We start from the raw sequence: 144179 nt of genomic DNA on the forward strand, positions 1-144179 counted from the left end.
TATCACACATACTTGCCTTCCTTAAAAAATCAACACAACCCACACTCACACAAGTGCAGACACAACAAAGTTTTACACACCCTCTTCACACACACACCCAACCCCACACATTCGCACAACGCCATCGTTCACGCCTGCTCCTGTCAAAAACAAGAAACGACCCCAATCGCAGCAATTTTATATATTTTTCATTTATTTATTTATCAATTATTTTTTTTCTGGGGGGGGGGGGTCAAAACTACTGTGAGTTCTTGTGTAAAATGCAAATGAACAGAAATTAAGGAAATATTCTTTTTATCTGACCTATTTTCAATTCATTTGCTATGCATATATATTTCAACTTATTGGGAAGAAAGGGCTTTAGAATTTCTTTCTACCTTTCTTTGATCGAGCGAGTTCCGGAAGGTGAAATCCCAAACAACGATGTTATAATGATGCACCACTCTACTCACTGACTGCTTTATGAATGTATGGATATTTTTTCTGCTGGTAATTCCATAGAAAAAAAACGTCCCGGAACTGTTTAAGCGTAAAAAGTTCAAGAGATTAAAAACAATAAACCAAACTACCTGACAATAACTACCAAATATCGTAAGAACAAAAAAATATAGACAACAATTAATACTACAGGTTGATTTACATGTAAGGGTCTTTGAAGGGGTTTATTACTGTTTTTTGTACATAAGTATATAGGTTTTTGCCCCCTCCCCTCCCCTCCCAATCCTCTTATCTGGAACAATCTCGGATTTTGCATTTTAAAAATATCAGATCATCGCCACCACTTCAGCACGAGATCGGAGAGCGAAAAGTTTAGGAAGTCATCTGTAGCTTCCTGGATTACAGTTTATTTATTTATTAATTTATCTATTATTTGTTGAGGTGGAGGAGGTAAATTAATTCCTTATAGAGAAACAATATGAACATGACATTGAGGTTATAGGACTTATTTCACTGGGTGCAAGAACATGTAACAATTTGCGTTAATTGCAGAGATTACCTCTCATCCTCAGAGTAGCAGAAAAAAACCTATTTCAATAAAAGACAACCGATTCCATCTGAGCGATGATTTGATTCAAATTGAGCTTAATGTGCGGATAGATCGATCGCTTCCGAAAACCGTGCGTGTAAAACGTAATAAATGGATGCAGAAAGTAGATACAATGGAGCATTCGTAATGCATTTATCTTCGGGCTTCAAGGTTTGAATGGAAGTTGAGATGAATCACATGAACCTAATAGCCTGCAGCTTTAATGTGCCTTATCAGCAAGGATGAGTGAATAGAAGACAAACCTAAGTAGTTAACCGATTGAAACTTCTTTCCTCTTTTCTAACCGTCGACAGCATTTCTCATAATTATATTTTACGTTGTTTTGGGGTTTATTTCAAAAAGATGCTTCGTCGTAGCCATCCAATTATTATGGTCATCCAAATATTCAAAGTTGTCCATTCTGACTGCTGGCATGGCGTTACAGTATGATAGAGTATATCTTATGGTTAAGTAAACTGAGATAACACACAGATAATATCTTGCCATATGCTCATGTGCTTTAATAATTTAATACATACACCTTTTTTGTTTTCTTAAAAAAGGAAATATATTTTTGAAGATCGATAATGTATCATAGCTATTCTTTTCTTTATTCAAAAAATATATTAAAAAATATAAATGGGTAGCCTTAGATTAGAAATCTCTAATATTTCGTTTCTCGACAATTATTGCGGTATCAATGTTATTTAAGAGTAGCGGAAAACCATTTATCATTGTAGTTCTAAATGAACTATATAAAATGTCACATCCTGGGTAAAAAAAATCAAGAAATTAATGATCAATTCGAGGTCTTGGATGTTGGCTTTTAAGAGTGCTAAATGCACTGCATTCTTTGTAAATTTCAATGTTACCGTAAAAAAATATTAGAATTGTGTTTCATGGTTGCCTTTACTGCATTATATTGGCAATATCAACCATAGGGTATTCATTCTGCCCGAGAACTAAAACAAGCCTGTATTTGTACATGTAAGGCGGCAGCTCCCCTCAAAGACGGGTTTGCAGATGGGCAAAATTTGAAAATAATGATTTACTTCACAGCATGATTATGCATAGAATATTTTCTCGGCTTATATTATGTTCCTCCGAACTTCAGGCTCCCTTTTTCAGACCAACCTGCTAAGATGATTTTAAACAACAAAATAGTCTTTATACGTACTGAACTTAGCATTTGATTTTGTGCGGTGAATACGATACAAACTACAAGCATATCGATAATATTTAGATATAACATTGCAATGGATATCAGATATCCTCGCCACCAGCTGTTGTAGAATTGTCGACGGTGTTTCATATTGAAATAATCATTATCTTTCCTTTTAGTACGATTTACTATCTGGGCTGACTTGAATTTTTGTTACAAGTCCCAAAAGATTCACAATTTTTTATTATGGATATTGTAACAGAGCTTTGTATAAAATTAAAAAGCAAAGTAGTCCCATTAAATTATTATCAAGGGGCATCAATACGATAGGTGTCGCTTGTCACGGTATGTGGTAATATTGTAATCCCAGATCCAGTTGTAAAATAACAAAACACCGAAGACATTAATTAGGTCCGCTTTTGTTTCACCTTTATTTTATCTGAAACATAAAACAACTTTCTTAATCAGTTTCACCTTGAATGTCAGACTCGTCAGGTTTGTCATCTTTGTACAATGTCATCATAAATTTTATCATTATAAATGAACGCACTTGAACGTAGATGCATCGTCATTTTCAATCCTACTTTGTTGATAGGAAAACAAAGTACTGATTTCGCTAATTGTTATATTAGAATAAAAAAAAATATGTCCACTGTTGAATACCAGCTCTCAGTGTTACATTAAGCAATGATTTTCAGAACTATCGTGAAGATATCCATTGGAGTTACAGTGACCATTCCACTTATCCGTGACCCCAAGTCTTTGAATTTCTCATTGACTCTCGGACCCATAGAAAGATATTTAACACAATAAGAGTAAAAGATAAACCTATTATATTTCGGTAACTCCTTGCATATGAGCCACAAATATTGTTGAATAAAACCCACATTAAAATGCAAATTTTTGAAAGAATTGTTTTCTCTTTATTCCTATAAAAGGTAAATATAGATAAACGCAATGATACACCAAGAACTGAACCCAATCTGATGTTGGCCTGGAATAATTGAATTGTTCAGATTGTTCGACTTAATTCAAAATGGTCTTTATCTTATGACTTTCTGTAAGAATATTAGTACCAAGCATGTGGTTAAAACGTAAGTACAATTCATGATTAAATTGAATATTCGAACGAGAACACCCCTCGGCGCTGTGCACATTGACCACAATCGATGAATAATCCATGACTAATACTTTTGTTGAAGATGCGCATGGAGGTTTAGTATTCAGATTATCCTGTGACCATGACTTATTTTTCTCGAAAATAAGTTCTATATAATCGCGCAAGAATGACATGTTACGTCACTCTTTCTATATCTCAGAACCATGCCAAACTTGATGGAAGTTCATACACTGTAAAAAATGAAGTGCTAATTTAGCACTTGCAGTCACTATACAAGCACTGTAAGTGCTCAATCAGCACTTCATTTTTTTTACAGAGTAACTTCCACACATCGTCCTTAAGGATGAAGAAGGAAACAATATTATTCCGTCTCCATTTATTCCTCAACATGCGTGTAAGATACCAATGGCAAATCTCTTAGTTCCTTCTTCTGACCAAAACTTAATTAATTTAGAGCTAGTAAACATTCATCATATATAAAGTTTGTGAATGAAACTTCCGCGCTTCGCGCAGCATGCTCACGTAACGTAAAGTACTTCATAATACAAAAGCTGTTATGGAATACGATTCTATGAATCTATCAGATTCTACTCAAAGAAACTCTTCTCTTTCTTTCAACTTTCATGCACACGACCTGTGGAATGTCTAGAGAGCCTGCACTCTTGAGCTTAGTGAGTGATTCACACTTTATTATTTGGTGCACCCAAAGCGTTGATCTAAGGTATGACACTGCCCAAAGCTTAAATATTCACGAGGTAAGGTTTTTGGGGAAAGGGCTAGGGTTTCCTGATAATTGTACCCGATAGTTGTAATCGGCCATGATGTCTAAATCGCTGAATGAATAAATTTGATGGTTTCCAAATATGATACAAACCATCGAGTACAGCCAACCAAATTATCTTATACATGTTATAAAGGATCCGCATAATGTTATACATGTACTTTTTGTCTAACGGTTTTACCGAGCTTGTTTTGACTTGGGATTTGACTAAAGATTTAGAATGTTCATTTTGACGACAAAGTTGTCTAAGGTACTTCACTTGCTTTGACTTTCAACAAACTGTAAATCGTGACAACAAATAAAAACAGTGAGTTTCACGAACGTCATAGAACGTCGAGTGTACTTATAGGGCAACATCTAAAAAAAGAAAGTTTACCGGGAAATCTCCTATACGAAAGTAATGTGCAAACCGATATTTATTGCAAAACACTTCATGCTGGGATAATTGTAAGGCGTGCCAATGTCATTTTACCACATGCAACGTCACCTAGGCAAACAATTGTTTAAATTGTTGAATGTGGGTTGAATGTTTTCTTGTCCGGATAAGAATTTAACAACATATCTTGCATGATAATGTGTTTGTGAGCAAATGAGGGAACTGATGACATCACTCACTCACTATTTCTTTTGTATTTTATTATATGAAATATGAAATATTTCGTTTTTCTCGTCATTTTCATGTGAAATGAAGTTTCATTCCTCCCTGAGCATGTGGAATTCCATTATTTTAACATTTTGTGGTTCAGGCAAGGAGGTCCGTATCATCAAATTCGTCAAAATTGAAATATTGTTTAAAATTCAAACAATAAAATACAAAAGAAATAGTAAGTGAGTGATATCATCGACTCTCTCATTTGGATGTAACTGGGTCGTGCATATAACTATTTTGTTAACAAATTTGAAATGTCATAACTTTCTTATTTTACGTCCGATTTTGATGAAATTATCAGCATTGTGCTTGTCTGATTTTTCTCTATTGATTCAAACCAACATTTTTCTGAGATGGACTTTACCTTTAATGGATATTAAAGTCCCAATTTCACGAATATGTTTAAAAACTTCAACGTAACCATGGCAAATCAATACTCCGTAACTTTTTTTTTTTGGGGGGGGGTATGAATGCTCCCTTCCTCCATCTCTGATTATTTTAAATATATTACTATACTTCGTCTTACATGTTCATCAGATGTCAATCATAACTCACTAGTTAGTAAATATACATGAGTTGAATAATTAGATTCGTGGTGGCATGTGGATAAGAGTGAGCTAAATTGAATTTCTAACTAGCCAAATAAGATCATAACGTCTTGGGATGATATGTAACGTCACCTTTCGAAACGCGGAACTCGATTGCTCTCACCTCGAACCTGTGCATAGGTTTGTATTTTTAACTTGTAGATGGACTATAGCAGGGGTTCTCAAACTACGGCCCGCGGGCCGGATCCGGCCCGCAGAGCTTCTCAATCCGGCCCGCGAGACTCTGCTGGGATTTTTAAAATCACTTTTAAGTCACAATATGAAACATAGCTCAATATGATAACATTATGTATCCACGTAGACCTAACCGTAATAAAAGTAATGGCAGTCAAATTTGACTTTTAAACAAAGTTTAGTGGAGTCTTTACTGTCTGTTCGATCTACTTTCTTATTAGATGACCAGCGCTGTTGTCACCATGTTTGGATCTACATACAGGTGCAAAATTACATTTTCCATAATGAACATTTTCAAAGAACTAACTCATACCGAAGTACCTTAGGGGCCAAATGGTTTTCAAATGGGGGTCTGGTCATGCAAAAAATCACAATCATATGGTCAGTTTTACGTTTTTGTACATGGTTTTTGAAAAAAAGTGGGGAGCTGTCAGCTCCCCCCCCCCTACCTTCCACGGCCCCTGCTTGCCCCATCCTTGTTATAGTCTACAGCAGACATGGTCTATTATTCATTCTACTTTGACTACAAAAAATATTGATACTTCAAGACATTATCTGTCTCCCCAATACCAGGTATGTATAGGTACAATCTAGATTCGTTTTAATGTTTTAAAGTTCTACAATTTGTTATCATTAATATTGACTTTTGCTGTGTTTTGAAATCTTTTCTAATTTTGCCTGCGTTCCATATGAAACTGTTATAAATTTGTTAGATTAAATGTTCCCAAAATAAGGGCCAGATTGCAAAAGAGCGCATCTAGGACCCCGACCGCAAGGGTCATTGCGCTTCGCGCACAATATTTTTTCTAAGTATCCACTTCACCCTGGCCCTTTCAGGTTTACTTGGAGTCTCATTAGGCCCTTCAAAGAAAAAGTTTGAGAACCCCTGGACTATAGTTTACACTCTAATCGAGTAGGCCTACTTAGGGTGCCAAAAGGCTCATAACACCTTTTCCACGATTCAGTCGCATTTATTCTACTGCAATATTTAACACCTAATCATATCCACTGGTATCCCTTTTCTTTTTCTGCCATTATCATGTGAATGCCAAACTGCATCGACCTTATCACATTAGCATTTTTGCACACTTTTCTAAGAATCGACGATGTTACACTTTTTTCAGGACCTCAGCGAGATCTCACATAGAATGTTTGCGTGTATATGGTACAGTAGCAGAAGGTTGTAAATGATGGCAGAATCTCACAGGACACGTGAAAGTCGACTAGCTATCAAATCAAAGGATTCTCCTTTGGGTTTTCGAACCTTACACTAAGTTATGCATCGCGGTCAGCTACGGCAATGACGGGTGGATGACACCATGGACAGGAGAATAAAAGAGAGAAAAAGAAGAAGAAGATGAAATAGGGGAGGGGAAAAGAGGACATAGATATTGGGGGAGAAAGAAAGCAAGGGGAGGAGAAAAAGAGAAAAGTGAGACTTTGATTTGGAAAGAGGGCAGGATTTGTTACGGCAGCCAAACGTCAATAAAGGCGCACGGAAACCCAAAGGAAACCCTAGCGCGCGGCGAACCGAAGGGGAAATAGGCGTGATCGATTTAACCGACAATGCGATCAATATCGGCTCGTTGCCGGCATGCATGGAATTCCTATGTGAGTTAGAGAATTAGTGCAGATATTAGAAGTTGTTCTCTCACTTGGTCTTGAACGTGTGCGGCTTTAGTCACTTAAGATGTAGACAATACGCAAGAAGCTTCATCCAAATGAGTGCATGGTGTGGTATAGAGATTGACGGTAGCGGTAGCATATATCATAATTAGTATTCACGCACGGTACCTTTTAGAAAGCGGTAATGATTATCCGCGGAAAAGGGGAAAAATGAAGACGGAGGAGGAAGAAGAAGAGTAAGAAGAAGTAGAAGAAACAAGAAGAATGAGAAGAAGAAGAGTAAACAGGGGAAGAACAAAACGTGTTCGGCTACTAGAAACGAAACAACATCCATGAAGTATCCTTACAGTATGTGGCTTATCAGCATTAGATATGAAATCAGTGGCAGGAAATTATTACAAGTCTGAGTCGATGATCAGGGTATATAGGAAAAATGCCAATCGCAGATTACACTTTATGATGATACACCATGCTTATGCAATGACAACACAAATACAAATATTTAGATTTTGCTTTTGAAATAACGATTCACAATATTATTGAACAACACAATGTAGCGGACGTGCTATTGCGAATTAGGCAGACCCGCTAGTCTATCTGTGAAACACGTAAAAATAAAAATTATACAAATGGTAAAGAGGAATACAGAAAATCTAAATCCTTATTTTCTTTTTCTTTGTGGTTTTCCATTCTTCGACAAGAGAACTAAAAAATACCACCTTTTAATATAAAACGTCCCGTATTATTGTCCGCTCCTTTGATATCCGATATGAATCGTGTTACATTCTTGTGAGGAAACTAGTCTTTTCCCTCAGGTACAAAACTTGGACCAAGGTCTCATTCTGTTACGGAAGCAGCGAGGAGGTTTACCTCGTTGGAATGGTTCATTCTTCAAAATGGCGTCCACAACTTAAGTGGTGGAAAATGAGACTCCGGGCAAAGCATATTAAGAGAAGCGAGGGGAAGGGAAACGAGTGTTTATCGTAATATTCGCACAGAAATTTCTTATCAATACTTTGCATTGTAGCATTTGATGTGTATCAAATTCTGCGCTTTCAAAAAAAAAATAGAGTCATCATGGATATGGTGTTAAAGAGAGAGAGAACGGAGGGCGAAAATTAGAGATTTACGACTTATAATTACGATTCAAAAAATTAGTATTGTGATTAGGCAAAGGAACTGTCATGTGCCATGGATGGTGCGAAGGCTAAAAACTTTCAAGACGGTGAACATTTCAAGAATTCGTTAAAAGTAGGGAAAAGCAAAAAAAAAAAAACACAAGTAAAAAGAGTATAAAAATAGAGGTGTAAGTCGTGTATGTCGTAAATGTACTAATTAACTGAGAAAGTTCGCACATAAGCGGCGTCCCTGATTAGAGGGAATAACCCATCTTCATAGTCGATAGTCATCATGGTCATAAATCAAATTGAATAAGTAACACCAAAATATCACATGAAAATTGAACGCTGTAAAATGAGTTTAAAGTTGTCTAGCGTTGGTTTGTGTATAGGGGTGCGGGAATGTGCGAAAGGGCTAAGAATATTATTGATGTGTATGTAATACGAAAAGTGGCTGAAGAGAAAGGAGAGAACGAGGGAAGATAAAAAGAGAGAAAAAAAATAGGTAAATAGAGATGAAGAGAGGGAGGGACTATGAGAGAGTGTGTGGCTTCACTCATGGTATTTAACAGTTTTGATAATTTCCTTTAAAAAAGAAAAGAAAAGAAGAAAAAAAGAATAACTTCCTGTTACTAGTAATCTGATACAAGACCTGTATAAACACTACAAGGAAATTCTGATCTTCGCAAACATTTGATAGTGTCCGTAAAACCGTCTGCTATCAAGTGATACTTTTCTTCAAAGGCAGAAATGCGCGGGAAAAAAACATGGCCAACCAGCGGCGCCTTAAATTCAAAGCGACGTTGACCTTGGTAGCGATTGCACCTGCTTGATGGTCACGGAATGGTTAGCTCCTCGGGCAAGGTCCTACAAAATGTTTTCAATCATTCTCGTTTTCCGTCTCGACATGGTATTACTTTCGTTGACATTTTTTTCTTCGGACATATAACTGTTGTTTGTTTAGCAGACGATGATTGGTAATGCTCATGCACCCATCCAGTAATTGGCGAATAAAACCGAATTGTCTTGTACAATGTTCATTGCATATTAATATTAAACAAGAGAAACAAGAATGAACATTATCCTATATGATCCTAGGTTGTATATGTATGAGATAAAACAACACAAAACATTAAGAATATGAAGTGAGGGGAAAAATGTTTTGTCAATTATAAAGATCTTAGTTTATCAATAATGCACATTACTAAGGAAATTGATTCCTATTGACCACTGATAATATATTTGACATCATGGTAAAAATGATGGCCAAGTGATAGATTTCCGCCTGACTCAAGCATGTCACCATATCATGATAAATGATATGTGTATATTCATTGACAACAAATCCAGGGATCTAATTAGGCCAAATCTCTAATCTCTAGGCAAAACAGATGTAATGAAAGTCACATTTCAGTGACTTGGGGTTAATTCATAGATAATAACAATTGATTGACGATGACCATAAAGACCAGTAATACTCCGACTAAAAAGTTTAATATGAAGAAGAAAATTAAAAAAGGAAACACAATTTTATAAAAAATAGATACGTTATTGTTTGGTTTCTCTACCCCATTTTTTTTCTTTCTTTCTTTCTTTCTTTCTTTCTATCTATCTTTCTTTCTTTCTTTTTTTCTTTCTGTCTGTCTGTCTTTCTTTCTTTCTTTCATTCTGTCATTCTTTCTTTCTTTCTTCATTTATTTTTGTTCTTTCTTTCTCTCTTTCTTTCTTTCACGTCAATTATTTCATGAACCTATGTTGCCATTTGTTTCATTTTCCAATACAATCTTCATGGACTGTTTCTTTCCAAATTTCAATCTTCCTATCCCACTATTTATCTCCCAAAGCGTTGTATAGCCTCTCATGACCTTTGCCAGGGTAGTAAGAACATATACGACTTGCTGGTAGCGCATCCTCGGGGAACACCTGGGCTAATTCCATCTAATCATCCGCTGGGTTGTGATTTCTCCTAGCAGCGTAGGGTTGCAGCTGGCGTGCTTTCACCCACGTCATCTTGCACACGGAGACAATTATGTTGTGCGGAATTTATTCCAACATTCATCATGCAAGCTAATGACCGATTGATTTTTGTTCTTTGTTTTACCTCCTCTGAGAGGGAGAGTGAGAGAGAGAGAGCGAAAGAGAGGGTGAGAGGGGCGGTATATAGAGAGGATGAAAGGAGGAGAAGATTTGACTACAACTGTGGTTTAATGAATAAGTAAGTAAAAATTAAAAAAGACCTAAACCAGATTACTTTCACAGAAAATGTTATCATCTGAATCATTATCCTTGTCAAATTGGACTAAACCAATCAATCATCTGTGATGAGCACATTCGTAAACAAACATATACGATGGGTTCTTTCAAACGATGTACCCTTACAAGAAATAAAATAAAAAGAACAGTGAGTTCAAGATTTCGAAATCGGATGATGTTTACTCTGGTACCTAAGGAAAAAGCCCCTGTACTCAACACAGTCCGCGCGTTATGATACATTAAAAAAAACATCATTTACATATATATGGCTAAAAGGTCCGATCACTTTTTTTTCAAATGTTATTCCTGGAATAAAATAACTTTATTACCAATTACCTAAATGTACTCATGTTGGCCTCTTTACATTAATGGAGTGACAATAATGTAATTCGTGATAAGCAATATACCATTAAGGCTAAAATTTACATTGGCTAGGTAAGAGGAAACTAAAGCGTTTACTCTTTTGCCGCTTTATTTCATGATTTTTTTTTCTACAACATTCTTTGATAAAGTGATGATTGTCCTTGCTCAAGACAAAATTTCACTCTTAGTCTTTTTTTCTCCTTCCAACATTCATGTCGGTCATGAATGAATCGTTCGTTATACTTGAAACCACCCTTAGCATTGACAAGGGAATACACTTATAATTGTTAATTGTATCGTTACAAATTGGTTCAAAGAGAGTGCAACAACAGCATACCTTTTTTCCAATTAGGTCTTTAATCTCATAAGCAAGGTATGATTATTTACTACGAATCAACTTTTAAAGAAGTAGACAAAACTCACTAAATTCAATTGATTATGGGCTCTCATTTCCAATCTTGGAAAGAACCTATAACACTGACTATGAGTAACCCATTGTGTATTCACAGTGTAAAAGTATGAATTTAAAATAAATTTCATATGCACAGATTCGATAGAAAAGATGATGACATTAAAATTGTGGAACTGTTGAGTTGCCCACAGTGTGAAAATTGTGTGCACATAACTCATTTTGATCATTTGAACGATGTGTATCCCATCTTCACACTGTCCACACTACCACGTCACACTTCAATTTGAACATACAGTGGTCTTTCCAGTATGGTATTGAACACTACCATGTGAACACACTGTGGTCATTCCAGTACGGTATTGAACACTACCATGTGAACACACTGTGGTCATTCCAGTACGGTATTGAACACTACCATGTGAACACACTGTGGTCATTCCAGTACGGTATTGAACACTACCGTGTGCACACACTGTGGTCATTCCAGTACGGTATTGAACACTACCGTGTGCACACACTGTGGTCATTCCAGTACGGTATTGAACACTACCATGTGAACACACTGTGGTTATTCCAGTACGGGATTGAACACTACCATGTGAACACACTGTGGTCATTCCAGTATGGTATTGAACACTACCATGTGAACACACTGTGGTCATTCCAGTACGGTATTGAACACTACCATGTGAACACACTGTGGTCATTCCAGTACGGTATTGAACACTACCATGTGAACACACTGTGGTCATTCCAGTACGGTATTGAACACTACCATGTGAACACACTGTGGTCATTCCAGTACGGTATTGAACACTACCATGTGAACACACTGTGGTCATTCCAGTACGGTATTGAACACTACCGTGTGCACACACTGTGGTCATTTCAGTACGATATTGAACACTACCGTGTGAACACACTGTGGTCATTCCAGTACGGCAATGAACACTACCATGTGAACACACTGTGTTAATTCCAGTACGGCATTGAACACTACCATGTGAACACACTGTGGTCATTCCAGTACGGTATTGAACACTACCATGTGAACACACTGTGGTCATTCCAGTACGGTATTGAACACTACCATGTGAACACACTGTGGTCATTCCAGTACGGTATTGAACACTACCATGTGAACACACTGTGGTCATTCCAGTACGGTATTGAACACTACCATGTGAACACACTGTGGTAATTCCAGTACGGTATTGAACACTACCATGTGAACACACTGTGGTCATTCCAGTACGGTATTGAACACTACCATGTGAACACACTGTGGTCATTCCAGTACGGTATTGAACTTTACCATGTGAAAACACTGTGTAACACTGTGGTCATTCCAGTACGGTCATATCCCAACATATTATACCTGATCTTACGTACTGAAAATCTCATCATGGGTTTACCCCGTTGCCAGTTGGAAACGGATGATCCCTGTACAAAGTTAAAGGGAGATACAGAATTCAGTATTCAATGTATTAATAAGAATTTAGACTAGAGAATTCACATCTAAATAAGATTTCTCAGGCGCCACACGGTGAAATTTCTGAAACCTTTATAAACACTTTTCTGAGAGATTTCTTTGAATTACTCTGTATCACCTGTATGGTTTTCAGATTCCTGTCAACATTAATTGGAAGCCAATTCACTGAAAGCAAGAATAATTGTTTGAACAAGCCAATCTATAAGCAATAATGGTAATATTCTGCTGTTGTAAAGCTTAATGCATCGAAACGCTACGACGTACGTCTTTATGGTGCCTAGAAACACAACTGTAAGTGTAGATCGATTAAGTTTGATTATTGATCTCATTTTCTGTTTTCCAAAGGGTGCTTTAAAAGGAGAGCACATGAACAACTTAATAAGGATTGCAAAAATAGAAAAATGTTTAATATCTATTGATTTTAGCTGCAAAGTATTGTATTATCATTTAGGGATTGCGCGGCTTTCGAAGCATCGTCAGTTTATTTCGGGTATACATTTGCTTTGGTTTGATAGGTGAAATCTTGATACAATATCCAACATTACCTGTCGTAATTCTTTGCCAAAAATATTGTCTTCTGCAAACAACAAAGTTCGTCATACTAAATTCCCCTTATTTCTCGAATATTCGCTTTGTTCGGATTCACGTTTTCATTTTGTATTATCAGAATTTTATGACAGTGATATCTTCGCATCAAATGCATTCGAATTCGGAGAAAAATCATCTCGCTACTTACGAGTTTGCCACCCCCCCCCCCCCACACATTCTCAGCCTTTGACAATCGTTCTCTAGCCCCGTGAAAACCACACTTAACGAATCTTAAACCGTACAATCTCGTTATTCCACCGGCATAGACACAATTAGTTAAAGAGTAAATCAAGTGGAGAGGAAGGCGTTGATTGATTTTGGTCGGCAATGTGACCGTGTTCTCTCAGGCACCAATAAAGTTTTGGCAAGGTGGATAACGAAGACAACTATAGGGGGACAAATTGAAAGGGAAAGACTTGGCTTATTGTTGGGACTGAGGCGCAACCCTTTACAATATCCATCGGACAGCATCACTGGAAAATGTTAGCAGAACAACAGCGCTCTGCCTTTTAACATATTAAAGTGCAATTGATGTTAAAGTCTGTAAATTGTTCTTTATCATTTAGATGGTGGGCTTTAATGAAATGACAGACTCACCAATCGCCTGAATGATTGTGATGGCGATGGAATGGGAGAAAGCGAGAGAGAGAGAGATAGGGAGAGAGAGATACAGACAAGGAAAAAAGAGGGGAGGGGCAAGAGAGATTACCCTAACTGAAATGAAATGCGAAGATATAAATGTTCACCACCTTATTACCACCCAAAAGTATTATTTATATTGTATTAGTAATATGGCAACCCCTCGTCAACCTTAAGCTGTAATCATAATCATGGATAAAAAAATGGACATTGATGTTGATCTACCACTTCAACACTGGAAGGGAAAGGTATTATAGTTATACTTGATATCAATGATTGCTACAGGCAAGATCAATGCAGGGTTCATTGCGACCTGTACTTCTTCCACCTCCAAACTCACTCACCAAACTCGTTCTTGCCACATCCTTAAACCTGGCAGCGGTAAAGCCGTATAAAATGTTAGAGACTCTCTTTCAGCAGCCTACCCCATCCCCAACTGTAATAATTGACGAGTACTCGACACACCATGGCCTATGAGGGCACACTCCGCCTCATTCATATTGCGATTTCCCCCTCAGTTATTCAGATAAAAACTCCACGCAGCGAGAAAGTCGAGTTTCATTTAGTGTTTGCCGACTTCTGATGGAAACGGTCAGACGTTTCTGCTCCCGATATCTCATTTCGGGATATCGTTCTTTTTCGCGCTTCTTTCTTTCTCCCTCGCTCACGCGGGGACTCGGCGATAAATCTTTGACAACTAACAATCGTTCTACCCTTTTTCATTGACTAATTGGGGAAAATTTACGCTGGCCACTGTTTTCTAAGCGTCTTTTGTGAATAGAGGTGAAACGGATATTCCCTATTTACTCGACTTGATGCTATATTCTCATCAACAAATATCAACCGAAATCAATCTGAAGAAAGTAATTTCTACATGATACTTTTTGCTCCTTTTTGTCTTAAAATCAAGGATTTTTCAAGATATAGTGTTTTAAATACCCTTATTAAATTTTGTTTCAACTATCATCAGGATCAGAAAGGAGCACATTTTGTGGGATCGGCTGGCTTTGAGCGAACAACAAAAAAATGTCTACGCTATGTTTCCATCTTCTTTAGATTATTTCATTGAACTGTCCTACATTACTTGTGATTACTTCCCATTTTGATTTCAAGATTAGGCTAAGGTAACTTTTCCATTATTCAACTTTTACTTGGAAGAGTGCTTATGATTCTGAGCACTGTTCAAACATTATTTGGACAAGGGAAGAACCCAGGTGAGTATCATATACCACTTGTTTTCAGAGATGAGAGGAACATTTAGTGTGAAGATTTTTATATTAAGAAGAGCAAATAACGTTCAACTTAACTTTAGAATTGTAATGCTCGTCATCATAATTTCGAACCGGATGAATGCTCATTACTCCAATGTTATCGTAAATTAGTTGCTACACGCTAGGAGAAACCCTTTTTCTTTTCTGTTTTTTGGGAAATTTTTTTTTTTTTTAATCCCGTTTTAAAATCTTCATAATATTGTCAACAAAAGAATCATAGATGTAGCATGACCAACTATTGAATTTCACGTATGCGAAAACCCAAAAGATATTAATGATATTCGAAACATCGGCAAATGTACATTTATTTATATTTATTTTGAATAATCAACACTTTGTACTATTAGCTAATAAACCACAGGATGATGTGAATAATATAATGTCATATTTTTCTTTTATTTTCAAAACACTGTATATGTCTGTTGCAATTTGGCCATCATTTCTGCGAATATACAAAGTGCTTCTAATCTTTCTTACAATAAACCCCCTCTATCATTTAAAAGGATTCTAATCCTGCCAAATGTTGATATCGGTAAAGCTTTTCTATTTTTTTTTTGAAAATTATGCCTCATGCCCTTTAATTTTCACAGTGTTCTAAAGATTGAAAAGGAACACCTCTTTATATTTTGAAGAAATGCGCATTTAGGAGAAAACATGCTCTGCACCTAGAAAATTTCATGCAGTATGTTAATTTAAACGTCATCGTTTGTTCTCTATGCCGAAACTCCAACGCATAGTTGAAATTATACTCATTTTTTTAAGTTGCTTGGACATTGTAGTAAATGATCTATTAAAATAGATTTATTTTATAAAATCCATCTGGTTTCATCTTTCACGGATCGGCTATTTATTTGTTGGAGGTAGAAAGAATAGGTGATCTATCAAGGTTGATGTCATCTATTAAACATGTAAAAGGGATGTGCCGTGGAAACTGTCCGTCTTAAATGACTATTTCTAATACTCACAGTGATTTGATATTGTATTTCATCTACAATTGGGTTGTTGACCGATCACTAACTATGGCTATAGAATTATATTAACAACGTGTTTGGTCATTGTTTTCATGAAACGTGTTCTGAATTCCATTGCATCGTCAAGTTTGTAGTGGTTTAGACAAAACCTAACACCTTTACGTGGTTACTGTTTCAGAGATATCTCTACGGCACGTGTGGTTTTCTTGAAAAAGGATTTATACAAGACACCGACGAGCAACATCTGCTGGCTATCATAGCATAAACCCGGGGGGCTCTGCGGTAAAAGAATGAAAATGAGATAAACTTACCCTCTGTTTTAAAACAACAACCAACGATAACGAGAATCATAGAGGAAATGAGGAAATATGCTAAAATATTTCCTATATTGGTTATTGTAATAGTGATACCGTACAGGTAGTAATGGATAACACGGGAAAATGATAGCGAATCAGATATAACAAGAAAGTTGTGCAATTAAAGCCAAAATGGATTTGATTCCTTTGGCTTGTTTGTATCATGACTTTGTATGAAGCCATAATAGAAGTACCCGAGTATGTATCTCCTCATGATATTATAATCGTTTCCGGTAATGCTAGTTTTGAAGCAATCAAACGAGCGTAACTAGTTACCTAATACTTTGATCGACTTTCTACCCGAATAATTTGGGGACGAGTCCAATACTTGAATATAAAGTCAGACTGATCCCGCTCATGGCACACTGGTACGTCGGAGTGTCAATGCCGATCTAGATCGTCAAAGTCGCGAAATCCGCTTGTTCGGCAGGACTGTGAAATATTATAAGGAACTTCAAAACTATACCACGCTAGCTTTGACGCTACAGTCATACAGGCGAATCTGACTCCAGACCAACAGAAACTGTTAGATTATTACCGATGACAGAAAGTTGCGGTTGGTTTAGAGTTGGTGTGGCAGTGGTGTAGAAGAACGTTGATACATTCAAAAGGAATCTGCAGAACCTAGTAAATTTATGTCATAAAAATGTTAAACAGGATGTTTTTTTTCTATTCCGAGAGCCTGCTCAGAAGGAGCCTTCGCTTAGAGTCACATAATGATTGTTCCCGAAAGCTACCGTTTCTAGAGATGCGGATGTTAACTTAGACACACCCTAAAATCTTAGAACTTATGACAAACTATCAGAACTGTTCAGAATGAAACTTTGCTTGAAATCACATTAATCCCCACAGCTACCGTTTCTTGAGTTGCGGTAGTAATCGTACACATCAAAATATCTTAAAACTTAGCAGTTGACGCTGGTTTTCTCTCAAATCCTACAAGTTCAATGATAAAAACAACATTCAGTCAGTCTTGATCAAGGTACCAAGGTTCGTATTTAAAACGAATCTCGTCGATCATGTCTAATTCAGTCATTTTGGTCGGTCAGTCTAAACTATTGATTACTGGCCTTTTACTATTTTTTTCCCATTTGTTATAAATTGTAAGGAAGTCCAATTCCCAACAGAAGATTTTGCACCTTAGTCAAACCCCCCAAAAAAAATACATGGGGCAAGATAGACAATTGCCGAAGGACATTTTGCCATGGCTGGGAATCGAAACCGTGACCCTCAGTTCCAACTCAGAATATAATCCACTGGGCAACAATTCTCAACTTCACAATCAACTGTTTAAACGTAAAATCATACGAAATGTATAGATGATTATGTTGGATTTATAGCTTTGTTTGTATCACGTTCTTGACAAACTAACTGCCTAATATGATTCATAAATCAGAATATTGACTATACAAAAAAGTAAATCATTACTATGGCGACGTTGATTCTTTAATGATATTCTTAATAAACAATGTCAAAGGGATATTAAATGACGATATTGCAGTAATTAATTCTCATTAGCTTTGGATTAGAACTTTATAAATTCTCTTCTCTCGAGATTTAATAGGTGTTTTTACCATTGTGCTTTTATATGATGCAGATGCTTCATTGAAAAAGTCAAATTTTCACTCAACTATTTTCTTTGATAGGCCTTTCAGGTTATGTATCACTTTGTCTGAATATCTGCCTTGAAGAAACTGCTCATTACTGGCATCACTTTTTCCCTTTTCCGTTTTAGAGGAGCTTAAAAAATATCTATTTATTCTTCACCAATCCATTCTTCCTTGTCCCTCTTTCCTTTCTTCAGTAATCTTCTTGTTATTTTGTTCTTGTCCGTTTCTTCTCCGTTTTCTTATTTCATTTCTTCTTCTTCTCAAAAATATTTCAAGTCCTCGGAATGGTAAGATAGACAGACAGAGAGAAAGAGAGGGGGGGGGGGGGGAGATAGATAGCGAGAGAGAGAGAGAGAGAGGGGGGGGGGAAGGGAGTGTGTATGTGTAAAGAGGGTGTGTGTTCTTATCATTATCGAACCCTATTTGGTAAGACCTTTGTCTGATCACCACTCATATCAGTCTTGTGATCAAAGTGTTTCTATCTTATATAATACTCTCTCCTTTACCTCTACTTCTCATCACATTTTCTGCCGCACTATTTCAAAATACTTCCCATGCGACATTTTCGTTGATTTGTCGCTCAGCCCACATACTATGACAAATGATAAGATCCACTTTACTGTTATCCCTTTCGGCGCTCCACTCAAACTGAATGTCTTTCGAACATTAGAAATAAACGCCTTTCAGGGAGATGGGTTTCTCATCTTATTCCCTAGGAATCTGACCAAGTTGAAGAAACATTTTGTATACATCTAGCCATGCCCTAAATGTCTGAATTTCTACCCATTTTGATCATTATTTTTTTGTACTTTTGTTAATCATTTTAATCCCCCATGCTGCCTACTTTATAGATCAGTTTTCTTTTCTTCTAAATTGGCTTCCAGCATGTCCGCCCTTTAAATTTCAATGTTTCTCCGAATGTTTATGATTTGATATTTTCATAATCCATATGTCTCGCTGTAAGTTCTACTTATTGATTCCATCTACGCATCCAGCATGTTCAGCCACTTGCGTTATTGTGTCGCATTTTAAGGGGGAGAGGAGGGAGGAAAGTGGACTCTTACCTATCCAATTTCGCTCTTATGGTGGTATTTTTTTTGTTAGTCATCGTATTGCATTTTCAACATAATATTCATCGAGTGTCCATTAAAATCCGAACATATCGAAGTTTTGACCATCATATTTCAATGAATTGTTGATTGATTGTCGAATTTAGAAGGAAGGTGCTCACAGTCTTTAATAAAGTCATGGATTGTAAAAACGAGCACATTACAATTTTCTTCTTTCTTAATTGGAGCGTTGCGGTTTGATGATTCTAACCTTTGAAACCAGTGTCGTCACGGTCGTGGGTTCGAATACTTGTCATGGTTTGCTTTCCTTTAGCAAGAAATCGAATCGCCTTGTGCTGCACTCATGCCAGGTAAGGCCAATGGGAACTTTTAATGCAAAAATCCCCCTTTAACTGCTAGAGTGCCCTAGAACACATGAAATTCTAACGCAGTCACTGTGTCAAACTTGCAAATGATTAAATAAAAAAAATAATGGGTCATTCGTATAAAACCAGCCTACTTTCTTATCTTTTCAGGTATCTATGAGGATGTAGGTTTTTTTTTTTTTTTTCTTGGGCCACTCTCTTAGGACTCCGGTCAGCAATTTGGAAACATATATACGACCGAAATACAGTAGACTTGTTATAAGGCAGTCGTCTTAATACTTATGACAGCTATATCGAAGAGTAACAACCCGCTGGAGTTGGTACAAAACTGCGATTCATCCAAATGCAGGCAATAACCAGGATAAATTTATGTGTCGTTTTGCCTCCTATAAATCTGTAATTTAGGATATGATTTTGCTTTCTCTCTCTCTCTAACTCTCTCATCCCGATCTTTCAACAGCTCTAAATCTTCATGTCCTCGTTCTATCTCCATTTCCCCTCTCCGTCTCCGTTTGTGCTTTCTTTGAATCAGTTCTCTCCAAGACGCATTTTGTTTCCCTTTTAGTACTTGAGACTTGCCGATTTTACATGCCTCTTTTGAGATGATGGCTAATCACTCACCTCTGTTGAATAACATCCGTGTGTATCCATCTTTGAAAAAAATGGGGAGTCAGATCTGCCGCCAGATGGAGAGATGGTTTGGGAGAAGAGAAAGGAAAAATGGAGAACGGGAGACAGAAATAAGAAAGAAAGAGACAGAGAGGGTGGGGGCATTTGATATAAAGAGATAAGCAGACAAAGAAATGGGTAGATTAAATGAAAGTAGAGGGGAGGAAGATGGAAGAAAAGGTAGAAGGATAAGGGGGGGGGATTGCTCTTTACCAATATTTTAAATTTTATTTCAATCCATTCACCACCTCATAATCTCTCACAGCTTATGTTCACCTTTGATAACACCCCCTCTATCTATATTCAATCTGTTATCATAGTCTTTATGGATCTCTTTTTTCCTTTCTTCCTATTATCCCTTCGTCATTGCTTTAGGGATATGAAAACCTTCGTGGTTTTTCCTTTGTGCAAGTGTATCTATTTATACATTTAATTAATCTGACGATAGAAATATAGAATCATTTTCTATCAAAAAGATTGCGCCAGTCGTGAAGGCAACCATTCCTTGGTGTATATGTAAGATGATTATTTGGTTTCATAACATGGTATATGTATTGTTTGCTTTTTTAGATTGAAAATATAACATAATCATTTGTACGGCAATATACACTAAGGCGATATTTATATGTATATACAGTGCGTTCCAGAAAAAAACGAAAGTGAGATTAAGCGACGATTTATCATAAATTAATCACAAATACAATAACCTACCAATGTAAAGCTTAGAACCCCCTCTTCCATCTGATATTACTTATATCATTCCTCATTCACGCATGAGTGAGCAAAAACAATTTGAATAAAAAAGATACCATAAACTCATTCTGCGGGGGGTATCTGAATTTAAAAAAGAAAATCACATGCCTAAAAAGTTCAATATCTGCTCTTTTACTTGATACCTTTATCACAGGAAATGATCAAGAAGTAAAAAAAGTTATGCTCCCTCGAAACAATGCTCGTATTTCCATAATTTCATTAAATGAACGTGTTTCCACCGGTTTCCCACAGAAGCAATTGCACGGTTAACAACGCAGTGTCGAGTTAGTTTGAACGCTAGCCTGTAAAACCTCTTCATTCTATGAAATTATTGAAAATGTATATATATATATAGTAAAGAACGCCGGTGCCTTAACCACTAGACCACAGAGACGGGTTAGTGGCTAGGGTGAGCCCGATCCGATTGACCGTCAGATAGACAGATTTTCGACACTATACCAATTATATTTTCCTTTGTCGGGTAAAGGTGAGTTTTGAACAATGACAAGCCGCCATGCCTCAGCTGGATCAAAGCTATTGCTTTGATACAGTACACGTATGAGAGAAGAAATACAAATGTACATGTAAAGCTTTACACACACACATCGTAAGAGTGTAAGTTTCTTATCTTTTCGGGATGGTCGGTTTTCATTATTTTTGTGGATAGATGGTTGGATATCCGCTTAATATTCAAGTTATCTTTGTTAGTCTTAATGTTTGATTATCGTCCAAATCTACTACTAGTATTTTTAAGGTAGTTGACCGTTAGCTAAAATACCCTCTTGAAGATGGTTCTTTATCATTAGAATTTGCAATTTTGGTTAGACGGTCGGTTATCATCACAGGTTACCACCTCGGATAGAAGCTGGGAGTCGAGTTAACTTTATTTATTGTTATCATCAAAATACACTTCATGATGAAGAAAAAAACACCACAATGCACTATTCAGCATTCTGTAATCTCAATTCTGTGTAGATAAGATATTGTCATCAAAATTCATTATTTTGTGTAGGTAGTTTCTTATAATGATATCATGACTACGGATGGGTGAATAACGTGAGAATTTTATTATCTAAAGAAGATAGCAAATTATCGCAATCTAACTCATTGGGTAGAAGGATATTTATCATCGGATTTTATCAATGGAGGTAAATGGCTATCAGAATCTGCTATGATGTCATCACCAGGTATATGGTAATTTATCATCAATATCTACTAATTTTGGTAGATGGTAAATTATCTTCAGAATTTAGTATTTTGGTACATGTTTAATTATCATTAGAATGTACTATCTTTGGTAGATGGTAAATTATCATCAGTATCCACTGTCTGAGGTTGATAGTAAAATATCTTTAGAATTTACTATCTTTGGTAGATGGTAAACATCATCAGATTGTGCTATCTTTGGTAGATTGTAAATTATTATTAGAATTTCCTATCTTTCGTAGATGGTAAATGATCATCAGAATTTACTATCTATGGTAGATGTTACATTATCATCAGTATCCACTGTTTGTGGTTGATAGTAAAATAGCTTTAGAATTTACTATCTTTGGTAGATGGTAAATGATCATCAGAATTTACTATTTTTGGTAGAATGTAAATTATAACAAATATCCACTGTCTATGGTAAATAGTTAATTATCATAAGAATTTCCTATCTTTCGTATATGGTACATTATCATCAGTATCCACTGTTTGTGGTTGATAGTAAAATAGCTTTAGAATTTACTATCTTTGGTAGATGGTAAACATCATCAGATTGTGCTATCTTTGGTAGATTGTAAATTATTATTAGAATTTCCTATCTTTCGTAGATGGTAAATGATCATCAGAATTTACTATCTATGGTAGATGTTACATTATCATCAGTATCCACTGTTTGTGGTTGATAGTAAAATAGCTTTAGAATTTACTATCTTTGGTAGATGGTAAATGATCATCAGAATTTACTATTTTTGGTAGATTGTAAATTATAACAAATATCCACTGTCTTTGTTAAATAGTAAATTATCATCAGAATTTCCTATCTTTCGTATATGGTACATTATCAGTATCCACTGTTTGTGGTTGATAGTAAAAATAGCTTTAGAATTTCCTATCTTTCGTAGATGGTACATTATTTTCAAAATTTACTAGATGGTCAATAATGATCAAAAATTTAACATCTTTGGTAGATGGTAAATTACCATCAGTATCCACTGTCTTTTGTAGATGTTAAATTATCTAACGAAATTATCATCATGATTTACTAACTTTGGTCCATAATAAATTATCTTTAGAACTTACTCTCTTTGGTAGATGGTAAATTATCACGAGAATTTACTTGCTTTGGTAAATTGTAAATTATCTTTAAATTTCACTATCTATGGCAGATGGTAAATTGTCTTCAGAATTTACTTTCTTCGGTAAATGGTACATGAAAATTATCTTCGAATTTAGTATCTTTGGTGGATGTTAAATTGTTTTCAGAGTTAAATATCCTTGATAGATTGTGAGTTATAAAACATATTTCATTATGTGGAATAAGTTGAAATTTCATTACAAGCAAATTAAATAATTAGAAACAACGATTTCACGTGTTATGGTACAGCTATAGTATTTCTGTTTGTTTTCATATTTTCCTTTTTTACCTAGGTTTACAATTGCATTGTAATTCTAATATGGTGGATCGAATCAATATCTGAATGTAATTTCAATTTGTTGTGTTTTTTTCTCTCTGGATGGATTATTTTTTAGTTATTAAGTGATGACCAGTATTATATTGCAATTATTTCAGCAAACAGATACACAGTGAAAACATTTTAATGATCTCAAATAGGATATGATCGATCAAAATGCCATTGATATCATATTGTCATGCTATCTGATGATAGACCGCCCTTTAATAGAGAGTAATGCATTTCCAATTCCATGTTATAATGCGGGGAAAGTGTACATTTCAACAACTTGTGAACTTTTAAATGATTATGCCTATGGCGTAGGATTCTGGTCTATAACATGTGTATTTGGATATTGGTTGCCCCTTTGAGTTGGCGGGGAATAGGAAAGCAAGGGGGGGGGGACTGGACGCTTTGGGCCGTTCTGTTGTTCTGTTGGAGTTCAAGCAGACTGGATTGTAGCCGGTCCCGCGGTAGAGGGTAGTCATATTTCTTTTCTATTATCGATTGAAGAACCTGTAATCATTAGCCAGAATAATAAAGGACGGAGAGGACACATCAATAACAACATAAGCCAAAGAAAACTCCCTAGAGAGGAGGATAAAGCAGACCCCGATCGCCAATCTCCCCGAGACACTGATTTTCCTTGCATCTTTCTTCAGCGATATCGCCGTAAACATAATGGTCGTTCATTTCAGCACTTTGATTTCTTTTCAACGATTGAGATATATGTTTGCTCTCTTGGGTAGTTAAATGAGGAGCCAAAGCGAAACGCAGTGTCCGAGTCAAGAAAAGTAATTTGTCATCCGGGAAAAACCATGATAAATGCCAGCATGATATACCCCGGGCGGAATTTCTAAGGGAATGAATGAAACCAATGGTGCAGTTATCCGTTTTTTCTTCCATATTTTATTGTCAAGGTACGTTTGATCTGTGGGGATACCTTTCACCTGACACCGTTTTTATAATCGTCAATTTCACGGTTGATGAGGATACAAATCCATACAAAAGATATAAACAAATCTGGAAACGAGTTAGACTAATTTTACCCGACGTCATAACCGCCACGTAATACACCTGTTTTCGAGAGCTTCTTCGCATTACCAATGTTAAGAGTGCTAATATAACTTTGAAAGATTTATTTCATGTTGTGTCCAAACGAATAGATGTCTTTCTCGTGCTTCTTAAAGATGTTACTGTATATCGTTTTTAGTGCAATGCCCTTATTTCAAACAGATATGATTTCTTTTCAGAAAAATTAGTAAAGAACTAACATCTAACAAATAGTTGATATAAAAAAAATCATTTTCATCCATAACATCAGCGCTATAAATCAGTACACACTATAACTACTATCACCATCACAAAAATTTATCATCATCGCCGTTGTCTACATCATCATTATCATCATCAGCTTCATCATCAACGACGTCAACTGCAGGAATAAAACAACCATCAACAAAAACTATATAAATTAAAGAAAAAAAACAAAGAGAAAAACGAATATAAGCATTAAAATACTGTCTTCTGTCTTACTTTTGCGAATTCGTATTTATAACTAAATAAAATATATCCTGACTCAAACTTTGAGTAGATTTTATATGATATAGTAGAAACTGAAAGTTTGTTGGGTTAAATTTGTCGTATACATTCATAATTCCGAAGCTTCGTTATTCCAAAGGTTCGTAATCCCGACCGTTCGTTAGTCCGAAAACGAAATGAAGTTCGTAATTCCGAAGATTATTTAGTCCGAAAACGAAGTGAGGTTCGTAAATCCGAAGGTTCGTTAGTCCGAAAACGAAATGATTAACGAACCTTATTTTGTTTTCAGATTATCGAACCGTCGGAATAACGAACCTTCGGAATAACGCCACAAATGTTCGGATTAACGAACCCTTTTACGTTTTCGGATTAACGAACATCGAGGTAAAGGCAATTTACGTGTTTCAGTATTACGAACCTTCGGAATAAAGAACCTTCTGAATTACGAAGTGTAACCAAATTTGTTTGGATGAGCATTAATTTTGCTGAAGGTGATTAGACGGCGGAAGATCCAGAAAGTCGGTTACGAGAAACGATGCTGATTTAATAAGGAAAATATTGAATTTTTAATCAAACAGTATTGTTAACATCTAAATAAAACTCATTCGTCTATTGAATCAGTGTAACTCACAATTTAGAATAAAATTAATGAAGTAAATCTGATGTTTATCATCGTTGTCAGCACTTGGCCTTATTCGGTAGACCATAAACATGTCAAAGAGTGATAAATAACTCAATCGTTGCCCAGTTGTTAACGAAGTTCTCGTATAAATATAAATATCTTGTCGGCCGCATCAGATGATGTCACCACAATTTAACACCTTTGGTTACATTGCTGGCTGTTTTTTTTAGGGTAGTGATGCTTAGAATTAATACGTATCACACTTAGGTAACGATCATATAATAACTCTAAACAGGAATCGAGCAAACTGGCCATCGATAAGTGCTACACTAAAAGAAATTGGTAAAATTCACGAGGGTAATTAAGTGTCCAACCAATTTTGGGGCAGTATTTTACCCTATGCGGGAAGCATATTGTCCAGTAAGGTTAAAGAAATAAGCAGCAATTACTTTAGAATGGGCACAATTTTCATCACATTGGATAAATAAAAGTGCCCAATGTTGGCTGGACACATAATTACCCACATCGAGCATTTTTTACCTAATTTTTTTCTAGAGTGTATACACTGCTTAAATAATAATCTTGTACCAAATAATTCTGGTAGAACATGAGTAATCATGCCAGGGGATCAGTCCTTTAATATACGATTAGAAAAACCGTACATGGTTTGTAGATGCTATTTTTCGTTATATCACGAAATTTGGGTTGACAAATCTATATCTTGAACTTAAATAATTGATGATGTGATTATTTACTTTTTGCTTTGAAGCTATCCTCCTAAACTATTGGTTATTATGACTACTTCGATTTTTCTTTAAGATTAGTAAATAAATCATTCAAGAGTGGTTACTTTGTCACAGCAGTTTTTGATGGTCCACTGAAAAAAAGCAAGCCGCGTTTCACAAAGTTGTTCATAAGTTATGCACAACTTACGCACTACACGAATGAACAATGTCTATAAGAATTACAAAAGTCGAAGTTATAGATTACATATATTGTTCTTGCTATTAATTAGTATTTGAATTTTATTATGTTCCTAATTTGATGTGGGTTATCGGAGATTTAGCAGAGTTTTCACAGCGTTTATTTCAAGCAACAGCAAAATGAACTCTGTCTTTCTTAGAAGAACATCTCGATAGTCTGCACTATAATTTAATGCTGTAGTTTCATGTTCTCTTTGTCAATGGCAGATCAGGGCTGAAAGAAGACTTCACAAAAAGAACTCGTCACTTGCGTCTGGCTCGGTGAGTGCCATCATTTTTTTGTTGTTGAAAGAACCGCGTATTCTAATGAATATAGAAAACAGACCATAATGTGCACGGGTACTATCCATTTTATTGGAATCACTTTAAGTATCATCCTTAGAGTGGTAAAACATCGATCAATGTTCTCCAGCTTCGTTGAATTGTTTTATTCAACAGTTCAACTTCCTCTTACCCGTTCTTTTTATGGTAGGTAAGTAAGGTGGTAGGTAGGCAAAGAGAGAGTGATAGAGTAAGGGAAGAGAGAGGGAAAGAGACATGGGAGGGGTGACCGAGGGGGGGGGGGGAGACAGAGAGGTAGGGTGTACAAATGATGGGGTAAGAACCGACAACGGTATAGATTCACTCAGTATAATATGGATTATGTAGGAACAACAAAATAATGTTTCGTAATTTAAGGATTAAAAGAAGTGGGACAATGTTACCCATTCTCTAAATTGCTCATGGCTCGCATTCGTGTTCAAAAACTAATTTTCATTTCAAACATATTTTCAAGCGAAAGATAAGGAATGTAGTCATTATACAAAACTCTTCTCATTTCCTGTAGTTACATTTCACATGTTCACTTAAGGGAAAGTAATGCATAATGAAATCACTTCGATCATGTTTAGGGGATGTCCCGAATTTTCATAATTCGTCTTGCATATCGGACCCCCAGCAAAATGCCTCGAGCACATTTATATTTAGTTTCGTATTTGGTAATGTTGGATGGAATCTGTGTTTTGTTTTTAGTGTGAATTAGTTTAAACTAGAATTTGAATTTCATTTCATTTTTAAACCGAAATTTCCATATATCACTAAGCAGCCGGAGATACCATTTAATTAGTTATAGAATTTTCAGTTGAAATACTAGTAGTGCACTCTACAATAATTAGCCTAAGGACACTTTCACGATTCTAATAAAATCAACTGGTTCTTGTAGAAGTGATCAGTTTCATGTAAAGTTATAATGTCCCACTAGAATTCACCACTCTTTTATTTGCCACAGACACCCGCTCTAGTTTTAAAGTTATAAAACATTTTAACCGTATCAGTGGATCCCAAATATATCAATCTGATTCTAGTAAAAATAACACGGATCTTGTTAAAATGTCTTTGATTACGGGAATGGATAAAAAGGATTCAACTGTGAAAATTCTGGCCTAGTATCAGAATCTGCAGGCAAGATAATGACTAGGAACTGATCTACTGTATATAGTGGATCCTGTATAACACGAATCTTGTTGAAATGATTCTAATTACAGTAATGGATAAAAAAAATTATTCTAACTCTTTGGAACTCCCCCTTCTTCACTCAGTGAAATTAAAAAAAAAACCTTCAAATCGTCCCCTTATAAAACTCGCTTATTTCAGCAAATTTTGTAGTAATTACCTTTCTTGGATGAGCCTTCGCATAAAAATGTTTTTTTAAACACTGATTACAGAAATATGACGCAATATGAGTACTGTGGATCATCATCAACATTATGATATTGCATCCCCCATCTTATACTTTGAACCCCTAATTACAAGACAGAAGGTACCATTTCATCTCAGCCGGGGATCGAACCCATGACCAAGTTTTTTTTTACTGGCGCCGTGCGAGTCAATTGATATTTTTGTACCATAGTCACTGCGTATAGTTTACGATTATATTCAACACGTTTTTACAAATTTTATTGATTGATTCTCACAGAATCAACTTCAAAAATTGAGAGAAAAATGATAAAAAAGGTGTTCCTCTGCTTTTGATTTTGCCAGGTCGGTCGGTTCCCTTTGAACCAGGGTTCTTGGAAACTCGGTTATGGAAATTGACTCTGTCTTCTGGCCTGTCAGACGTAATAATTTGCATCCGTCGCCTTGGAAACGAATGTTATCGATAGTCCCGAGAGTATCGATAGAGAAATTGGTCAATCTGTTCGTGGTTCTGTATTTGAAAGTTTGACACATTTTCTATTGTTGGTTTATTTTTTTTGTATATCAATAGGCTGCGAACTTCATTGTTGCTGGTTATTCACGTACAAAATTTTATGTAATGGGTTAGAGATTCTTTGGATTATTGTAAAATATCTAATTAGGTGTGACATTTCTTAAATCGGCAGCAGGAATTTTGAACACTAATCTTGAAAAAAAAAAGAAAAGGAAGGAAATTCGGGAAGAAAAACTAATAACGGAGGGAGAGAAAAAGAGGGAGAGATAGGGAGGGTGGGAGAGTGAGAGAGTGTGTGTGTGTGAGAGGGAGAGGGGGAGGTAGAGGGGGGCAGGGGAGGGGGGAGAGAGAGGGGGGGGAGGGGGAGGGAGGACATATGAATAGATGTTTTCACAGTAATAAGTTTGGGCCATAAGACATTTGGAACCTCTTGAAACGTAAGTGTCTACATCTAAAGGGGCATTCATAATACAAAAGTGTCAAGCGTGTATCATATTTGTCGCAATTGCTTGGTTTAAAAAATGAAATAAAAACAAAATCTAAAAATTCCTATTAAAAGTGCTCTATTAGGATTGGCTTATCCTAAGCTTTACTGTAGCCACTTGCTAACAAACATTTTAGAAAAATGTGTTCCCGTTGCTTTGAAAATATATTTGCATGGAATTGAAATGATCTATAAATTAGAAAATTTATAAATTATACTGCAAATACCATACAATTTAGTAATAAACAATGATATTTTCGTCCAAACTTTCTGAATACATTGCTCTTAAAAAAAACTAAGAAAATAAAGTCGCCTTTTGGCGCCGCCTTTGATAATTTACTAGGTACAATGATATTTGCATTCCTCAACCACTATCTCTAGTAGGCCTATGTTATTTTATGATTTTTCCCCAACACCTAGTCTAACCCTATAACATGGATAATGTATAATACTGACAGTGGTCGGGAGTTGGGCTCCCTCAAAACAGAGACAAAACAGAAAAGATATTCTTTGAAAATAGTTGCATTGTATGTCTCAGAAAAAAATGATATATAGACGATTCCACTTTTACAACCCGAATGTCAGACCTATTGTTAGAATACCCCACTCTTTCAGTAGACCTCATGTAAGTACAATGACAGTGCTTAAATACGTTTCCGAGTTCATTACCACGAATCAGTTCGTAGCTGTTCTTTTTCCTCTTTCATTATAGAAAGTTAGAATTTAAATGGAATTTTTTAGAGGTATTCCTGATTCCGAGATAATTTTAAATGAAAAGGCCCCCCCTTCCCTTTATCAGCGAGTAATTATATCCTGAAGGCAAATCGTACTATTTTTTTATTGCGCTCCACGTGACCTCACTAACACTTGATATTATGAGGCGGTTGCCAGGGACGCCAAAACACCGACTCCAATAAATCTGCAGTGATATAGAGAATAACTTCAAGTCTTTATTCCGAGACAGCTTAATTAAAAGAGTAAAACACGATGTTAAACCAGCTTCAGTAAAACAAAAATGAAAATAAAGATCTTAGTTATAGCATGCGAACATTTTTTATATATTTTTTTTCTCTCCTGCAATGCATATTTACATCATTAATGTGAATAGAAATAATTACAAAATAAGGAAAACACAGAGATCAAAAATAATAAATTCACTCCACGATGGTGATGATGATGATCATGAGGATAATACTAATGAAAATTGTCGGTGAAAGTTGTCGGGGGCTTAAGTGATAATGATACTAGTATACTATTACTACTACTACTACTACTACACTATTAAAAAAATCCTGATTTTACAGAAGAAAAAAACAAAAGATTTTGCAGAAAGCAATAACAGAATCATTCTGTAAATTCATAAACAGGAATTTTTCTGCAATTTAACAGAACAGGTCTGTTTAAAAAGGGGAAAAGGCTGTTTTATTTAAGGAAATTTGTAAAGATCCATACACCAAATACCAATTTCCTGTAATATTTCGCAATCTGGTAAGATTACAGGTGTTCTCGAGACTTTGCTGAAAGGAACTTCTTTTATTTTAAGGATAAATTTTCTAACAGTACTACTACTACTACTACTACTACTACTACTACTACTACTACTACTACTACTACTACTACTACTACTACTACTACCACCACTAATGCTACTCCTAACATGAAGTAAAATGGAAATAATGATAATAACAAAGGTTATGTGATCTACAATAAGGATAATAATAGTGACAATAAATAAAGGTAATTACCTAGTTATGGAAATAGCAACAAAAAACAACAACTCAACAAGTACAATTCTTGAAATGAAATGTGAATCATGCGTAATATCTGTACCAGACTTTAACTTTACTTTCAAAGACTGTTGTTAATTGGGCCATGCACACTTGAAGTTAAAGTTCTACAGTTTCAGTCTTCAAGGTAGCGTCATTCACGGAAGGCATCTCTCCCTTTTCCCTAATTGATGTAAGTATCACTTCTTCAAAGTCAAATTCGATTTGAAGAAAAATAATGAATGTAGAAATTTGGGAACGATATATGACCCGTTTCCCTTGGCAATTATTATCGAGTAACACCTGCACCTGTCAAGAAAATATAAAAATATAGGCGCTATGATGATATCAGGTAACTCATTTCACCATTACAAATATGATACCTGTATTTCCTGATGAATGCCGCAATATTGACGACGATACTTTTAAAGATTTTACTTTATTTCTTTACTTCTTGCAAATAATTTGTACACCGCACATTCTCTGTCATTTCCATGATTTCTGTAGACCCAGTGAGCCACACACTCATTTTGTGTAAGTGTGTGTCCACTGAATTAGACACATTTGAAGATGAATTGCATTGTGTTGTGCATCTTTATCCTTGAACAAAAAAAGTTTATACGTCGCTCTCTAAATGACAAATTTAAATTGTGCTTTTGTGTCTTATATATTGATGCCCAGAATGAGATGAAACCACATAGATTGCTGGCAAGTGATCATAAGGTCTTAATGTAATTTGTTAAAGAAATGAGATTATGAGCTACACAAAATTCACTTACGCCATGCATTTTCATATAATTTTGAAAGGCGTGGAAATGATAAAAATTGAAATTGAACCGAAAATGGGTGGGGTGGCGTATTTGGCATCGATCCAATAAACTATCCGCGTCTCAACTTGTTAACGTTAGCTAGTGACGAACTGGCTCAATTGAATTGCAGATGACTACTGTGACAGAGGTTTAACAAAATTTATCAGAGGTGGACATGTAAATGAGTATGTCAGATGTTAGATGCAAAATGCACTCAAAAGTATCTACAAATGTAATACAGCGTCTTGCAATAACACGATTCCTTCCGAATCATTCCCTTTTTATCATTTTAAAACCCGTCCACCGTCCCGAGCATTCATCTAGGTTCATTGGCTTCTTAACTACTCAACAAACTATTGGTTTGCCTTCTGCTTTTACGCCATTACCATCGAGTATTGGGGGCATCAATTACTAGAGGACATCTCCCTTTCCACTCTTCAAACAGGACTGCCGTAAAAAAGGAAGCCTTCTGGTTGCATCTCGCTCGGAGTTTTTAAAAAGAACCAACTCCTCACCGCAACACTAATGGACTGAGTAACTCGAAAGACAAACATAATCCTTAAAGACACTGAAATAAAACAAAAACAAAAGAGTCAATAGTCTAGAATGCATTATTTTTACGACGTTTCCTAGTTTTAAGGGCAGAGTTTAGTGATCATGCTTCTTAAACTTTTCAGATTATATCATGTAGCATCAGCATATTGATCATAATCTCGTCCCACTTTCAGACGAGATAGTTCTCATACAGTAGTCGGACATACGGGTATTAAAGTCGGACATACGGGTCATTTGATCGCATCCGAATGATATTATCTTTTTATTGATATCTCATTTTAGTATATTGCAATGATGGCTTGACATCCCTTTTTTCAGTCGAATATCCCTGTGTGCCTCTAAAACATACTCTCACATACATGGAATATTGGGTGGGGCTTATTCGTGACGTGCGTTTTTCGTTCATTACTAGTATCTGATTGACAGTTCCGATAAGTACAACATGATGCACAACGTCCGCGCGAATTTCATATTCCCGACCTTTCGTTTGAGGACGCGTACGCCTATTTAGAACGGTAGTTCATGACTTTTGGGCCCGTCGTCATGGTCGTAAAACTCCGTCCTGTAATGCAAACTGTGTGACATGAGATTTTTTTTTTCGTTTCGCATCTGGAACGGAAACATTCAATTTGCGTTTCGTGTGCAAAATTCTACTATGGTAACAGCGATATATCTGATTTCGGACGACTTTCCAAATCCAAATTTGGTTCCTCCCAGAGCTCGAGAGGCCGCTCGGGGGACCTACTTCCATTGAATGGTGGATACCAGGCGCGACCACACGTAAAAAGGGAAAGAGTGGGTATACGTATAGGCCTATGTAGCGTTATGAGGGTGTGAGAAACAATGATTAAAATACTGAAAAGGGATATATTTCTACTGCTTGTAGGGTGTCACAACCCATATACTTGTTGAGAGATGCATTTTCATAATCTGGAAAAGACCTTCCCTTGTTTAGGGTGCTTTTCGAAACCCCATGGTCGCGCCTGGTATCCACTCATCAATGGAAGTGTACCCCCGGCAAACCCCCCATTTCTGCGGAAAAGTTAAACATACTGCCCATTACATTGTGTGCTAGAGGCATATCGTTTATGTAGAAGGTGCTGGCAAAGAAAAAAACTCCGCAAATTTAGACGGTTTATGGCCTGTTGCATGCTGTGTACATGTCAACGCATGGGAAATGATTCGGCTTGAGAGGTGATCTGACCCATGGAATCAATTGCCAGTGATCCACAAATAATGCACATTAAATGCAATATCGATTCGATGGACTGTAATGATCTATATCTAAGCCTTAATTCGATAAGTTTTTCCTTACTCAATATGTACTCGATTTGTTTCAAAATACCACTTTCTTATCCATGTCATAATCTACATTTCGCATGTCTCCAGCCAGCTGGAGTCATAGCCATGATACAGGTACAGTCCCGCCGCGAGCTTAGGCAGGCAAATGGCATGGCATGGCATGCTGGTATCGTATGAAAGAGCTTTGCACACGAAAAGCAAGATCTATAGGGCCTGTAACACAAAGCTTGGCAATGATTGTAAAACAGTTTTGTACGTTTGATTGTATTGACTGTAATGTATAATCAATCTAGAAATTCGAGTCTATGATTAATCGTTAACTTTTGAGTTACCCGACTCTAATCTCGCGTTGTAGAGATTTGCGAAAGGTGCCTATTGCTCAACGAATGAGCTTCGCATGATTATACAAATCTTTTATCTATTTGAATGGCCGAATATTGGCGCGTCTGATTTGTGATCTTCCATGGAAACCTTATTTGTGATTGGTTACTGCCCCATGTTACGGTTGTTACCATGTTGTCATCATGTTAAAGCTTTCATAGTTTTACGACTCTATGAATCATATCGGGCATTTGGTTCTTTCCTTAAGTACTGAGCATGCGCAGATTTCCAATCGTCAATCCATTATATTAGCCATCTTATGACCCAGTTAAAAAGAAAGAAAAAGAACCTTGCTCCCAGGTTTAATCAGTTAGAATATCGCACACTTAACTACCATACCATACAAATTCAAAATAAAATAATTAGTTTAAGATATTTTGTTATCGCCGTTGCTATAACACTGTAAATTAAGGATCGATACAATAAACATACCGCGATGTACTATGCATACACTGAGAGAAAAAGAACATAATTACTTTGTTTTGATTCTATTTGGTGATTTTTCTTGCCAGTATTCCTAGTCTTGTCCTTGAACGTCACAAACTCTGATCGACGAACCGACGTGATAGATTTTTTGTCAACATTCATTATTTTGGACGGAAGCAGAAACGGGAGGGTCACCATAACCAACTCACCTCTCCTTTACTTGGGTGACTTGATGAATGTCCCTAATTAGAAAGTATTGCTTACAATTCATCGACAATGACTTCATTATAGGGGTAACAACATCACTTACTGATTTGAATGGATGAGGAATGGCGGGAAAAAACGCGCGAAAATATTTACACGCTAATAAATTAAGTCTGCCTCGCATTCGTGCACAGTAATGCATTGAGAAGTTTACCGGCTATGCTTGCTAGTTGCACTGTCGGGAATCTTGAAGTCAGTTTATTGAATCGCCGACCATTCATTCTGATGTGTTTGCTTTGCCGTCTACTGTGATCGATTGTTTGTATAATTGCCGGACACTTATTTAACTCCATGCTTTCATGGAAAGGCAACGACGTGTAAGGAATGAAAGGGGGAAAGAAGGGAGGGGCAGAGTCCAATTAGAACCCTCAAAATACTAATTTGATGTTATGGTTAATCCATGGAGTGATTTTCATTGTTTTTAGAGATGTGGGGTAGTGGCGTCATAAGCGAAGAGGACGCAGCCACAGGAAGAATAGGAGGAAAGACACGCAGGGTGTAAAAAAAGTGCAGGTAAATATCACCGAACATTTCGTACCGACTCTATGCTGAAACGAGGAGAAGGTGGAATTGCATATTCCTATATATTATACTGTATATCCCTTGTAACGATTAAAAACATCACACTTTGCTAATTTTCTGCATGAAATTATTTGATTTTTTTTTGGGGGGGGGGTAACCAACCACCTATATTTTCCAACAGATATACGGTAATAAAAGCATGCATGACTTTTGCTTGGGCACAGGAAGTGAATGGATATCAACCAGTAAAACAGCACCGATTATACGTTGTTGTCCCAGGCAACTGTCTCAAATAGTAGATATTCCAAGAAAAATGGAAAATCATGTTCAAATATTTTAAACAAACATACCTTACATGTCGTGGTAACCTCTCATAGAAGGATGAATCTATGGAAGAAAAAAAACCAAGACAATAAAGAAGGTACAGAACGAACATCATAAAAAAAATGTCATGCCATCATGTCTTCGATTTTAGACAATCCTCTCTTATTTTTCATTAGAGGAAAAGTTGATCGATTCTTTGAGGGATTTTGTTTAAAAACGAACTATCATCGTTTATCCAGCTCACTTCTTTCTAAGGTTCCATAACACAATGAAAAAATAAAACAATTGCAATGATGGCAGTGACCGGTGTTCATTGTTACATGCTCATTCTGTTGGAAGAATCGACCAGAGACTCATTCGAATTGTTTCAAATTTGCAATTCATAGCAGCCTTGGGAAAATGAGATAAATGAACTTAAACTTCAAGATAAGGACGTAATTAAACGGGAGTCTTTTAGGTGGCGGAGTATCTCATATTACATACAATTACTAAGCCCTCATTCACGGGAAACGAAGACTTGGGTTTTATTCACCCAAAGTTACATCGCAAATTCGCATTTTTTTTCTCATCACCGACAGCATTGCTTATTCAGTCTACCTGATTTCTTTTACTACCTGAACATTTAAGACTCCTTCATCATGAGAAACAAAGTGACATGTTACCTCCAGCAGGACAATACATATTGCATTATCTGTCATGCCCTCTGCAATAGGGAGGCACGGAGCATCGGAGGAAAAGTCAACAAAAATGCTCATACGGTTTCAACTCATTTCATGCTTCATGTTCTAGACATTATGTTTTTCTCTCTAAATGATAATTACAAACGGTTTATTTAGTTAAAAGCAAGTAGACTCCGCGGACGCTCGAATGGGGTGGGGGAAATTTGATTTAATTGGAGCTGAGTGAATTCGTATCGTCTGTCGCGCCTTAATTATCAATATGTACATATTATTCATTGAATAAACTTTTAATTTAACGTCTTATTGGAAATGGGAATGGGGGTGGATTGTATTGAGAACGAATCTTGTGTTTAATCTTCTCTTTGAGCGTGACATAGATTCAGACAGATTGCCTCAAACAGAGAAGCAAATGGCAGTGTAATTATTCCCACACTGTCCATGGTGATTGGGATTCATCCATTATCAACAACGATGAGACGTAATGTCCCACATTTATTGATACATTCCTGATCAAGGATTTTACAAATTCCAGTTGTCATGGAACGAGGTCATATACTGATTTCCAGATCAGTTTCACTTTTTGCTGTAATTTTACAATATAAGATTTGTTATTTGAAGGTTTTTAAGAGGGAAAGTCTTTGACAAAGAATTCAGCAACTGGAATTTAAAAGTACTGAGAAACGCCGATAGGTCCATGGTTTTACATACCCCGTAATAGGCAGAAGAACGCAATTGGATATTAGTTATTATCAATGATAATTTTTTCAATATCACAATATGAGAGGGATGGACAAGGAATGAATTAGTTATTGTTACACATTAGTTCGTACGTGACTTGCGTGATTATATTTTTTTGTAATTGCCTAACATGTGATGATTATGATGATGGTGATGGTGATGATGATATTAACGGTGGTAGTAATAAAACAGATCTTCGTACGATCTCTGATACCTTGCTACATTGTGCCGAGAGCCAATCATAAGCAGCCACTACTGTATAGTCGGGGCAATTGGTATTCAAGAGAAGTAAACAGTTTGACATACGGGAAGCTTTCAGAGGTAGACACCCAACAGGTTGACCGGTAAAACCGTGAAATAGCTGTCAGTCGTAATGTGTTTATGTTTCCCTAATTTTTACTCTTGGAATGTATTGTTTTCATTGGCTAGAAGATGCAGTTGAATCACTCCATGGAGAAGCCCTTAAAGTCCACCAAGCTCTAACATGTCAAACACATCTGCTTAAACCAATACAAACTGATGTGAATTGTTCTTGAACCGGATGTCTGTTTAAGCAGAAGTCAGTACTTCACCTGTCACTGTAGTGACGGTCAGTGTTTATGTGAGACTTAAGAACCATTTACATGATTTTAAAAGACAAGGAAGCATATATATATTCTCTTATACACATACACACACACACCCACACAATTCACACACATCCTCTCTCACCCACTCTCACGTCAATCATACGTTACTATACAACAGTATTCATACACGTAAATTAATATCATGACGTTATTCAAAGGATTTATTCAATTTTGACTACACGGTACTAAAATGCAGTGTAACAATCGTCGTATGAAGAAACGTCGCGCATAAAGCCCGTGTAACGACCCAATCGGCATATAACAGTCGCATAAAGAAACTTCATATGACAAAAAGTCATATTATGAAAAACAATCGATAGCAAAGGTTGCAAGTCTACATATTTTCCTAAAACAAATGGCATGAACTGTATTTCAGTTTGTATGCAAATATTTACCATTGATGAAAGTGATGAGCAAATGATCACATTTGAGGCAAGCTGGATGTCACTATCTTTCCGAAGCGAAGCTGAGGAAAGTTAGCCGGTCCATCCAGCTTGAAGGAACCCCCCCAAACATCCAGTTTGAAATATAAAACACACACCTTTAGTTGGAATATAGGGGCATCAAATCCCGTGCTACGATATTGTTTTTAACTTAATCTGGTTGACATTAACCTTCCCCCGCTACACAGTCTTACCCCAAACTCACCCATACATCCTCTCTCTCTCTCTCTTTTCGGTCGCATCTCCTTTTATTAGCACTGTTTCTGTTTCTATCTTGACTTCTGATCGAACCTCTTGCTGCCTGACCGAGTACTTCATTCAAAATCGATTTTCGAACTAAGGATTGTCCGATTTTCAAGCACGCCCCGACATTTCGTCAATAACGCCTAGTACCTTACACTGGCCAGTCGGCGCTAAATGTAACAGGTTTACGTTGTAGTTTCTTTGTCGTTTGTTTTGAAAATGTAGCCAGATTTACATAAATGGCCATAAAAAAGCTGTTTGCATTTCGATACGGGTGCGGAGATATGGCCATGCGAATACGGCTAATGAAGGCAATCGGAATCAGCGATACTATTTTAGCGTTTCATTCTAATTTTACATGCACGTATTTTATAGATGGGTTCTAGGAAACGGTGATAAAAATGCACGTCCGAAGTACGAGGCTTACCAGCGAGACCTTATTTACATTAATAGCAAGATCTTCTTTCTCATTTATATTAGGTTTCCACTGTCGAACTATTTTTGAGCGAATTGGATCAAGATAATTCGGCTTAGTTGGTCTGGCTCACCAAGGCGATCGGGTCCATCTACCTTGATCGGGAGATCGTCTTCGCTTTGTTGGAAATGTTGAGTTATCAAGAAGGTAGCCAGAGCACTGGCGATCAAAGCAGACAGACGCCGATCCCCGATTACTTTGACGGACCTGGCCGAAAATTAAATGCTTTTGACCAGTTCATCAGCTCGACATTCACGGCATTGGGACCCAGTTCTTTAGTGAGAGCAGACTGATATTAGCCTCTATTTTAGTCAACAGCAATCAAACAACAATATCAAGTAGAATGCAAATCAAATGACAAGACCTCGTTTGAGCTTCTTTGAGAGCCTGGATAATTCGACTTTATCGTGTATTCCTTTACAAAGAAGGGGAAAATTAGTCCTTTCGAATATACAAATATTTATTAAGTTTATTCATTTAAAGCAGAAAAAATTGCTATGAAAAAAATTAAATGTGCAATAAAGTTTGAATGCATAATGAAATACATGAAATGCAATTCTAAGAAATAAGGAATTGAGCAATGCAATATTTAGGATCAAGCGTTCTATCATATTTCCGTGGGTATTATACACAATTTCATTTAATTTAGTCAATTTTCAATAGTTACAATGTAATTTTTTGTGTGCATATTTATTATAAGCAATAGACATGTACAAAACCTCTACTTACAATACACTGCAGGCATCAAGATTATTATAAAAACAGGGTAGGAAAGGAGGACACTGCTAAAAAAATGAAACAAAAAAAGATGAGAAAGGGAAAGATGGAAAGGATTCAAGGAAGTGAAGGCAAATATATAAAATTGCTATAAAAACAAAATAATTATAAAGTTTATGACTTGTTATGTACATACACGACAGGGGAGTACACCATGCACAGACATGCCAGGTCGCCTCATTCGAAGCTTTAATGAGCGTCATTTCATTTACAATCATTCAAATAAAAAACCTAAAAAAGTATTGAATTTGTTTGTAAACATTTGCTTTACGTCAAAACACGTAACAATAGCCTCCCTCAAATAACATATATTCTATCAAAAAAAAAGTTCGGCCCATGCAAGCAACAGCTCTAATCGCTTCCCGTTGTATATAATCTCACGCTGTGGTAAATACGCAGATCCGTATAATCACTTCTGGTAAAGTCCAGGATTTTGCCTGATGTAATCACCTGAATTCAACAACAAAGCAAAACAAGGGCGAGTATCCTAGAAGGATTTGATTTCCTTGAATTCGAAGAGGGATAATTACTTGTTAGGAATAGTCCCTAGTTTGTGTAGCACTTGGTCCCAGTTGGATATTATGGGGGCCCCAGGAATATATAACCACTTTGACCTACCTGGCGGATGTTCCCAACCATTACCTGAACAAAACATAGACAAAAGAAAAACATCCTCATCTACGCATGATCTAAAGTATATTAAAAAAAAACGTTTGAATGGCTCTAATTTCAATGATTTTAGTTTTCTTCTTCAAAATATTTTTTTCAAAATTAAGCCTATGGGCATGATGGGAAGCAATTATTGATCTGTGTCCGTGAGCGCTGAAATCAGAGCCCTTGCAAACTACCGACTTAATGGCTGACTTCGCTTTTGTTTTCAGTCGGAACGTTGATTTGTATTCTTCATACATTTTTAATTTTCCTGGCACACCCCTTAATACGTGATATTCTAGGTACATGCTCCTCCACTCTCCCCCTAGATTCGCCCATTTGAAACGGATACAAGATTGAAAAGATGTCTCTAGCGATTTAGGAAACTGCACCTGCAAAGATCCCTGGCGTTATAATAACCGCAGATGATGCCAGACAATTTGGACAGATTACAAGCGTTTATCGACGTGAGGGCGTTGAGAATTTGATAAGCAAACAGTAGATATCACACTTTGAGTCCATACCAAATTTGGCTAAGAGCACCTCAGGCTTTTCATCTGCAAGGAATTGAATAAATTTTTCAGGAACCGCATTGATTGTGAATATTAAAGAAACTTATGAAACATATCGACGTTGTGTCAGTCTCTTTTCCTTCATTCTAACATCATCTTCTTCAATATATCATCTTTCGCTCATATTTCACTATCTTCTCCCGTTATATTGTATTCTCTTTTTATCTTTCAAAATATTCTCATCCACCTGATATCTGATAAGACTAATGCATGGTTAATTAATTTTGATAGAAAATTAATGAAAATAACTTCACTTAAGATATGTTTCAGATTTGAATCAAGAAACTTCTGGAATTGAAATATCTATGAAGTAAAGCATTATTTTTGGCAGATTATGTAAAGACCATCAAACTTTGAAGAATGTTGTCGTCCAAGACCCGGAAGGAAGGCTGCCTAGTGATTATTCGGCCCTAGGCAACGATATTTCTCGATTAACCCCACATATTCAACATCCCCTTTGCATCAATGACAGGAATTTGTGATCCCACAGGGCTCCGATTTATCACCATTGCTCATCAGATCATATAAATCAGGTGTTTTTATCTATTCCATGCCTGATTAATAAACGAAAAGCCTTGAAAGAATAAAAAGCTATTATCTTCCTTAAGTTAATAAAAATGATTGGAAGGTAATTATTTAAACCAAAGGCTCTCCATGAGAATGCCTGCATACGTTTCCCATTAAAGAACGATTTCTTAAACGACTCTTCAATATTTATGGCGTTTGAGCGAAGTGAACATTCCATGCCCGTGTGCGGAGCTGTCAATAATTAGTGAGGCCTTTTCAAATAGTCAGCAACAAAAGCAAAATAATATACAATACTTTTTAAAATGATAATAACAACGTTAAAATGTCTCAGGCCTTTCTTAAAAATTAATTCAGACCGCATCGCAGCGTGATAAAAATAGCAATGATATAAAATGAAAACGAAAGACCATTTGTGGCAAACGGGCTTTCACGGAAAATAGATTATTACTGAATCTCCTTGTGCTGAGTAATCTGAAAAGATTTCAATCAAACTAAATATTCATCTAATGCGTATCTATAGCATTGTTCGATAAAAAATTAACTGATATATATGGTTCCCCTCCAAACCCTTCGGAAGTAACACTACTCCGTCATTAGCTCCCATTCGTCCAAAATCGGAAGACGAATCGTACTAAAGCAGGAGTGTAAATCCGTAACTTATAATAACTTGAAATTATCACCTGTTAACCCTCTCTTTGAACACCAGAATAAAAGGTTATCACTCCGCGGTTTCATCTTATCCGTTGTGGGCCGGCGTTTTAGAGCAGAAGATCGATAGCCGTGTGTCAGACAGATTATAATACCTCACGCTCTTAGAAATACAATGTTCATTCTGTTTTCAATAACAAATGAAAAACTGTTCAACTAAATTCCTGTAGATAAAATAAAAACACAAGGGGATTTACTTATATATATATATATATATAGAGAGAGAGAGAGAGAGAGAGAGAGAGTTATTAAAGAAAATTGACACAAGTCATTCGGATCTTTAAAAAAATAGATAAAAGCCAGACGAGAAAAATCAGTAGCCAACCAATTTCTCTTCATTTATTTCTTCTCATTCGAAGTACTTTGTATTTTAACTTAATATTTTTGTTGAAAATTATTCCTTTTCTATTCAGCGACCAGGGATTTCGTTCATAAGTCATCTGCCATGAATAATATAGATTATTCCGGCACTAATCACTCTCTCTTGACTCTAAAAGGATTCGCATGAGATTCATATGTCATATAGATTCTACCATATTCTGTTATCGTAAGACAACACACCACACACCCCACACCCACACACACCCGCCATGATAGTTACAAGGAAACATTGTGATTCCTTTTCCACTTTCCCCTCTCTGTCTATCTCTGCAAATTCATATATTCTATTTTCCATTCTATTCATTTATTTTTCTTTCAATCCTTCCGTCAGTCGATCCACAAACCCATCTATTTATAGGCCCTATACACCAATAGGTAAAAAGATATCTATCGATAAAGCTAGCTATATACCTATACCAAATTTGTCCTTATCATATGACTGTTAATTCAAGCAATCTATCTACCCATCAATCGTTCACCCTTCTTGACCTGTTGACCAATGTATCTACATCTACCTGTATATTTGTCTCCGTGAATATATAGGAGTAACGGTTCCGACCCTGGCCTTTAATCAGAGGGTCGCCGGTGTGTTCGAATCCCACAGAATCTTAGCGTCTTTGGAAAATTGTCAACCCACACTTTGCCACTCTCCGCCCATACGTTGAATGAGTACCCGGAGACTTTAGCATTCTATTCATATGTTATGGTATCAAGACAGCACACATTATCATGATAGTTACAGGCAGTGGTGTACAGATGGGCGGGAGGGGCTCGGGGAGCCCTTGCCCCACCCCCATTTTTCACGAAAAAGAACAACAAGAAAGGAATAAAGAAAAGGAAAGAGAGAAGGGTGAAATATAACATTATTTTCTGAATGTCAAAATCTATCAAAAAAAATTGTAATAAAAAGGTCTAAACTTTTGCTCGATCGCAACTTAAAAAAAATAAATTTCATGCGATATACCATATCTAGCCCTCTCAAAACTTTTGGCTCATCACGCTACTGAATACAGGGAGATTTATTATGACACATCATAAGTCGTGTGTCAAGTTCGTTGTACTGATCCGTTCCGAAAGCAACATCTTGCAAAATAGGTCGCAGTTTGACCCAGAATGATGAACATGCAAAATGAAGAAAATCGTTGCGATGGCTGCCACAACTCATCGATTAGGTTGCATACTCAATGACTACGTCACCGGCTGGTATTAAAGGCAGCGCCGAACTTCTATGTCAATATTTTCGGTGTCTAACTTCATGGGTGTCCGAACTGATTCCCAAGTTCAATCAAAGGATCAATCCCCCTGAGATGCAGAAAGTCATTAAAACTTGCGTAATATCGAGAGGCAAATGACTTTCCGATTGACCTAATGCATACATTGAACCTAACCAGACGCCATTTTAGCTCTAATTTTCCATAAACAAGAGGGGGTAAACCTGCAATATTCACAATAAGAGAGAGAGAGAGAGAGTAAAGAAAATACAAAGAAGAGAAGAGAGGGAGAAAGAGGGGGAGGGGTGCTATGCATAATATACATGTACATCAATCGAAAAAGCATATTTCGTTTAATTTGTCAAGTTTTTAATTGAACGTCAGCAAGGGTTAAGAGAGTGTATTTTTGTTCTCGAAAAAATAAACATTGTAACGTCATCGTCATATAGTCACGTCGTTTTATCGCATTTTCTTTTTACAATTTAAACATCTGTATCTATTGTTTTTTTTTTTGAAATCATAATAACTATTATTCGTTTTCTTTAGATAGCGCAGTTTGCATTTTAATGATATCTCAACAAAACCTAACGTGCTTGTTCTTCTTTACCGTGTTTACACTTTATTGGCTTTCGGTTTAGAACCAAAAGCCAATTCAAAAGCCGATTAAGTGTAAACACGGTATTTGTCACGCCACTAAAGTGGCGTACAGATAGGGGCGCTTGTACCCCTCCCCAATTTGTCACAACCACACAAAAAATGAAGAAAAAGGTAAGAAAAAGAAAGAGAGAAAGATTTGAATGCGACATTGTTTTCTGAAGAAAATGTCAAAATCTATCACAAAATTGGATTTTAGTATAAAAATATTGAAAGTTTAGCTCACTCGTTCGCAACTTTTTTTTGTAAATTTTGCCCGTTACTCCCATTATGTCGCCCCCTCAAAATGTTTGGCTAATTACGCCACTGACCCACTGCGTTATGAACGTGGGTCCGCTGTAGTAAGAGTTCTTTTGAAAGTAAATTTTAATAACATGAAGGGGATTTTTCGTCACGTTGCATGTCGTCACATCGTGTCTGCTCGTAATGTAGATTTTCTTGTTTATATTCGTGGGATTAGTATATCAGAAGCGAATCATTACGCTGGTAAGCTGTATTGCCATTGGTCAGTTCATGATGAGCAAGTAATCCGTAAGAATCCAGTACGATAACCATTAAGCTCACTTCTCGTAAAAGGATTTTAGTTAAGGAGATTTCTCTGTGCCCAACCCTGACACATTATATATGAACATCGGTATTTCTTCTCTCTGCAATCCCTCATCATCTGTCTCTCTGTCTGTCTGCCTGTCTCCTTCCCATTCTTCCCCTTCTTTTTTTCAGGTGCAGATGAGTTTTAATATTTTCATACTATTATCATGACAACGTACCACTGGTGTATGTATCAAGGGGGGGGGGGCGGGACTTGGGGCCATAAGTAGCCCTTAGGGGTGTCGTGTCTAGTGGTTAAGATTCTCGTCTTTGAATTTGAGGGACGTAGGTTCGATTCCCAGACATAGCGTGTTTTCCTTCGGCAAGAAATTAACCCACATTGTGCTGCACTCAACCCAGGTGAGACGAATGGGTACCTGGTAAGAAGAAATTCATGGAATGCTTCAGCGCTTATTTGGCAACCCAGCTGAAGCCGGGGTAATCATTGTAATAGCAACGTTTGTATCCTCAGTCAGAAGCGCTTAGTAAATCCAGCTATATTATTATCATTATTTTTAAACAGGAAAAGGAAAGAAATCGAAAGGAAAGTGATGAAATATGAAATGATTTTCTGAATATTGTCAAAAATTAGCACTAAATTAGATTTCTGGTTCAAGAAAGGCCATTTTTTGCTCATTCGTTTCGCTCACTCGCTCATAAGAATCAGTTTCCGTACTCCATGTTTGCCCCCCACAAAATGTTTGCTCATAACGCCACTGATGGCATTATTTAGAAAGTATTAAATTCTTCTACCAATTATGAACTGGGATAGAGAGTATACAATCTAGAGGTTTTACGAAAAATAAAGATAGACTTTAAACCCCAAATGCTCTAAAAATTATAGCTTATACGCACTTAAAAAAATATATGCCGCCCAAACCTTCATTTCGTCTACAAGCACCAGTATCTACGATATGGAGGTCGTTTATTTTATAATGACATCATATCTCGTGGACGAAATTCATCTGTCACTTGCCTGACTTGGTTACGGTCGCATCAATGTCAATTCATAGGTTACTGACATGCTCTGCGAACAATTTTAGGAAAGGTGTATGATTACGGCGGGGATAGACGACGTTATGTCATGACATCATTCAGTAATTCAATTTTCCACCTTGTCATGAAACCTGTTCATCTCACTCTCCGTCCTAAGGAATAATTCCCGTTTCATCACCATTTTTAAAATCCCCATTTCTCTACTTGAACCCACCCCACTTACAGTCTTATCGCTGCTTCCCATTATTTCTTTCAAATAAACTGCGCTTCAAGCTTGTCCCCAATCCCCGTCTCCTTTCTTTTCTCCTCTCTGCTTCCCGCTCTTTTCTTTCTCTGACCCTCTCTCTTTCTTGGCGCCCCTTTCTTCCTTCATTGTCCAAATCTATTTATTTCCTTTAGCCAGCAATACTTACCCTTATCTGATGATATATTGTAAGATCGCTATATAATGAACATCTTATTACTATTATTATTATCTGTCATCCATCATTCTCTTACATTTCTTAGTTTGTACGTTATACCGTGTCTTTTTGTATTTTCATGCTTTATAACTATTGTCTGTGTATCAAACTTTTCTCTTATCTCTTTGTTATATTGCAGCTCATCTTTATATATTTTTTTCTACACTACCCTCTGTCAGTCGACCCTTCCATTTTCTCTGTCTCCCTCTCTTCAACCATGTCTCCTCACTCATCCCTAACGCCCCATCTCTCATCCAGTAGTCCCGTCTTCACCTCTCGCCAACCCGGCTCGCCCTCTTATTAGAGTCAGTAATGTGGCTGTACCGAATCAAAGCTCGCGGCTCGCATTTCATAACAAGATTCCCAACATTGGTTACATTTTCATGACCCTACCTTGAGGGCCATGGTGTCAACGCCATGAATTTGCCAGGCATGTACCCACTGCTACAAAAACTAGGAATATCGGCGTCGTGCAGCTGTCTCATAAGCAAAAGGCACTGCGTCAAGTTTAGCATGACTTGATAAATGATTGGATTATGAAGGGCCAAAATGTGAGCATTTTTTTTGCATTATTTTGATTGCATATTGTCTAATTTAATGGAAAAGAATACACATAAATATTAATGTTTTAATGTCAATCAAATTTTTAATGGGGAATGAAACCTTTGGAACAAGTAGGCTTGAGTCGAAACAGAAAAATCAAAGAATAAGAACAAAGAAAGAAGTGCGCACTCCCAATTCCTCCTCGGGTAGTTCCTCTAATAGGGACGTTGAGGAGTATCATCAAGAAGAAAAGTTTGAGAAAAATCGGACAAATAATGAGAAAGTTATGAGCAATTGAATATAGCAATCACTAATGCAATGTAGATCCGCCTATTGGCAATGCGACAAGGATGTGTGATATCACATGTGAACAACTTTCCCTTTGTAGAACATAAAATACCCTCAAAATGTCTCTTTTTGCTTTTTCTTATAGTGATACAAAACTCTTTATTCATGATGTATTATTTCAAAATCTGTATTACATTCCCCTTCTATAGAAAGAATACATGATCTACTGATAGATGTGAGAAAAGAGGCAATTTAAGTGAAATATAAACTAAAGCACATCTATGTCGCATTGCCAATTTGAGGATCTCCATAGCATTAGTGATCGCAATATTCAAAGGCTCATAACTTTCTCATTATTAGTCCGACTTTTCTCAAACTTTCGTTGATCTGTTTCTCTGATTTTTCTGTTTTCACACAAGCTATCTCGTTCCAAAGATTTCATTCTCCTGTAAGTGTTTCCACTTCAGCTTGATAATAAAAAAAATCCCGGATAAACATGTCCGGCTAACCATACCCCAGTGGTTCGTATTGTTGCTTGTGACTTTACCAAATATTGTTTTAAACGTCGGAGTTGTCGAAGGAAGGGTTGCGTCTCCACACAACTGGTCAAAATAAATGACATAAACGCACGTTTCTGATTATTTGAAATTAAGTTCCGTCGGTTTTGGAATTGAAGTTGATTACAACCTGTTCTGCAATGGGCCCCGTTTCTCAAATGATACATCAAATGCGTCCACCTGCCAACACAATTTTCTTCTGAGTCGTTTATTTCAACGGAAAAGTATTAAATAGGAACCAAATATTTGTGGCTTAATCCCTTCATCGTCTCATTGTCAAAACCTTTTCTCAGAGGTATTTACAAGAATTCTCTTCCAGAGAGCTTTTCGGAACCGGTGTGTTGGCTCAGTTGGTAGAGCGTTCGTCTCACAACCGGGAGGTCGGGGGTTCAATACCCCGTCCGCGTCAGACCAAAAGACGTATAAAGATAGGAGTTGCTGCTACCCGAACAATAAATTATGGATGGATGGAACATTTTTTTGAAGAACGTGTTGAACATGAGTGCCCATATAATTGCCAAAATAAGGACATTGGTCACTCTATTGCTTCTTTTCTCATATAAATTCAAAATTAAACGGAAAAGATATCATCTTAAACAATGTTATGTAAGGAAAATGTTAACCCATTTGCTACCTATAACTTTTGCAACTCTAAAAGTGGCTCCCGGGGGAGGGTCCCCTTGACCCCCATTGCATATTTCAATGGAAGAATATTTCTTAAATTATATGCTGTACTAAAGAGCATTTTGGTCAACCTTTTTGGGGAAAGCTCACCCTGTATACAGTGGCGCGCTTTGCTAAAAAAGTCAGTGTAGATCCAAGCATGATAAGAGAATGAAGTATTTAAAGAAATAAATCCTCTATAATTGACTGTGTGTGTTTGTACAAACCAATAAAACCACGAAGATTTGAGATGGTTTTCAATTCAACAGGCCTTTCTCGACGACAGATTTTTCACCGCTTTGTTAGAAAGTGAAAAGCATCAATACCGCGATTTGTAGCCCCAAGAGAGTTAGAATAACATGCAAATCCCCTCAGAAAAACAACAAGTGTTATCGGGATGGATAATTAGTCAATATCAATAGACGTTACATCGTAATGTAATAACGAAAGAAGGAATCAATTTCTTTTCTTGTAGCCCACATGTACATGTTGTGCTCCTCCCTTGCTATTCCACCAGCCAATCAGTGATCATATTTCAAAAAATGGCAATGGAAACAGTCCTTTCAGAAGCAAGTCGTGCATGTGATCGGCCTTGTCAGAGTCGTGTTGAAACACGGATATTTAGATCTTAATAGAACGTTGGAAGAATATACTTTCATTCATCATCGGTATTCAATGGAACATTCCACAGCCAAAGTTTCTCGGCTCGCTTGTAACTTTTTTTCATTTTTTTTCTAACTTTGAAAAAAAAAGACTGCACAGATATGGAGGAATACTGTTAACATAAAATCTGACGATTAATTACGCTTTTTTAAAATGTCATGTGTGGTTATAAAAATGTAGAACTAAAGGAAAGATTACCAATATTAACAAGATGTATGGGTGCTATGATGCGTTGAATGGGAATTCATGAAAAACATCCTTACAATGATGAATCTTGATTTCAAGTTTGGAAAAAACATGTTAGGGGGAGGGGGTTGCAACATATAGAGTAAGAATCAACCAAATTACAATAAACTGCAAACTAGTAATTAACATCCCTTCATTTAACTTGCAGAGCGTTCAGTCAACGGAAATACTTTCGTTTCCGATTTAGCAATATTTTTTTTCTCTTCATAAAAGTGACAACAGTTATTGAAAATTCATTTTTACATAATGGTGACCATTTTAACCGTTAAAAAGCATTTTATTTCTTATTTAATCATTTTAGTAGTTTGTAGAGAAATCCTCAGCACTATACTTTCAGGGTAAGATGTGAAAGCAGCGATCGCGATCATGTTCGCTTAAAAGAGAACGGGATCTAAATACTTTGTTTTGACAAATTGAACATGATAGCCGTCTTTTAGGCGTACCTTTGATATTTCCCATCATGTCAGAGCAAATAAAAACGGATAAATATGGATGTGGAGATTGTTTTCTGTCATGAATGCAACATCTTAAATTACCGCTTTCCGCTGCATTACTAACATGAACAAACTTGACATGACAACCCGATCGATTCAAACGTTAAACAAGTATCGGTAGGCGAAGGTGGATAAGTATTGGAGATTTAATCAGATAACATGAACAATATTTTGTAAGGTTTGAACTCATTGAATTCAATAAATAATATCACAAAACAATTTATTGAAATGTATAAACAAATGTGTTGATTAAGCAAAATCTAAATATTGTACCCTCCGATCGAAAGCGAATGCGTTTTTACGATGCATTTGACTCATTAAAATCCTTAATAACGTCATGAAAATAAAATTCATTCAAGTATAATCATTTTTTTTTGCTGTTTCAGATCCACTTCTGATATCTTTCTGCGGAAAACATCCCTAAAGATTAGTCGGTGACTTACCATCAACAAGTTGTCGTGACTGTATTATCTTCAAGAATTCTTTCAATATAGCGTCAACGTCGTAAACGAAATCTACGGTAAGTTATACTTTTGAATTATCAACGTGAAACGTTCGGGGTGAGATAACCTTAAATAGACGTCACCCTTTCTCAATTAAATAATATAGATATTTTATTTCGTAATTCTCCTGGAGAAATTACAGGAGATCCCGCCCGCGCATGCGCAGTCATTACGTTCGCAGCATTGATTTGGCAGTCATTTTCCGCCATTTGGGGTAAGATAAAAATTGCTTTTTCTTCCCCTTCTTCGAGTTGGTTGCTGGAAATTATGCGCTAGAGCTCTTTTCTATTACAACCTCCTTCTGATATCGACATTGGGTTCGAGTTGGAATACTTCATGACGAAAATACGATTATGAATCGTGATTCTTGAATGTGGGTACCAGCCCGCCGGCGACTCAGTCGCAGCGGAGTTCGGTTTCTCCACCGGGCCAGACGCCGGCGAAGCCGGGCGCAGGGACCCGTTCCACGAGCCAGCAACCAGCGTCGCATCAACAGTCTTCGTATTATTCGACTACAGTTATAGATAACTTCATGATAAAGGAGATATGATTGAATCTCCGTCGGGCTTTTCGGGCATAGGTACCGATATGGCACTATTGAAAGCCAAGCCCAATAAAGTTGTCAAAAACATAAAGGAGATATTAAATCTCCGTCGGGCTCTTCGGGCATAGGAACCGATATGACACCAACAAAGCCAAGCCCAAAAAGAATAAACCTTCCCCCTCAACTTCAAACTCTGAGTTTGAGGAGAGACTAAATTAGAATCGCTTTTGACTGAAGCACTGGAGAACCAGGCTTTTCAGAACCAGTCAGGGAGCCAGTTACTCCCCAGGCATACATGTAGGTCAGCCATTATCAAGATAGTATTCTGAGGCTGTCTTTTTACGATGATAATAATGGTTATGATGATCAGAATTCTTAAATACAGTTCCACGCAGGTCAGGTCCATGTGACCAATGTCAATGATGACAATTCACAAGCTCCAGATTTCGAGAGTGGGGAAGGTGAATGTGATGTGGGCCAATTAAGGCCCAGGCATACCGGCATTAGCCGCTAAGTTTGCCCAGCCCCGAGAGATGGGGCACGGCAATTGATAACCTTGGTCGATATGCCAAGAGTTAATGCTCCCATTTGGGACAAACTAAAACAAGTAGGCCTAACTAGACAAAGAAACCTGCAACTACAAAAAATTCAACGTTCACTAACCAGAGGTTTGACAGCATTCATGCAATCTTTAGACCCAGAGAATATTTCTGAAGCTCAACGTGATTGCCTCGCTTTGCTCAGCAATATCAATTTTGAGCTAAATTGCACAAGGAAATGTCTTATCAGACCTGATATGAATATGAAATTTACAACATTGTGCAAATCTTCCCAAGTGGGCAAGTTCTTATTTGGAGATGATCTTGCTAAGCAAGTGAAAGACCTGAGTGTGCAGCTGCAGGGATGATGAGAGGCCAATTGAAGGACAAGCAATTCAAGTCTCACACATATCACCCATATGCTAGGAATAAAACCAGTACTCGTGAATCTGGATGGGCTCAATCAGCCCAACATGATTTGTGGTCAGGCAACCAGAGGGTCCTTTTTTAGGGCATCCCCAGTGGAAACGACACAAGAACAAGGCCGTCATGACCAGTGGCAGAACCCAGGCTCGCAGAGCAGAATGCCTCTCAACAGCCCCTTTCCCCCAAAGCAGGGTGCATCTTGGAAGAAAACAAAGTAACTACTTCTACTGAAGAGACGAGTTAACTCAATGATTATTCAAAGTTTCCTATTGGTGGCCGAATGAGGCATTTTGTAAACAATTGGAAAATATTACTTCTGATCATGTCATCTTATCAGCTGTTGAAGGGTATAAATTAGAGTTTGAAAAATTATCTATTAAACCATACCGTTCACCACCCCCACACTGTTTTCATATCAGAACAGTTGAAGTAATTCAAATCAAGAAATTATACACTTACTTGAGGAAAAGGTGATTGAACAATGCTCCCATGAGAATGGAGAGTTCGTGTCCAACATTTTTATTCGGCCCAAGAAAAATACTGGGTTAATTAAGAGTTATTCTGGATCTTTCTGACCTGAAAAAGTATGGCTGTCAGCATTTTAAGATGGATAGCATACATACAGCAACACAATGTCAGAAAATCTGTTTTCTTGCCTCAGTGGACCTCCGGGATGCTTACTTTTCGGTCCCAGTTCACCCTTCAGATAGAAAGTACTTAAGATTTATTTGGCAAGACACGCTTGTTCAATTTACATGTTTACCAAATGGTTTGAGTACTGCACCACGGCTCTTTACCAAAATTTTGAAACCAGTGTTTGCCACACTGACACTGCACCAAGCAAACCACATCTTAGTGGGTTATCATGACAACACCATCATTATTGGTAACAATAAGGCCCAAGTACAGAAGGCAATTGATGCCACGGTTGGCCTTTTATCAGAGCTTTAGGTTTATTCACCCTGATAAGTCGGTACTCAAACCATTACAGGAAATTACTTTCCTTGGATTGGCCCTTAATTCAGTGAATATGTCCATTACACTCCCTTCTGACAAGGTAAATGAAGTTAAAAAGTGTTGCTTATAGGCCTCCTCCAAACTAACTTGCCTAGTATTAGAGCAGTCTCCAGAACAATTGGGAAAATTGTAGCATCATTCCCTGCTGTCCAATATGGCCCTCTTTTCTATCGGGCTTTGGAATTTGACAAAATTGTAGCACTGAAAATTAACAAAGGTCATTTTGATAGACTCATTCAACTCTCGCAGGCAGCTCGGTACGATCTTGAATGGTGGATAGCAAACCTGCACATTGTATACTCGTCTTTGAGAGTAAAGAACCGGACCTGGAGTTGTACTCCGATGCAAGCGGTTCGGGATGGGAAACTACATGTATAGAGCTAAATTCTAGTAAAGGTGGGCGATGGAATGCCGAGGAGCTTGTCAAAGCTCAGGATAGTGAGATTGATTATCTTGAATTACTGGCAGCCTTTTTCGGACTAAAGTCCTTTTGTACATCTATGAAAAATACCATATCCTATACTACGCATAGATCATGTAGTTGTAATGAAATTGCAAATGCAATCTGTAAATGGTGTTTAGAGAGAAATATTTGGCTGTCTATTTCTTATATTCCAGGCAAGCTAAATGTAGTAGCTGACAAGCTGTCTCGTAAATTCAATGATAGGACAGAGTGGACACTGGATAAACAAGCTTTTAACCAATATACTCCTTACTTTGGCTCACCAGATATTGACTTATCTGCATCTCGACTAAATAATCAATTGCCTAGGTATGTCTCTTGGCAACCCGATCCTAGTGCATTCTTGGTTGATACATTTTTTTTCTAAACTGGGCCAAGTTGAATTTTTATGTCTTCCCACGTATTTTGTCTCATGCCAAGTTGCTTGCAGAAATTTCTGAATGACAAGGATATACGGGCTTACTAGTTGTCCCATATTGGCCCTCACAATTTCGGTTTTCCTTGCTCCAAATTATAGGGAAACCTGTAGAATTCAAGAGGAAAGGGTTACTAACTTTACCCTTCTCAAATTTCACCCCTTTTGAGATCACATTGATCTATTATGTTTCAGGATCTCCAGAAACGTTTCAAGAGATTGAATAAAAGACCACGGAGATCATAAGGTCTTCACGGAGAGACTCTACTAAAATCAATAATAATAATAATAATGCTCTATTCTTGTAAAGCGCATATAGCATAGCATGTCCCTATGCGCTGCTACATAAGCAAATTGAAAAACTTTATTTAGACAAAGGTTGCAGTTATGTTCAATCAAGACATTGGAGTTCCTTACAAGTTTATGTGAACACGGAGCTGGTTATAGTACCTTGAACACTACAGAAGTACCTTGTCTAAATTTTTAGTTTTAGATGGTCCTTTTACAGTGGGAACTCATTCATTAGTGCACCACTTTATGAAAGGAACCTTTCAACTTCGACCACCCACACCCAGGTACATTAACATATCTGGGACGTTAAATTAGTGTTGAACCATTTAAGGAAGCTAGCACCTGAGAGAACCCTTAGTCTCAGGCTCTTGAGCCTGAAAATTGTCACCCTCTTAGCACTAACCTCAGCGCAGCGGGTGCAGTCGCTTCATCAGTTAAACATTGAGCATATGACTCTTAAAGATACTAGTAGTGGAGCTACGTTTTGCTTTGGTCAACTACTAAACAAGACAGACCAGGGCATATGAAGATATTGACATTGGAAGCTTATCCTCTAGATAAGCGACTGTGTGTTCTTGATTATCTAAAACATTATATTCGAAGAACAGAACGTCTGAGTGGATCATAAAAAGTTCCTTTTTATCAGCTATCAGAAGCCTCATGTGAGGATAAGTTAATTTATATCAAACCATTTCCTTTGGATACGAGTAAATCTAGCTGCAGCTGGGGTAGACACTGATTTCTATAAGGCGCAATCCACGAGGGCTGCGTCGGTGTCAGAAGCTGAGAGGTCAGAAGTTCCCATCGCTGCTATTATCTCAGACAGGCTGGATGGACTAATGAGAAAACTTTTAACAACTCTATCATACGCTTTGGATCAGAAAAGTGACTTCTCAGCCTCCTTGTTAGGCAATGCCTCATACTCGGTTGTAGAGGTTATGTTGTGTTCACACCAGGGTTGTGACTTGGTGTAATTTTGGTATCAAATATGCCTCCTGAGCTTTGAAATCTCCTGTAATTTCTCCAGGAGAATTACGAAATAAAATAGAAAGATTAAATGAGAACAAAGTTTGAAATTTAATATTTATTTTATGAGTAATTTGGAGGGAGAGATTACAGGCCCCCCACTCCCTCCCATTACTCAAGGGCAAAATTAACTCTAACTTGTTCTCATCTTAGTTTAATCTTTCTTGCTGTTTTATCAGGAGTCATATTTGATGCTTTGAATGATGACTGCGCATGCGCGGGCGGGATCTCCTGTAATCTCTCCCTCCAAATTACTCATAAAATAAATATTAAATTTCAAACTTTGTTCTCATTTAATCTTTCTATTATATATTTTTTCCATCTCTTGCTATTTTTGTCATTACTAGGAAAAATTATCGAGTGTGGCCGCTCCCTGCCCCCCTCCCGTGACTACCCTGTATATATTTTTTTCAATTGTGATACTTTGTCCATATACGTCGCAATACATTTAAACTCAACGAGTAATTCAGATTCAATTAGGCCTTTAATTACATTAATTAAAAAACACAATCGCTGTTTATTTAACACACATTTGGGCGAATTCTACACGACAAGATGCCATTTTGAAAATGTATTCGCACATTATTTGCCTTAGGTCTCATTTACTTTTGAAATTTCATCATTGGTAATGTGTTATCCATTAAGGTGGCAAATATGCTTTCATTGATTTGAAATGAATTCATTGAGAATTGGCTCCTTCTAACTTTCTTTTTAAATGAAACTGAAATAAGACACACAGAAAAATCGGCGTTTTTCAATTAGATATTCCCCTCCCAAATCACAAACATATTTCGCCGATCCTGACACATATTTCATATATATTATCAATATTGGTAGAGTGTCATTTGCACTGAATTTGAATAGGAGAAAGGGTGTCATTTTCGCTCACGATTTATTCGTAAGACCCCGAAGTATGTGTACATACTATAAACGCATATTTTGAAATGCGCCGTGATATTTGCCCGACCGTGCAATTCTATGGCAAACTCCGTTTTCAGCCCTATATCTTTTGAATTCAATTACACCATTAAACAGGAATTAAGCGATATCGAATTTCAGTAATGGACTTTCAAGTGAAGAAAAAAATAATGAAATATTCAGTTTTCCTCGTTTCGCAAAACGGCTATGATTTTGTGCTAATTGAAGGAAAGGAGGATTGAATAGAGAGAAGCTTATGACAATACTGGCAGTGGTTTTTATTTCAAACTTGCAATTACGAAGTTCTCGGCGATAAAGACATTATTATACTAGGCTTTACTTTTGAATATTTCTACATCCTTTATATTCATATCGGAGGAGTAATGAGCAAACAATTTGAGGGGGCAAGGTGTGGTATATCGGGAAAAATCTTCATAACGCTGCCGACAAAGCGAGCGAGCTGAAATTTCGACATTGCTTTTAATTACAAAATTCTAAGTTTATGCTTGATTTTGACATAATATTCAGAAAATAGTATCATAATTTTATCATATTTCACCTTTCTTTCTTTCTTTTTTTTCTTTTTTGTAGTGATTTTTTTTTTGGGAGGCGCCCTACCCTCATCTGTACGCCACTGATATACAAACAAATAAAGACAATATATGTATATATAATATATTAATGCCGGAGTAAAGATAAATGGTCGAGTTCTCCGTGGCCCGGTGGTTTGTAAACTGGAAAATAATCGATATCACATGGTTCTGATTTAATCATGGTCTGACCGGGGACAGTTTCTTTTACTAGTATTCGAAAATGCGAAAAGGGTTGAACTACAACCAAATCCAAACAACGTACAAACACACCGACGAAACTTTTATCATACTTATACAAGTAATGTATAACACGTATTTAAAAACGAGACATAAAGGACAAATTATGCAAGTTCAATACCCTTTCCACCTTCTTGCTATACTAAAAGCATACCTTCTTGTCACTTTTTCAAAATTATCGAGGATGACTATTGAAATGGATAAACTAGAGATGTCTGGAAGGGGTGTATGGGGATAAAAGCTGTTGAGAACAAAATCAGGAATGCCAGAATTTCGATTTCCTACCGTTTCTTTTTTTCCCGGGCGTCTGTATTCATTTGTTGATGCTCATGCTGTTGCTCATCTATTGGGATTTGTGGGTGACGGCTTCCCCTCGCTGTATAGTCTTGGAAGATGTTTCCCATCTACGCTTGGGGCTACGAAAATGAGAATGGACGATCAATGATTTTGGCTGATACTAAAGAATGTCGGTGGCAAATCATAATTCAGTAAGGGAGTAAGAGGGGTTGAATGAACGCCCGATACTAAGATTTAGAGACGGTTACCCTCGATTTTTTCCAGTAGTCTCTCCCCTTCCCGTTCTCCACGTTCTATTTCATTACATCTCTCTCTCTCTTTCCCTCTCTCACTCTTCTTTTTGTCTTAGTTTCTTAGACTTTTTTATTATTTTTTTTCATTCATTCCCTCTTTTTCTTCTTCTTTCGTTCTGTAATTTTCTTTCTATTGACTTTTTCTTCCTTCCCTTGTTTCACCTTTTTTCCCCTGTTTTATATTTTATTCCTTCAGGATTTTTTTTTATAGGGGATTGCCCCCCACCTGAAACGTCTCCATTTCCCTCTCCCCCTCTAGGGGGTGGCGCCAGGAAATATGAATGAGGAAAAGCGAACTGCAGGTGACGTCATCTCCAGTCTCAATTGTATTGTAGGCAGATTATAGAGTTACATTGTCCAAATCTCCCACTCTTCTGCGTTTTTCTCCATTTTGATTTTTTTAAATCAATTTTTTTTTGTGTTTCTATCTCTTGTCTGCCTAGTTCTATCTCTTAATTCCACGCAGTCCCCTCCCTCTCTCTCTCTCTCTTCCTCTTCCCCCAATCTCTTTTACTTATGCTTTCTCTAATGCCTGAATGACATGATGACTAGTATAATGTATATATATGACTGAGGACGAGCTAAGAAGGAGGGACCATTAAAACTAATGGTAAACGTTGGTATATTCGAGCATCAATATTAGACAATACTCGATAGTTGCTTAAACAGTGCAATCCAGTCGTCAACTGCGTCACTTCGGGCATTGAATATACCTAGCGCGTAAATTCCCACGTATACCTTCGTTACGTATTTTTTTGGTGCATTATTGCATAATCTCAATAAAACAACGTGATAAACTCTCCGAATTTGAATGAAAGTAGTTACCTTAAACTCATTACCAGGGGTAAAACATTATTGAACCGATGGGAATTTAGAAAGCCGGTTGGACGTCACTCACTCTCAAAGCTTAATACGGTGGCTTCGGTCAGATGGAAGTTGAAACATGATATCCCCCTTTACCTAGTCCTACTCAGACGCGAAATCTATGCTTAGGGCGCTCTTAAGCTCAATATCACAGATCCTTGGAATGGCAAATGTAAAAATCTTATAGAAAACAAGTATTCATCTTTGCAGGGATTTTTTTTTGCGAAAAGGGAAAACCCTTTTTTCTTCATGCTATCGGCCATTGCTAAGTTCCCTATAGATAACTATTGACAGTGACTGGTGTGTCTAGGAATAGCAAGTAAAGTCCGATTAAAATAAATCGCCTAGCCGGTATGGTTATGTGATATTTGCGAGACAAATAGCTTTATCATGCGTTGCCGATAATATAAAGCGGATTTTTTTTCAGCCTACTTGGATGAAGATGTAGGCTGTAGTTGAAGTTCGAGGGGCAGACAAAGTTTTTATAACAACTGCAGTACCCCCCCCCCATTTTCTTCTATGTATTTTTTTTCAATGTAATAGTTGATGGGCTCTTATCGCAGAGAAGTGTCGTTGCTATTCAGTGGCGTAATAATTTTTTTTATACCAAAATCTATTTGTTAAATAGATTTTGGCATAATTTTCAGAAACTAATATTAAATGCAATTTTTCCTTTTCCCTTTCGTTCTTTATCTTGTTTTCTCGTTCTTTGAACTTTTACTTTATTTCATTCATTTTAATTTATTTATTCTGAGGGGGGGGGGGAGCATGACCCCAATGGTCCCTCTCCTCTGTATGCCAGTTTCGGTATCTAAGTTGTCGAAAGCCAATATGGTATTTAATTCTTTCAAGTTTTCGATATATTCAATTTGTTAAATTCAAATCAATATGATTTCAGAAAAACTCATTCAATCGACCTCGCTGTATTATAATCATGTTCATAAATCAACAGATGTCATACCAAATAAAGAACATGTAGCAAGTCTATTCATGTATTTATCGAAGACTTTAGATACGCTAGACCACCAAATTCTACTTCACAAACTTTACTCATATGGAATTTGTAGTGTTCCTCTTTCCTAGTTAAAAAGTTATTTAACATTAAACGGATAACAATACGTGGTCTATAATGATGTCTCTTCACCTTTTCTACAAATCTGATGCAATGACTCACAAGAATCGATATTAAGTCCGATACCTGTCAATGACTCGTTTGTATTATTTGCAGATGACACTAACATCTTTTACTCAAATGTAATTAGGCCCGTGTAACCGTGAGTCTCTAATCAGATGTATTGCTCATATTCATGTTTTATATTTATGTCATTGTGCCACCATAATCCGAAAAGCGTTCATCTCTGTTAATAAGGCCACGTCATAATCGCACATTATTTTTTTATTTCATTTTGTTCGCCGAGAATGATAAAGTATATTTTTAATAATCGTCATCATCATGTTTGTCTCACCGGCGAAGCAGAATGAGACTATAGGCGCCGCTATTCCGACGGCGGTGTTAACACCAAATCTTAAGTTTTGGAATGACAGCAAAACTTAGAAAGTAAATAGATCTAGGTCATGAAACTTGGCAATAAGGTAATCAAATATTACTAAACAACATCCTGCCTAAGTTTCAAGTCACATGACCAAGGTCAAAGGTCATTTAGGGTCAATGAGCTTTGGCCAAGTTGGGGGTATTTGTTGAATTACCGTCATAACTTTGAAAGTTTATGGATCTGATTCATGAAACTTAGACATAAGAGTTAATCAAGTATCATTGAACATCCTGTGCGAGTTTCAGTTCACATGACGGAAGTCAAAGGTCATTCAAGGTCATTGAACTTTGGCCATTTTAGACTGCTGTCATAACGTTCGAAGTTTATAGATCTGATTCATAAAACTTGGACATCAGAGTAATTAAGTATCATTAAACATCCTGTGCGAGTTTCAGGTCACATGACCAAAGTCAAAGGTCATTTAAGGTCATTGAACTTTTGCCATTTTGGAGGTAATTATTAGATTACTGTCATAACTTGAAAAGTTTATAGATATAGCTTATATAAAATGTGGATACAGGGGTAATCAATTATCACTGACAAGTCTAAGGTCGCATGATCAAGGTCAAATGTCATTTATTGTCAATGAACGTAGTATTGTATCATTATATGAATGGTGTTTTGGTGAATAACTGTTTTTATAGTAGTTTTCATAATCAGCACTTCTGCTATATTGAATAGTGCAATGCAGGTGAGACCGCCAGAGGCGATCCACTTGTTACCATTCTCGTCGATTTTTCATGGTGTTTATATCAATTGTTTGCTTGTTTTTTTTTTCTCTAAGTTGATGTTTTAACAACTTGTAGTCAACCATTCTGCTCATTCAACATGATTATATAATTGATATATGTTTCGGTTTATCACATTTTAAAGCATTTTTGCTTACAAGTACAATACATTTCCTGCAAGCAATTTTATGTTCAATGATATATATTTCAGATTTTTATTCTCAAAATGTCCGTTACATTTATGTTTTAATATAGTATTTTTATGCAGAAGAAACATTAATAAAATCAGATCAAATTCATGCTGGTATTGTAAGGGGAATATTAAAATAATTAAACATAACTATGTTATTGATGATGTTTTATTCCTAATCTAAAACCCCATCCTTAATATAATAAGCTTATCAATTAGTGATACTTCACCCCCCCCCCCCCCGCCAAACAAAATCAATATCCTGCAAGTGATTTTATGTTCAATAATATATATTTCTGATTTATTTTCAAAATGTCCGTTATATTTTGTTTTGATATTATATTTTTATGCAGAATAAAGTAAATATATTAGATAAAATTCAAGCCGGTAGTGTAAGGGGATATTACAATAATAGAGCATAATTATGTTAGTGATGATTATCTTATTCCTAATCTAATATCCCATGTTTTTATATACGTAAGCCTATCAATTGGTGATATTTCACGCACCCCGCCAAACAAAATATAAGAGTCGAATACCCCAAAACATTTATAGACCTTTGTATTGTGATACGATACTCCATCAATTACTTTGGGTTCATACGATTTCAAGTACGTATTGGTCTAACAGATGGATTTGAATAATTGATTTAAAGCATTATGAATAAATAATGTGATCACTAACACAAAAAATGCATACAAATTAATTACAAACCCAAACATTCGATAACTGAGTATCAATAGAAAGGCAAATGCATATATCACTCGGTTGACATCATGTGGCTTAATGCAGATAAGACAGAGCCCCTCCCCCTCCAAACATTCATGAGCGATATAATGCGAGAGGAAAATTTGTTGAGTATGAAAATTTAGTCATATCGCCGGTTAGAAATCGCATTCAACTATTTATCTCTTATTCATGATCATTTTGGAGATGCGTTTTGTCTTCCGTTATTGCAAGCGATGTCTACAAATCGCCTGGAACCTCATTGGCACGAATTTAATTGATAACACTATATAATTTCGCTAGTTACAGGTGTATCCTCACAAATGCTCTAATTGGATTCCGCTTGTGCGTTAGTGATGAACAGGAACGAAAGTATATTGCTCCATAAAAATTGATGCAACTCGTTAGAAACAAAAAGTCACACCTGTCATTTTTTTTTTGTTAATGTAAGTTACTCTTTGAGCAGTTGAGAATCCTTTTCACCTTTTTTATCCTGTGCACGTCAACTTAAAAAAAAAAACGAAGGCCATGTTCAACAGGCCTACATATTAAAAATGAGGTGGGCGGTCATTATGGAACACTGTCGATATAGATTTGTTTTAATTTGCCGCTTTGTATTAACATTAAAATCTTCATCGTCTTATAAGTCTATTATTTGGCTTTTCATAACAAGGTATTCACCAAACCTAATTTACCTGTTATACAATACAATTTGCGATTTTTTTTAAACAGAAGACAATACCGAGCCTACATGTATGATTGAATCCCCTTGAAATTTTAGCCTCACTACACCCGGTCCACTGGGATGATATTTCAAAAATTTGCATTCCTACAATGCCGACGACTAAAGTAAAATCGAGTTTCAATAATACTGCATGTTAGTTATAATGGATCTGTAGCACATTCGTTCATGTTTTCGGGTTGTCGATACGTTATTCTAAGTCTCTTCGTGACAAATGTATCAAACCTTGTCTGGTGAATTCCCTGGATCACTTCACAAGATTTTCCTGTCGAATGGCAATATTCTTAGCATCTTATGAAACAGAAAAAAGTATGAAGTCTATCATTTTAAAGTTTTTGCATACTGTCTTCCTCTGTAATGCATGCGTTGGCGATTTTAGCGTACTTATATACTGTTCTTGGCTAAGTTTCACCATTTCATTACGTTTCACTTATAGGAATTGTATCAGAAAACACCAGTCTTTATCAATGATGCCATGGCAGCAATCTAATTTAAGTTTAAAGTCTTTCTCTCGAAATTCTTTTTCCAATTGCAACTGCTATTCAAAGTGCAACGCTTTGATGAAGCGTTCAAAACCGGATTACTTACCCGGAAACAAAGACCAATAATATTGTTGCTTGTCAGAGTTAATTTAACGTCGGAAGGAAGGAATGGAAAGTGAAATTTATTATCTTTGATTTCCGAGGCTATCTAATATCTGTCCACTTTCATTTAGCTCATCATGGACGAGATATTGATATATCTCCCTTGTTGAAAAAGAACATGACCAAGATTGCGTGGGTGTAGTACAGAAACATGCTAGCTTTGAATGGATTGGAGCATTCCCAAGACGAAACAACAAGTATAATACCTTAAAGATCTTGTATAACAATCAACATTGATCATGATGATGATTATAGTCGGCTATTAATTGCAGGTGATAAAAGTGATGAAGCAAACTGACTTTTCCGATTCTGTCTATCCTGAGCGAAGCTGATGAAAGATATAGCCTTTACATTCGTATCGCCGATACACATCACATTCCACCCTTTCCTCCTTTTTTTTACTTCACTATTTTTTTGTTTTTAGTGGTAAAGTTTGGAAAGTCCAAGGTCCCCCAAGTTTCCACATCCGTACTCCAAGGCCTGTTACTTTTAAAAAGATTAATGGTCTGGGGTCCGTTGCTGAAAGAGTTGCGTTTAAACGCAAGTCAAAAAATCAATCGCAAGTCCCAAATGCGCGCTGTTGATTGGTTGAAAATCAAGTTGCGCGTGATTTTCAGAGTTGCGATTGATTGCAACTCTTTCTGCAACGGGCCCCAGATTTGACTATTTAATAATGGTAATACTTTATAGGCACCCGAACAGAATGAACTTACCAAAATTGATACTTTGTAACAATAAATTGTGTTTGTGAATGCTTATTGCGTAGTATCCGCAAAAGCAGATCTCAATAAAAAGCCCTCGGATCCGATGATTTTAAATACGATTTCCCCATAAATTTAAAGCAAGTCGTAATATTCGCAAAATATGACTAGTTTAATGTTAGTTGTGTATTCTTCGCCCAAATACCTTCTTCATTTTAATGATTTCAACCCCGAATCTCAGGATTTAGAGTTATGTGAACATCCAATACCATGGAGATTATGATTTCTGAGTTGAATATGAAACTCCATAATACTGTTTAATTACTACTTCCATAAATAATATATTTCATATTTACGAATAAAATATCTCTTCAGTTTCAGCTTTGTTATACAAATTTGCATAATTTTGATTATGGGTTTATCTTCTATAAACCCAACGATTTGATACCGGGTTTATACCGGGTTTCTTGGCCCCGTGGATGCAATTAATCTGCTCATTTTTAGCAATTATTTTAGCGAAATTTGTTTTTGAGGAATGGTTTACACCAGCTCGGACGTTTTAAATTGGCCATTGAAATATAAGCAAAGAGGACGCATGAATCGATGATTTCATTCCTGTGCGCTCGCCTTCTCTGTTGAAAGCTCTCACTCCCAGTGCGAATTAGAAATCGAAAACGGTGCGTGTTTACCCTTTCAAGTACCCCATGTCGGCCCGGTGATTGACAACCGATGATCCCATGTTTGTACACCTGCGTGGATATTTAACCATAAAAAAAATGACATTGGAGGAAACATATTTCTCTTGAAATCCTCCAAATATTCAGATCCTAAGATTTGATTCGTTTTCTCTTTTTTGACGCGCTACCATCCCCCAAGGATTTAGCGATGTTTTCTACCCTAAATATCTGCTATCACATACAGAAAAGCTCCACCGTTATGTGGTAAGCCGGTGGATTCTGTTTACATCAGTGAAAGTGGAATGTAGAAAACTAGAAAATAAAGATAAAGAGCCTTGTTAAGCGAAATTAGCCGAGTTCTAGATAGCGATTTAAACATCACCATTTTAAATCTCTTAACTAAGATTGAATGCAGAATTACGAATTTTGAATGGAATGTGGGACGGGGGTGGGGTTCAATAGAATCCGTTCGAATTCAACAACTCTACGAACATAAATATTACTCCCTCTTTTATAAATGAAAGTGTTAGATTGATGATTTTTGTATCATCTTAATGAATAAATACATCTGATGAAGGTAAGCGCCAGCTGTGGTAAAAATTTCATTAACAGTTCGTACATAATCCACTAAAATGACCACTCATGAATCTTTATATACAAATAAAAAACATGTTTGAAGGGATTTTGAAGTATTAAATGGAAAAACATAATTGATATGATTTAAAATTAGAAAATATATAAATGAAAGCCCTAAAAATGGCTTGCACACATTTAATTAGTGAAATGACTATAATCTCACATTATGATTGATTGAATTAAATTCTACAACTTGAAATCAAGAGCAATTAACAATTAAAAGAAAGAGAGAGAGATAAGGAACAAAAGGGTTGGGTAAGAGATAGACCAAATTAATTAATTGGAATAAGCGAAAAGAATTATCATCTGTATAACAGATTTATTTGGTGGATGAAAATGCTTTGCCATCGATTTGGGGAGTTCATATCTACCGTAGACGAATGACTACCTGACAGATTCATGTAGTGTATTCATAAGGGGCGGCGTGGGGGGGGCAGATAAGGGGAAGGGGTCCATAACATTTTGCTCAGGCGACAATTGCCCGAGTGGGGGAGAGGTAGAAAACCTGAAAGAATTTCATAATTAATTAACCGGATAATATCGTGTTAGACGTTCAACAACTATTTATTATGCCTTTTATCCTCTCTACACTTTCCTTCCCCCTTTTTTTCAATTTCTCCTCTTTTTCACGTCTTAAATATTCATAGGAGCGGGGGGGGTTCAAATGCCTTCCCCTGTGTTTCATTCCCCTGGTCTTCATGTTGACTTCATCATATCTGTCATTATTCAAGATCACATGCATTCACATGCATATATTGTGAATCATGATACTCGGGAGCGAAATCTCTTTCTCATAAATCAAGAATTTTATCTTTTCAACGAGCCCCTTTTGTTATGTCTTTGACGTCAATATGAGGATTTTTGTTTTAATGACTAATCCTGTTCGGTTTGTATTTTTCTTTTATAGTTTACAAACTTTATTCCACGCATTTTCTATTCAATCCATTCAAAGAAGGTCTCCTCAATCTGTATCGTGGAGCGTTGTGGCCCAGTGGATTAGTCTCCGGACTTTGAAACAGAGGGTCGTGGGTTCGAATCCCAGCCATGGCGTAATTTCCTTCAAGAAATTTATCCACATTGTGCTGCACTCGACCCAGGTGAGGTGAATAGGTACCCGGTAGGATTTATTCCTGGAACGCTTTAGCGCCTATTAATATGGCTGCTTAGCTATAGCCGGGGTATGATATGTATCAAAGCGCAGTTGAGTATATGCACATAGTAACTGCGCTTTATAAATGGACATATTATTATTATTATTATCAATAGTTATTTCTTTAGAGTATGATTGTACTTATTGACTAATCTTGTTTTTATTTTAAGCATATTTAGAAATCACGCTCTCATTCCCCGTCCTCCTCCTCTCACACGCACATGCGCACACCCTACACACGCTCTCCCCTTCCTATCTCCATTTCCTCACTTTTCTCCTTCACGCTTATAACTGTCTTTATGTCCTACATAAATTAAATCCTGTACGCTGATTTGTTTAAATAGCATCATGTGACCAAACATATTCTCAATATTATGCGATGATGTCGAAAATGAAACGCCCACCGAAGAAAAATGGCTATTCCATGACGTCAATGTTGGAATAGTCGACTATTCCATCATTGACGTCACAGGTCATGATGGCGCAAGCACTGATACGCGTTCCGCGCGCGCGCTGAGCGCTTGGCTTCAGGAAAAGTAGGTCAATCAGCTCAGCTGGTTTGCTTCTGGGGAGCGTTTCATCAACATTTTCGTCCGACAAACTGTCAGATCTGACAACTTTCCTTGATAATGATTGGCTGAGAGTCACTGTTACCATAGTAACTGTCGGATAAAACAGGACTTGTCGGATAAAACGTCCGACAAGTCCTTTCATGAAACACTCCCCAGATTAACAAAGGGATGAACTACGAGTGCAAGAACTAGGTTATAAAAATATATTGATCTAACTTATTATAAAGTAGGACACAAAACAAATATACCAGGGGGCCGTTTCATAAAGCTGCTCGTAAGTTAATAGCAACTTTAAGAACGACTTTATTTCGAAGGTATAGAGGGAATTATTCTTCCTCTTTTGTACTTACAAAATCACTTATTTTTCCCTCGGGGCTTTGCCCCTTGGAAAAAAATAGAAATGCCAATCCAACCTCGGATAAATAATTCCCGCTATACTTACTCAAGCCTGGTATATCTGTGTATTATCCTCTTTCGATATTAAACACTATTTCACTCCTCCTTTCTTCTCTCTTTTTACCTGTCCACCTCTTCTCCCTCTCATTTCAGTGACCATACATTCCCATCCTCAAATTATAAAACTAGTTATCACGAAGCCCCCGTCACGTTCTCCTTGTGTACTTTTTGTGGGTGATCCCTCGCAATTGTCCACATCACCGTGGCCAGTACACCACGCCTGAAGCAATGGAAAGTCACGCTTTCCCGGTCCCATATGATGACACTCCTGACCTGTCTGTTATACACAGACACGAGCGTTATATCGGCCGGCAGAGCAATAATTGTGGTGATGACATGGGGGCACCGCGTGGTCCACTGAAGCTGTAACCAGATACAGTTTATGATTCTATGTTGTCTGCTGCTAAGCCCATGATCTCATGCGCACATACTCTACTCATTTTGCCGGATCCATCTGAATTTATTCATCATCTTGTGTTTCATCTATTTGAAATGACTGAACACATTCATATTCAAACCTTACAGCTTGATGATGATTGTATCTCTTGACGAAAAAAAAATGACTTCAATCCTCAACTCAAGTTGCACCATGAGATTGGTATAGAATCTGGTATGCCAGTAACCCATCGAATCACAAGGACGGTCTTGGAAGTCTTCGCCGAAGTGTGGCGAATCGAATCAGCGGTTTTGAAATATTTGAGATATTCAGCACTTGATTTGATATATATTGCTTCAGATCTAATAGATCAGGAAACTTTTGCAATCCAGTTGTTTTATGGGGTTTATTTTTCGGGCGATGATTCTCGGGTTAATTGACTGAATGGCTAGACATGGTTGGTCTACTGGTTGCTACTAATTGCACATTTTTGAAGCAACCAGGCATGCATAAAGCAACCACCCATTCATTAATTAGGCAAATCGTGTCTTGATTTTTAACCTAGAAATCAGTTATTGGATATGGATACCTTGTTAATCTTTATATTCTTCTTTCTTCTTTCAAGTTGATGATTGTAATTATGGGCCACTGCCCGCACATCATCCTGCTTACTGGACCTTCTTTCCTACTGGGCATACACTCGTGTATAAAAAATGAATTTTAAGTTGGAGTGGGGAAAGAACAGGAGGGGTTGCGTTATTAACAAAATGCATGTGAACATGAGATATATCCCTTTGACATGGAATCATATTAATTCATAGATGTGTTATCGGGAGAACACGTCACAGTCTTGGTTGGTAAATCTTGTCCTTACCAACAAATTTGAGATACGATGTTTCGTCATCCCATTCATGTTACTGACGTCCCATTTTATGCAAATTTGAATCCCGTTTTCGTCCTTTTTGTTCAATTCTGATGCCTCAATTGAGATTGATTTTTACAATGAGATTTTAAAAAAAAATCCTTGAAAGTATCATGATAATCAAACAATAAATATAGCAGAGAATGCAGAATACAGCTGACTGTATATTACATACCCTCAGCACTCTTGATGTAATTGCCTGGTTTTCATTATGCGAAGAGTCGAAAAATGATACAAGGTAACGATTTTCAACTGCGATTAGTAGGCCCCTTGACCCTGGGTACAGATTTGTATCATCTCCTAAGAATTGTCTACCAAACGCTCATCTAAATTAGCCTCAGCAGTTCCGATTAATTCTCTTTTCCATTCTTTAAAGGGATAAAAAGAAAATCTAGTACCCAAGAAGTAGGTATTTTTTATTGTTATACCCGTTTTTTTTTTTTTTTTTTTGGGGGGGGTTGCGTTCCTATATCATTTGTATAATATGCAATGCTTACATGTAATGCTTACAGGCTACTTAAGCATGAAATATGTAAAACTGCCTTTGCGGCTTTATGTAGATCTTTTACTGTCTCCGTATCCGAAGGTCATTAGGGAATGTTCGCAATTACTACAATCTTAAGAACGTTGGGCAACATACTGTCCAGGCAACAATTGATTAAAACTTTATCGAATTCTGGGTAGTTGTAAACCAATAAAGTGTGTTGTTGGTGAAAACTACACAGTTTTGGTTGAAAATTACCCAGAGCTTGATATTTTTTTCAACCAATTGTTGTGTGGACAGTATGCTGCCCAACATTTAAAGAATGTACCAGACGCTTTCTTATAAGCAGAGAATCTTATGTCAAATGCCCTTCAATGATAAAAAAAAACCTTCGTCGAAAAGCGGTGAATCAAAACAGCAGTGTCGTCTTGTACTCTTTCGTCCTGTCCGAATCTTCGGACGATCTGCTGTCCCGGTCCACCAACTTTCAATGAAAGAAAACATTCTTAGCTGTCCATTGTCATTTGACTTGCATTTTCAAAGGAATTGGTGCGTCGTAGATAGCGTCTGCTTTGTGATTTCGAAAATACGCTATATTCAAATCAAAAGCTTCCCCTTGGCCTTGGACCCAGGAGCCCCTAAATGAAAATGAAATGAACAAGCGAGAAAATATTTCGATGGCAGTGGTGGTATAGTAAAGAGAAACACATGAGAAAAGTTGAAATTAAGAAGAAAAAGTGTGCATGTAAGAAGTAGATCGATGGACAGAGATAAATAAAGAGTTAGTGAAAGATAGAGAGAGAGAAAGAGAGAGAAGGGGGAATGGGAGGGGGGGGTGAGATGACGTTTCTAAGTGACATGAGTAAACGTCCCCAGAATGCCAAGATGATTGCAAAGTGACTGAGTAATGTTTTCTCATTCCACTCTGTCACGAAATCTGTCGTTCTTGTGGTGTTGGCAGTAGAGAAGATAACGTTATTCTAAGGCAAACATGGACTGGTTTTAACTTGACAGACAATGGCCTGAAGAAATGGCCAGGATATTAGAGTTTGATGGATACCAGATATTCCTACGGCGGCGAAAAGCTTTACACTCCTTACGTTTTTTTGTAGACAAAGGGGTAGAAATGATGCGTATTATGCGAAAGAAAGAACACAATCATGTTGCCCTTTTCACGTATGTGGAAACGTAATACAGTATTTGTTTGGAATCGGTATTATTCAAATTCGATGTAAGATTTTTTCAGATTTATTATTCGTCTCAGAGTGATAATTCCTTTCTCAAAGATTTATTTCTTGATTGAAATAATAAGAACATTTGTGATTTTGCTGTGAATCCATCTGTGCGGTAACGATTAACCCTGTTTTGGTGCAAATGTTCTGCCACTTTCTTTAATCGATCTTTAGGAATTGGTAATGCTTGTTCCCGGCTCTTTAATGTTAAGAGTATATATTTAAGCAAGGAATAGATTCTATGATTTTAATAATTTTCTTTTATATTTTTTTGCTGTTTCAGGCTTACTTATCAACTGTGTCAATATCGGAATTACCAGCATCAACAAGAAAATGGTAGAGACCGCTGATTGAAAAACCTCGATAAGAAGAATAGATATTGTGGAAATCGCAATATTTTCTTAAACTCTCCTGCCAAAGAAGTGAGATTCATTTTTTCGTGATGGCGTGCAATGGTGGTGATTGCCCCGTCAAGGCTTCAGAATATACCTCTAGCGCAATCGAAGAGGGCGCCACAACAGAACCTTGGCTTTTCACTCCTGGTGACAACTCCAGTAATAGGACGGAGGAGGATGATTCTAGAGACGAAAATCTTGCAAAATGGGAGATTTTCGTAAGCAGTGTAATTCTTGTCGTCGCTCTCTTTGGCAACTCCATCGTAGTTCATTCCCTCTGGAGGCGTCGTAAGAAACTGTCACGGATGCACTTCTTCATTCTTCACCTCTGCGTTGCCGATTTGTTGACCTGTCTCCTAAGCATTTTCCCTCAGCTCGTCTGGGACATTACCTACCTTTTCTATGCTCCAGATGTGATATGCCGAATCGTCAAGTACGGCCAAGTCTTTCCGATGTATCTCTCAACGTACATCCTTGTCATGACGGCCATCGATCGCTATATCGCAATCTGCCACCCGTTACTCGGCCTCCGTGGGGATTATACGCAACGCATGCGCATCATGATTGCGGTAGCATATGGATTGTCGTTTCTTTACGCCATACCACAAATAGTGATCTTCAGGAATGTTGCTGTGGCAGGTGGATACCAATGCTGGGCAGTAATGAAATATAGCACGTGGTCTCCACGAGCCTACATCACTTTCTTCGTGTTGGCGGTCTATGTCATACCAAGCACAATCCTTGGTATCACTTACGGACTTGTCTGCTACACTGTATGGCGGAACATGGGGAAGACTCCAGACAGTGACAGACAAAAGATCAAGAATGGTGGACATCATTCCAGTAATGTAGCTACTACCAACCTCGACGAAGACGAAGGTGATACTGATGGCGCAGAAGTAAAGGTAAATTCATAATTATAAAATAACAATATGAATATCCGCTAGTTTTGCACCACAACGTCAATATTCGAATCTGCACTGTTCGTGTCATGACATGCTTAGATGCAAGTGAAGGAAAAAAAAAGATTTCACTACAGTTATTTTGCAAAGCGCAAATGCCATTAGAAAACGTACTAACTAGGAATATTTTGGTTCTACATAGGTAGTCGCTTTTAAATGTCTGTAAATAATTTTTATATTTTAATCAATCAAGAAATCCAAATCTTTGAGACATGATAAGAGTATCCAATGAGGGAATCGGTATATGGGGTGCAGGGGATTTTCATTTATTCTTATTACCTGGAAATTTATCTTTCTTCACATAAATGCTCAGAACAATTATCGCTTTGTTCTCGAATAGATTCTTTGAATATATTTGTAGTCATACATCCTTTTGTCGTACTCTGATTAATAATCATCGTCAAAAAATCTAACCTAATTACCATTACTTTCTTTTTTAACAAGGTCTCAAAATCTACATCCGAGAGGGAAGATCCGCTCTGCAGAAAACACGGGTCAGCTGCAAGGGTCAGCAGGGCAAAGGTCAAAACCATCAAGATGACCCTCACCATTGTCACGGTTTATGTAGCTTGTTGGACGCCATTCAGTTTGGCACAGCTTTGGAACGTGTGGCATCCCCCGAGTGCCCCCTTTCATGGTAAGCTGCAGATATCACATTCATGAAGGCATTCGCAAATACCATCCCGTTCCTTCAGTATTGCAACATCACTCAGTTGTTTCCTAAGCAAAAACAGATTCTTTATTCCTAGCAGCATGATGTGTAAATAACCGAATCATATCCATTTTTGTTGTATAAGCGATTGTATTCATTGTGTTCATTTCATTTTCATTTTTCTGAGCTACCCATGTAAGCAACCATAATCAAAACAGAAGATGTAACTGAAGAGCGGGGGTGACAAATCGCATCCATGAGGTGGTGTCGTTTTTTTCTCTATGGAGTAGGCGTTGATTAGATATAGAACGTTAGGGATGACATAAGAAAATCCTTACCCGAGACCAATCGATTACCAGCCAAGGCTTTGTTTTTCTCTTTTACCTGTACCTTGGAGGACTACACCATCAACATCAACACCATCCTGATATCCAATGTTGCCCCCTTTTGGCTAGAAACACATCAACCCCTGTTATGTACCCTGTTTTTTAACCTCTCGACAATTAAGTATTACCAATTTGTCGACTAATTGGCATCAGAAATATAGTGGCGGGCTGTGTATCCTTTTTCCATACCTTTCTCTATGTATGAGCGTTATCATAGTTCAAGACATGTTTTTAACTATGGGCCAGGGAATTCAATCTTTCTGGTGCTGCATGGGGATTCAATCCCCCTTCTCTATGAACTCTAAAATAGGTGAACAAGGGACCAAACAGGGTAAACGTAGAGACGGACACGTGCAGCCAAGACCGAATATGTTAAAAGCGTTTGTGTTCCAGACTTACCCGTTGAAACCGTTCGTCCATCACCAATCAATGTTTATTTGGTATTTATCCTTATAGGAGACGCATTCACCATTATCATGCTGCTGGCTAACCTAAACAGTTGCACCAACCCGTTGATATACCTGGCCTTCAGTGGCAACGTCAAGCGTGAAACCCTCGAGACGTTTGGTTGCTTCAAGTTCCTTCGGGCTACCTCAGGCCATTTCAGCAAGTCAAAGTACGCCAACGACCGGACGCACATGGAGGACAACTCCAGTCGCTACGCTTCGAGCACATCTCATGTTGGGTCAAAGACACTGTATTCAAGCTTGGACACAACCGGAAGGGAGGGTCCGATCGCGGGATATGCCTGTAATTTCGGGTCATCGGCGGCACAAACCCGTGACATCTGAGAGATTGGATGCCCCGGTACAGTTGCATTCAGTAACTTTTGATCGGATAAGGATATTCGTATCCTGTACAGACATATCAAGGACATCAAGGTATTAATCAATGCTATATTTGAAACTAAGCTGTCATTTATATTTTTACCAAGCTCTTGTAAATTATATATGCTGGTTCAATAACGTTGTGATCATTCGTAATGATTGATTAGACTGTCTAAATGAATATACAGGATTCTATTCCTGTCGATATCTATCTGTACAAATATGTGTATTTACTTTGGCTCTTAAAGGTGATTATACATTAAATATATCAAGGAAACCAGGGAATTAACTAATGTAAAAAAAATTCTTCAACACACCATTTGCTTTTTATCTCCTACCCATTATAACTGATATACTATTAACATAATTGATGTTAAGAAAATACAGAGGCTGAAACCCTTTTTAAAAAGATTGAATTGCTGTATAGTATAAAATAGATCTTTACAAAGGAGAGTTACTCAAATCTATTTGATCGTTCGAAAATACTCATAACATAAATGGAATACTAATATGCATTCAAATGCGACCAAGAAAACTAACACAGAATAGGCTATTAGGGGACGTTCTTGGGAGAAAGCCTGCCTTACTGGCACCAAACATTGATTTTGAAATCCTCATTCCCCCAATTAAAGAGAAACATATTAGATGAAAGCTGACTTTCAAGGTTTTTCAATTTAAACGCATGACAAGGGACTTCAGGGATGCCTATGGACAAGTTAGGGTATATTTTGTTTTACGTTAGATGGCGCTATACATTTTTGGTCAAGTTATGAGCTGAGTTTATTTCTTTTTGATTAGGAATAAGGTGATTTCTATTTGGTACAGCAATTGACAGTGATGAGGACTTAAATGTATTCATACAAATTAATGTTGTTGTTTTTTCTTTGATAATTACATTCGTTGTCAGATTTGCTTTTATTATGCTATCATGCAATCTTAGCAACTGTAAAATGATCGATTGAGATTTAAGAGCACTTTACATTCTTTGTGAATTTAATGTTTGTGCGTCCTGGCAATTAGTTTCATTAAATATTTAAATCATGAATTCTTTAGGAGACGTATTTCACATACACAGATTGTATAACCTTTACGTCTAAATACTCTCCGTCATGAGCAGTTTTCCCTCTTGCATCATGCGGAATAGACTAAAATTTCGGACTGTGATTTACCCATGAAGTCGGAAAGTGATCGATGTGATGAATATTGTATCCATATATACACAACAGAGATATAAGGGGCACGTACATAAATTTCAATCCTGAATAGTGCTTTCATGTCATATTCAATGTAAATATGTTTGTGGATAATAATAATACTTTAGCTTTAAATGTGTGATTTTTTGTTAAATCTAAGCTGATTGACATGTAAATTTGTGTAAATGATTGTTTTGTAAAGGGACATAATTCACGTAATCAGATATGTTATGTCCTTGCCTTTTATCTTATGATCTTACATACCGCATACATTCCAAAAACGATTTAAATATATGCACTACGAACGATAGTTGGCACATACAATCACGAAATAGACATCGTCTCTCTCATAATCCACATTTGCACACACTTGTCAATTTCACCATAGACTACCTAAGGTGTTGATATTACACCCTAGAGTTTGAGCATAACACCAAAGAGAGTGGACTCAACAAAGAATGTGTTGTAATAACTCTATCCAGCAACATCAGAGTTTTTGTTGTGTGGAAATGCATGTATAATGTCCTACATTTCTCGAAATGAATGCCCTTTCCTGTAATGGGATTCGCCTCCTTATTTGCCAATTGTGGCATATTTGAGAAAATGAAGATTGTCGCTTTTATGTAATAAAACGGTAAGGGGTTACTTCATGTATTCTCTTTCATTTGCTAAGTTTATCTCTAATTAAGATAAGATAAACAAAGAGCATGATTAGTCCATTTCGGTGCATCTGAACTTTACTCGCCTATTGAAGTCATCTCGTCATACATCTGCATACGGTGCAAATATTCACCTATGGTTTTTAACAATTATTAGTCAAAAGCCCTCCCTTGCCAATAAAAACAGTTGAGTTTGCAAGTGGGGTTAAATCCACTTTAAACAATCCTGAGAAAATCAATTTTTTTATTCTCGCATATTGCATCATTTCCATCTATCTGTCTTCATATTATTTCAAAATATTATTTTCAATGAATTACCATTGTGGATCTAGCTAAAATCTAAACATTGAGAAAAAAATATCAAGTTTAATGAAAAATAGATCTAGCGTTTTTTTTTTTTTTGCAAATGAGCTCTTCAGAAGAATTTGTTTGCAAAAGGGGTTAGATCCAATGGAGACCATTCTGATTTCTTTTTCTCCCATATTTCAATATTCTCATGTGAAACTAAATAATCCCAATGATTTTATTGTGTAAATAGTCATAACTGTTCTATTAAATGTTCAAGTTGTTATTTTTTAGTCCTCCTTTAACCAATAAATCTTCGTGGCCATTCGTTCATACTTCTTCTGATTTGGAAGCGAAAAAACACTTTAGGTCAGAATATGCAGACGCTCTTTGTGTGCGCAAATAGGGAAATACTGATTTCCACCTGCGGAAAGTCAGACGAGGTTAATAAAAAGTTCAGAGTTTTTTTTTATGTTGAAGAATATAGCTAAAATCAGTCTACTACTTGTTGATTGATTATTTCATGCGTTTGTAATCAAATTATCATGATGTATTTATTAATTCTGTAAATTGTAATAACGTGTGAATATAGTGAAGTGTAAATATACTTACAATATGAAAATTAACGATATATATATATTTCCAAATAATTCAGTTCTAGGTTAAGACTTTGTTTTCTTTTTATTGGTTGATTTCATTCACCTGCACAAGACTTATTATTTGTTATGATTAAAGACGTTGCACAGAGTGATCTGACGTGTGTCTTATTTTCTTTCTTCGAGTACCGTCTAAACTATTTATATTGTGGAAAAGTAAACAATATCATAATGTTCTATAAGAAAATTATGGCAGTATTATACTGACATGATGAAGAACGGTTCTCTATTTTGCATACTTTTATGGTACGAAAACAAAACAGAAATCATGAAATTTGCGACTGGATGAAATTTTCCTGAAATTGATGACCAAATGAGATTGATTGTTAAGGTTTTGACGACACTCTCAGAACTTGTGTGTAATATAAGTGCCAAAGATAAACAAAATAGAAATGGGCAGTCTCATGAATTTGTAGAATTATGTGATTCGAATATTTCCTAATTTCTTAAAAATAAATTAGTACCCCTATCGGTGATGGTATCCAATATTAACCTTCTTTCAATGCGATTAACTATATCTCATACGATCATGAAAATGTAAGTTTTTTTGCAAACACTCAAGATGTTGGCCTTTAACACAGTGAACTTTAAAATATTATTTTCTGATTACATAATCAATGGAAATATTTTGTCATGAAACCATTCGATTATCTGAAAGGAATCTGGGCATACTGCACTCTTATGAGAAAAGGTTAGCAAGAGAGAATTTGTTAGTCATGAATCAATTATGAAAATCGTATCCTGCTTGCTTGTAATAGACCGTCAATCCGATATTGGTTACTTTCCTATCCACCGCGTGGGAACTTAATGATTCCAAATCACAACTCATTTCATTTCATTTATAAATAGTCTCCTCTGTTTATTTCTCCTATACACAGCGATCATCACAACAAAGACGAAATCAATAGTACCTTGTCTATTATAAGAGTAACATTCAACATGGGATTTAAAAGACATTTGGACGGCATCAACTATAGTCGAGCATTGATTCCCGAGTCAAACCAACAGTCCTATTTAGAGTCAACCGAAAGAAAGAAAGTTTATCCCAACATAACCCCATGAGTTCCAAAAGATAGCATCCTTTTCGATACTGGCCATTCTGTGTTCCAAGACTGGACAATTTTATGAATGACTAATGAGAAACAAACGCGTTGCCCTGAACAATGAAAGAAAAGTACCTTCCTGGCAGCAGTCGGGGGGAATTAAAAACGCCCAGCATGAATCACTTTTATAATCTTTCCGTGTACGCAATTTTAAACGCTACCGCACTTGACCTGGGCCCCGTCTTACAAAGAGTTACGATTGATCCGATCAATTCTAACTATGGACGGCCAGCAACGTTAACATCTATTATTCATGTTTGTTCAAAATATTTTCTCGCTATGATGTATATTCATGCATTTATTGTTTTCTTGAAAATTCACTACGCTTCTCTTTGCATAGAGGACATTGTGCAAGGTTTTCGTAAAAAAAGATATGACACTGATGGATTTCCATAGAGTTACTATTGGTCGGATCGATGGTAACTCTTTGTAAGACGGGGCCCTGTTCTCGGTTTTCATTAAGCAGACGCATTAGCGTAAGTTCTTTGACCTCCCAGAAACATTTAAGGTACATGGAATATTTCCCTAGAATATGGATGCAATGCATTGCATGTTCCAGTAGTAGCTTCCATTGCCCCTTTTTTTTCTAAAGCTGCTCTGCATTTTGAATTGGGTATCTAAATCAAAATGGCAGATAGAAATAATGTTTACAATGACCAGCAACAGTTCGGTTTACGTAGAACTGCATAGGAACTTAGGGTTGGTTTGACCACGGGACGTGAGGATTGTTTGGAAAAATCAATCAAGAAATACATGCAAGTGATATAAAACAGAAGTGCGTGTATCAAATAATTCAGAAGGCAGTGATTAATCAACAATTAAAAAATGAACTACGGTTTTAATCAACAATTTCACCAATAAAATACTGGGAGATCGAAAAATTGATTCAATAGAATAATGGTTGGTTAAGGGTCGGCGTTTATAAATGATTAGTGGTTTATAAAATGAAATAAACAATCACATAAAGGAAGTCATATTGGTGAATGATTTTCGTATAGAAGGGATAGAGTGAAAGAAGAATAGATGAGAAAACGAGAGAGACAGAGAGGTAGAAACGACGGAGCGGGAGGAAAGAATGAGAGAGACTGAAAGAATGTGAGAGAAAGGAGAAAGAAAGAATAAAAAGGGAGGGAGAAGGGGAAAGAGAAGAACATTTAAATAGAGAAGAAAAGGAATTTAAGAAAGAGAGAGAGAGTAAGAGTCATAGAGGAATAATTCTGAAAAAAAATCAGAAAAATTACGCACCAAATGGAGGAAAGGGTAATTGTGAAAATGTTGAAAATGCCAATTTAAATGAAAGAATCTTTGAATTAAAATAGAGAAATTTACGCATACATTCGTAATTCTGAAGCTTCGTTATTCCGAAGGTTCGCATTTCCCAAGGTTCGTAATTCCAAAGGTTCGTTAGTCCGAAAAAGAAATGAGTTCGTAATTGCGAAGGTTCGTTAATCCGAAAAAGAAATGAGGTTTGTGATTCTGAAGGTTCGTTAGTCCGAAAACTAAATGATTAACTAACCTTATTTCGTTTTCGGATTAACGAACCTTCGGAACATCGAACCTTATTTCGTTTTCGGATTATCGAACCTTCGGAATAACGAATCTTCGGAATAACGCCACAAATGTTCGGATTAACGAACCCTTTTACGTTTACGGATTAACGAACATCGAGTTATAGGCAATTTACGTGTTTCGGAATTACGAAGTGTAACCGAAATTTACTCATCAACAACATAGGCTTTGATTTACATGAAACTGTTTACACGCATGAAAAATAATAGTTAGCTCTAAAACTTAATCAAAGAAACAAACCAAATTATTTGAGTTTGTTTGAAAGAATATGAAAAAAAGAAAGACATAATGAATCATATTTCAATTAAAATGCAACAAACGAAATAAATTCTATCATAATAGTGACAAAGATTTTATATACAACACCTAAATAATGTTGACCGACAATGGAATAATATTTTCACCTATGAGCAGATGAAATAAATCATTACTTCAACGAGACAATTAAATATAAAATGAGAACAGATTTTAAAGTAAACATTTTCACAAATTACTAACCTTTTTCCTGATATACATGTGCATAACCCCACTGCAATCAATAAATAAATTACACATTGTCCACTTTGTATGATTTTTTTTTAAAGTAATCATTTCAATACCATAACAAACCTGATATATGATATATGTATGTGTTATTTATATATTTACATATTTATACATTTACATGTTCATAAATCTATATAACATTCATAAACTACAATCTGCAAAATCAAATTTTAAATCAAAGGCTCTGATTTCCATCAGAAGGTAGTCATCTTCTAAAAAGAACTGCAAGAAAATATATTGCACCTGGTATTTATCTGTTATACCCCGTGTTCATACAAAAGCGTTATCATATCGACAAAAAAGGTTTGATATACACTCTCCAAACAAACTTGTTAGAATGAGTTATTAATAAGGCGAACCGGGTGCAACAATCGTTTTAGTCATATTTCAATATTTTTTGGTAAGATTTGACTAGAACACAGTTCTGACTAGAATATATATATTTTATGACTAGGCAGATCAGTTGAGCCTAGTTGACTATTGATCTAGTTATTTTAACCAGACTGTTTTAGAGTGTAAGACCTGTCAGTACAGGACGCTTTCCGCGTCTGACTTATCGCATATTCAGTCGCTCTACACGTCATGTATCAACACCTACACTATACCTATACGTCGTATGAATAAGATAAGTTCATCATCAGAAAGAGGGTCAACATGGAATTAAAGGAACTGGTGTGTGTTTCATAAAGCTGTTCGTACGTTAAAGAGCGACTTAAAGAACGACTGATGAGCCTTTCTTATGCGCCAAACCATCGCCAATGAAATTTTTGTGTATACCATTTACCACAAGAAAAGAAAGTCGTTCTTAAGTCGCACTTAACTTAACTTAAGCCGCAGGTCGAAAATTTGTAAAGAAACAATACTAATCTAAGAAGAAAAAAACTTTTGGAAACGTTTCATCGAAACTTGTCGTCTGACATATTGTCAGATTGTCTTACTGTTACCAGGGCAACACGTCGCATAGTGGAAATTTGTCAGTACTGGAACTTTTGTCTGTAATAGTCTCCATGAAAAGGGTCGGACAAAGAAGAAGAAAAAGATAAAAACATGCAGTGATGACAAAGGAACTAGTAGGAGAAATATAAAACAAATAAAGCGAATGATCCACAATGTGCTGCACTCAACCCAGGTGAGGTAAATGGGTACCGGTAGCAAGTAATTCCTTAGAAAGCTGTGTGCGCTATGAAACGCCTATAGCTTAGCCGGGTAATATAGGAGCGCCTTGAGCATATATAATGTATAAGAAGGAGAAGAAAAGGGAAGATTAACATGCTGAATGACAGTCTAATATTCGTCATTGTGTTCGTTGTGTGCGGGATTGAGTCACAGTGAAAATATTAAGTCATTTTGGGGTTTGTCAGACCAAGCCCACTTTGGCAAGTTCCCCAATGTCGTGTCGGTAAAAAAAATTGAATACTTTTGGAGTATAGCGTTCTCTTTTTGCACCCAACTCATTTCTTAAAGTTATCAGATCACGTCAAATCTAGTAATCGTCAGTAGCCACGTAATGGAGCATCCTGTGCTCCGCTATATTAAAATACCAATGACCAGTTAAGATTGATTTTGAGTGCCGAATATTGTTCATAAAACTGACCTGGAACCAATCAGAGAGTTTCTTTCATAATTTATTTGCAATTTTATTTATCGCAAACCTTGATGTCACGGGGCCCGGGCATCGTATTAGTCCATATTATATCAGGTTAACTCCTAAGAAGTTGGGAAAGGGCACCAAACTTAATTGGTAAAAACACGCACATGCATAATTTCCCGGATAAAGTAACGACAAGCGCGAAACACGCGTAGGATATAAAAAAAACGCCCTAAATGGGATTTCACACCGGTAGTTTCGTATAGTTGCGTAGGGTAACGTAGAGACTACGCAACACTCCGCCGCCATTCGTTTTGCCTACGCAAGTCGACACTGAGGAACACAAAATGGGTACGCCGCGGCGGAGGGAAGCAAAACAATCAACATGTTGAAATTGTTCTGCGTACTGTTGGCGTAGAGCCAGGTCTACGCAAGTCTACGCAACACTACTCAACAATAAGCCAAAATGTCCCAGTTTCTCAAAACATCTTTTGAGACTTGTGCATGAAATGGTAAAGTGCTACGTATAGATCGAAGTAGACTTGCGTACAGTTGCTTTTTCAAAGGGGTACTCCAGGCTAAAAGATAATTATAGCTAGATGTAAATAAATAGAGAAAAATTCACTGAGCAAATTGCAGAAAACTTCACTAAAAATGGCAATATTTTGTGAACGTTATCATTAATAATGATAGGTGGACTGAAGATGTAAAAGTCCCCAATTTCTTTTTTTTCTTATGTCATTACATGAAATTATGTTTATTTTATATTTTCATACATGTGTGTACTATATGTATCTTTAATAATAAAGTAAGTTGCAATAATGAACATCCGATCATTCGACTGCAATTCATTTTTTGTAATTCTTGGAGGACGAAATTTGAAAAGACATAATCTAATATGATACAATACAAAAGTAAAAGTGGGGATATGACGCCATCAATTTGCTCATGAATATTCATAAAGACGTGCATAGAAGTGTTTCACCATAATAAATCAAATCTTTAATTTTGATCAATTTCAGTGTTTTGATTGTCTGATTTTTCTTAATCTGTTTCACGTCAGCCTGAAATACCCCTTTATATTTGATGTACCCATGTTGGATCTTACTGTTTCATCAGTTTTTGTCTCGCCTGCATATCAGTGAACCGCTTTTCCGACAGTGGCGGCGATGGTTGCGTCGTCAACATTGAAATCTTAACCATAAAACAGTTTTAAATGTCCTCATACTTTATAAGGCATGTGGACCCAGTTCAGATAATTAAGTCAGAAGTGTAATCAAGTATTACTAAATATATCGCCCGAGTTTTAAGTCACAAGATCAAGGTTAAAGGTCATTTAAGGTCAATGAAATTTGGCCATGGTGGGGAATCAAAATCGAAATCTTAACCAAGGTTAAGTTTTTGAAATGTCATCATAACTTTGACAGCATAATCTAGTTCATGAAACTTTGATATAAGAGACAGAGTAATCAAGTATCAGTGAACATCCTGCGCGAGCTTCAGGTCCCATGACTAAGGTCAAATGTCATTATTTAAGGTCGATGAACTTTGACCATGGTGGAGGTATTGTTGGAATTGCCATTAGAACATTGAAACTGATAGTTTATGGATATAATTCATAAACTGTGGGCAAAAGGGAATCAAGTAGCACCGACCGTCTTGCATGTCGAGTCTTAGGTCACACGATGAAGTTCAAAGGTCATTTAGGGTCAGTGAACATAATACTTTATCATCATATAAATTGTGTAAATTTTTGTATAAATTTTTGTAAATAGTTGGTTTCAAAGTGAACACTGCTGCTAAATTGAATCACTTTATGCAGGCGAGGCTGCCAGAGGCGTTCCAATTATTTTGTTTTTAATGCAGTCACCATAAAATCTCTCTAAGAGCTAAATTGGCACTTCGCTTTTTAGACTGATATTTGTATGTTTGATTGATTCTTCCTTCAACTTGGATATAGTTTGGAAGATACCAAACATGAGGAGCAAGGGTCGGAGCATGACAATTTTCATGGCTATTCTGTATTAAGTGACCAAGGTGGAGATTCACTTGTACCACACTTTGAACATAATAATGCAGGTGGCAGCGAAACTATACAGAAAAAAACAACAGGTCAAACTCCCCTTTTGCAGTTTTTTTCTGAACAGGTCCCCGTCCTACAAAGAGTCACGATTGATCTAATCAATCTCAAGTATATGGAAATCCATCAATGTCCTCATTTTTCTTTTGAAAGTTTGCTCAATATCCTTTGAAAACAAAGATAAGCATATTGAATTGTCAAGAAAACATTGAATGTATTAATATACATCATTTTCAGAATATATTTTGAGCAAGCATGTATTTTGGATGTTGATGTTGCTGGCTTTCCATACTTGTGATTGATCGGATCAATCGTGACTCTTTGTAAGAAGGTACCCCAGGATAGGCCAGAAATTATGGGTAAGAATTTATGCGCAAGTAATCAATATGCAACCGTAGGGGAAGGCGGGGTAAGTTGTGACACTTTTTGCATTTTGCATGTTTGTATTGATATGACTAATAATATTGTAGAAATAAGAACCTAGCCTTTAGATTTAATTCTTGGGAAGTATTTTTCACCAATATATAACTTTCTACCCCCACACTGAAAGTCATTGTGACCTTTGAAAAAAAACGATATCAAATGGCTCAACTTGCCCCATCTGTGAGGTAAATTGTGCCACCTTCTGGGGTAAGTTGAGCCACAAAAACTATGTACAAAATGTATGCGGGAAGAACCAGCATGTCATTTTTTTTTATTTAAAGTCTTTTTACTTGCTAATTCTCTATGAATACTAACATCTTCTATAAGTAAAAGTACTGTCACGTGAATTGTCTCCTTTCTGCCAAACTTAATGCGATATTTTCACATCCACACATTTCTTATGCATCCGTCATGTAAAAGACAATGACAAGAATGAGAATCCATACCTGGACTAACAATATTGTTCTTATTTCTTAATTGTATTGAAAGACGTGTGCGGGTAAAAAACACTTATCTATTTCACACCCTTTTTTATACTTTTTTTTGCCAAAATTTTTATTTTTCCCTCTAAAAAAAATACTTTTGTTTCAAAGTTGAAAACAATGTGGTGGGTTAAGGGTATATAATGGGTCATAAATACATGACACAATCACAATGTCTGACTCATTTATTATTGGCCTGGGGGTGGTGGCTCAACTTGCCCCTATGCTCAACTTAACCCGCCTTCCCCTACGCATATAAAATCACGGACCTACGTTAGTGTATGTAGACAAGCAGTGCAACCATACGCAACCCTACAACGCCGATTCATGATCGCAGCGAATTTTTACGCATTCCCCACGCAACTTTACGCATATTTAGGTGTGAAATCACCTTAAAAAAGTGAAAACCTCGAAAAAAGTAGGGAATCGCCAAAGAAAGAAAAAAATACATTTTCCAGTGCTTGTTTATTCCCATTTGGGGTATCATTTCTCTGGATGTTTGTGTGATCTAAAATTTCTTGAGTGATGTCATGTTTTTTATACATGCATTAGGCACCTGTATAACAGAAAGCGAGTGTAAATACAGTCATGATCAGGATGCTGTTTTGGACATTGGATTAATATAGATGGTTTTGAAAATAAATGGGTATAAAGCGATGAAGTATAGTGGCCCATCTTGAAATATGTCTAAAGTTGGTCTTGTGCCAATAGGTTCTTAGATCAATAAGCCAGTTCGTAGTTTCTTTATGCGCATGATCAAATGAAGTTCATTTTTACTAAAATGGCACGGTGGTATAAAATCTAGCGAGATAAGCACCAGCTTTGATGTCTTGATTATTCATAAATTTAAATTGTGTTTTTAATTTACATCTAAAAACAACAACAATGCGTCCACGAACGATGGTATTTCACAATTTGCCAAGTAAATTGTGCAGCATGCTATGGTATGCGTTCATAATAGGAATGCAAAAAATATCTTCATACAGTGTTCATTGGTGTGCTATTCTTGTCACCAGGTCTATTCAATTTCTTCATCCTGCTATGTAAGGCATGCTTACGTAATATCTTGCTTTGAAATCATAATGAAAGAAATGAAAGGTAATTTGACCAAAATTGTCCATGAAGTAACTACGAACTGGTCTATTGTCATTCCATAGTTCAGGTAATAGTTGGGGAAGGCTTTGGTCCTCTAAATCCTTGGCATTTTTCATGTTGTCAGCAGACTGTCGTCCTCAGAGATGAACAATATGTAGGTTGGTCATCTGAAGAGCCGTTATTGATAGGTCAGCCATCTTTCTTTTGTCTTTAAGTCCCGTAGGTTAACGCGTGAAAAGGGAAACTAGTCCAGTTGTGTCAAAATGGAAATGTGGTGGGGAAGGGAGAGGGGGGGGGGGTAAAGAAAGGGATAGGGATAGAAGTAATTATGATGTATTGTAAATTATCACTTAGCATTCTGACATGGCTGAAGTCGTATATATTTTCAAAATGCTCTAAAATCTGCGTAATAATATCGGTCTTTTTACGATGACCGAGTATTACATGTATACCATACCCGTCAACTGATAACCTATGTGACTACGTTTTCCGGACGAGTCATTGAAGCTTAGTAAAACAACATACATATTCTAACACAATGAAACTACGAATACAATATTAAGGGGGATCAAAACACGTAAAATGATGACGATTTGATTTCAAACCAACCAGTGTATCAGTGTTAGTTGAGACCCTTTCCATCACGTCAAATATTTGTCAAATATTACCTTTAGATCATGAAAATGTCACAGATCCATTGACTTCTCAGTTTGATGGGCTCAGTCGATGTTAAACATCAAACACCTGTGGAAACGTAATGTTTCATGACCATCCATTTTTAGAGGCCAAACTCTTGTCATTTTTCAAAGTGTAACAAATGAAAAGACTACCCTGTTAAATAAAATCAATCAATTGAAAAGTGGTCCAAACATTGTCCTCGTTTCATATAAACCATCGATAACGATACCGTGGATGAAGTCGAGCTACATCGGACTGGTGGTCGAATTTCGACTATCATCTCTGGAGGGGCCATCGACGACCTTCCCACTCATGCTAACGATATTACGCCCTCTGGAGCCCGTATGACCGTCGGAGAAGTTGTTGAATTCCGTGGTGTGTGTATTTGTCTGGTAGGTGGTGCGTCCGAACCGGAGCGGTTTCCAAGCCGTGCAGCACGGCACTTTATCGGCTATCCAATTGATTGCGGGTATCCGTCTGCAGGTAGGGAAGGGTGTGATGAGAAGATGCGGACAGTGGAAAGTGCATGATGGGAAGGGCAAAGTAGACAAGGGGTAAACGAATGGAAAGCAGATTGATTCAGGCAAGTAAACCGTGAACAATGAGGGAGAAAGAAAATTGAAAAAGAGAAAGAAAGTGGTGAATACAGACCAATGGAAAATTCTACAAGAACATTCTAACGTGGGGCATGAAAAAAAATAAAAAAAAGTTGGTAACACAAGAAGAAACGATATTCATGGATTCTCAAGTAAACGGTTGTCTCCAGCTTAAGATCAAGCCGAAAAGACACCAAATCGGTAGATATGATTTTTCTCAAACCATTTATTATGAAAGTTTAACTGGGGAGACGTAATGATATGAAAACATAAAAAACCTAACTGACAGTAAAATGATAGTTAACTTCCACAATTAATTTGACCTTCATTGTTTGAAGCATAAGTAGAGGTTCTCATACGGGACAAGATTTTCGGCACTAGTCATTTTGGACAATAGCACTCGCGATGTAATCTTTTGTTTTTTAAAACTAATTCCATACTTGAGGAGGGATTATTATGAACAAAAACAAAAGGAAGAAAAAAAAAGACGCAGCTATTTCATTTTCATGTGGTACCCGATCAAAATATTTTTAAATGTAAAATCGGTACGTTTGTCCAATAAAAAATACATATTTTTAAATTGACTATCCTTCACATCATAATCGAATTAGAGAACACAGATTCAAGTTAGCTCGTGATGAATGTAAATACTGACATGCACTTTGGGGGAATTTCCTTAAAAATCTTACGATAGGCATTGATATTAACAAGGACAGCATGCTCTTGATGATTATTAAACACCATTTAAGGCTATGGTGATGCGATATGTAAAAGATGGAGAAGGAAATCTATCCAGCTACTAATACAGGCCGATGTAAATAAAATGTTTTAGATTTACCTCAACTCCTTGCATACATTAGTGCTGAAAATGCCATATATGAATGGATTGGTGGCGCTGTTCAAGGACGGTAGATTTTGAAGAACCGGTGTAGCCATGAGGACAGCCGTGCTCTGTGGATTAATGCAACCAAACGCTTCCAATGTGTAGAATAGAGAAAACGGTAAGAAGCAACAGATGTATGCTGAGGAGGAAAAAAAATATAAATTATTAGCAGGTTTATCAAAATTGTAAGTATAACGTACACACTTAAAATGTTGGGCAACATACTGTCCACTGTGTTGGATAATGTGTGTTAGTAAAAAAATATATATATATTCTGGGCAATTATTATACAATTGAAAAAAATATTACCCAATTATAAGTTTTTATTACCCACTTTGGACAGATATTACCAATAGTTGTGTGGACAGTATGTTGCCCAGTGATGGTTAAAAATTACGCCTTTTAGCCCAAACTTTCTAAGAGTGTATATGATGGATGTATGTGTGTGTGTGCGTTTTTTTTCCTCATCGATAAAACATTTAGTTCCTTCCTCATTACAACTTGTTTACTATTTCTTTATTTTATTTGAGGTAAGCTAATTCTGCCAAAAATGTTCGGGTAATCATTATTGTCACAAATAGACAAGGAAAACTGAAGTTCAGTACCATACGACATTTCACCCGTGGCAGGACCTAGTACGAGATAACGAGATTTTCAGGAAAGGTTTAGGTTTTGATTTTTATTATTCAAACAATACTTACCCAACACAATACATATGGTCATCTTGATAGTTTTGACCTTAGCTTTTGGGATGAGACCCCGTGAGCTCGCTCGATGTTTAGGCATGGTGCAGTTACTATCCTTTGACAAACCTTCGTATGCCACTGACAGAAAAGCGAGAGAGAAACAAATGTGGAATTTTAATATGGTTTACTGGTGAAAGCATAATTATGGTTTACTTTGTTATTTTCAATAGCTCTCTTTGTGAATATCTCCTCACATAATTACATCGCATGATGTAGCAGCGAAAGATAATTACCCTTTTTGCCATGTCCTTTTCCCTCATTTTAAAAAAAATAATAAATCTGAAATTGTCATAGGCATTTTAAGCAGATCCTTTTTATTGTAGAAAAGTCATCGATAAAACCAATTTTATGCTTTTGAGCATGACATAAACGTTATCAAACGTATAGGATTTGAAATCTCACCATCTCTGTTTGAATTTTTGGACTTCTTGATCACCTGTGGACCACCCATCTTCTTTGCTCTCTTCCAGATGGTTACGATGATTGTGACGTAACAAAAAGTGATGAGTATTAACGGAATATAGAAGAACGAAGAAATGACGTACATTGAGTACACCTGGAGGTTAACAGAAATTAAACATTTAATATCAACTATGGTCGTAATCGTGGAGAACAAACGTTTGAATAAATAATTCAAAGAGTTCTGTAAGGATGAACTCTCACTTTATCGGAAGAATTAATTCTTTTGAATGCTTGCTATCCATGCCCATTAAAGAATAGCACTACTACTACTACTACTACTACTACTACTACTACTAATACTACTACTACTACTACTACTACTTCTACTAATACTACTACTACTATACTACTTTACCACTACTTCTAATAACAATAATTAGTTTGTTAGGCAAAGGCAACGTTTTGGTGTATTCATAAATAGATATCGGACTTAGGCAGGTGTAAAAAATAACAGCGTTGATTTCCACGACTATACACGTATTGTAAATATTCGTATATCATTTGACAAATGATATGGAGCGGAGCATAACCCTGATTAACGGGGGGGGGGGGGGGGGCTGATTTAGTCCCCACCTCGCAAATTTGTTTTTTGACCGCGTCGCTCACTGACTTTTTACTTTCAAGTCTCGCACGAGCTTTGAGACCAAATTTGCGATCACTTGGTGTACAATTTTATAAATTATATCCTGGGCAACGAGAGTGCCGATTTCCCTCGCGATCGCGCGATCGACGGCCGAGATCATATGGAGGGGGGGGGGGCTGAATCAACCACCTTCAGTCTTTTTAGGCATTGAGATAGGGTTAACAATATGAGAGTAAAGTAAGCAAGTTAATTACATCTTGAATTCGCATTGCATATGAAATGGTTATGAATATTCCTCAATCGACAGTTAAAAAGAAAACATTTACATGCTCATACGTCTATTAACCCCAGTTATAGCTTCTTAAAAAGAATTATGAGAGTCTGCTAAAGGGAAAAAAATCTAAATAAAAACAATACAATGTGATATTTTTCTCCTTTTTTAATTCCTTAGATGACAGAGATGAGCGACTCACTTTGAGTTTCCAGGCTTGGTCTCCATATAACGGTGCCGGCCAGCATGACATCACTTTAGATTTCCTGTCCGGGGAGTCTAACAGATCAACTTGAAAAACCACTGCTGACGTAATACACAGGACACTGGGAAGTAACCAACCACCCGCAGCCAGAAGTGTTGACCTTTTACCTGCATGGTTACCAAAGACAACTAGGCAGTCTTAGAGCATGGTCTATCGAACATATTTTATGACAAGCAGAATTGCATGTATGCTTCGTGGAGAGCCTGGTTCACCATTTTTTTTAATGAAATGTTTAACACATGGTGCGCCCTCGTCGATCGGGATAAAATTTGAGATCTCTGTGAAACTGTAATCTGCTGGAATCATTCGCAGAGCACTTTCGATCTAGAAATTGTTTTGGTCGGTTGTGTTGTTCTGATTTTCTTTGAGTTTAGAGTATTTTTTGTACATTGAATAATACCATAAAACGATAGTAAAAAAAAACGCGCATTGTATTTTTCCTCGTTTTGCCCTCGTCCGAACATTAATTATTAATGCAGTCACTCTCTTGCCGCTCAAATACATATGCGCATTAACTTGATAACAAAATATAAAACACGAAAGTTACAATGAGAAACAATTGATTTTTTATTACCGCTGCCTGTGAAATCCATGGGGAAAACTATAGCGAAGAATCGATCAAAGCTCAATGCTACAAGCTGGTACGATGACGCTAGCACCACGTAGGCCTGTAAATTGAAGCAGATATTATATGTATAAAACATCGGCTATTTATATCAACATCCGAATTCACGTAGCTTAAAAAAGCATGATCATAATTCGATTATGAGAGAGTTAAGAATAACTAATGAAGATTCGAGGTATTTGGTCTTACAACTGGAATAACGTGCAACATCAGCCATCAAAACAGACTGGTAACAATCATGATAATCATTGGCATTATTGCCAAGTGATAGGTAACTTTAAATTATTATCGAAATGCATGTATTTTGAGAAAGATAACAACAAACATATCTTGTTTCCATTCCTCTTGATTAAACACGTCATCATCTGTCTGAGAAAATGTTAGAGGTTATAGTAACCTTAAATTTTGTTGATATATTTTTATGCTCAAAATCGACACCTGAAAAAATATTAGGCTCCTACTAGTTATTTCTATCTGAACTCAATTACATGTATAACGTCAAAGGATGAAAAGGTCTGCTATTAATCCTAAATTGGACTTGTTGGTACCAGGATATAATACGGGCACTATGCGGACACATAGGACCGTATTCTGAAGTCAGGTTTAAAGTTGTGGTTTAAGTATGGGAGGCCTAAAGTATCAAAATTTGTTATTAAGTTGTACTTTTCTTATGTTTACTGTGCTCTTTTCTGATTCATCGATGGTGAAGACAATAATCTATTTATACTTCCTAGACAATAATTATGAATGATTTGAGAGCCAAATGAGCTGAAATATGATATCTCTACCGTTAGTGATTAATGTAACAATTGGCTAGCCATAGTAAACTAGTACTTAAACCACAACTTTAAACCTGAGTTTAAGTTAAACCTGCTACAAGAATACGGGTCATAGTCACTTTATATTTAAAGTACCTTGATCTTGGCAGGGGGACGGGGGAGGGTGTGCTATTTCGCCTTAATTCTTTGGAGAGGAACGGAGTTTTGGGTTATCATTAACATCAGTGACAAAATTTGGGTTCAGCGATCTAGCCCTCCCATTATAATATAATTTTAATCGATTTTAATTCATAGCCCCCACATGATGCACCTACCCTCCCTGTATATATCAGCTCCTCAGAGATTTCAATATGATAAAATTGTGAAATTTCGACTATTTGACTTACTTGGACGTATCGATACAATTTACATGCTATGTCACCTCCTGTAAACTCTGGCGTCTGTCGATCGATTATATCAAGACCAACGCTGAAAAGACCAACGCAGATATCTGAGACAGGGGAGAGAGAAGGAGAATAATCATTTGCGATTCATTAAACAACTGAATTACAAGCATAGATAAAATCTGTAATACATAATAATGAAATAAATATTTACAATTTTGCCCCCCTCAACAAAATACTTTGATATCTAACATGAACTCTGTTCAATATACAATGAGAAGTGCAGTCAGATTTAGAAACAAACACTTTATTTACCATACGTGTTCTTTATAGCGATCTAATCTCGTCAGGACGGTATCCTTAATGTTCAAGAACCATATAAAACAATATACCGCCCCCTATAGAGAAGACAAGCCATCAAGTGGCACGGTTTGGTTCACAACTCCATATATTATGCAGATATTATTTGCTGATTAGGCCAATATACATTATACATACATATACGGCAACCCGATTGGGTATAAGTAGCCTGCTATTTACAAAATTTGCTTATTTGCCCGAAGACAAGAACATAGTACTTGTCAAAACGTCAAGTTTAGGTGGTCTATGCCATGACCCAACGTAATGCCCACAAATGAATACATGATATATCGTGAAGCCTGTCCATACATATTTATTCAAAGTATTTATATTATCGATATAGTAAACTCAATAAATCTACGATATTTTTCTCAGCCAGCACAATACAAATCAATGCCTAATCTCAATCATTTGGCATACCGCCATCTACAGGTATTTCAGAACCAACGTTGTGAAACCCGACTTCCGACAAACATAGTACTTCCATATCTACCGTTGATATCAAAACACAAATCGGAAAAAGTTAATTAAATTTTACCCAACCATATTCAAAATCTAAGCATATCAAATGTAGGTGTATGGTTTCTTAACCGAATACTTAGGCGGCTATATTAACCGGCGAGATCACGTGGTCAAACGAATTTAGTTTCATTCGGCATTAAGAAGTACACCGCTCTTTTTGAAAAGTATTCGGTATCACTGGAATCTTACCCGCAACGGCGAGATTAGTGATGAAGAAGTTGAGCCTGGATTTCTTGTGTCGTACCAGCCATAATGCAATGAGGACAATCCCGTTACCGACTATGATAAGCGTAAAGAGGATCCATAGTATGGCAAGCTGGATGTGCTGTTTTAAGGATGACATGATAAGCAACACAACTGATATTTTTTTAAATTGTTGATAAAAAACAATAGAATTCATTTCATAAAAAAGCCACACCTTTTGAATTCTAAAGCAAAAAAGTAGTTTTTTAAAAATACCCTTTGGCATTCATTTCTTTTTCTGAGAAGGGTTTAATAAAAAATGAATAATAAAAAGCGAATATTAATTTGAGAAGTGTGAAAAGGATAATTAGCATGCACTTTGTCTTTAATAAGAGGTTACAAGAGGTGTGAGTGGTCACAAATAAAAAGATCTGAAAAAGCTGAAGAGTGTTGAAAAAGTCTGAAATGAAAAGAGCTCCCATTTTTTTGTACAGAGGAAACCCCAAAATAAGCTGAAATTAAGCTGAAAATCAAAACAAAATAAATCTGAAATCAGATAAAAATCTGAACTCTCACACCCCTGGCCTTGGGTAGTCATATTTTGGAGTAAATATTGCAGTTCCCAATGCTTACAATTAACTAAAACAAAACATTAAACAACATGAAACTGCAAACAAGTAAACACATATAAGAAATTATTACTGGTTAAAGCCAATTTTATTACTTGGAAACACGCATGTTTGTTTACAGCATGAACATATGCTATTTTTTTTATTACTGAAGTGAAATAATAAAGCAATCCCATGGTCACTCAGTAACGTTCACAACTTGCGGAGGTTTTGCGAAAAAGTGGCTTCAAGAAGTGTCAATGCTTTTAAGATATGTTTATATACTAAGTTTATAGTGGAAGTAGTTTCAAATATCTGCCTGGCAAAGACATGAGGCAATTCGTAAGTCATTTGTTAGTCCAAGATTTGAAAAAGTAAATAAATCGAACTACTAAACTTACTTTGTCAAGTGACCACCTGTCAACAATGCCATTACCGGTGTCATTATCTGGCCAAGAATCGGTAAAGTTTAGGGCCTCTGTTGTCATGACCTCGGGGTCAAAGTTCAACTGTGTCGTCATCGCGGAAGAAGACAATTCACTTTATGTCCTAAGTTCAGGAGAAGAATGGTACCCTTTACGCTTTAAGCAATTAAGAAAATAACACATAAACCAAGTTATATCAAAATCAACGAGTGCTTTGTGAAATACAAATAGATTGATATATCTTTCATTTATGTTAGACATCAAAATTGTAATTGTATAGATTTTCAGGCATGGAATGGAAATAAACATATTAATGGGAAGAGAAAGAGAGCGGGGAGGAATAGAGGGGAGGGGGTAGTCATATTCATGTTGTTTATTTGCTTCAGGCAGCCATCAAATTCAGAATTATATCAATAAGAAAAATATCCTTCCCTGTCTTGATACAAGTGTATCCCAGATACCTCATTTCGATGTTAAGCTAAAAAATAATGTCTTGAATGCTTTAAAGTAATGAATTTCCCGCAATTCCTCTTTTCCAATAGTATGAATAGTGTGAATAAAGAGTGCATTGTATTTTGATTGAAAAATTTAATTATTTAGTGTGATATATGGATCAGGTAAATCATCACACCATGTTCACTTCAGATTCACTATGAAATGGAAAATAAACTGAAGATATCACAATTCTTCATACCTCATTCTACACGTATTTTATTAAAACAATCTATTTCGGAGTATCAAGATCTCACATAGATGGGGCTGGTGATGAAGAAAATTTCAAACTATTGATTAGAATCTTCATGAACAGTCAAAAATTGAATATGGATAGATTCGTAATAAGGTGAAAAAATGTATAAACCCTTACCTAGTCGATGATCAAATGGCAGTTCAGTCTTATTTCTGATTTTGTTGCGTACAAGAAGTTCACAAAGATTGTGATATGGCCTTTATGTCCAGTCAAACGGTTGCTTGTCAGATGCAATCTAATATCTATCCAATATATTTCTGTTTTATTACTCCGTCGAAAGTAAAGTCAGAAAAATGTACAACCAATTATCTTGTCATTCCTTAAAGTACAACGCAATCGAACGATTTCTGCTCCTTGGATAAATACCAACCCATAAAATCATCTTTTATGAAACACTGCAGCCGATATCTCTCATGCAAGATTTCTTTTCCAACACAACCTGCGGCACTCGTCTGTCATCCGCGCGTCCAACTCTCGTACAACTGTCGCAAGTGGGTGTTCACGTCAAAATCGTGATCGATGTGACAACGGGAGAAATTTGATTACCATCGAATACACGCTTCTTTATAATCTAGGACACCGCAATCGAATTCTACAACAATCGGATTTTTCTTCTCTGATTTGTTATTGTTCTCGTGTCGCAGATGTCCAGTTCGTCCTTAGGGATGTATCATATGAAGAACATCTTTGCTCAGGAATTAAGTATCCTCTTAAAGACATAGAGTTTGGAGAGATCCTGGTCGCCCCTGGACACCAACAGAATCTGTAGTGAAAGAAAAGAATAGAAGTCAGGTGATCACTCCAATCGAAATAGATTGGTTTGGGGTAAACAATTTAATGGGATAGTCCGTACTATCAGTGATAATAGTTTTCGGGTTTTTTCGGACAATCTTAAGATGATTGGTCGTGTAATCAGTCTGTTGATATTATGTTTGACGGTTAAACATGTTCATAATCAACCAAAATTAAGGTATTGGTTGATTTTGATCTTTTTTTTAGGTCAGACAAAATTATTAAGTGCATTGGCTATTTTGACAATTCCTTCACATGAATATGTTATGGTGAAATAAATATTAATTCATCATAAATATATTCGGGTTTGATTTAGATAAATTATACAGACAAAAACTGCCGAAATTTGATATTAAACGGAAAACAAAATATGTTTAAAAAAATAACCATTCACATAGTGCGTATATGAACGTATTTGTAAAGCATTGAGTTTATTTCACACCATCTGCATGGTAGGGCAGTTTTAAGAATGACACATTAATGGAAGCTTACAAGTGCCACCCAGATGTTGAGATAAATATCTTGGGAAGTCGACATCTTGCAAGCGAAAAAAAATAGATAACGAGATCCCGGATCTCATCATGTCCACATCTTTCAGAAGAGATGATCAGATTACAAGATCCTGGATCTCATCATGTCGGCATCTTTTAGACGAGATAACCAGATGACAAGATCCCGGATCTCATCATGTCGGCATCTTGTAGAATAGATGATCAGATGACAAGATCTCGGATCTTATCATGTCTACATCCAGTGGAAGAGATGATCAGATGTCATGATTTCGAATCGCGTCATGTCTACATCTTTTAGAACAGATGATCAGATGACATGATCATGGATCGAAGATCTTGTCATCTGATCATCTCTTCTAAAAGATGTCAACATGACGAGATCCAGGATCTTGTCATCTGGTCCTCTATTCTAAAACATGTCAACATGATGAGATCCGGGATCTTGTCATCTCGTCTAAAAGATGCCGACATGATGAAATCCGGGATCTTGTTATCTGATTATCTCTTCTAAAAGATATCGACGTGATGAGTTCCGGGATCTCGTCATCTGACCTTTTCTATCAAGATGTCGACTTCCCAAGATACTTATCTCAACATCTCGGTGGCACTTTTAAGCTTCCATACACATTCACTAAAAATTTCGGATGCAGAATTTGTGACATACGAGAATGGACGGATATACATGTATAAGAGGTGGTATGGTCGATAGCTATGGGAACTATGTGGGAAGGGGAGTGGTGCGGCAGTGCAGGCACCAGGGTTTCATTTCGATGAAAAACGAAGGATTGATTTTACTTTAAATAATAGAACACCGATAGGAGTATTCTGCTGTTGCTTGATTTTTTTTAAAGAATTGTTCTAAAGTCTCTTCGTTCCTTGAATAAACATTGTATCCTCATTTTATCTATAGAAAAATCATAGGGGCAGTTGCCTCTGACCCGTCATAGCGCCTCCATCGGGTGGCTGCAGTGGAGATGTTTTCTGTCTAGGGACAGTCATAGATGTGATGACGTGTACGTCACTCACATTAAGGGCTCTAATTGAACATCAATAAACAGCATGAAAATATCAGAGATTCTTACCGAGGCAGAGATGAATGAGTTTAGGTTTAAGTAGATACCCCATTCAGTATTTCATTCTAACCCATTCATCGTTTGACAGAGACGGTCGGGGGACTTGGAGTAATGTTAATATTTTTTTCCTTGTTCTTCTCCCTCTTCTTCGTCTTCCTCCTCTTATTCCACCTCCTTCTCCTCCTTATCATTTTACTTCCCTTTCCCAGGATAATCATTACTGCTTTCTAACACGTATGTGAATACTATTCTTCTGCTTCTTCTCTTCCTCCTCCTCCTCTCCATTCTTCTTCTTCTATTATTTCTTTCTTTATTTTGCATATCCTATGCATATGTTCATTGTTAAATCCTGAATTCACTCCCTTCTCCACATTGAAATCATAGGTAAAGCGTACACTTTTTTTCTTAACCGACCCAATTACTGTGAACCTACCAACAATTAGTTTAAAAGAAAAACAAAATCATTTTGCCTGCAACTTTGACCAAAAGTTTATAGGTTCTTATTTGATCCAACTTCCTACATACTAATGATAATTATTGACAGAGGAATACATAATTGTGAACTATGATGAATCGAATGGATTATTTTGTAAATGTTATCATGAATGAAAACATGAAACCTTTACGATTTCATGTAATAAGATAACTAAAAAGAAAGTGGGATGTGACATCATCAGCTACCTAATGAATATTCATGACGACGTGCATATAACTGTCTTCACATAAATACTCATAAACTTCAAAATTCAATTACTTCGTTATTCATTATCCAATATTGATGGAATTTTCAGCATTTTAAATTGTAAATGTTGATCTATTTTTTAGATAAATTTGACAAGACTCAGTCCCAGTGAAGTATAAGACAGTAGTTATCATTGATACAATATTCCAGGATTACACAGAACACACGTTTTAGCCTGTTGGAAATGCCTGAGTGAGTCAAAATAATAAAGTGCTAGAAATTCTTGAACAGTTCGATTCGGGTTATTGGTTTTCTGGAAGCGTTGAGATTGCATGTAAATCAATGCAGGACTCAAGATTGACTCTTCCAAGCTTTACCCTAGCTGTACTGCCTAAAAAGCAGTGAAGGGATTCCCTCGAGTATTCCCCGTACATTATCCAAGCTCGCGGATTCTCTTCCGGTTGACATTCGATCTCCACCATACAGATGATCCCACTCTCCATGTTTACTTCCAAAACGCGACAGTTTATGCCACGCTTTGCGTATAAACAACCAGCCATCCCATTTCTCGTCACCCCTATTCGCAAGCTGTAATGATTTTTGGCCGACCTAAAACGCGCTCATTTAGGGCAACACCTCACCACCCACCGCAACGTGTACGATAATTGATTACGGTTATCCTTGTCACATAACCTAAAACGTAACCCGTCAACGCTGCTAAAATGGATGACAATATCCGATACCCTGCCCGGGTAACATTATCCGGCGTTGACTCTGGTGGAATATTCAAATTAAAATTCCTGCAAGGATTATAATTTCTGAAAAAAAAGGCTGCCGGGGAGACCGTTTTCAAGTTGTTTTTGAGTATAGGACAGAGAATAACTAAACCATGAGATATCGCCATAAACGTATTTGATTATATTTCATATTAGATTACTGTGACATTGGTCCAGATCAGTTGTGAGTACAGAATTAACACTTCTTCAAATGTAGAGCATTTGATGATGCCCTGTAATGAACAACCATGCATAAAAAATAAAAAAAAACGAAAAACATTCAAACAAAAAGAAGAAACAACAAAACAAAAACCTTCCCTTCAAAATTGAGGAGAGCAAACAATCAACTGCATGTAGTTTTCGACCTGATTTTTTTAAGGGGATTTTTTTTCTTTCGTCATTCATAACTGATCGACAGTTATTGTTCATTCTTGGCTCATGTTCTGACCTATTATAAATAGCCAAAGGGTATATGAAGTTATAAACCCGTCAACGCTGCTAAAATGGATGACAATATCCGATACCCTGCCCGGGTAACATTATCCGGCGTTGACTCTGGTGGAATATTCAAATTAAAATTCCTGCAAGGATTATAATTTCTGAAAAAAAGGCTGCCGGGGAGACCGTTTTCAAGTTGTTTTTGAGTATAGGACAGAGAATAACCATGAGATATCGCCATAAACGTATTTGATTATATTTCATATTAGATTACTGTGACATTGGTCCAGATCAGTTGTGAGTACAGAATTAACACTTCTTCAAATGTAGAGCATTTGATGATGCCCTGTAATGAACAACCATGCATAAAAAATAAAAAAAAACGAAAAACATTCAAACAAAAAGAAGAAACAACAAAACAAAAACCGTCCCTTCAAAATTGAGGAGAGCAAACAATCAACTGCATGTAGTTTTCGACCTGATTTTTTTAAGGGGATTTTTTTTCTTTCGTCATTCATAACTGATCGACAGTTATTGTTCATTCTTGGCTCATGCTCTGACCTATTATAAATAGCCAAAGGGTATATGAAGTTACCGAAGCTGCAACAGATGACTACTTCTGATTTTAATTGAGCAGTTGAAAAGTACATCATCGCTTTTTGCGTCATCGTTCGATGCAGATGAAATATTGTAAAGGCTGTCCAATAAATAAACACAATTTATCCATTTTTAAAATAAAAAATAATTGCTTGACTCCTGATATAGCGTCTTACTGACCGAGGGGACAGCAGATTTGAGATCAGATGTCATGCATCAGAGTCTTTCATCTTAAGGGAAAAGGATCACCCTGTCGTAAAATTGGTTTTAACAAAGAAATGAAACGTATTAATGAAGAGCAGGCGGTATTCTGTGCAATGATGTAAATTTTGATGTTCGCCAAAGTAAGGCATGACTGCAATGAATGAATCGAGATATCAATGATATCATAACATCCATTTCAAAACGCCTTTCAATAATTTATTTTATAATTGTTTTATAATCAATTCTCAAGTTATTTTCATTGAAAAGGGATTTGCAAGTATGTTTACGAACTCATGTAGGATTATGACATCATTGGCATCTCGATTCATTCACTGCAAGTCATGTCATACTTTGGCGCAAGTCAAAATTTACATCACTGCAAAGAATACCTACTGATTATATCCAAGCGTTGGGTAATACCATATAAATATGGTATCAAATTAATTGGGAGAGAATGGTCTTTCCAGCCATATAATACGATTATGGGTTTAGGACACATCTACTTCACGATTGTAAGTATTTTATTCATGATTTTTTTTTAAATAGAATAATGGAATTTATATTGCATAAAAGAATGGTATGCTTATATGTGATGCAGAAAGTATATAGTTCTGTTTTTATAATGTTCTTTGATGACATTTTGTCACAATTTCATTTTTTTTATTATGTTTTTGAAAACAAGTTGACGACGGGACTCATTTTTAATCATCCAAGAATTTACATAAATAAGATAATGATACAAAAAAGTCAAAAGATAGGAAGCAGTCTCACATGCAGTGATTTCAATAACTAATTCTTCAAAAGATCATTCAACAAAAATTATGGATTTAAAAGAAATGGTGTTAATCCTTTTCCTTTTTTTCCTTTCATTCCTACTTTCATCCGACTTCAGGAGTTATTAAATGAGCAATACAACTTCTTTAAACTAAAAACTAAAAGAAGGCATATACTAAATTATATTGATTACGGGCACGAAATCAATTATTGAATACAGTTTTATATAGGGTTCCTGATATTTCTTCAAAGTTGGATATCTGTACTTTTAGTAATGATATTATGTTAATATCATTACTATATATATTGTTGGTCTCATTTTAGAAGTAGTTGTAGTAGTAGTAGTAGTAGTAGCAGCAGAAGAAGTAGCAGTAGTAGTAGCGGTAGTAGTAGCGGTAGTCGTAGTATTAGTATTAGTATTAGTAGTAGTAGTAGTAGTAGTAGTAGTAGTAGTAGTAGTAGTAGTAGTAGTAGTAGTAGTAGTAGTAGTAGTGGTAGTAGCAATGTTGTATGTAAATTTTATTTCCATTATTTTAACATCATTATCATCACGATGATTATAGTTTTATCATTGATTGTTGTCGATATCACCCCTTACGGTAAGTGTTTATTGACCATGGACTTGTTATCAAGTACTGTGAAAACAGGTCCGCAGGTGAAAGTCATAATAGAACGCACCTGGCAATCGAACTGACGATATTAGGAGGAACCGTCTTCTTTTCTCATTTATCTCTCTTAATAGATTCATTGACAACCTCTTGTGTGGTTTATCGAATCTCTGGTTACTTTTTAACTAGGGGTGATCAGAGATGAAAGAGGGTTAACGTTGCCTGTGATGGTTGGGTATCTCGCCTTGTCTCGTATTGTTAAGAACATGTAATTCACCCAGCGCTGCAAAGGTGATCAATACTAACTGTGTTCGCCTAGGTGGAAGCTTGGCGGTCGTTACGTCCACTCGGACTATATATTCCCATTAAGGAAGTTACCCGAACTTGGACAGGGGGGGGGGGGGGATCCGTAATCCACGGAGAGAGAGTACATATAAGGCGGGAGAAAGATTGGCAGACGATCTCGCAAGATACTCAGTGTTCTTAATCCCACGTGACATGTTCAACAAGCTAACCGCCTAAATTCGAAAACGAATCACCTTCAAATTGCCATCGAATTAGACTTGTTAGCCATGCGTCTTTCTCTCTCTCCGGGTTTTCGCCTTCTCTTCTTCTCTCTTGCTCTCTCCCCCTTGTGCTCCATCTCACTTCCTCCGCTGTTTATCGAATAGCGGGTAGCTGATTTGAATTATTTCATTATCTAGTGGAATGGGAAGTGAAGTGCTTGGTAAACTAGTGTGACAAGAACGTCGTAATGTAAGAAGCAACTTTGATCCTTCACCTCCGTGTTCTTAACTTTAACTCTCCAGCCTAAAACACAATGTATATGTTTCTTACTTCTGTTCCCAATAAGTCAAGGAGTAGCGAACACGCAGGGGGTAATACTAAATCAATTTATTGCCTTCAACCTAACGCCCCACCCTCTTTTATTTTTCAATCGCTTTCTTTAACCTTGTTATCTTGCTTTGCTTATATTAGGCCTATCAAAGTATCTCTCCCTCTCATAACCTTTATCAATCCCTCTCTCTTTCTCTCCTCTATATCTCCTTTTCCCCATTCTCCTCCATCGATGCCATGTCGAATTACCCTTTTTCTCCACCAACACCGTCTCCCTATTCCTGCCGTCTTGTTTTGAAAGAAACACGGTAAATGTTATGCCCCGTGATTTCTTCAAAGAGCCTAATCTTTTTTGATTATCCACTTCAATAATTTTGGTTAATAATTGTTATCATGCTATTCTCGGTAAATAATTTGGAAAGTAAAGTTTATTCTTTTCCTCATTTTCATTCCTGAATCGTGTAAAATGAAACCTCTCTAACTTCAATCTATTCATGTTTAGTTCTGAAAATGAATGCAGCTTTCGCTGTCTGACTTTAACTCAAATTCGTCGCCTTTTCACTGTGAGTTTTTTCTCTCCAATTTTCCGATAACTAACTTTGGAAACAATCATCTTCAGATTACACAGATTATGCTGGAAATTTGATCACACTTCGAAAATGAAAAATTATGAATATGGTTCTGTCAAACGTGAATTTTGAGAAATAAACAAATGACAACTTGTAAGTCTCCAATGACCGGAAGCTATACCATAACATACCATTTTTATGCTTCAACCAGAGAATACTGTAGATATACAAATATATTATTAATGAATTTGAAAGAAAATATGAATTTTAAAGAAAGATATGATTTCCGCTGCATGAATCTATCAAACTCAACTTGATTTTCCCTTTTGCAAAAACAAGGCCACAGTCGTGACAGTGTTACCTCGAAAACTACACACATTGACATTATTCCCTTGTTTTAAACTTTAAAAAACATCCGGAGATACTTTTAGTACTCATTATTGTCATGGGAAATGTTTCTTCCCCTGATATATAAAATACAAATCTCTTCTTAAATCCTTAAATGGCATTTAACTTTTCTGTAACTTGGAACGAAAATAATTAAATTATCATTTTCAGAGTCTCTCGGAGGATCGATTATACCCTCAAAGTATCCTCGTTTAAGAGAACCCCTTACGGCAGTGCCTAGCTTTGACACTAAAACTCTTGTAGCGTCAAAGTTCTTCAAATCAAGATTTCCTCTTTTTTTTAACTTTCAAATGGGGAACGCCACAATACCACACGATCCGCAAAGAAAGCAGCATGGCGTGATGGAGGTTATGGCGAAAACGACTTCAGCCCAATTGCCAATATAAGCCACATCTCATGAGTGATGTTTATTTTCTTCGCAAAACTGTGGAACGAGTGTTTGATTGCGGGTTACTCTCACTAGTTTATGAATTTCTTAAAGGGGGGCCGGATCACATTGAAATGAACTTCCATAATTCCTCTTTAAAGCAATAGTCAATGTTCTGTTGGCCAGGACTTAATATAAAACGTCATCTGTGTATAAATTAAGTGTATTCTTTATCGAATCACGTAGGTAGTTCGCAATCTTGCCACTTTACATAAATTATGAATGAAATTCATTATTTTGGAAAAGAAGGCAACATATATTGTCGTTGTATGTGTCATTTACATCTTCTAAACTGTCTTGAGGAATAAGATTAACTATTTTGAAGTTTAGTTTGCTACACAAAACCCCTCGAAATGATAAGTTGTAGAAACTAGAAATATTGGTTTACCATAAAGTTGAACTGTGCAGACTCATTTAATATTTTATGACATTCTCTTTCCATTTACAAATAACATTGGACAAGCAAACGATTTTTGACAGCAGCAATACCATATAAAGCTCTGGGATTTCATCAAGCCCAATATGGCTATTGGATTGAGGTAAACCTTGAAGATTTGACTCAAAGTCGTTTTCTCTGCTGAGAGTTAGAAATATATACTAGACCCAAATTCATCCATCGAATCATTGTATATCTTAATGATTTGACTCCAAGTCGTTTCTTTGCCGAGGAAATAAGTTGCACAGAACCCAAATAGCAATGTTAACCATCAAATCGGCCTAAAGGTTGACGATGCGACCACTTATCATCCCTTTGCAAAATATTAAAATCACAACAAACCCCAAACAAAAGTTTACCAACGAATTAGCAAAAATCTTGAAGATTTGACTAGTCGCCTTTCTGTAGAAGGTTTAAGTTGTTCCAAGCTCATAGAGAAATGTTACATTTTAATCGGCGTAAACCTTGACGATTGGACCTCTAATCGTCTCTTTGGCGAGGATTAAATTTATAGCAAACCCAAACCTGCCGTGGGTGATAGATATACCATCACAAATCAAAGGTTATCATCTAATCAACGTAAACCTTCAAATTTTTACTCTTAAACAATATTCTTTGGTAGCACATCCTTCAGCAACACTAGTATCAATTTGCAGTATCAGGTGATGCCTCGGCTTGGAGTTTTGCCTGTCGACATTTTATATCATATTTAGAAATATTCATCCAGATACCCTATCATGCTCATGGCGTCCTTATACTAATATCACTTATCTTGCAAACCTGCTAGTCATTAATTGAACACATTTGTTTCTATCATATAAGTTAAGCATTGCATTTGGAATATCATTTCGCACAAAAATGCACGCACGACAAAGTGAAAAACATACTGATAGAACAAACAATTATCTTAAGGAAAGGCCAACATTTTTTCCAACACAAATGGTATTCTTCATCATAATCTTATTTTTCAATGACAAACAGGCATCTGATTAAGTGTGCGATGATAATGTGCATGTACTGTATTTACAAATATTGATAGTTTAACGTAGCTTTCAAATTATATTACAAAGCTGATCAGTCTAAAGTAAATATCGAATAGTTTGTGTACTGAGAAAAGCGGTAGTGGTATGAAACAATACAAAACTTACAGAAAAGTAAACGGGCGGGTGTTTCATAAAGCTGTTCGTAAGTTAAGAGCGACTTTAAGAACGACTGGTGATCCTTTCTTGTGGTACATGGTATATACATTAGCGATGGTTTAGCGCGTAAGATAGGATCACCAGTCGTTCTTAAAGTCGCTCTTAACTTACGAACAGCTTTATGAAACGGTCCCCAGGTTACATTAAAATGAAATAAACATACACATAACCAACCACCTCCACTAAAACACAATTTATACAACTATATATCATTCAACATGTTAGATTAAATGACATTTTGATCGATAAGCAATTCCTTTCCTTCGAAATGACTGTTGTAATCTATTATTGATGGGCCACCCCCTTTCATTTAAAACCCGATAACATAGCTATTGCAGGGGTGAAGGTGCTCCGTGACCAAAGTGAAATTAATTTATTTGTATGTGTTCGTGTGGACGGAGAAGGGGGGGGGGGTTGTTGGGCAGGGAAGAAAACATGTAAATGATTCCAAAAAAAAATTCCGCGAAAATAAATGTGCTAGCAGGAATAATACAGATATGAATAACTCCGTAGTATCAGGACTAACATTACAGTGTATGTAAAATATATGTAGACATAAAACTCTCCATGATGTTCCCCACCCCCTCCCGTTTCACGAGGATTTGTCATAAAAGTACAAACAACTTTATGGGAAAACATGTATACGGCAGGCCTTTAAAAATTGAATAGCTTGGGGGTTGGCAAATAATGAGCGAGTTTCGCTCAGTACGGGTCTATCAACAATGCCGGCACATATGGTAAGCTCTTTCAACATTTATATCAAGAGGGGGGGGGGGGGGATTTTATGTTCAAAATTTCACAATCAACAAAACAATCCTTAACATACAGAATTGTATTTCGGGACATCAAGATATACGAATAAATGTTACCAGGGCTCGCCATACACCCGCGTCGCTGGAAGCCCCGTATGTCGTTAAACGAAAACTCGCTATTAGAAAGGGGGAAAGAGGGGGGGGGGTAATTTCGTTACCAATCTGGTAGAACATGCAATCATCATGAATGTTTATATGGACGGTGAAGGGTGATGAGTGGACTATCAACATTTGTGGCTGGTCAACGGACATAAAGCTGGAACACTAGTGGGTAAGAAAGGATGGTTTAAAGTGTGTGGTATGCAGAAGACAAGAGCCTCCGTTGATTTTGTACATGCGAACAAAACTAATATCAGAGAGACGTGGATTTGTTACATATCATGACCGATAACCGCTTACCATTGAAATTGGGAGGCTCAGGGACTAAACACCTACAAACGGATCGCAATAAGATTTTTAAGCAGTATATGAATCTTGAAACAATCTGGTTTCTGGGTCAAACTGCTGTATCGAACAAAGTCGAACTTTGCAATCTGACGAACAAATGTCTTGGAGCATGCCACTGATATCTCTAAAAACATACAAAATGCAAAGAAAATAGACATAGTGTATGAAAGAAAATAGGGTAAAAAATGTCAGTCGTAATTCCACGTTTTGTCTAGGGGTTGTGGATAGAATCGTGTATCATATTTCTGGCACGCGATGCCCAGTCCGTCCCAGTGTGTCTCCTGAGTGGATAATACAGGGAATCAGAGCTTATCTCGTGTTGGGACAACAGGCGATAAGGGGAAACTTTACACCGACAAAAACAAATACTAGGGATCTTTCGGTATGTTTATTTATCCCTTTACTACTCCAGCCAATGTATTGAGTGAGAGGACGATAAGCCCAGATAACGAAGTTTACTTGATGCTGAGCTGGCCCGACACCAATTCCTTTCCCACCAGCTGCTGCCACAGACATGTGCATCGAGATAAAAGAAATCACTGGATTAAAAGACACGGCAAGAGATTGAATAATGAAAAGTTACATAGTATATACATAAAATAAGTAATAAATAAATAAACTCTTTAATTGGGCCAGATGCGTTGTGTGATGTGATATAGGAGATAGAGCTTGTTAAATATCTATCGCAGTGTGAGAATGAAAATTGAATTACTTTTGATGATGTGAAAGAAATATATAAAGGTTTGTAGTGGAAGAGATACACTGACGACATTCGATTTGGTCGTCGAATAAAGTAGATGAAAGTCATGGAACCATTAAGAAAACAAAAAAATAAGATGTTATATTTACGTTGAAATAATGTTTGAAAATTCGCCTTAGTGTCTTCACCAGAATATGACCCACTCAACTGTAATCCTCTACTGTTAAATTATATGCTCACATGCCAGCATTTGCGGGATGTATATATTTGAAATTGATTTCGAAAAACTCAGATATATCAATGATAATACTGTAGTGTAATTATGTAAATACACTACAACCCCGAAAGAAAAGACCTAGATATGTAGATATAAATGTAATATGTTACAGTACGATTCAAACGATAAAATATTGTAGACGTCATCATATTGTGACACACTGGGATTTAAACAGTGATCTACTGTAGATACAAACTTACCATGATACAATGGGATTTAAACAGTGATCTTCTGTAGATACAAACTAACCATGGTACAATGGGATTTAAACAGTGATCTACTGTAGATACAAACTAACCATGATACAATGGGATTTAAACAGTGATCTACTGTAGATATAAACTTACCATGGTACAATGGGATTTAAACAGTAATCTAGTGTAAATATAAGCTTACCATGGTACAATGGGATTTAAACAGTGATCTACTGTAGATACAAACTAACCATGATACAATGGGATTTAAACAGTGATCTACTGTAGATACAAACTAACCATGATACAATGGGATTTAAACAGTGATCTACTGTAGATACAAACTTACCATGATACAATGGGATTTAAACAGTGATCTTCTGTAGATACAAACTAACCATGATACAATGGGATTTAAACAGTGATCTACTGTAGATACAAACTAACCATGATACAATGGGATTTAAACAGTGATCTACTGTAGATACAAACTAACCATGATACAATGGGATTTAAACAGTGATCTACTGTAGATATAAACTTACCATGGTACAATGGGATTTAAACAGTAATCTAGTGTAAATATAAGCTTACCATGGTACAATGGGATTTAAACAGTGATCTACTTAAAATTATATACTAACCATGGTGCAATTGGATTTGAACAGTGATCTACTGTGGATATGAACTTACCATGGTACAAAGGGATTTAAACAGTGATCTACTGTAGATATAAACTTACCATGGTACAATGGGATTTAAACAGTTATCTACTGTAGATATAAACTTACCATGGTACAATGGGATTTAAAAAGTGATCTACTCTAGATATAAACTTACCATGGTACAATGGGATTTAAACAGTGACCTACTTTAGACATAAACTTACCATGGTACAATGGGATTAAACAGTGATCTAGTGTAGACATAAACTTACCATGGTACAATTGGATTTAAACTGTGATCTACTGTAGATATAAGCTTACAATGGTATAATGGGATTTAAACAGTGATCTACTCTAGATATAAACTTATCATGGTAAAATGGGATTCATACAGTGATCTACTGTAGATATAAACTTACCATGGTACAATGGGATTCATACAGTGATCTACTGCAGATATAAACTTACCATGGTATAATGGGATTCATACAGTGATCTACTGCAGATATAAACTTACCATGGTATAATGGGATTCATACAGTGATCTACTGTAGATATAAACTTACCATGGTATAATGGGATTCATACAGTGATCTACTGTAGATATAAACTTATCATGGTTAAATGGGATTCATACAGTGATCTACTGTAGATATAAACTTACCATGGTACAATGGGATTCATACCGTGATCTACTGTAGATATAAACTTACAATGGTATAATGGGATTTAAACAGTGATCTACTGTAGATATAAACTTACCATGGTACACTGGGATTTAAACAGTGATCTACTGTAGATATAAACTTACCATGGTACAATGGGCTTTAAACAGTGATCTACTGTAGATGTAAACTTACCATGGTACAAAGGGATTTAAACAGTGATCTAGTGTAGATATAAACTTACCATGGTACAATGGGATTTAAACAGTGACCTACTTTAGACATAAACTTACCATGGTACAATGGGATTTAAACAGTGATCTAATGTAGATATAAACTTACAATGGTATAATGGGATTTAAACAGTGACCTACTTTAGACATAAACTTACCATGGTACAATGGGATTTAAACAGTGACCTACTTTAGACATAAACTTACCATGGTACAATGGGATTAAACAGTGATCTAGTGTAGACATAAACTTACCATGGTACAATTGGATTTAAACTGTGATCTACTGTAGATATAAGCTTACAATGGTATAATGGGATTTAAACAGTGATCTACTCTAGATATAAACTTATCATGGTAAAATGGGATTCATACAGTGATCTACTGTAGATATAAACTTACCATGGTACAATGGGATTCATACAGTGATCTACTGCAGATATAAACTTACCATGGTATAATGGGATTCATACAGTGATCTACTGCAGATATAAACTTACCATGGTATAATGGGATTCATACAGTGATCTACTGTAGATATAAACTTACCATGGTATAATGGGATTCATACAGTGATCTACTGTAGATATAAACTTATCATGGTTAAATGGGATTCATACAGTGATCTACTGTAGATATAAACTTACCATGGTACAATGGGATTCATACCGTGATCTACTGTAGATATAAACTTACAATGGTATAATGGGATTTAAACAGTGATCTACTGTAGATATAAACTTACCATGGTACACTGGGATTTAAACAGTGATCTACTGTAGATATAAACTTACCATGGTACAATGGGCTTTAAACAGTGATCTACTGTAGATGTAAACTTACCATGGTACAAAGGGATTTAAACAGTGATCTAGTGTAGATATAAACTTACCATGGTACAATGGGATTTAAACAGTGACCTACTTTAGACATAAACTTACCATGGTACAATGGGATTTAAACAGTGATCTAATGTAGATATAAACTTACAATGGTATAATGGGATTTAAACAGTGACCTACTTTAGACATAAACTTACCATGGTACAATGGGATTTAAACAGTGATCTACTGCAGATATAAACTTACCATGGTACAGTGGGATTCATACAGTGATCTAATGTAGATATAAACTTACCATGGTACAATAACATTTAAAAAGTGATTTAATGTACACATAAACTTACCGTTATGTACTCCTAATTAATCTTCAGTAATTAGTAATTAGAGGCGTAAAACTAAGCACACGTCTGATCATCTTGGGTTATGATTCCAACGTAAGTTTACTCCGCATTGCGCCTGCGCACCTTCTATTGTGAGTCATGCTAAGACACCATAGTAATGTGGGATTTAAACAGTGATCTGCTGCAGATATAAACTCACCATGGGACAGATATAAATTTACCAGGGTACAATGGGACTTAAACAGTGATCTACTGTAGATATAAACTTACCAGGGTAAAGTAAACTTACCATGGTACAATGGGGTTTAAACAGTGATCTACTGTAGATATAAAACTACCATGGTACAATGGGATTTAAACAGTGATCTGTTTTAGATGTAAACTTACCCCGGTAAAATGGGATTTAAACAGTGATCTAAAGAAGATATAAACTCACCATGGAACAGATATAAAATTACCATGGTACAATGGGCTTTAAACAGTGATCTGCTTTAGATATAATCTTACCATGGTACAAGGGGATAAAAAAGTGACCTACTTTAGGCATAAACTTACCATGGTACAATGGGATTTATACAGTGATCTAGTGTAGATATAAACTTACCATGGTACAATGGGATTCAAACAGTGATCTGCCTTAGATATAAACTTACCATGGTACAATGGGATTCAAACAGTGACCTACTGTAGATATAAACTTACCATGGTACAATGGGATTCAAACAGTGATCTGCTTTAGATATAAACTTACCATGGTACAATGGGATTTAAACAGTGACCTACTGTAGATATAAACTTACCATGGTACAATGGGATTCAAACAGTGATCTGCTTTAGATATTAACTTACCATGGTACAATGGGATTTAAACAGTGACCTACTGTAGATATAAACTTACCATGGTACAATGGGATTCAAACAGTGATCTGCTTTAGATATAAACTTACCATGGTACAATGGGATTCAAACAGTGATCTGCTTTAGATATTAACTTACCATGGTACAATGGGATTTAAACAGTGATGTAATGGACATCATTACTACGGTAAAATTGGATGTAATCAATGATAACTCAACTTATTATGGTACAATGGGATTTAAACAGTGATCTAATATTGATACAAAATCATTATGGTACGTTGGCATGTAAACGGTTATCTATTGTATATTTACAATTGCATTGTGATATTTGTTAATAGATGTCATTGAAATCTGATATCGTTGATTCTACTAAAGATTTCAATACGATAGACCACTGTGGTTAATTTACATGGAAAAGATTTACAAACAGCTCTACAGGATTCCAAGTATATATTTAGGGGAAATATGTATCTATTCAAAAAGTTTTCATGACAAAAGTTCGAAACAAGTCCTATATCTGCGTATTAAGTGAAAGTTTGCATGGTATCAAAGTACGCCCTCGTAGCTTATTGTTGGAGTGTCTTCTCACTTTCTTCGTTGCTCGTACTTCCCTCCTCTCTTCTTCTGTCCCCCCTGTCCTCCATCGGTTTTCCTCTTCCCACCGATAAATCCCCACGCACACCCTAACACATCATCTCTCTGAATACAGATTAATGCAGATCGCATGTGCAATATCATCAAAACAAGGGATATATCACTCACTGCCGCTACCCTTGCAAAAATAAGGTCTATCCATTTTCCCTGATTCGATAGGACGAATCAAAACAAGACCTGGACACGTGGCGATACTTTCCAGATTACACTTTTCAAACTCTCCTGGCATGGCAAAGGACGGATTGGCTAATGATAATACTGGTCCGGGTTGATTTGTAAAAGGATAAAGACGAAGAATTGAAGTAGGATGGGGTAGGAGCTGATCAAAAGGGAAAGGTTCAGGGTGCATCAAACGGCTCCCATTCTCCTCGGTCATGTTGGTTGCAGATTTAAAGCATCACGACTTCCCCTGTATCATATACGATCTTAACTCGTTGCATCAATTAAAACCATAACGTTTTGCCAAAATATCATTTTTTTCTAAATCTTTAGAAGAGGGCACAGTAAACAAAAATAAGAATAAATTTCCAATTCGTTTTCCATGCGCTGATCTTGATAGCAAATTATGCCAAGGAAGAAAACGTGAAAGGCTTGCAGTTCCACCGGTTGCTACTTTTCTGCGGACATGACAGGTCAGTTGTCTCAAGTTAAATGAACGATTACAATGATGGATCACAATAGGGATATGGGTCCTTAAAGTTGAGCTGACAACGAGGAATGATTTGCATTAACGATGCACAGAGAACCAAGCCAGAGCTTGCCCGATGTCACATATCGCAATTACGTTTGATTTTGACGTAGGCGTGGTATCGCAATATGTCACCTTTAACTATTCCATCAGTAGGCAGTGCGCCTAATACCGTTAGCCCCTGCAGCATTTATACGTATTTGTTTGTTATTATGATGGTTGCATTACAGAAATATTGGAATGGCTTGAAAAGGGTGCAGTCGGCAAAAATGCACATCCTCCATCCTTGTTTGAAGGCAGCATGATAAGATAATCGTATTCCTATGGTTTATAGAGGAGAGGCAACCTTTAGTAACGTGCATGGTTGCTGGGGTACAATAAAACTACTGGAAAAGGGGACCTAAAATATGCACTATGAATTTGGAGGAAAATGAAGTCTCTGTGTGTGCTTGCGTTGATAGAATGAAAACAAAAACAATTAAAAGATGAAAAGATGGGGCCCACCCCATTGTACAAAACAAATATGGATAAAGATAGAATTTAAGCAGACACATCAAAAGGATGCAATGATAAATGCTCAAACAGGAGCAGATACAGACAGAGAAGAGAGACAGAATAACGTCTCGCGGTCGTGGCACTTTCATCCCATTTCATACTCATTTGCAGACAGTAAGGCCCAGGTAAAGCTCGAGTACAAGTGGTTATTAAGTTGTCATGTCACACGCACACACATGTCGACTGCCCGCTTCCGCGCCGCTTCAGATCTCCCGCAAATTCTTACCGGTCTTTTACACGACCCAGTTAGCAATTAGGCATACATCGCCCGCTGCACGTTTTCTACTTTCCCATGTAAAGACCCATTCTAGAGACAACTGATGTTGCAGTTCTTCTTAATTCTAATTTGAATGAAGAAAACTCATAAGTTGGTAGTGACTTTGCCATACTACGCTGGGGAAAGAAACTCTGCTCTGAATGTGAAATTATCATTGTAAAAATTCCTGCATTCAATGTCATGTCCTAAAATGAAACCAAGGGAATCATAGCAACCGTGACAAACATGTTAGCTATCATTGTATTGCCTCTGCTATACTACTCTCGACATGAGCAATCATTGCTCTACTCCAACCAAATCAGTGGAAACTTTTCTTATGAAAGTCATTTATAAAGACATCACTGGTAAATACTATATCCAGTGTAACACTTGAAAAAATCACTGAGGCATCTAAAATGGATACTTATAACCAGTTATTGCTGCACCAATGGCGTAATTTGCAGATAATCCAAATAACATAAATATTAAAGATGGACATGTGAAAATAACATCTAACATTCTGAGCCCTTTAATTACTCTCTTGGATATGAAATAATGCCATTATGTCTGTCGCATTTGCCAACTGTGGTGCTTTTCAACATCATGGACAATGTTCCAAACATAAATGTTATGTCATTGTGCAAGCTCGTTGCAAAGTCGATTGAGAAAATATCTCAAAACCTGAATACTTGTAAAAAGGGAAGTGTGTATTTTAATAGAATACTCTTACTCACTCGCTTTATCAAAAAAAACCTAAAATATGAATAGATGTTTGTATCGTCCCAAGTTATCTTGATATATAGGAAGCTTAATGTCTGCCAACATTAAATCAAATTTGGCATCCATCAGTTCCTGCAGTTTCATCCAACTTGTTTTAGTAATGAAACACTCTGATTTTTGGAGGTATTTCTGTCGATAATTTTGTACATGTACATTATAATTTTACAGTCACGTGATTGTTTCTAATTTCATGAATCATTGCATATTGTTTAGCCTTGTCAGAACTATTACTATTCTGGGCAGTAGTTTATAATGATGAACATGATGAACGAACTCGGCGTTAAACCATAAACGTTCTAGCAATGTAATTTTTCCTTTTAGTGGGTATCTCTTTTTAGCTCTAAACTTTACAAAAAAATGTCAAGCATAATCAGATTGCAATTCAATGCAAACATGGAAAATCGGCTGAGCAAACCACATATTCAAATTTCATCTAAAAAATGTATATTTGCGCCATATTGTCTTTCAGCTTCATGGGGATTATGTGATTCACCAAGCCTGAAGGACAGGTGATTGGTTTCGAGGTTTCCAAGAACGATAGGAACAACGAGTTGTAATCCATTGCTTGTATTTGTTTCCAATTCCCAAGACACATATTTCTTAATATAGTGAGGTTTCTAATTCATTCAACGATTATAAGACTCAACAAAGAATGTGAAAGTTTGATAAATCAGTCTTTTTTCACATCCCTAACCAATAGTGCCGTCATATATCTTTATGAAATATCCAACTCGATGCAGTTTCTTACTCCTACTGCCTGTTTCCTGGATCTGTGCCCCCTCCCCCATTTCGGTCTTTTTCTAAGGCATGTCATCACGATACGTTTAAATAATGAAACTGATGGCATCAAAGACAAACATTATGAACAGAAACAGAAAACATGAAATAAATGAACTTAAAAGTTCTAACGCGGTCGGTGTTTGCAAAAGAGAACTAAAATGAAGATGAATAAGGAAAGTAATAATGATTTTAATTCATTTTCAAAATCAAATGGAATATCAGATGAAAGGCATCAGGAGAAAGGCAGAGGTTGACAACATTCCCGTAAGTCAGATATAATCATTCAACAATCATTTCCTCATCCGATATAATGAAAAGTAACAAGCATTGCTACCAAAAAATGTCACTGGGTAGGTGGAGGTTTATTTTAGGATTAAAAACGAGAATGTCGTAAAACCATGAACTCTTTGCTTCGCTTTCTGTTTTTTTTACGACGATTTTAGAATTTTCGTATGATGTTCAGCAAATAAATATTTTTGATTTAGAGGTAGCATTCCTAGGGCAGAGACGTAAGTAGCAATAACGAGGAAATGGAGTTCCGATTATGAAAAGCTTAGTGCAAATATTGAAAATGAAGCAAAGTCCACACTGGTGTAAGAAGTTCCATTGGGTTTCTCAGAAGAACAAAGCTGAACAAAGCTGCTGGAAATCCTTTTCAGTTTGATTTGCTCCTTTTTTCTTATCTTCTTCACACCCCCTTCCCTATCACTTTGTATTTATCCTGTTGCATTTTTCATTTCATTCAATATCAATCTATTACGATGTTCTCTTGCACCATTTAACAATCTTCCTTGCATACCTTATTAGCTATCACATCAAACAAAAACTGTGAAATTATCCTCCCTCTGTTCTATTAAGAAAAACAGGGGAATGGGAAAATAGGAAATACTGTTTTTAAGTCAAGTAGAGGAAGAACAAAAGAAGATGAAGAACAAGTAAGGATATAAAGATAAAAGTATTTAAAAATGAAGAAGTTAATTAAGTGGGTAAAAACAACAGCTGAAAGAAAAAAAACCGAGGCAAAGAAAAGAAGAAAAATGACATTATGGCTGATGAATAAGACAATTACTGAACCATCTGAACGAAGAATCAATAACTACGCCAAAGAGAGAAATGTTTAGTAATGTTTAGATAAAGGACAATAGAAAATGAAGTAAGAATATGACAAAAATGAATGGAAGGAGATCAACTAGCCAGATTGACAAGAGATCAGAAATAAGACAGAGAATGTCAAACAGGGAAGGAATAGCAATGAAAAACGAGCAGAATGAAAAAGAAATGGGGAATGTTAAAGAGGATCAGAGAAGCAAAGACTTGAAGGAGTGCAAACGTCGCCTTAAATCTGGTTTCTTGTGAGATCCTCCTAACCAACAAGCTTTCTACGACTAAATTTCCAATCGCTGATGACAAAATGCATTCTTGATGAATCCAGAGATGACTTGACGTTTATATATCTCGGGCATTTCTATATATCCCACGAGATAATAAGTGCCTTTACCTTCTTTCATGCGCACGATGATCCTGAAGGAACAATGTAGACATTGGGACAATCCATGCCACAATGAAAAACTGATGAGACTCCATTTTAGGAATAACCAAAAAAATGAAATTAATTATTCAGAAATACAGAATCCGGATCGAGCTTATGACTGAAAATTCGAGTAAAGACAAAGGGGTGATCGCAATAAAAATAAATGAAGACCACGAGAATATGAAAAGTGGAAAATCAAATATGGCTACGAATTATTTTCTGAGGTTATCTTCGTTATTTCATACGTCGACATTAAAAAAAAAATAGCAAAGGACATGTACCATCATGGTTGGTAGTGTATAATACATTTTTTTAGCGTTTTTATTAAGTATAACCATCTCATACACATACCACAAAACAAGATTAATAACATAAAATAACAGTGTACATATGGATAAGTTACATTTTGATAAAAAAATACATTCAAAAACAACAAAAGGAAAAGAAAAGAAACATAGAAAAGCAATACCGTGTATCATACATGGTCGTGACAACTTCATATCCACAAAAGTAAATTTTGTACTTTGATAAGCATATAATTTCATTTTACTTTACGACTTGTTAGGTAGTGTAATTCCGTTACTATGATATGTAAAATTTGAGTCCCTTGTTTTGTACCCCCCCCCTTTCATCGTCATGCGAGGAAAATAATTGTTTTATCATCTCAAGAATGCTTTCATTCTACTTTTCTTTCTACTTACCCTCATGATATTTCAGAGTACATACATTTAAAAAAAGTCCAGCATTATTTGTTTATCAATGAATTAGTTTAACGTGTCGTACTCGTTTAAATTTACTTCTAATAACTGCAACAAAACCTCTCACTAAAATCACATTTTTCTTAAAAGTTGGAAGTTATGTTCTATATGTATGCGTTAGGGTGCGTGTGTGTGTGTGTGCGTCTGGTAGAAAGAATGGGTGGTGTGCATTTTTGGTATAAGGGTTTATAACAGTGTATATATCAGTGATATTGCAGCAGACAGTTTTTATTGTAACGGTATAACACGAATGCTGAGTACGAGCAGATCTACGCTTTTCTCGCTGGTCAAACCTGACTTGACCAAATGGAAAACGAAAGACGGGTCAATTTCTTTAGACAGCTCAATTCGTCCCCCTGCCGCATAATTGTATTCCAAATTGACCTAAAAACAAAATACTAAACCTGATGATAAATTTAAGTAGTCTATGGATATTATCCGGTTACTGACCCCGCTAAATAGCAAAATTAAATTAAGTTGAATTAGTTTATTCCGTAGGCCTATCATCACGAATTACCAATTTATGTAAATATCCAAGCACTTTATAGTATAAGTAGAATGATCCACATGGGCCACTTGTGCCAACCCTTTCCATGATGAACTATCAATAAAGGTGTAATGGTAATTAAGAATAATCTGCAAACTTTTCGAACTGAAATTGCTATGTAGTCCCGCACACTCATTTATCTGTATAGTCTGCAATGCAGCCCAATGATGAGTCCATGCATTGAGACGTTGTGGCGTCTTCTAGTATATGATTTACCGTACGTCCTGCCCATTTCGGAAGGGAAATGAAGATAAATGACATTCCAGTTCCTCGCTCTGATTAGAGAGATTATCTTAAGACGCTCGTAATTACTTTTATTCTGACGGTAGCCATAATTGTTGGGCGAGGAGAAATGATGAGCCCTGGATATTTTGCATTCCGTAGAAGGAATCAAAAGGCTAATGTAGGAGGGCGGGATCTTTCGATGATTGATTCATGACATTTTAGATAATGCCTGCGAGCGTTAAACGTAGGAGCACCTCGTCGTGTGGCGACTTTGCTGATAGGTGCTCGTAAACTTTCATAGTTATACGGGTCCATCTATACGTTTCGGTTTGCTAGCCTTCATGTCTAAAACTAAGGTACCGCTTACCTAAACTGTCGCGAGCTACATACATGAATACGAATATGAAATATATAGAAACCGTGTACAATAGATAAAAAAGGCAAAATCATCTCGAGAAATGGTTGTTCAAGATAGATAAATGCTCTTTTACCTAAGCCATGTCTGTAGTCTCATGATTTCGGGTGTTTTTCAATATTTTGTCCAATGAATGAGCAGGAAATTTGTTTTTATCAACCCATCTCCAGACTGCTGCCATGTATCAGCAAGCTAGCCTAGCCCCCTTCTTTATAATTCGGTTTGTTTTTTCCTTACTTCTACTGTTTTTTTTTCAGTACTACCACTTTTTTTGTAACATTTTCCCCACTGCTGATATGCCGTCGGGTATGTCGTACCCATACACTGTCTCCCATATCTTGTTTTCTATTTTGCTCACTCTCCTTGTCTACCCCGTCCCATTAGTTTAACTACCTTGTTTTATAGTTGGATACGTCTGAGGATCCGGTCGATTAGAGCCAATTAGCTCCAATGTTAATCACTTGGCAATGAAAGAAGCAGAAATGTCGTCACAAGCAAGTCTTCTTGACAGAAACAAAGATGCAATCGGAGGCAAGAGGGTAGTCAATACATAAATCTGTCTTCAGAATGTTGGACAAGAGTCCTCGTATCTAAAGTCAGAGTCGGGTCTTATTCTGCAAGCGTTGAGAGAACATAAAAACAAAAGATGAACGATTGCTATGCCCCCAGTTGTGTAATATGTTGATGGTTAGTGCATGTGCTTGTGGGAGGTAAATACAATGATTTAAAGGGTCACCATATCAGGGGATACTTTCTTACACCAACCCATTAATCGGGGACGTCCCCGGTCCAGTTTACCATTACAGTCAATTCCCATTTCATTTCAAACCATTTTATACAGTAAAATCATAATTTGTAAAAAGTTGCCGTTGGGACAATGACTCGGTCACAAAACGAACTGCTACAGACACCGTAAGAACGATTTTTAGGCCTTTTCCCAAGATCTTCTTAAGAAGGGCATACGAACGAGCGTTCGCTGACCGTTTAGTTATAAACCATTCGTTTATTTGAATTTTGGTTGATGGTCTTATCCAAACATTCTTTTCTTAAGGCGGCCGTATGAACGTTGTAAGAATTTTGTAAGAAGCATGCGAGATTCTGTAGGGTCAAAAGACAATTCAATCAATTCTTAAAATCTTACGATGATATTACGGAGTTCGAAGAAAGTCTTTCGAACGGAAATTTGTATGGTGCTCTTACGAACGTATCTTGGCGTCCACAGGTTATTCGCGAGGGAGTCGTAGTCTCCTGTGTACTTCTGCCATCTTGAAAGTATCCAAATTTCAACAGTTACAGACAGGACAGGACATGACACGGCAGAGTCAGAAGGAAGCATCCCGATTATAACATGCACTCGATAATGAGACAGGTTAGTGGGATAAATCAATATACGAGACCACAAACAGACGTCCCCACATCGGTTAATAATGATAAGTGAGTCCCCAATTGTCAAGTATCAATACGTCGTGTGTGATGAGAATAAAGTTTATTTATCTAGTTGTTTTGTGAAATCCGCTAAATTATTAAGAAGAACAAAATATGTCATAATCTGACCCCAAAAATATGCCCGTAGATGCCGGGAAATTTGGTTTTTATCTAAACCTTATTCCAGTGAATGAGTGGGCTGGTACTGATGTCTGTTTTTTTTTCAAAAATCGTCTACGGGGAAATAAAGGAAAGTAGGTTCAAGAGTCATTTAATATGACTACAAGAAATTTAGGAATTTAGTGCTTGTCTAAATTAGATAAATGTAAAGTGCACGAGAGAAAACTAATACCAAGAGAGCTTCTGCCGAGAGCTCTTGTTGTTTATGCGATTTTTATCACTATAAATTTAAAGATAATTAAAAGTTTACTCACAAAACTGTGAGAAAAGAAAAGGAAACTCAATATTAAAAAGAGATATAGATATTAGTAATTTGAATTTACCAAATACAATAAAGCCAGCTGATGACTGGTGTTACTCGCCTTGTAAAGGTTATACATGTTCAGGGGCGGATCCAGCCTACGCCAATAGGGAAGGGGGCAGAATTTTTTTCGGCCACATTTTTACGATCGGCCGCTCGAAGTTGATTTTTGTTCGTTTCTTTGAAGGGTAGTCCTAATAGCTGACTTCTAAGCTTTATTCTTATAAATCAACATAAATATATAATAATCTCATAAGCCTTAATTAAAAAGTGCGAGCGTAAAGCGCAAGCTATTTTTCCTTAAAATTTAAGTATTCTGGGCAATGTTTGTGATCCTTAACCATGTGTATCCTAAATAATTACTGCGATCGCGAAGTGCGAGCAGAAATTATTAATATACGTTGTGATATGACCCCAAAAGGACCTGTTAACCACAATGCAACAAGCCATGGAGACCTTACATATTGCAACAATCAAACTATGCGAGCGCGAAGCACGAGCTTAAAATTTTAGCATTTTTACCTGAAGAATGGCAATCCTGAGCACTTTTTGTAATCGTTATAAGGATAAGTATATAACTTAACAATAATGCGCGCGAAGCGCGAGCGGAAAAAATCGAGATTTATACCCCAAAATGGGACACTCTATTAATGTTTTGTAAATCATGAAAATGATGAGTAATTGAAAATCTTTCTACATTAATAATGCGAGCGCAAAGCGCGAGCAGTAATTTCTTATAGATTGGATAATGATTTAAATAGAGAACAAGCTGCGTATTTGAAAAAAAAACATGCGCGATCTAGAATCTGGGCATTCTAAATACTTTTTTATCATGAAAATCAATAAAGTGAGCGCGAAGCGCAAGCTTTAAATATCTTGATTTTCCGATCTGAAAAGGGTCAATTTAAGCTCTGTATTTCAAGCAGTTTGAAGGAAAATTGTGAGGTGGATATGGATCAGTTAAAAAACTGATTGGACATTCTCGGAACATTACGTCATCATATTGAAATGATGACTATCTTCATATTTCCTATCCTAAGGGTGAGATGAAATTTGTCGATATATTTTTTTGTATTTAGACCATAAAAAAGAAATATATAGACTTCAAAATTTGGTAATTTGAGATCCATATTGAGCAAGGTATGTAAATCACTTAAAATGCAATACGAGCGCGAAGCGCGAGCTTAAAAATTATATAGTGACATGAAAGATGTTTAAGATTATTTTCCAGGTCTTCCCCACATCTTATTTTATTCACTTTTCTTCCTCCTCTTTTTTTTCTTTCTTTCCCCTTTTTCTTGTTTTTTTTGCTCAGCCAATAGGGGAGGGGGGGGGGGGGGGGGCTCGGCCCCCTGGATCCGCCTATGCATATTTGTGTATACATTCTATCCAAGACTGTAAGATATACGCACTTTAAGATATTCTCTTAAATCTAAAAAAAAATGTTTCCAAATTTTCCTAAATAACTCTATTTCTATGATACTTTCAGATTCGTATTTTCATACAGCGTTTATTATTTTCAATATCGACATTTTTTTCTTTAATGATCCTGGCCTATGACTATAATAGCACAGTTATGCACGGATTCACAGCCTTACACGGTTCCAACCAGAATGAGATCATATTAACATATTTGTATAGAATCCATAGATTAGTTTTTTGGCAATTGCTCGAGGATTTAGGTATGTTTTTAATCAAAATAAGGAAGGCGTGAATGTAATATTCCCTGGGCTAAACCACAAATTAGCTTTGTCCCATATGACTGTGGGTTAATCTAAGCGAAAATTCGAAATGCCTCTCCAAATATACACCATGCACATTTTCATGGATAGACAGAAATTATGTAAGAAGATAATCCAGTGTTCTTTTTATATTTGTTATATATTTTTTATTCATTTGATGTGGGGAAAGAAGTGAAGGAAAATAATACAGATCATGACTCATAACATATGAATAGAAAGCGTTATAACACTGCTTCAGTGACTTGAAATCTTAGAAAATGAGTACAGGCCCGTATTCTAAACTTGTGTTTAATTTAAAGTCTGGTCTAAAGTTATGGGTTATCTATGGATGACCAATTGTGACACAAATCTCTTTATGTTGCATGTTCTATTCATCAGGTCATTAAGTACTCAAATCATTTTAGCTATCTGAAAATAGTAACTAAAACACTTCTCATCATCATTTAAGCATGACTAAGGACCACAGTAAATATTATCTATATAACATATAAGCCAATATTATTGACTTCCCACAATTCTAGCAAAATGATAGACCGTGTCCTGAGATAAGCGGGACTTCAGGTTTAAATGAATAAAAAAAATCAATGATTCCCGTCCAGATCTTGCATTGAAACTTTAATATAATAATTATGTGTGAATATAGTTCTTAACGGATTCTTTAAAATAGGAGAGTATTGCTAGTAAAGGTTATAATCACATACAATATTATTGCAATTACATCACTATTCTGTGAAAATTAACACAAAAATACCTTACAATGTTGTAACTGTCTTGTTTAACAATGAAATACAGTGCGTATTAAAAAAAAGTTTACATTTTTAAAAAGCCCTGGGAATTAAAAAATATACATCATGTAGGTAATTCTTTCACATATAAACTTGGGTTTGGGTCTCATCTATCCAATGACAGAATGTTACACTTGAGTGAGCACTGTCCATTTTCGTAAAGCTCGCAGAAATCTGTTTGCGCAGAAATGCTCGTGTTTACGCTGTGTCAAGGGAAAGGGCGAAATCAAACTTACCCTGCGAAACATTTCTCATACATTTCCTTTGCACTTTTAGTCAATCATGTCAATTGAAGTAAAACGGATACATTCAAGCATTTTGTAACAGTTTTGCCACCCAAATTGAAATTTCAACACTTAGTAAGCACAACCTTTACCCTTTTTGTGCCAGCTGGATCTGAGGACATGACTGAATCTGAACAAAAGTTTATGTCAGACATCTCAGCATTTTTTCACTAAGATTTTATCATTTAAACCGGGTTTACATTTCATTTTTCATTTAATACTTGTTTCTGCACATTTTTCCCCAAGCTTGACAATGATTAAAAAATGAAAATGAAGTAAGCCATTTCATGTCAATCACAGCTCAGCGTAAAGCAAATATCGTCACGATGGCCTAGGTGTGTGGGGGAATGGAGTGGGGTGCAATGCACTCTTCAAATTGTTTTGGGCAAGGAAACAATTTTAAACAAGTATAAGATATCTTGAAATTAATTTACTAGCCAAATTCCACGTGTTCTTTATGATTAAGGTCTACTTTTATTCGCATAACTATTTCAAAGTTCTGCGCAAATCATTTTTCACTAACTTTTCAAAAGTAAGTGGTGCTCACTCAAGCGGAAATATTTTTCGACAGTTCTATCGTCATTTGTTTAAATGGACCTGTGCCAATGTTGAAACGTGGAAAAATCTTCAGGATATTACAAATATATGATTTTACAGGATTTTTCTAAGTGTAAACTTTTTTTTGATACGCACTGTATAATGAAGTTTTTAGCATTGCGTTTGTTTGGATTTCCTTCATTTTATTAAATTTGACTTTCTAAAAAAATGGGCACGGTACTTATAAAGCGATGGGGAAAAATAGAAACTTTTGTAGAAAGAAACAGCGGGAGACAAGAGTGATTTTGTAAAATAGTAATATTAACCCAGTGAATCGTCTATCCATTGACAAATTCCAAATTCAAAACGAAAATTGCCATGAATCGGCCAGATATCTTTATAAAAAGATGCTAAGTATTTTCAATATGATGAAGAATTATAAATAGTCTATCTCCGATCGTGGTTCGAGACAAATCCTTTCATGCCTTTCAAATCATTAATCCCAATCTCCAATGAATCCTTTGAAATAATCACTTGAACGCGATATGACTAGCTTCTCCTGATAAAAAGTTAGTACCTGACTCTCTCTCGTTATCACTCGGAACACTTTCTCTCATTTCTTGTTACTTCGATTATCGCATGAGATAATCAACATCCAAACTCCCGTGCTGTCACCTCCAATGTTCGATAACCCTTATGATGCCCTCTAATTCTCTTCATGGTAGTCGATTTTGCACACTGACTAAGATTCTGCATTGCACACAGGAAACCAAATACAAAGGGAAAATTTGACCGTAGGGCGTTTAAATGGTAGAACAAGGAATATAAGAAGTCAAATTGACATTATCTAGATAAACACTGAATTCCCTATGTCTCTTATTGCTTTTTACGAACGCCTGGGGTTAAACGACGAGTTAAAGAAACACATGCAAGTCGAAAATGGGGCGTTGGATGACATCTGCAAAATACAGTTGCAACTAACTCGCCCAGAGGCTAAGGGATAACAGACGAGTTCCTCCCAAGATGGAGCAAATATTCTTGTCATTTAATCGTCAAAATTGTGGCCTTTGCTTTCCAATTCACCAGTTCTCATATGCGTAATAACTTGAAATTATTTGACAAGCCTTTGCAAAGGCTATGGGGATTTCTGATTTTACAAACCACATGTGCACGGAGGACATACTAAAAATGCTGATAATTTTTTCTATTGTGATATTTGACCGAATAAATTTCTGAATACGATGCATAATCTTACAAGTAAGTGAAAGATATACTGATTTGCAAAAAGAAACAATCCTTGGGGGTAATTCTGGCGATTCAGTTACCCATGTTAGCATATTGCGTGTGAGCTTAAGAATCTGTTTCTGTAATGTTCCCGGGATGTAGTGAAAGTGAAAATATATTGCAATCCGATGACCGGAATTTATCATGGGTTTACATATAATTTTATCACAAAAAATCAAATGTGATAATCATGATTTGTTAATTATAATCATAGTTATGTGACGAGTGATATATTACTGCACCAAACAGCGCCAAGTTTGAAGCAGCTACATCAGTGTTATGCCATAGATAATAATTGATGATGACCACGGTAATTACTTCATAGCATTTTAATTGTAAAGTACCCCTACCATGAGTCTCTGACACATGCGCATTCTCCACTCCCTGGTGATGTCTCAGTACTAAGCCAGCCTAAATGGCGTTTGCATCCTTCCCCATCAACTTGTAAACGTTCAAAACCTGGGTAGAGAGTGACTTATGCAGATCGAGTAACTCGGCAAAGGACGCAAAGGACGCGAATGCTAAAATCAAACTAGTTTCTCCATAACTATTGTTTGTTTTTAATTTGGAGAAGTATAAGTAACCAAACCCTAAAAAAATAGTGTGTTCAGCAGCATCTTCGTGATATGAATATATGATAACAAAGACAATTTCGGTCAAGCTACGTTGTCACAGTAACGACACATACATTTGGTAATTTCCTGCAGCAAGCATGGCGTGTATACTATAATTTTGAATGTGTGATATTATCACCAACAATCATCACTTTACATATATTTAAACGAAATATATTTATTTGAACGAGAAAGATATCAAATATGGCAATCTTACTAGAAGGCACGGAACGGTGAGAATGCTTATTAAAAATGAATCTTCACCCATATAGAATTCATAATAATTCAACTTAATAATAAGCACACATTCGTTATAATTTCCTTTCCCTCGTCCATTTCTCCTCGATAACGTTTTAGAACTTTAGTTTACTTTTTCGAGACGTGACATGTGATGGCAATGAAATTGACATTTACTCTGCCCTCGTTTCTGTATCCTGTAATTTGAGAATTCCTTAAAACAGGGGCTAAGCGAGAGAGTCTTCTTAGCAATTTCATTACTTCGTTTTCAAATTCTTTTAAGAATTCATACTACGTATGGCTGAAAGAATGTGTTGAATGTGAATTAAGAGTTTATTAAAAGTTTGTATTATTGGCCCCCTTACATCATACTGCATAGTATAAAGCAATCTAACAAAATAATCATTTACAATATCATCTTAGATCAATTAAAACTTGTCAAATATTGATAAATAAAAACCATAACAAAGGTATATGGATGATAAAGTCATGAACTATAATCAGTTAGGTAAATAAAAAAAATAAAATAGTTTACATACACTGTAATTTAAAATATTCTAAGCACGTAAGCTCGTCACTCTACATGATCTAATTACTACTGTTTAAATGATTTAAACTTTTTAAATAAGTTTGTTAAAAAGTTAAAACAATTAAAAAACAAATTTAAACAACTTGTTAGAGTGATAGGCTTAAACAACATGCTATTTCTTTTTAACTGTGTTCTTCAGATATTAAGGTAAGACAATCCTAATCACTTAAAATACAGACTGTTTTGTTAAACCCCCTCCCCTCCATTTGTTTTTCAAATGCACCTTATTTTTTTAACTGAAAATAAGTTCATGTATTTATCAAGCAAAATGCTGAACGGGCCATGGTTCTATTTGCAGGTTTGAAAGATTATGGATCCCCCTTCTCATTTTGAATTACAGTATAGTTTATAAACTGGAATAAGGCAAATGAGTCTTCTTTTGTAATCATGGTGGACACGCTGAATATCAAGATTATAAGAAAAATCTGGTTCAGATTAGTTTCTACTGGATATGATTTCCCAGTTTTCATTATGCAGTAAGTTGAAGAAGATGCATCACAACATTTTGTGAAGACGGGGTCTTGAATTCAGATGGAAAGAAAGAGGCGTTGATTCAAATAAAATGGAGGAAAAAAATAGGTGGGAGTGTGGACGAAAGAGAGGGGTGGGTAGGTGTAAAATAGGGTGAAAGGGACAGACGTAGAGATAGATAGAGAGTGGTAGAGAGAGAGAGGGGGGGGGGGGGTGAGAGAAAGAACACCAAAGAGATGGTAGGAAGGAGTGATTATTACACCGGTCATCGAACAGCATTCTTAAAAAAAGTATTTATTTTCCAGATCGAAGTCTCTATTGACCATATTCTCGCTAGGGTTAATTGATTTCAGGCTGTGCGTGCGTGACAACACACTGCAATAATTTCTGTCCATCATTGTAATATTCAAGAACGGTTTCCCCCTAGACCTAACATGTCCAAATCATTAAGATATTTCGCTAATTGCTCCTGATGAGTTTGCTTTCTTCAAACAGAAATGGCGTAACATGTCAAGGCACGTGCAGGCTATAAACCCATGCGTGTTTGCTTAACAATGCATAGGATGGCAAAGATAGGCGCATCGGTGGTGGACAAATCAGCGTTTGTTCCATAAAGCAGTTCATTAGTAACGCACGATCTTGTGGATGCATCATTTTGTTTAAATCATTTTATTAAAACTACGTTTATATTTATATAAGAGCACCCTTGATTGATATTGTCAATGTAACATTATATTTTAGTGCGAATAACATTTTTGCTTAGAGTTAAAATGGACTACTCTAAAGAAAAAAAGTTGTATATTTATATCATAATAACTAGAGATGCTCGACGGTTCGCGCGGCCGAGCACATGTACCCCCGAACCCACTGCGTCATCCGTCATTGCGATATATAGAGCTCACACAGAAATTTGACAAATAAATACAATAATCATGGCGACACTGACCATACCCACGTTTTGCCTGTCTTTTGCCTGTGCAGAACCTAAGTATTGTCCAGTATCACCTGTTGGAGAATACAATTATAGAGTAATCTCGATATATTTTGTAAACCTAACCCTAAGACCCCCCACCTTCTAATATTGCTTCTGTGTGCCAACTTTTATGACAAACTGGAAAATAAGCAGAAGTTACAGGTTTTACCTAATTTTCCACAAAAATAAGGTTACCATGGCAACCATATCTCCACCCACTCCAAAATCATTAGGCGGCTTTGCTATACCATACTTGACCTTCATGCCAAACTTGAAGATGATCGGAGATGAAATGCAGCTGACAGAGCGCTCACAAGGAAATCTCTGCGGCGGCGCGACGAGGCCAAATCCATAGTATCCTCCGAACAGAGTTCGGAGGATAAAATAATTAAAACATGTCTTACATTTAGCAACTCATATACCAGTCACTTGTAATGTCATGTATAGCCGAACGAACAGATGCATGGAACACCCCTATCTATTTCGTTTAGCGTTGTTTTAGAGAAAGGTACGGTGTTGGGACTGAAGGATTATTAACGTAATATCATACCTCAATCCCCGGTTCTCTTGGTGCAAATATTGACATAGCTTAACATACATTTTCCTAAGCGACTTTTGCAACAGCCGGTGGGAGTAACTACATCAACACCGTTTGAAGACTAATTTATACAAATATCGAATATTAATTCCAGTCTTTTTTCGTTGAAGTTTAAAGGGAACGATGGTAGCTTGATTGCGCTTTGATCTTGAGATTTTGATAATATTATGAAATGTTCAAGCTTGATTCCGGTGAATATTAACCCGATTACATGACAGACAAGTATTGATTATATGTGTGTTATTTTCTAATAATGTTTACGGCCCTTCCCTTAAAAAAGTAGTATTTAGATATGAGTGTGATGAGACTTATCTTTGGTTGTTCTGCTGAAAACTGCCAGCCGCTTTGTTCAATCATGAACTTAATTATGTTAATGTAATTATCTGAAGAAAAAAAATATTTTACGCTGAAATCGATTTCGACATCATTGTGGTATACGACATTATGAATTAAACAATTAAAAACAAATGTCCAAAGTTAATGATTGGCTGGAAAGTAGGCCCATTCGTTTCTTCGTATTACGAGGTTAGATGTAACTCACGTATATTACTTTCCATATGCCATGTATTCCTTGAGCATCTATCCACAAAACACCCACCGACCTGGTTCAACAAACTCCTTCATTATCAATCTTCATCATTAATCTCCAAAAAGTCTGTATTCGAGAAATGGTTTACAACTATAGCGCATCGTAGTAGCTAATTAATCCAGTCCAACCTTCTCCAAAACTCGCCGTCCGTCATGACATTCACGCATTTTCGATCCCCACTCAACATGCTCAAGAGGGGTATAAAAAGGAAGAGAAGGGAAAGATATTGGACCGGCATGGCTTGCGCCCACCATTACAATTGGAATTTCAATTTCTAAGCTTTCAGTAATTTTCCGAATAGATCATTACAGAAAGCATCAGCAATTACTTCGCCCTGCAGTGTTATCTCCGGCGATGAAATGAAAGAGACAAACAAAGAAATCATTTTTTGAAGACATAATCAGACATTTTGCTGTACGTTCCTCGGGCGAATGAAGGCTCCCTGTCGCAATTGATTCATTGGTAGCCAAGGGGGGTATATATATATATATATATATATGTAACATCGTTAGTTTGGGAAATACTAGGAATAAATATCACCCAGTTGAAAATTAAATATATATTTCATACTTTATTCTAGGTGGTTCGAATCCGTAATGAGATATGCACACGTCGTCTTAATGATGAATCCATGAATTTATCAGTTTTGTATCAATTTGTATTTGAATTCCAATGACACTATTTTTGACACGCTTCAATACTTAATCAATGCAAACTACTTGTCGCAAGTGATTTAAAGCTGAGGTCGTATTCGTGAAACATACATTTCTTATATATATATCATTTCGGCTATTATAAATCTCTCTGGGCTTTTTGTTGTCATTAATGAGAATAAAATTAAAGAGAGTGGAGAGAAGATGGATAAAGGCGAGAGAAGAAAAAACAATTTACGAATAAGTCTGATTGTCTGATGAGATGCTGGTATGAAAAAAAAGAGAAGGGGGGGGGGGGGCAGAGAAGAATAATAGTATAGGGTGATAATGAAACCCACGTTTGTCAGATATGCTGGAATTTTATTATTTTATTACCCAATATTGGGTCAAAAGGGGACATGCATAATCCCTTTTAATTAAATTATGTTTAAATGTTTTAGAGTGCTTAGCATTTACTCTTTAACCAATAAAGGTAACATTAAATCATCGAAATAAAATTGCATACATTGCTTTCGGTTGAGTTATAATCATCACCGGAAAAACCTTAAACAATTTCAGTTCCAGGTGGGTGTTTCATAAAGCTGTTCACAAAGTTACGCACAACTTTACGCACGACTGGAACATGATCTCAGGTGCTCAGTGAGCTACATAGGGATAGAGTGGCACAAGAAAGATCACCAGTCGTGTGTAAAGTCTTGCGTAACTTTACGAACAGCTTTATGAAACACCCACCAGGAATGGAGTGGATAGTTTCTTGCTTGAACAGAATCATGAGAATTCCAAAATCCGGTAACACAATTCCACAGAACTGTGACTCGCTTTCAAAGCATCACCATAAAAATAAATTTCATTGTGGAAAAAATATCGTAAATTCACACCAGGGAAATATGTTTTAGTTTAGATTATTCTTAAACGAGACAAAACAACCCCGAGAAATATACAAAGTAATCATAACACACTAATAATGTTTAAAAGAAAAGGGTTTCATCAGCGAAAATAACTCAAAGATTATATAGACCTTAGGACGTATGCGCAAATGTATCCTTGCTTTAAAAATTCAATCGCATTTTGCGTAGGTGTAATACTACGTATGCATCTGGAATGCTAAGAAATCAAAGAAAAGAAGCCCTGATACGAAAAGAAGAGGATATGATGACATTCTAGGAACAATTTCTACGGTTGGTAATAATTACACGCCAACGAGTTCTCGAATTTTACACAATTGCAGCTTAGGTATCTAAACCCCAAGGAAATCTGACCAGATTATTTTCAACGCCGAGGTTAAAATAAGGCAACGGGTGTATAAAATGATCACAAGCCGAAAATTATCACTGTAATCTCTTTTTTTATTGCATTATTGTTTTGCTTACATCTTAAGTCATATCGACAACAAATCTATTAAAAAGTTTAACCAGCATTTATCCTATAGCAATGGTTTTATTTTTTGCAATAAATGAACTATAAGTTTATCCTTATCTGTTTAATTCATCTCTCCTCCTCTCTTCCCTTTACCTCCCCCTCTTTCTTCCTCTCTGTCCCCCTCTCTACTCCACTCTGTCATTCCTTATCGATGATTTCACCTACCATCCAAATTGATTGCACATTACCAAGATCTTAATGGTTTGCATGCTTTGGGGCTCATGCATGCTAACGCATATTATAAAAACAAACAGCATTTGCTTTTAACCATGAAAACTACTATAGAGATTCGAGCTCAATTCAAATGCGATTTAAGTGGTAAATTTGATCTCCAAACAAGTTCGATCATGTGGACCCGTATCCAACCTTCCTTAAGCATCCGCCTGCAATGTTTAAATGAGATTACGCTCGTGTGAATGCCCCCATATCACCTCAAGGTCTCGTTAACATTAATGTAAATCGCTCGTTTTAGGGTTGGGAGAGGGTGTCATATAGTTCACTCTGTTATTTATCAAACACAATTATGATTAATGGGAAGTACGTGGACATTGACAAGACAAAGAGACTTGATGACGTAAACGACACTGTTTTTGTATAGAAAATCCGCCATTGGCATCGGTTCTCAGACAGTACCTTGAATTTGACATACAACTTGTTAATCAGGAAACCCATATCAATCAAAAACAAAAACATTGCCAATTCTGTTGATATGCCGCAGGTGTTTATCAAAGAAAAGACAATCAAGTAAATAAAAAAAAACGGGGGGGGATAAGGAAATCAAATCATGTAATCATTTTTTGTGTTCATAGAAACACTCGTTATGATATATGTTATACCCCTTAATGATATCGGTCTCATTCCTGACTTGTCCTATCTCCTTGGAATAAAGGTAAACGTGATAGATTGGACATTAAGTCGGACGAGTCAAAAAATGTGCTTCTTTGAACTGCTTGCAAATCTTAAACCTTTAACATAATTCGAGTTTAACACACACACGAAATATTTCACTGACCGATCCGAAATTTCAAAACGCGGATTGCCTTTTTTTTATTTCAATTTAGTAGGCATTTTTGTTTGATAATTACTCCTTGTCCACCCCCCAAAAAGTAAAACTTTGTACCCCCCCAAAAAAGGGGGCAAGTTCAAAGAAGATAAAAGACAAGTAGAATATTTCTAAATTTCATTTAAAATCTCCTCTAGATGGAACAATAATGACCAAAGTGACGACACAAAAGTAACCTATACATTTTCTTTATCATTGCTCTACTCAATAAGGTACACATGCATCGTAAGTAATTCCAATAATGTTAATTCGACCTATTATGGCTAAAAACGGAAACGAAATTATCATTACGATCGTCTGAGGAATTTAAGGCTTTAAGAATTGTCTCTCGGTTCTACAAAATCTTGCATGGTTCTCATGATTGTCTTATACAACCTCGTGAAGAAGAGAGTGTTTTGTACGACGTTAAGGGAAAAAAATCATGTCAAAACCATCGAACAAGCTGGGAACTTGTCCGAGTGGTCTACGAACGGTCTCCGAACGCTTGTTTCGTATGGCCTTCTTGAGAAGTTCTTACGATATCGTCGAAAAACTGTTGTACGTCGTTCGCAGCAGTTCTTAACTGTGTTTGTGACCCAGCCAAATCGCAAAAATCTCCTTGCACCAGCGTGTATCCCCCCAAAAGAAAAACAAAACAAAAACAAAACGAACGGAAAATGCATATCACGTGGTCTTCGATTGCGCTCATGAAACACGTTCAAGGGTGCAGCCAATAGCGAGTCCGTATGTAAATCACGTGTTCATGTATTTCATAAACTCTCCCGCCTAGTATTTTATGGGTGTAGCACACTAGCGAACCTAAGGGGGGGGGCAGGGGGCAAACTGCCCCCCTGACGAGTCACAAACAAACAAAAAAGGAAAATAAGAAAAGAGACAAAGAGAGGAAAAGGAAAGAGAGGGAAAAAAGGGATGGGAAAAAGAAAAATGAGTTGAAGAGAAAGGAAAACAAAAAATTATCCAGTGGACGTGCCCTTCCCCCTTGTGATAAGCAAAATTAAAAAATTGTAATGTAAAGATGCAATGAAAACAGACGTGTGCCCCCTCTTTTGAACTTGAAGACCCCCCTTTTTTTTGCTTGTCAATTTTTTTTCTGGTACGATATCCTTTATTTTTGGTTGAAGTCCTTTTTTTGGGGGGGGGGGCTTGTCAAATTCGAAATATCCTACAAAAAATTTGCCCCCATTTTGGAAAATTATGGGTCCGCCGCTGGTGTAGGAATGTATCTTGAATGTATCATTTTACGTTTTATGCATAAAACTAATACGAGTTTTTTGTGATCTTGTTGGGTTCACTCAAACGCGCATCTAATACTTGCAACGCCTTGACGTCATTATAGAAAACAGGTGTGGCTTCTTCGAATATTCGATCCGATCTGAAAGATTTTTATCAAATTTTGTTTTATGTATTTATACCGACGTTTTAAAAGAAAGTTTTTAAACAATCTGCGAAATTTTACACTCCAACTGACATTATTCAAGGGTATAAAAAGCAATAGACAGACGGGATTCTTGTGACGATCACACCCACAAAATCTGAAACTACACCTATCAAGGTATGTATGTATGTTTTTTTGTATTGGTGAGACTGAAGCTGCGGCCTGCATGCAAAATGAGCGTGATACACTAAGTAATAATAGTGATGATGATGATAATAATGATGATAATGATAATAATGATATTAATAATAATATTACGCTTTAGTTATGATGACTTCTTTATTTGCAATTGAGATTGATGTATGGTTGTTCAAATTTATAGCCATTTTCAGTCATTTATTCACACTTTCTGTCTGTTTCATAAAACAAATAATGCACATTAAGTTCATGATGCAAGTTGAGATTCAGACCTTTCTTATATTTGCAATGCTGTACATTATCACTCAGCAAACCTCGTGCAAATAGTGTAAATACCCTCGGGTGCATATGATCTCCACATAACTAATACTCTCTCATTTGTCCACCATCATAATCATTGCCATTTACCAAACCTAATAAGGATTTTTCTAACACCCCTTTTAATCTGTCATTTCAATTTCATTTTGTAAGAAAAATTAAGACAATGTTACCATTTTGGATAAATAATGAGGGACAATAATACATTCAGGAATGATGAAAATCATTTCGAAAAAGCTGGACATATAGTTACCAGCATATGATATTATCTGAAGAGAACCACAGCTGACCATTTCAAATATCGAGTGGGTTGGTTGGTTGGTTGTGCACTATCCTATACAAAGGCCCTATTCGTTCCCTCGCCCTTTGTCGACTTGCTGGGTTAATGCAAATTCCATCTATTAGTATTCACTGCGTCTGATTTATCTAATGTCACTTTATAATTCGCCTAATCCTATCCCAATTTGGTCTAATTCCTACTTGGTTTTAGCTCAGTAATATCCCAATGCAGTTTTACATGAAGGTTTGGGGATATGGCGGCTTCAAGCTCTCTTACCCTGGGATACATTATAAGACAACATTACGAAGAAGACAAAAACAGAATCAAGATAATCAATGCACATGAAAAATTTGGCAAAGTAATGATTAGACAACATAATTTATAGGTAGTAAATTGATTGTAAGCAAGGGTAAATAGGACCCTGGATTTGTTTTACGTAGGCAGGCAATGATGTGATTTTGAGAGTTAGTACAACTTTTTCAAAAATATATACTCGGCGACTCACGATAAAAATATTACCCCTGTATAACAGATTCTGGCTTGCACGCGCACAATGTTGTGTACGTTTTCCACTCCCTGTGGAGCATTGCAGAGGTTCTTACCTCTAATGATAGACATACACTACATCGAGTTCCCAGTACACCCGTATAGAGAATGGTAAAACGTGAAATCATGCCTTGCCACAAGACACAGCAGCGTACTGGGATTCGATCACAGGACCCTCTGGTTACAAGTTGAGATCCCGAACCAATTCATCACGACGGATGTTTAATCAAAACTCCTTTATAAGAATGCAAATTTGCAGGGAAAATGTAAATTTATAATGTTTTCTTTTATGATTGATAATAAAACTTTTCCTGGAATCCTAGCATTTGGTGAGATAATGAGCTCAATTTCATTTGAATCATTTATCTATAATGCTGTCGAAGTTACTAAAACCATTTGAATAAAAAAAAGCTGGAACTTATTCAGGACGTAAAGTTAGCTAGTAAATGGGCAATAATTTAAAGGAGGGAGGCAAGATTTTGATTTACATCCGAAACAACAACAACACTTGGTCATATTTAAAAAAAATAATGTTTCATTTACGTCACACTTGTAACATCGCCCCTGAAAATAATCGACTACAATACTATTAAGATGTCCAATAAATGCAAACCTACGAGTCGGGTCTGTTTGACGCCGAGCATCTCTCTCGAAGCCGTTTCAGCCGACCGAACCGGGCAGAAAATGACACAAACACCCTCAAGCCAGTAAACTAATCTAGCTCGGGTTCATGACAGTTAATTCTTTTAAAGGGGGTCAACTGCTAGAAGACGCTATCGAGTTGCAATAGACAATCATAATTATCTTGGAAAATTGTTTAGAAATGCACAATATGTTATACAAAGAAATCCCCCTTTGTCTCAATTGATTTATATTTTTGTACCTGCTTTCACCTTTCTCACACTTCAGATTAATATTAGCGTGTCTAAATGATTATGTTATCCTTGATAGAATAAAATAGAATAGAAATGGTTTATTGAACAAAAAAAAAAACATTCGCGGCCCAAAGGCCGAATTACAGATTTTCAGACATAAAGGCAAATACACAAATATACATAAAAATTACAACATAATGAAAAACGGGAATTAGAAACACAATCGAAATTACGTGAAAAAAAATCACATGCCTGAGGTAAATAATACATACATACGTTATTGTGAAATCAATCTGACACTTGTACTATTTTCTAAGATAATTTTGCACAAACCTAATTACATTTCAGAAGATGGAACGAGGTGTAACTACATGCACAACATCGCCTGAATGACACACAAAGAAAATAACTCTGAAGAATATTTTTTGAACAAAAAGGAAACTAAATATGGAATGGTATTGGGGAGAAACCTCTTTGAAAAAAAGTAATACAAATAGGATAGATAAGTACTTATGTATGGGGATAAATTTATTATCATAAAGGATAATTAGCATTTTACATAACGTATGTATTATTCTTATAATTTAGCTCTTAGAACTCAAGTTATGAAAAATAGGGAATGGAATAAAATAGACAACTCAGGGAACGTATAGGGCCAATAAATCACAGAGGCATGGACATACTGTATCCAATAGGAAAATTATTAAACACAATGAATGATTGAATGAATAGTATACAAGCACGCCATGAATTACAAATTAATATTACATTCCAAAAATGTGGCCACTGCTAGGGCTCTCCCCTTATTTTTTTTATTATTTTTTTTAATAAATGTTAATTTGCGGTATGGATGTTATTCAACTTGTGCACTATTATCGACATAGCATGAAAATATTAAATATTCACAAGAATCTTTTCATAGATGATATGAGGAATTTCAGTCTGAAAACTCTCCTTATATTTCTCATATTGTTGACAATATACGTTGAACCATGGAGAGTCAGATAAACTAATGTGTCACGTCCTAATTAAGAAAAAATATCATCACCGTCACCCAAATTAAATCAATAATTCGAGAATATCAAAAAAAATATTTGAAGTTCCATTAAACCTTATAAAAGAAAATTGAAAATTCTCAACCAAGAAAATTACTCATATAGTGTATATTCAAGTCAAAAACAAAATCAGTCCGGATGATGGTTTCGACAAGTTAATCAGCAGAAAATTATATTTAAAGCGATCGGTAATATCAGGCTTCAAAATCCCAAAACGATCAAAGCTCCAAACATGTCAAAAGATTTATGGTTAAGACAAGTATAATTCGCTTACCCTGTCAAATTACGGCAACTTTAGTTTTATCGATGGTTCGTGCCAGCGAAGATGTCGAACGTATAAGTTGGGAGGAAAAGATCGAGCTCAAAATGATTTCTTCTCTGGGACACCGTCTTCGGCTAGAAAGACCAATTTACTCCAAGCGAAATTTGACTTTCGACTCTCTCCATCGCTAACTAGGCGATGAGAGCAGACAGCGATTGCCTTCCCCCTATCGTCTTCTTCTTTGATCGCGATCACAGAGCTTAATGAACAAAAATAAGCGCGCAATTGAGTGGACGCATGCGTATAAGAATACGGAGAAGTTAGACTCCCATTTTGTTTTTTCCCCTTCCTACTTCGATTTCTTGCCTGACGTTAGCAAATCGGCAAAGAGATATTTGGCGCGTTTGAGGGTGCAATTTAATTTTGGATGAGCAGGCGCAAACTGCGACTTGGATACCCGAAGTCAAGAATGGCTAGATCATAGAGTTATGTTACACAGCTTTTAACTTCTGTCTAGGTATATTTATGAAATCCATCCACTTGGAGCTGAAATCAAACGTTGCATTTTATTAAACATGAACATTTCGATTGATACTCAACGAGTCAATAGCAGCGTTAGCCCATATACTTTTTTTTTAGTTTAGACAAGTAAGTGTACAAAAACCATTACGAATATTGTTTGGTGTTTGGAAACAAAACTGTGGGTCAAGTTATTGACAATTTTGAACATCTATATTATACGATTACATTAAAAAGATCAACATATCATTGTGGATAATAATATGACACCTTAACCTTTCATAAAATAAAATTTCAACACATTTTTTTTGTTTAATGCCAAAATTGTAAAATAACAAAAATAAAACAAAATCTGGGCACTTTTCCCTGCCCAATCAGAAAAATAAACAGATATTTTACAGCTGTAGCGAAAATAGGACAGAACGAGAAATCGATACACGGTTAACTAAAACAAACAAAAACAAACAAACTAAACACGAAATGACGAAATATGTGTCGAGTTTGCACTTGATTTATATCAGTTCCAAAGGATGAATATTCCTAGGAAAGGTAATATTTAATTCATTAGATGTTGCTTCCACTTCATACCGTTGGGAGATGACAGTTAGCATCGATCTTTTCTTGACAAGATCGCGCAGACTATCAGCCGTTTACTTGAACGAAAGAAAAGGGGTCGGCGGAAAAATATGCAAAAGCAGGAGAAAGAAAGGGTTAGCATAATTAAAAATCAATAACTGTGACGAGAAGAATGTTATAACATTCTCAAACATGTCAAAGGCTTTATTTGACTCCTTACAGACGGGGCTGATTCAGCACCCCCGCCTCCCACATAATATTTCTCGCGAAAAAAATTAAATGCATGAAGCTCCCGGGCACTATGCGTTTTATGACTTTTTTGCGCATCTTTTGATACCAAATTTGCAATGACTAGGTACCCGGTTCCGAAATTATTGATTTTTGATAAATATGACAGGCGGAAGATTGCTCAAAATACGAAATTTCACGTCGGCCTATAAATCCTACGTAATGCCAAGCTAAAATCCTTAATTGTATAATTCCTTTGTATCATTGATCAAAATCATGTCTTGTGTTTTTTGTGATCATTATAGTGCTGTCGAAGATATCTGCGAAAACCCCCAAAATAAACACTCAAATAAAGAAATATTTAACAATTAAATCACTAACAGCGTATGTGCCAAATTTTATTGCGATTATGCAGTGAATATGCAGCCGAGTTCGGGGGGGGGGGGGGTAGTTAACCCCAGATTTAAACGTCAAAGTAGCACCATATTTTAGGGGCACTGTTGAAAGGTTTATCTTTTTCTCCCTTGCCATGTATACAGAGACACTGATGTCTGATGATAGATACTTTGGACTTGCTTTTTAAGAAATGACCAAACCATTGGAGATATTATATTTTCCCGCAATTATTGCTTAAATTTTGCCCAATTTATGAAATGGTACTGCACACGGTTTAGAGTTACCCAAAGTCATGAAAGTGGTGAATTTTGTGAGTTAGTGTTATGTGGACAATACGTTTTTTTTTCAATTGAGTGTGAGTAGTATAATTCAGCAACATCGACAGAAACAAAAATCCTCAATAGGAATAATTGGAAATTAGTTTGGAACCATGTAAAGCGAATTGTTTGAAAAACATGACGTTCGGAAAACATACGTCGCATTCTTTACGTATTCTTTTCATCTATATAGAAATAGATTAAAAATTTGTCATTCTCTCGATGGTGAATGTTGCAGTAGAAACAGTGAAGCAATAATTAATGGTTATGTTTCCATCACATGAGGATGGCACAAAGGACAGACTCCACGTTCAGCTAGTGTTCATTCATTGAGTTCATTGTCCGAATAAGCAGAAAAAGTGATTTGTGACGTAATTATTGTGGTATGAATATTTCAGCTATCTCATTAAAGCACACCTCCATTCATTTCATGGTATTCGAGAAGAAGGAAATGAATATTATGACAGAGGATCCGGTCGACAATTATGGAATAGTGCATTTGCGAGCGAAAAGGTATATGGGTGGGTTCTTAAAGGCTGATCGAGGGCCGTTCTAAACTCAAAAAGAATATAGCAACCAAATCTAACAGTTAACATCAAGCACAATTTGATTCTCAACCAACCAAAGACGGAGATATATGATTTCCCTTTTATTTTGCTTCTTTTTAATTTAGTTGTTTTTATTATTTTCCCCATTTAACCATTACAATGGGACTTGGAATGTCACAAGTCAAATAATTTTCTTTCAATTTCCTTCAATTTCTCAATCAAAAAGAATTTCTGTACATAATCTGCGTATCCCTTCATCAGAATGCATAAACCAACGCTTTTATTTTTGTGTATTTCTTGAATAATAGTTCGCTACCACACGGATTAAAAACAAAGCGTACAAGAAAACCAGTATTATGACAGGAAAACATGCGGATTTTGATTCAGATTTTGACTTCATTGCTTCTCAAATACCTTGTATGTCAGAAATACTACATAATTACGATGTAAAGATGACCGCGATGTGACGCATGGTCCGTGTATTGATATTTTTTTATTATTCATGTTCTCATTGGGGCTGCCATTCAAATCGAGATTTTCTCAGATGATAAATAGCAACCAATGCGATTTAAGCTAAGATGACTCGTATAGGCTTGTTAAAATCATTAATCCTCGGGTGTACAAAAGCTGCTAATCTAGCTCGCTTGCAGCGGTAGCGTAACAATTTTTTTTTAATACGCAATATTGAGTTTTGCAAATCCCTATAATGTAAATGTTGGAACTATTGTTTTATGAGTTATAGGGATAAAACAACAATATAGTTATAGTATGCCCTTTTTAAGCCATCTCAAACAAATGCAGTCTCACACGCACATACACATGTACACAATTGACGTTAGCATCCCTTTGATATTGTGTGCACTGTGGTTATGATAAAGGTGCCAATTCTTGTTTTAGTAAAAACAAACCCTTTTAATAGGAAAACAGGATATTTTTCCGGCCAAATGTTGCGTTCAATGGGGAATGCCCCGAAGCGTTCACATAACCATAATAACCATGACGGACAAGAGTCTAATTGGTTAGGTACCTTTGTCTAAAAAAGGTAATTACTTTCCGATTGATATTTTTCTTCCATATAAAGTACACCTGCAATTCTCATATAATAGTCGTTTCTCTGACGAGGGTCTCAAATCACGGAAATCTAGCCACGTTGTTTCTATCTGATTATTCATGCAGTGACTCATATGAATTGAAAACCTACATTTATAAAGTTTACATTTGCAAGCAAAACCTTCAAACGAGGGGTTAACTGGTATAATAAAAAAACGTTGTAAACAAAACAGGATAGTGAAAATCAATGATTGTAATGAAATATGAGCTTTTATTGTTTCGAACAATTAAATTATAGGCCTACTAGAAAATGATATTTTTAAAGGAAAAAGCACTGAAATTGAGTAACGGCCACAGCGATGAAAATAATGGCTGAGTACATGCATTACATGCACACGATTCTGGAAATCAAGTTTATTTTATAATTTGGTTTGCTAAATTCAATACTTTTCACGGCCGAAGGGGTAAATTCCTGTCTAATCAATAAAATAATCCCTTTATTTTGATGTTTATTTAGATACCTGTCCGTGGTAAGGTGGTTTAATCACCGTACTTCCCACCTCGCCTTCAAAAACATAAAATCAAAGTCGTTTGTCAACGCGTCACGGATTCCAATAAATTTTCGCGCTTTCCCCCTTCCCCATTGATTTCTCAGCATGGCGCTTTCTATAAACGGAGGCAAAATCGACTAAAATGCTTTCGACACGGCCGTTTGCACGCCAGGTCCCCCGACAAAATATAGGAAATACCAAGCCAAAGAAGCGATGAAAAATGAGGAAGAATCAGCAGCCTTTGACAAGCATCATTAGCCTAATCTTCCTTTCACACGCCTTATTTGACACGGTCGAGCTATAAAGGTACGTTTTTATCATGGAGTTGTTCTTAACCCTTCGTGAGCCATGCATGGTAGGTGTGTATGCAGATTCTAAAGCATTGCCCTTTCTATGTTCGATCTAGCGCAGCTGATGGTCCTCCCTTTAGTCCTTTTCCCCTTTATTGAAAGGTTTGGGTTTTTCTTTTTCTTTTTTTAAATGGAGAATTAAAAAGCTATAATCAAAGTGCGAGAGCTTTAAAAGCTATATCAAAATCAGTACCGGGCTAGAAGTAAACATGGCAACGCAAGGGAAAACAAAAACAAGAAAGTCAACAAATTGTTACCGCGATGAAATCAAAGGTTTTGAAAGGTATTATGTTGGACGTTAATCCAAGGGATAAGAATTAAAATACACCATGAAAAAATAAAATAGAATTTGAATCATGAAAATTTCTTTCCAATTATTATTATGGTTTTCATCTATATCGCTATTAGCTACTAAAATCGGGGAATACCTTTTAAATATTAAGCGATAATGCAAAAAAGGGCGCTTAATTCTTTTATATTACTTGAGATACATTTCCGGTTCAGATTTATGTATGATCTTTATAAAGTTATAAATACATTCTATAAATTGCCTTGTCGTTTTCAACGTGTTTACATCAAAATTCCCCGTAACGTGGAGCTATGGTTAAGATGCGATAACCGGTAATGATATTAACCCATTGCCACCCGATTCTCAGTACAGCTATGAAGTGGGAGCATAGTGACTGCAGGGATGATAAAGTCAATGGGTCGGATCTCAAGTCAGGCTCTAAGCTGCCTGTGAGAAGATCAAAGCAACGTCTAATATTTAAGCAAAAGTAATTGCATAAAGTAATATGTTTTTTGTTCTCCAAATTATTTTCATACGTAATTATGCAAACCAAAAAGTAATACTAATGAAACACATGGAGTAGGCGTATAGAAATTCATCCGAGATTGTGGGTAGTATGTGTTTTAAATTAAAAATTATGAAGACATTTTCTATCCGATACGTGTCGATTTTCTTGCTTATGTAATCACACTGTTAGCGATTTATCATTTCAGACAGTTCGTTTCCCTCTTAACGTGATTTCGCAACTGCCTTTTACTACATGGTTTGATATTCAGTCACGCCCCCTATCCAAGTCGAGGTTCGAATATAAAAGATTACATAACGATAACAACTTATAACCCGACCCAAACATACAAATCTACGCAATGTTTGGTTTTATCTTGATCATTATGGGTATGATGAATGCCTGAGTGCCTAAAAGATGAAAGCATAAAACTGAATTCTTGTAGAGTCTCCGTTTCTGATCACAGGCATCTAATAACTGCGAACAATAAATCTGAGAGAAAATAGATACACTCTAAAAAACACTGGGTAAAATTTTACCCAATATTGGGTAGAAAGGGAATATGCATGTTTGCTGGTCTTCTTTACTCCATATTAGGCAAAATGCATGTTAAAAGGGTGCATTTTTAACGCAATATTGCGTAAAATTAATAAAATATTTGGTATCTTTTTACCCAACCATCATGCCTGTTCCCATTTTACCCAATATTGGGTAAACCTATTGTTAGAGTGTAATAAGACAAGGAAAGTACATCTTTCTTGGGAAGATACTTCGGCTTTAATCTCCAACATCAACAGTATCGGGTGGGTTAAGGGGCTGTCATTCCCGATGTGATCAGACAAAAATCAATCGGAATTGAGACGATTATAGGAACGATTTTAATCTTGAGACAGACGAGCCCTTCCTCCATCGTCTCACATCTCGACAAGAAAACTAGGCTTCGATGTCTTCCTTTACCTTGTTTGGTTAAAAAGGGGAGGGGTATTGAATTCAGAGGTATTACAGTGGACTAGTCTTGTCGCTGAGAATGTTATCCTGTAATACGAGATAAAGTTTCACGATTTTATCTCTGGAATCACTTGAGGCAGAAACAAACTTTCAACCTTGCATTAGCCATGAAAGTTCCAAAACATTGTTGGATCGAAAAGGATGACGAAGTGAAATGATCTTAATCAACTGATCATTACCACATGATCATGGTTAGCTTATGTAATGACAACCGTGCTTGAAAAGAGACGAACCATCTTTATTTGTGGGGCATCAACCTGTGAACAACACAAGCTAATGTACGAAGGAATGAAAGTTTGCCCATCTAACGAACTGTATTCGATGATACTTTCAGAATCTTGGTACCCCATGCAGGTTATCAACATTGAAAGAATATGTTATGAAAGAGAATGACAGCAGATTTTGATTATCCATGATACAATTATCCAGAACTTTCAGGGGACGTGATTGTTTTCCAAACGTTATCCGTCATTGACATAGTAGAGAATTTTCGCATTTGCTATACGGAGCCGCTCTCTACAACTCACAGATTCCTTTGAAAATGTAGTAAGAAATCACAATGGAGAGCTGAGAGATTTTTATCGAAAGGTGGTGGACCGGGACAGCCGATCATCCGAAGATTTACATCGGACGAACAATTGCAAATATGTGGTTGTCGAGAGCCAAGAGATTTCGCTGCTGTCCCAGTCCACCAACTTTCGACAAAAACCTCTCAGCTCTCCATTGTGATTTGACTTGCATTTTCAAAGGCATTGGTGCGTTGTAGACAGTGGCTCCGTTGTAAATACGAAAACTCAAGTGATGGAGCGACATCCTTTCTACACTATATAATAGCCATGCGGTCTATACTCTGTACGATTTCAGTATGTTACAAGTCTTATTCACAATCACATTTCTGTTAGCTATCATTAAATCTTAAATATTTTCTACCTATCATTCATTGCGTATGATTTCTAGATAAATGAAGACAAAATTCTGTACGTAGTAGTTAAGAATATTCTTTCAAAAAATACGTATTCCCACTATGACTATGGTTTTTATAATTTGTGTTAATTGCGTAAATGTTTTGTTACAAACTTCGTCATATATACCAAAAAAGAATCGTAGGCATTTAAGATTTTAAATAGAATTTGAAAGAGGAAATGTAACATTCCTAGATTCCTAGATCAGGCTGGTTAATGATTCTATGTACTAACTAAATGTTTTTTTAACCAGATCTTTTGTGGATTTTTTTTAGGAATGTGAAAAGACCACAGGTCTTCTAAGAGCGCTTTTAAATGGAATCCTGATTTAAGTGATTTTCT

General features: G+C 36.4%; 2 protein-coding genes across 3 annotated transcripts; one reads left to right on the forward strand and one right to left on the reverse strand.

The window, feature by feature from the left end:
- Nucleotides 1-14573: 14573 nt before the first annotated feature.
- Nucleotides 14574-75746, forward strand: LOC121424862 (oxytocin receptor-like). Its single transcript, XM_041620700.1, has 6 exons — nucleotides 14574-15226; nucleotides 27092-27145; nucleotides 50481-50614; nucleotides 70593-71609; nucleotides 72111-72303; nucleotides 73161-75746. The coding sequence occupies exons 4-6, from the start codon at nucleotides 70752-70754 to the stop codon at nucleotides 73493-73495; spliced, it is 1386 nt and encodes a 461-aa protein (XP_041476634.1). The 5' UTR covers nucleotides 14574-15226; nucleotides 27092-27145; nucleotides 50481-50614; nucleotides 70593-70751; the 3' UTR covers nucleotides 73496-75746.
- A 9445-nt stretch (nucleotides 75747-85191) lies between these two features.
- LOC121424871 (neuropeptide S receptor-like) lies at nucleotides 85192-95089 on the reverse strand. Of its 2 annotated transcripts, none has more exons than XM_041620712.1 (10): nucleotides 94445-95089; nucleotides 93556-93703; nucleotides 92553-92688; nucleotides 91485-91588; nucleotides 90269-90362; nucleotides 89632-89801; nucleotides 88516-88669; nucleotides 88069-88191; nucleotides 87323-87506; nucleotides 85192-86365 (listed from the first exon to the last, which is right to left on the reverse strand). In XM_041620712.1, the coding sequence occupies exons 2-10, from the start codon at nucleotides 93673-93675 to the stop codon at nucleotides 86134-86136; spliced, it is 1317 nt and encodes a 438-aa protein (XP_041476646.1). In that variant the 5' UTR covers nucleotides 93676-93703; nucleotides 94445-95089; the 3' UTR covers nucleotides 85192-86133. The 2 variants fall into 2 exon arrangements, with proteins under 2 accessions (XP_041476646.1, XP_041476655.1); XM_041620721.1 differs by having other exon boundaries at nucleotides 93556-93735.
- Between the last annotated feature and the right edge of the window lie 49090 nt (nucleotides 95090-144179).

Source organism: Lytechinus variegatus, chromosome 1, assembly GCF_018143015.1.
Source record: "Lytechinus variegatus isolate NC3 chromosome 1, Lvar_3.0, whole genome shotgun sequence".
Classification (NCBI taxonomy): domain Eukaryota; kingdom Metazoa; phylum Echinodermata; class Echinoidea; order Temnopleuroida; family Toxopneustidae; genus Lytechinus; species Lytechinus variegatus.

What these genes read in the sequence shown, in the direction of transcription:
- LOC121424871 (XM_041620712.1), bottom strand. Translation starts at nt 93,675, where the DNA reads ATGACGACACAGTTGAACTTTGACCCCGAGGTCATGACAACAGAGGCC. An exon ending in CAAAAATTCAAACAGAGATG is followed by an intron (nt 88,192 to 88,515) that starts GTGAGATTTCAA and finishes CTTTTCTGTCAG; the next exon opens with TGGCATACGAAGGTTTGTCA. An exon ending in GACCATATGTATTGTGTTGG is followed by an intron (nt 87,507 to 88,068) that starts GTAAGTATTGTT and finishes TTTCCTCCTCAG; the next exon opens with CATACATCTGTTGCTTCTTA.
- LOC121424862 (XM_041620700.1), top strand. Translation starts at nt 70,752, where the DNA reads ATGGCGTGCAATGGTGGTGATTGCCCCGTCAAGGCTTCAGAATATACC. An exon ending in CTGATGGCGCAGAAGTAAAG is followed by an intron (nt 71,610 to 72,110) that starts GTAAATTCATAA and finishes TTTTTTAACAAG; the next exon opens with GTCTCAAAATCTACATCCGA. An exon ending in CCCGAGTGCCCCCTTTCATG is followed by an intron (nt 72,304 to 73,160) that starts GTAAGCTGCAGA and finishes TTATCCTTATAG; the next exon opens with GAGACGCATTCACCATTATC.